Raw genomic sequence first — 144179 nt, forward strand, 5'->3', positions numbered from 1 at the left:
TGAAGTGGTTATCTCTATGAGATAAGCTCCTCAGAAGGCCAAAATGCCAACCTCAGCATACGACTCAACTTTTGATGCTGGTTTCACTGAAATGTTTCTTTCAGTGAAATAAGCACTTCAGAAGACCAAAATCTGAAATTCACAAAACCACACAACTTTCAATGCTGGGTTCGCTGAAGTGCTTGTTTCAGCGAGATAAGCACTTTAGAAGGACAAAATCTCAACCTCTCCAAACGACTCAACTTTTGATGCTGGTTTCACTGAATTGCTCATTTCAGTGTGATAAGCACATCAGAGGTCCAATATCTCAACTTCAGCAAACCATTCAAATTTCGATGTTGGTTTCAATGAAGTGCTTATCTCTGGGAGATTAAGCTCTTCAGAAAGACAAATTCCCAACCTCACCAAACGACTCAACTTTTGATGCTGGTTTCACTGAAATGTTTCTTTCATTGAAAGAAGGACTTCAGAAGACAAAAATCTGAAATTTACCAAACCACCCTACTTTTGATCCTGGATTTACCCAAATGCTTATTTCAGTGGGATTAGCACTTCAGAAGACCAAAATCTAAACTTCAGCAAACCACTCAAATTTCGATGTTGTTTTCAATGAAATGCTTACCTCTGTGAGATAAGCTCTTCAGAAGGCCAAAATCCCAACTTCACAAAACAACACAACTTTCGATGCTGCTTTCACTGAAGAGCTTATTTCAGCGAGATAAGCACTTCAGAAGGCAAAAATCCCAAACTCACCAAACGACTCAACTTTTGATGCTGGTTTCACTGAAATGCTTCTTTCAGTCAGATAAGCACTTCAGAAGGCCAAAATCTCAACTTCACCAAACAACTCAACTTTCGATGCTGGATTTACTCAAATGCTTATTTCAGTGATATAAGCACTTCAAGAAGACCAAAATCTCAACTTCACCAAACCACTCAACTTTCGATGCTGGATTTACCCAAATGCTGATTTCAGTGAGATAAGCACGTCAGAAGACCAAAATCTAAACTTCACCAAACCACTCAAATTTCGATGTTGTTTTCAATGAAGTGCTTAGAACCACTCAACTTTTGATGCTGGTTTCACTGAATAGCTTAATTCGGTGAGATAAGCACTTCAGAAGGCCAAAATCACAACTTCACAAAACCACTCAACTTTCGATGCTGGGCTCACTGAAGTCCTTACTTCAGCGAGATAAGCACTTCAGAATGCCAAAATCCCATCCTCACCAAACGACTCAACTTGTGATGCTGGTTTCACTGAATTGCTTATTTCAGTGAGATAAGCTCTTCAGAAGGCCAAAATCCCAACCTCACCAAACGACTCAACTTTTGATGCTGGTTACACTGAAATGCTTATTTCAGTGAGATAAGCACTTCAGAATGCCAAAATACGAACCTCACCAAACGACTCAACTTTTGATGCTGGTTTCACTGAAATACTTCTTTCAGTCAAATAAGCACTTCAGAAGGCCAAAATCTAAACTTCACTAAACGACTCAACTTTTGATGCTGGTTTCACTGCAACGCTTCTTTCAGTCAGATAAGCTCTTAAGAAGGCCAGAATCTCAACTTCACCTAACCACTGGTCTTTCGATGCTGGATTTACCCAAATGCTTATTTCAGTGAGATAAGCCCGCCAGAAGACCAAAGTCTAAACTTCAACAAACCACTCAACTTTCGATGCTGGGTTGTGTGAAGTGCTCATTTCAGAGTGATAACCACTTCAGAATGCAAAAATCCGAATCTCACAAAACGACCCCACGCTTGATGCTGGTTTCACTGTAATGCTTTTTTCAGTCAGATAAGCACTTCAGAAGGACAAAATTTCAACTTCACAAAACCACCCAACTTTCGATGCTGGGCTCACTGAAGTGCTTATTTCAGTGAGATAAGCACTTCAGAAGGCCAAAATCACAACTTCACAAAACCACTCAACTTTCGATGCTGGGCTCACTGCAGTGCTTATTTCAGAGAGATAAGCACTTCAGAATGCCAAAATCCCAACATCACCAAACGACTCAACTTTTGATGCTGGTTTCACTGAAATGCTTCTATGAGTCAGATATGCACAGCAGAAGGCCAAAATCGCAACTTCACCAAACCACCCAACTTTCCATTCTGGATTTACCCAAAAGCTTATTTCAGTGAGTTAAGCACTTCAGAAGGCCAAAATCTAAACTTCATCAAACTAATCAACTTTCGATACTGGGCTCACTGAAGTGCTTATTTCCACGAGATAAACACTTCAGAATGCCAAAATCCCAACCTCACCAAACGACTCAACTTTTGATGCTGGTTTCACTGAAATGCTTCTTTCAGTCAGATAAGCACTTCAGAAAGCCAAAATCTCAACTTCACAAAACCAACCAACTTTCGATCCTGGATTTACCCAAATGCTTATTTCAGTGAGATAAGCACTTCAGAAGACCTAAATCTCAACTTCACAGAACCACTCAACTTTCAATGCTGGGCTCACTGCAGTGCTTATTTCAGCGAGATAAGCACTTCAGAATGCCAAAATCTCAACCTCACCAAACGACTCAACTTTTGATGCTGGTTTCACTGAAATGCTTCTTTCAGTCAGAGAAGCACTTCAGAAGGCCAAAATCTCAACTTCACAAAACCACCCAACTTTCGATCCTGGATTTACCCAAATGCTTATTTCAGTGAGATGAGCACATCAGAAGACCAAAATCTGAACTTCACCAAACCACTCAACTTTCGATGCTGGATTCACTGAAGTGCTTATTTCAGTGAGATAAGCACTTCAGAAGTCCAAAATCCCAACTTCAGTAAACCACAAAACTTATGATGCCTTCAGAAGGCCAAAATCACAACTTCACAAAACATTACATCTTTCGATGCTGTGTTCACTGAAGTGCTTACTTCAGAGAGATAAGCACTTCAGAATTCCAAAATCCCAACCGCACCAAACGACTCAACTTTTGATCCTGGTTTCACTGAAATGCTTCTTTGAGTCAGATATGCACATCAGAAGGCAAAAATCTCAACTTCACCCAACTTTCGATCCTGGACTTTCCCAAATGCTTATTTCAGTATGATAAGGACTTCAGAAGACCAAAATCTAAACTTCAACAAACCACTCAACTTTCGATGCTGGGTTCACTGAAGTGCTTATTTCAGAGAGATAAGCACTTCACTACGCCAAAATCCCAAGCTCACCAAACGACTCAACTTTTGATGCTGATTTCACTGAAATGCTTTTTTCAGGCAGATATGCACATCAGAAGGCCGAAATCTCAACTTCACCAAACCACCCAACTTTCGATCCTGGATTTACACAAACGCTTATTTCAGTGGGAGATAAGCACTTCAGAAGGCCAAAATCTCAACTTCACAAAACCACTCAACTTTCGATGCTGGGTTGTGTGAAGTGCTCATTTCAGAGTGATAACCACTTCAGAATGCAAAAATCCGAATCTCACAAAACGACCCCACGCTTGATGCTGGTTTCACTCTCATGCTTTTTTCAGTCAGATAAGCACATCAGAAGGACAAAATTTCAACTTCACAAAACCACCCAACTTTCGATGCTGGGTTCACTGAGGTGCAAATTTCAGCGAGATAAGCACTTCCGAAGGAAAAAGTCCCAACTTCACCAAACGACTCAACTTGTGATGCTGGTTTCACTGAATTGCTTATTTCCATGAGATGAGCACTTCAGAAGGCCAAAATCTCAACTTCACAAAACCACTCAACTATCGATGCTGGGCTCACTGAAGTGCTTATTTCAGCGAGATAAGCACTTCAGAATGCAAAAATCCAAACCTCACCAAACGACTCAACTTTTGATGCTGGGTTCACTGAAGTGCTTATTTCAGAGAGATAAGCACTTCAGAAGGCCAAAATCTCAACTTCACCAAGCCACCCAACTTTCGATCCTGGATTTACCCAAATGCTTATTTCAGTGAGATAAGCACTTCAGAAGTCCAAAATCTAAACTTCACCAAAGCACTGAACTTTCGATGCTGGGTTCACTGAAGTGCTTATTTCAGTGAGATAAGCACTTCAGAAGGCAAAAATCTCAACTTCACAAAACCACTCAACTTTCGATACTGGGCTCACTGAAGTGCTTATTTCAGTGAGATAAGCACTTCAGTAGGCCAAAATCCCAACCTCACCAAACGACATAACTTTTGATGCTGGTTTCACTGAATAACTTAATTCGGTGAGATAAGCACTTCAGAATGCCAAAATCTCAACTTCACAAAACCACTCAACTTTCGATGTTGGGCTCACTGCAGTGCTTATTTCAGCGAGATAAGCACTTCAGAATGCCAAAATCCCAACATCACCAAACGACTCAACTTTTGATGCTGGTTTCACTGAAATGCTTCTATGAGTCAGATATGCACAGCAGAAGGCCAAAATCGCAACTTCACCAAACCACCCAACTTTCCATTCTGGATTTACCCAAAAGCTTATTTCAGTGAGTTAAGCACTTCAGAAGGCCAAAATCTAAACTTCATCAAACTAATCAACTTTCGATACTGGGCTCACTGAAGTGCTTATTTCCACGAGATAAACACTTCAGAATGCCAAAATCCCAACCTCACCAAACGACTCAACTTTTGATGCTGGTTTCACTGAAATGCTTCTTTCAGTCAGATAAGCACTTCAGAAAGCCAAAATCTCAACTTCACAAAACCAACCAACTTTCGATCCTGGATTTACCCAAATGCTTATTTCAGTGAGATAAGCACTTCAGAAGACCTAAATCCCAACTTCACCCAAACACTCAACTTTCAATGTTGGGTTCACTGAAGTGCTTATTTCAGAGAGAAAAGCACTTCAGAATGCCAAAATCCCAACCTCACCAAACGACTCAACATTTGATGCTGGTTTCACTGAATTGCTTATTTCAGTGAGACAAGGACTTCAGAAGGCCAAAATCTCAACTTCACAGAACCACTCAACTTTCAATGCTGGGCTCACTGCAGTGCTTATTTCAGCGAGATAAGCACTTCAGAATGCCAAAATCTCAACCTCACCAAACGACTCAACTTTTGATGCTGGTTTCACTGAAAAGCTTCTTTCAGTCAGAGAAGCACTTCAGAAGGCCAAAATCTCAACTTCACAAAACCACCCAACTTTCGATCCTGGATTTACCCAAATGCTTATTTCAGTGAGATGAGCACATCAGAAGACCAAAATCTGAACTTCACCAAACCACTCAACTTTCGATGCTGGATTCACTGAAGTGCTTATTTCAGTGAGATAAGCACTTCAGAAGTCCAAAATCCCAACTTCAGTAAACCACAAAACTTATGATGCCTTGTTCACTGAAGAGCTTATTTCAGTCAGACAAGCACTTCAGAAGGCCAAAATCACAACTTCACAAAACATTACATCTTTCGATGCTGTGTTCACTGAAGTGCTTATTTCAGAGAGATAAGCACTTCAGAATTCCAAAATCCCAACCTCACAAAACGACTCAACTTTTGATCCTGGTTTCACTGAAATGCTTCTTTGAGTCAGATATGCACATCAGAAGGCAAAAATCTCAACTTCACCAAACCACCCAACTTTCGATCCGGGACTTTCCCAAATGCTTATTTCAGTATGATAAGCACTTCAGAAGACCAAAATCTAAACTTCAACAAACTACTCAACTTTCGATGCTGGGTTCACTGAAGTGCTTATTTCAGAGAGATAAGCACTTCACTACGCCAAAATGCCAAGCTCACCAAACGACTCAACTTTTGATGCTGATTTCACTGAAATGCTTTTTTCAGTCAGATATGCACATCAGAAGGCCGAAATCTCAACTTCACCAAACCACCCAACTTTCGATCCTGGATTTACACAAACGCTTATTTCAGTGGGAGATAAGCACTTCAGAAGGCCAAATTCTCAACTTCACAAAACCACTCAACTTTCGATGCTGGGCTCACTGCAGTGCTTATTTCAGCGAGATAAGCACTTCAGAATGCCAAAATCTCAACTTCACGAAACCACTCAACTTTCGATGCTGGGCTCACTGCAGTGCTTATTTCAGCGAGATAAGCACTTCAGAATGCCAAAATCTCAACCTCACCAAACGACTCAACTTTTGATGCTGGCTTCACTGAAATGCTTCTTTCAGTCAGATAAGCACTTCAATTGGCCAAAATCTCAACTTCAGTAAACCACCCAACTTTCGATCCTGGATTTACCCAAATGCTTATTTCAGTGAGACAAGCACTTTAGAAGTCCAAAATCCCAACTTCACCAAACCCCAAAACTTATGATGCTGGGTTCACTGAAGAGCTTATTTCAGTCAGATAAGCACTTCAGTAGGCCAAAATCTAATCTTCACAAAATCACTCAACTTTCGATGCTGAGTTCAATGAAGTGCTTATTTCAGCGATATAAGCACTTCACTATGCCAAAATCGCAACCTCACCAAACGACTCCACTTTTGATGCTGGTTTCACTGAAATGCTTCTATGAGTCAGATATGCACATCAGAAGGCCAAAATCGCAACTTCACCAAACCACCCAACTTTCCATCCTGGATTTACCCAAATGCTTACTTCAGTGAGATAAGCACTTCAGAAGGCCAAAATCTAAACTTCATCAAACCACTCAACTTTCGATGCTGGGTTCACTGAAGTGCTTATTTCAGAGAGATAAGCACTTCAGAATGCCAAAATCCCAACCTCACCAAACGACTCAACATTTGATGCTGGTTTCACTGAATTGCTTATTTCAGTCAGATAAGCACTTCAGAAGGCCAAAATCTCAACTTCACCAAACCACCCAACTTTCGATCCTGGATTTACACAAACGCTTATTTCAGTGGGAGATAAGCACTTCAGAAGGCCAAAATCTCAACTTCACAAAACCACTCAACTTTCGATGCTGGGCTCACTGCAGTGCTTATTTCAGCGAGATTAGCACTTCAGAATGCCAAAATCCCAACCTCACCAAACGACTCCATTTTTTCACTGGTTTCACTGAAATCCTTCTTTCAGTCAGATAAGCACTTCAGAAGACCAAAATCTAATCTTCACCAAACCACTCAACTTTCGATGCTGGGCTCACTGCAGTGCTTATTTCAGTGAGATAAGCACGTCAGAATGCCAAAATCCCAACCTCACCAAACGACTCAACTTTTGAAACTGGTTTCACTGAAATGCTTCTTTCAGTCAGATAAGCACTTCAGAAGGCCAAAATCTCAACTTCACAAAACCAGCCAACTTTCGATACTGGATTTACCCAAATGCTTATTTCAGTGAGATAAGCACTTCAGAAGACCAAAATCTAATCTTCACCAAACCACTCAACTTTCGATGCTGGGCTCACTGCAGGGCTTATTTCATTGAGATAAGCACATCAGAATGCCAAAATCCCAACCTCACCCAACGACTCAACTTTTGATGCTGGTTTCACTGAAATGCTTCTTTCAGTCAGATATGCACATCAGAAGGCCAAAATCTCAACTTCACCAAACCACTCAATTTTCGATCCTGGATTTACCCAAATGCTTATTTCAGTGAGACAAGCACTTCAGAAGACCAAAATCTCAACATCACCAAACCACTCAACTTTCGATGCTGTGTTCACTGAAGTGCTTTATTTCAGTGAGATAAGCACTTCAGAAGACCAAAATCTAAACTTCTCCAAACCACCCAACTTTCAATGCTGGGTTCACTGAAGTGCTTATTTCAGTGAGATAAGCACTTCTAAAGACCAAAATCTAAACTTCACCAAACCACCCAACTTTCAATGCTGGGTTCACTGAAGTGCTTATTTCAGTGAGATAAGCACTTCAGAAGACCAAAATCTCAACCTCACCAAACGACTCAACTTTTGATGCTGGTTTCACTGAAATGCTTCTTTCAGTCAGAGAAGCACTTCAGAAGGCCAAAATCTCAACTTCACAAAACCACCCAACTTTCGATCCTGGATTTACCCAAATGCTTATTTCAGTGAGATGAGCACATCAGAAGACCAAAATCTGAACTTCACCAAACCACTCAACTTTCGATGCTGGATTCACTGAAGTGCTTATTTCAGTGAGATAAGCACTTCAGAAGTCCAAAATCCCAACTTCAGTAAACCACAAAACTTATGATGCCTTCAGAAGGCCAAAATCACAACTTCACAAAACATTACATCTTTCGATGCTGTGTTCACTGAAGTGCTTACTTCAGAGAGATAAGCACTTCAGAATTCCAAAATCCCAACCGCACCAAACGACTCAACTTTTGATCCTGGTTTCACTGAAATGCTTCTTTGAGTCAGATATGCACATCAGAAGGCAAAAATCTCAACTTCACCCAACTTTCGATCCTGGACTTTCCCAAATGCTTATTTCAGTATGATAAGGACTTCAGAAGACCAAAATCTAAACTTCAACAAACCACTCAACTTTCGATGCTGGGTTCACTGAAGTGCTTATTTCAGAGAGATAAGCACTTCACTACGCCAAAATCCCAAGCTCACCAAACGACTCAACTTTTGATGCTGATTTCACTGAAATGCTTTTTTCAGGCAGATATGCACATCAGAAGGCCGAAATCTCAACTTCACCAAACCACCCAACTTTCGATCCTGGATTTACACAAACGCTTATTTCAGTGGGAGATAAGCACTTCAGAAGGCCAAAATCTCAACTTCACAAAACCACTCAACTTTCGATGCTGGGTTGTGTGAAGTGCTCATTTCAGAGTGATAACCACTTCAGAATGCAAAAATCCGAATCTCACAAAACGACCCCACGCTTGATGCTGGTTTCACTCTCATGCTTTTTTCAGTCAGATAAGCACATCAGAAGGACAAAATTTCAACTTCACAAAACCACCCAACTTTCGATGCTGGGTTCACTGAGGTGCAAATTTCAGCGAGATAAGCACTTCCGAAGGAAAAAGTCCCAACTTCACCAAACGACTCAACTTGTGATGCTGGTTTCACTGAATTGCTTATTTCCATGAGATGAGCACTTCAGAAGGCCAAAATCTCAACTTCACAAAACCACTCAACTATCGATGCTGGGCTCACTGAAGTGCTTATTTCAGCGAGATAAGCACTTCAGAATGCAAAAATCCAAACCTCACCAAACGACTCAACTTTTGATGCTGGGTTCACTGAAGTGCTTATTTCAGAGAGATAAGCACTTCAGAAGGCCAAAATCTCAACTTCACCAAGCCACCCAACTTTCGATCCTGGATTTACCCAAATGCTTATTTCAGTGAGATAAGCACTTCAGAAGTCCAAAATCTAAACTTCACCAAAGCACTGAACTTTCGATGCTGGGTTCACTGAAGTGCTTATTTCAGTGAGATAAGCACTTCAGAAGGCAAAAATCTCAACTTCACAAAACCACTCAACTTTCGATACTGGGCTCACTGAAGTGCTTATTTCAGTGAGATAAGCACTTCAGTAGGCCAAAATCCCAACCTCACCAAACGACATAACTTTTGATGCTGGTTTCACTGAATAACTTAATTCGGTGAGATAAGCACTTCAGAATGCCAAAATCTCAACTTCACAAAACCACTCAACTTTCGATGTTGGGCTCACTGCAGTGCTTATTTCAGCGAGATAAGCACTTCAGAATGCCAAAATCCCAACATCACCAAACGACTCAACTTTTGATGCTGGTTTCACTGAAATGCTTCTATGAGTCAGATATGCACAGCAGAAGGCCAAAATCGCAACTTCACCAAACCACCCAACTTTCCATTCTGGATTTACCCAAAAGCTTATTTCAGTGAGTTAAGCACTTCAGAAGGCCAAAATCTAAACTTCATCAAACTAATCAACTTTCGATACTGGGCTCACTGAAGTGCTTATTTCCACGAGATAAACACTTCAGAATGCCAAAATCCCAACCTCACCAAACGACTCAACTTTTGATGCTGGTTTCACTGAAATGCTTCTTTCAGTCAGATAAGCACTTCAGAAAGCCAAAATCTCAACTTCACAAAACCAACCAACTTTCGATCCTGGATTTACCCAAATGCTTATTTCAGTGAGATAAGCACTTCAGAAGACCTAAATCCCAACTTCACCCAAACACTCAACTTTCAATGTTGGGTTCACTGAAGTGCTTATTTCAGAGAGAAAAGCACTTCAGAATGCCAAAATCCCAACCTCACCAAACGACTCAACATTTGATGCTGGTTTCACTGAATTGCTTATTTCAGTGAGACAAGGACTTCAGAAGGCCAAAATCTCAACTTCACAGAACCACTCAACTTTCAATGCTGGGCTCACTGCAGTGCTTATTTCAGCGAGATAAGCACTTCAGAATGCCAAAATCTCAACCTCACCAAACGACTCAACTTTTGATGCTGGTTTCACTGAAAAGCTTCTTTCAGTCAGAGAAGCACTTCAGAAGGCCAAAATCTCAACTTCACAAAACCACCCAACTTTCGATCCTGGATTTACCCAAATGCTTATTTCAGTGAGATGAGCACATCAGAAGACCAAAATCTGAACTTCACCAAACCACTCAACTTTCGATGCTGGATTCACTGAAGTGCTTATTTCAGTGAGATAAGCACTTCAGAAGTCCAAAATCCCAACTTCAGTAAACCACAAAACTTATGATGCCTTGTTCACTGAAGAGCTTATTTCAGTCAGACAAGCACTTCAGAAGGCCAAAATCACAACTTCACAAAACATTACATCTTTCGATGCTGTGTTCACTGAAGTGCTTATTTCAGAGAGATAAGCACTTCAGAATTCCAAAATCCCAACCTCACAAAACGACTCAACTTTTGATCCTGGTTTCACTGAAATGCTTCTTTGAGTCAGATATGCACATCAGAAGGCAAAAATCTCAACTTCACCAAACCACCCAACTTTCGATCCGGGACTTTCCCAAATGCTTATTTCAGTATGATAAGCACTTCAGAAGACCAAAATCTAAACTTCAACAAACTACTCAACTTTCGATGCTGGGTTCACTGAAGTGCTTATTTCAGAGAGATAAGCACTTCACTACGCCAAAATGCCAAGCTCACCAAACGACTCAACTTTTGATGCTGATTTCACTGAAATGCTTTTTTCAGTCAGATATGCACATCAGAAGGCCGAAATCTCAACTTCACCAAACCACCCAACTTTCGATCCTGGATTTACACAAACGCTTATTTCAGTGGGAGATAAGCACTTCAGAAGGCCAAATTCTCAACTTCACAAAACCACTCAACTTTCGATGCTGGGCTCACTGCAGTGCTTATTTCAGCGAGATAAGCACTTCAGAATGCCAAAATCTCAACTTCACGAAACCACTCAACTTTCGATGCTGGGCTCACTGCAGTGCTTATTTCAGCGAGATAAGCACTTCAGAATGCCAAAATCTCAACCTCACCAAACGACTCAACTTTTGATGCTGGCTTCACTGAAAAGCTTCTTTCAGTCAGAGAAGCACTTCAGAAGGCCAAAATCTCAACTTCAGTAAACCACCCAACTTTCGATCCTGGATTTACACAAACGCTTATTTCAGTGGGAGATAAGCACTTCAGAAGGCCAAATTCTCAACTTCACAAAACCACTCAACTTTCGATGCTGGGCTCACTGCAGTGCTTATTTCAGCGAGATAAGCACTTCAGAATGCCAAAATCTCAACTTCACGAAACCACTCAACTTTCGATGCTGGGCTCACTGCAGTGCTTATTTCAGCGAGATAAGCACTTCAGAATGCCAAAATCTCAACCTCACCAAACGACTCAACTTTTGATGCTGGCTTCACTGAAATGCTTCTTTCAGTCAGATAAGCACTTCAATTGGCCAAAATCTCAACTTCAGTAAACCACCCAACTTTCGATCCTGGATTTACCCAAATGCTTATTTCAGTGAGACAAGCACTTTAGAAGTCCAAAATCCCAACTTCACCAAACCCCAAAACTTATGATGCTGGGTTCACTGAAGAGCTTATTTCAGTCAGATAAGCACTTCAGTAGGCCAAAATCTAATCTTCACAAAATCACTCAACTTTCGATGCTGAGTTCAATGAAGTGCTTATTTCAGCGATATAAGCACTTCACTATGCCAAAATCGCAACCTCACCAAACGACTCCACTTTTGATGCTGGTTTCACTGAAATGCTTCTATGAGTCAGATATGCACATCAGAAGGCCAAAATCGCAACTTCACCAAACCACCCAACTTTCCATCCTGGATTTACCCAAATGCTTACTTCAGTGAGATAAGCACTTCAGAAGGCCAAAATCTAAACTTCATCAAACCACTCAACTTTCGATGCTGGGTTCACTGAAGTGCTTATTTCAGAGAGATAAGCACTTCAGAATGCCAAAATCCCAACCTCACCAAACGACTCAACATTTGATGCTGGTTTCACTGAATTGCTTATTTCAGTCAGATAAGCACTTCAGAAGGCCAAAATCTCAACTTCACCAAACCACCCAACTTTCGATCCTGGATTTACACAAACGCTTATTTCAGTGGGAGATAAGCACTTCAGAAGGCCAAAATCTCAACTTCACAAAACCACTCAACTTTCGATGCTGGGCTCACTGCAGTGCTTATTTCAGCGAGATTAGCACTTCAGAATGCCAAAATCCCAACCTCACCAAACGACTCCATTTTTTCACTGGTTTCACTGAAATCCTTCTTTCAGTCAGATAAGCACTTCAGAAGACCAAAATCTAATCTTCACCAAACCACTCAACTTTCGATGCTGGGCTCACTGCAGTGCTTATTTCAGTGAGATAAGCACGTCAGAATGCCAAAATCCCAACCTCACCAAACGACTCAACTTTTGAAACTGGTTTCACTGAAATGCTTCTTTCAGTCAGATAAGCACTTCAGAAGGCCAAAATCTCAACTTCACAAAACCAGCCAACTTTCGATACTGGATTTACCCAAATGCTTATTTCAGTGAGATAAGCACTTCAGAAGACCAAAATCTAATCTTCACCAAACCACTCAACTTTCGATGCTGGGCTCACTGCAGGGCTTATTTCATTGAGATAAGCACATCAGAATGCCAAAATCCCAACCTCACCCAACGACTCAACTTTTGATGCTGGTTTCACTGAAATGCTTCTTTCAGTCAGATATGCACATCAGAAGGCCAAAATCTCAACTTCACCAAACCACTCAATTTTCGATCCTGGATTTACCCAAATGCTTATTTCAGTGAGACAAGCACTTCAGAAGACCAAAATCTCAACATCACCAAACCACTCAACTTTCGATGCTGTGTTCACTGAAGTGCTTTATTTCAGTGAGATAAGCACTTCAGAAGACCAAAATCTAAACTTCTCCAAACCACCCAACTTTCAATGCTGGGTTCACTGAAGTGCTTATTTCAGTGAGATAAGCACTTCTAAAGACCAAAATCTAAACTTCACCAAACCACCCAACTTTCAATGCTGGGTTCACTGAAGTGCTTATTTCAGTGAGATAAGCACTTCAGAAGACCAAAATCTCAACATCACAAAACCACTCAAATTTCGATGCTGGGTTCACTGAAGTGCTTATTTCAGTGAGATAAGCACTTCACTACGCCAAAATCCCAACCTCACCAAACGACTCAACTTTTGATGCTGGTTCCACTGAATTGCTCATTTCAGTGAGATAAGCACTTCAGAATGCCAAAATCTGAACTTCACTAAACGACTCAACTTTTTATGCTGATTTCACTGAAATGCTTCTTTCAGTCAGATATGCACATCAGAAGGCCAAAATCTCAACTTCACCAAACCACGCAACTTTCGATCCAGGATTTACCAAAAGGCTTATTTCAGTGAGATAAGCACTTCAGAAGACCAAAATCTAAACTTCACCAAAACACCCAACTTTCAATGCTGGGTTCACTGAAGTGCTTATTTCAGTGAGGTAAGCACTTCACTACGCCAAAATCCCAACCTCACCAAGCGACTCAACTTTTGATGCTGGTTTCACTGAATTGCTTATTTCAGTGAGATAAGCACTTCAGAAGGCCAAAATCTAAACTTCACTAAACGACTCAACTTTTGTTGCTGATTTCACTGAAATGCTTCTTTCAGTCAGATATGCACATCAGAAGGCCAAAATCTCAACTTCACCAAACCACCCAACTTTCGATCCAGGATTTACCCAAAGGCTAATTTAAGTGAGATAAGCACTTCAGAAGACAAAAATCTAAACTTCACCAAACCACTCAACTTTCGATGCTGTGTTCACTGAAGTGCTTATTTCAGTGAGATAAGCACTTCAGAAGACAAAAAATTCAACTTCACAAAACCACTCAACTTTCGATGCTGGGCTCACTGCAGTGCTTATTTCAGTGAGATAAGCACTTCAGAATGCTAAAATCCCAACCTCACCAAACGACTCCATTTTTTCACTGGTTTCACTGAAATCCTTCTTTCAGTCAGATAAGCACCTCAGAAGACCAAAATCTAATCTTCACCAAACCACTCAACTTTCGATGCTGGGCTCACTGCAGTGCTTATTTCAGTGAGACAAGCACTTCAGAATGCCAAAATCCCAACCTCACCAAACGACTCAACTTTTGAAACTGGTTTCACTGAAATGCTTCTTTCAGTCAGATAAGCACTTCAGAAGGCCAAAATCTCAACTTCACAAAACCAGCCAACTTTCGATACTGGATTTACCCAAATGCTTATTTCAGTGAGATAAGCACTTCAGAAGACCAAAATCTAATCTTCACCAAACCACTCAACTTTCGATGCTGGGTTCACTGAAATGCTTATTTCAGTGAGATAAGCACTTCACAAAGCCAAAATCTCAACTTCACAAAACCACCCAACTTTCGATCCAGGATTTACCCAAAGGCTAATTTCAGTGAGATAAGCACTTCAGAAGACAAAAATCTAAACTTCACCAAACCACTCAACTTTCGATGCTGGGATCACTGAAGTGCTTATTTCAGTGAGATAAGCACTTCAGAAGACAAAAACTCAACTTCCCAAATCCACTCAACTTTCGATGCTGGGCTCACTGCAGTGCTTATTTCAGTGAGATAAGCACTTCAGAATGCCAAAATCCCAACCTCACCAAACGACTCAACTTTTGACTCTGGTTTCACTGAAATGCTTCTTTCAGTGAGATAAGCACTTCAGAAGACCAAAATCTAAACTTCACCAAACCACCCAACTTTCAATGCTGGGTTCACTGAAATGCTTCTTTCAGTCAGATAAGCACTTCAGAAGACCAAACTCGCAACATCTCAAAACCAGTCACTTTCAATGCTGGGTTCACTGAAGTGCTTATTTCAGTGAGATAAACACTTCAGAAGACCAAAATCTCAACATCACCAAACCACACAAATTTCGATGCTGGGTTCACTGAAGTGCTTATTTCAGTGAGATAACCACTTCAGAAGACCAAAATCTAAACTTCACCAAACCACACAACTTTCAATGCTGGCTCCACTGAATTGCTTATTTCAGTGAGATAAGCACTTCAGAAGGCCAAAATCTAAACTTCACTAAACGACTCAACTTTTGATGCTGATTTCACTGAAATGCTTCTTTCAGTCAGATATGCACATCAGAAGGCCAAAATCTCAACTTCACCAAACCACCCAACTTTCGATCCTGGATTTACAGAAATGCTTATTTCAGTGAGATAAGCACTTCAGAAGACCAAAACCTAAACTTCACCAAACCACCCAACTTTCAATGCTGGGATCACTGAAGTGCTTATTTCAGTGAGATAAGCACTTCAGAAGACCAAAATCTCAACTTCCCAAATCCACTCAACTTTCGATGCTGGGCTCACTGCAGTGCTTATTTCAGTGAGATAAGCACTTCAGAATGCCAAAATCCCAACCTCACCAAACGACTCAACTTTTGACTCTGGTTTCACTGAAATGCTTCTTTCAGTGAGATAAGCACTTCAGAAGACCAAAATCTAAACTTCACCAAACCACCCAACTTTCAATGCTGGGTTCACTGAAATGCTTCTTTCAGTCAGATAAGCACTTCAGAAGACCAAACTCGCAACATCTCAAAACCAGTCACTTTCAATGCTGGCTTCACTGAAGTGCTTATTTCAGTGAGATAAACACTTCAGAAGACCAAAATTTCAACATCACCAAACCACACAAATTTCGATGCTGGGTTCACTGAAGTGCTTATTTCAGTGAGATAAGCACTTCAGAAGACCAAAATCTAAACTTCACCAAACCACACAACTTTCAATGCTGGTTCCACTGAATTGCTTATTTCAGTGAGATAAGCACTTCAGAAGGCCAAAATCTAAACTTCACTAAACGACTCAACTTTTGATGCTGATTTCACTGAAATGCTTCTTTCAGTCAGATATGCACATCAGAAGGCCAAAATCTCAACTTCACCAAACCACCCAACTTTCGATCCTGGATTTACACAAATGCTTATTTCAGTGACACAAACACTTCAGAAGACCAAAATTTCAACATCACCAAACCACACAAATTTCGATGCTGGGTTCACTGAAGTGCTTATTTCAGTGAGATAACCACTTCAGAAGACCAAAATCTAAACTTCACCAAACCACCCAACTTTCGATCCAGGATTTACCAAAAGGCTTATTTCAGTGAGATAAGCACTTCAGAAGACCAAAATCTAAACTTCACCAAAACACCCAACTTTCAATGCTGGGTTCACTGAAGTGCTTATTTCAGTGAGATAAGCACTTCAGAAGACCAAAATCTCAACATCACAATACACTCAACTTTCAATGCTGGGTTCACTGAAGTGCTTATTTCAGTGAGATAAGCACTTCAGAAGACCAAAATCTCAACATCACCAAACCACTCAACTTTCGATCCTGTGTTCACTGAAGTGCTTATTTCAGTGAGATAAGCACTTCAGAAGACCAAAATCTAAACTTCACCAAACCACCCAACTTTCAATGCTGGGATCACTGAAGTGCTTATTTCAGTAAAATAAGCACTTCAGAAGACCAAAATCTAAACTTCTCCAAACCACCCAACTTTCAATGCTGGGTTCACTGAAGTGCTTATATCAGTGAGATAAGTATTTCACTACGCCAAAATCCCAAACTCACCAAGCGACTCAACTTTTGATGCTGGTTCCACTGAATTGCTTATTTCAGTGAGAGAAGCACCTCAGAAGGCCAAAATCTAAACTTCACTAAACGACTCAACTTTTGATGCTGATTTCACTGAAATGCTTCTTTCAGTCAGATATGCACATCAGAAGTCCAAAATCTCAACTTCTCCAAACCACCCAACTTTCGATCCAGGATTTACCCAAAGGCTAATTTCAGTGAGTTAAGCACTTCAGAAGACAAAAATCTAAACTTCACCAAACCACTCAACTTTCGATGCTGGGATCACTGAAGTGTTTATTTCAGTGAGATAAGCACTTCAGAAGACCAAAAACTCAACTTCACAAAACCACTCAACTTTCGATGCTGGACTCACTGCAGTGCTGATTTCAGTGAGATAAGCACTTCAGAAGACCAAAATCTAAACTTCACCAAACCACTCAAAATTCGATGCTGGGATCACTGAAGTGCTTATTTCAGTGAGATAAGCACTTCAGAAGACCAAAATCTAAACTTCACCAAACCACCCAACTTTCAATGCTGCGTTCACTGAAATGCTTCTTTCCGTCAGATAAGCACTTCAGAAGACCAAAATCTCAAAATCACCAAACCACTCAAATTTCAATGCTGTGTTCACTGAAGTGCTTATTTCAGTGAGATAAGCACTTCAGAAGACCAAAATCTAAACTTCACCAAACCACACAACTTTCCATGCAGGGTTCACTGAAGTGCTTATTTCAGTGAGATAAGTACATCAGTACGCCAAAATCCCAACCTCACCAAGCGACTCAACTTTTGATGCTGGTTCCACTGAATTGCTTCTTTCAGTGAGATAAGCACTTCAGAAGGCCAAAATCTAAACTTCACTAAACAACTCAACTTTTGATGCTGACTTCACTGAAATGCTTCTTTCAGTCAGATATGCACATCAGAAGGCCAAAATCTCAACTTCACCAAACCACCCAACTTTCGATCCTGGATATACCCAAATGTTTATTTCAGTGAGACAAGCACTTCAGAAGACTAAAATCTCAACTTCAGCAAACCACCCAACTTTCGATCCTGGAATTACCCAAAAGCTTATTTCAGTGAGAAAATCACTTCAGAAGACTAAAATCTCAACATCACCAAACCACTGAACTTTCGATGCTGTGTTCACTGAAGTGCTTATTTCAGTGAGAAAAGCACTTCAGAAGGCCAAAATCTCAACATCTCAAAACCACTCAACTTTCGATGCTGGTTTCACTGAAGTGCTTATTTCAGTGAGATTAGCACTTCTGAAGACCAAAATCTCAACATCACCAAACGACTCAAATTGCGATGCTGGGTTCACTGAAGTGCTTATTTCAGTGAGATAAGCACTTCACTACGCCAAAATCCCAACCTCACCAAGCGACTCAACTTTTGATGCTGGTTCCACTGAATTGCTTATTTCAGTGAGATAAGCACTTCAGAAGACCAAAATCTTAACTTCACCAAACCACTCAAATTTCGATGCTGGGATCACTGAAGTGCTTATTTCAGTGAGATAAGCACTTCAAAAGACCAAAATCTAGACTTCACCAAACCACCCAACTTTCAATGCTGGGTTCACTGAAATGCTTCTTTCAGTCGGATAAGCACTTCAGAAGACCAAAAACTCAACTTCACAAATCCACTCAACTTTCGATGCTGGGCTCACTGCAGTGCTAGTTTCAGTGAGATAAGCACTTCTGAATGCCAAAATCTAAACTTCACTAAACGACTCAACTTTTGATGCTAATTTCACTGAAATGCTTCTTTCAGTCAGACATGCACATCAGATGTCCAAAATCTCAACTTCTCCAAACCACCCAACTTTCGATCCAGGATTTACCCAAAGGCTAATTTCAGTGAGATAAGCACTTCAGAAGACCAAAATCTAAACTTCACCAAACCACCCAACTTTCCATGCAGGGTTCACTGAAGTGCTTATTTCAGTGAGATAAGTACATCAGTACGCCAAAATCCCAACCTCACCAAGCGACTCAACTTTTGATGCTGGTTCCACTGAATTGCTTATTTCAGTGAGATAAGCACTTCAGAAGGCCAAAATCTAAACTTCACTAAACGACTCAACTTTTGATGCTGACTTCACTGAAATGCTTCTTTCAGTCAGATATGCACATCAGAAGGCCAAAATCTCAACTTCACCAAACCACCCAACTTTCGATCCTGGATTTACCCAAATGTTTATTTCAGTGAGACAAGCACTTCAGAAGACTAAAATCTCAACTTCAGCAAACCACCCAACTTTCGATCCTGGAATTACCCAAAAGCTTACTTCAGTGAGAAAATCACTTCAGAAGACCAAAATCTAAACTTCACCAAACCACTCAACTTTCGATGCCGTGTTCACTGAAGTGCTTATTTCAGTGAGAAAAGCACTTCAGAAGGCCAAAATCTCAACATCTCAAAACCACTCAACTTTCGAAGCTGGTTTCACTGAAGTGCTTATTTCAGTGAGATTAGCACTTCTGAAGACCAAAATCTCAACATCACCAAACGACTCAAATTTCGATGCTGGGTTCACTGAAGTGCTTATTTCAGTGAGATAAGCACTTCACTACGCCAAAATCCCAACCTCACCAAGCGACTCAACTTTTGATGCTGGTTCCACTGAATTGCTTATTTCAGTGAGATAAGCACTTCAGAAGGCCAAAATCTAAACTTCACTAAACGACTCAACTTTTGATGCTGACTTCACTGAAATGCTTCTTTCAGTCAGATATGCACATCAGAAGGCCAAAATCTCAACTTCACTTAACCACCCAACTTTCGATCCTGGAATTACCCAAAAGCTTATTTCAGTGAGACAAGCACTTCAGAAGACTAAAATCTGAACTTCAGCAAACCACCCAACTTTCGATCCTGGAATTACCCAAAAGCTTATTTCAGTGAGAAAATCACTTCAGAAGACCAAAATCTCAACATCACCAAACCACTCTACTTTCGATGCTGTGTTCACTGAAGTGCTTATTTCAGTGAGAAAAGCACTTCAGAAGGCCAAAATCTCAACATCTCAAAACCTCTCAACTTTCGATGCTGGTTTCACTGAAGTGCTTATTTCAGTGAGATTAGCACTTCAGAAGACCAAAATCTCAACATCACCAAACCACACAAATTTCGATGCTGGGTTCACAGAAGTGCTTATTTCAGTGAGATAAGCACTTCAATACGCCAAAATCCCAACCTCACCAAGCGACTCAACTTTTGATGCTGGTTCCACTGAATTGCTTATTTCAGTGAGATAAGCACTTCAGAAGGCCAAAATCTAAACTTCACTAAACGACTCAACTTTTGATGCTGATTTCACTGAAATGCTTCTTTCAGTCAGATATGCACATCAGAAGGCCCAAATCTCAAGTTCACCAAACCACCCAACTTTCGATCCAGGATTTACCAAAAGGCTTATTTCAGTGAGATAAGCACTTCAGAAGACCTAAATCTAAACTTCACCCAAACACCCAACTTTCAATGCTGGGTTCACTGAAGTGCTTATTTCAGTGAGATAAGCACTTCAGAAGACCAAAATCTCAACATCACAATACACTCAACTTTCGATGCTGGGTTCACTGAAGTGCTTATTTCATTGAGATAAGCACTTCACTGCGCAAAAATCCCAACCTCACAAAACGACTCAACTTTTGATGCTGATTTCACTGAAATGCTTCTTTCAGTCAGATATGCACATCAGAAGTCCAAAATCTCAACTTCTCCAAACCACCCAACTTTCGATCCAGGATTTACCCAAAGGCTAATTTCAGTGAGATAAGCACTTCAGAAGACAAAAATCTAAACTTCACCAAACCACTCAACTTTCGATGCTGGGATCACTGAAGTGTTTATTACAGTGAGATAAGCACTTCAGAAGACCAAAAACTCAACTTCACAAAACCACTCAACTTTCGATGCTGGGCTCACTGCAGTGCTTATTTCAGTGAGATAAGCACTTCAGAATGCCAAAATCCCAACCTCACCAAACGACTCAACTTTTGACTCTGGGTTCACTGAAATGCTTATTTCAGTGAGATAAGCTCTTCAGAAGACCAAAATCTAAACTTCACCAAACCACCCAACTTTCAATGCTGGGTTCACTGAAATGCTTCTTTCAGTCAGATAAGCACTTCAGAAGACCAAAATCTCAACATCGCAAAACCACTCAACTTTCAATGCTGGGTTCACTGAAGTGCTTATTTCAGTGAGATAAGCACTGCAGAAGACCAAAATCTCAACATCACCAAACCACACAAATTTCGATGCTGGTTTCACTGAAATGCTTCTTTCAGTGAGATAAGCACTTCAGAAGACCAAAATCTAAACTTCACCAAACCACCCAACTTTCAATGCTGGGTTCACTGAAATGCTTCTTTCAGTCAGATAAGCACTTCAGAAGACAAAAATCTCAACATCTCAAAACCACTCATCTTTCAATGCTGGCTTCACTGAAGTGCTTATTTCAGTGAGATAAACACTTCAGAAGACCAAAATCTCAACATCACCAAACCACACAAATTTCGATGGTGGGTTCACTGAAGTGCTTATTTCAGTGAAATAAGCACTTCAGAAGACCAAAATCTAAACTTCACCAAACCACCCAACTTTCAATGCTGGGTTCACTGAAGTGCTTATTTCAGTGAGATAAGCACTTCACTACGCCAAAATCCCAACCTCACCAAGCGACTCAACTTTTGATGCTGGTTCCACTGAATTGCTTATTTCAGTGAGATAAGCACTTCAGAAGGCCAAAATCTAAACTTCACTAAACGACTCAACTTTTGATGCTGATTTCACTGAAATGCTTCTTTCAGTCAGATATGCACATCAGAAGGCCCAAATCTCAAGTTCACCAAACCACCCAACTTTCGATCCAGGATTTACCAAAAGGCTTATTTCAGTGAGATAAGCACTTCAGAAGACCTAAATCTAAACTTCACCCAAACACCCAACTTTCAATGCTGGGTTCACTGAAGTGCTTATTTCAGTGAGATAAGCACTTCAGAAGACCAAAATCTCAACATCACAATACACTCAACTTTCGATGCTGGGTTCACTGAAGTGCTTATTTCATTGAGATAAGCACTTCACTGCGCAAAAATCCCAACCTCACAAAACGACTCAACTTTTGATGCTGATTTCACTGAAATGCTTCTTTCAGTCAGATATGCACATCAGAAGTCCAAAATCTCAACTTCTCCAAACCACCCAACTTTCGATCCAGGATTTACCCAAAGGCTAATTTCAGTGAGATAAGCACTTCAGAAGACAAAAATCTAAACTTCACCAAACCACTCAACTTTCGATGCTGGGATCACTGAAGTGTTTATTACAGTGAGATAAGCACTTCAGAAGACCAAAAACTCAACTTCACAAAACCACTCAACTTTCGATGCTGGGCTCACTGCAGTGCTTATTTCAGTGAGATAAGCACTTCAGAATGCCAAAATCCCAACCTCACCAAACGACTCAACTTTTGACTCTGGGTTCACTGAAATGCTTATTTCAGTGAGATAAGCTCTTCAGAAGACCAAAATCTAAACTTCACCAAACCACCCAACTTTCAATGCTGGGTTCACTGAAATGCTTCTTTCAGTCAGATAAGCACTTCAGAAGACCAAAATCTCAACATCGCAAAACCACTCAACTTTCAATGCTGGGTTCACTGAAGTGCTTATTTCAGTGAGATAAGCACTGCAGAAGACCAAAATCTCAACATCACCAAACCACACAAATTTCGATGCTGGTTTCACTGAAATGCTTCTTTCAGTGAGATAAGCACTTCAGAAGACCAAAATCTAAACTTCACCAAACCACCCAACTTTCAATGCTGGGTTCACTGAAATGCTTCTTTCAGTCAGATAAGCACTTCAGAAGACAAAAATCTCAACATCTCAAAACCACTCATCTTTCAATGCTGGCTTCACCGAAGTGCTTATTTCAGTGAAATAAGCACTTCAGAAGACCAAAATCTAAACTTCACCAAACCACCCAACTTTCAATGCTGGGTTCACTGAAGTGCTTATTTCAGTGAAATAAGCACTTCAGAAGACCAAAATCTAAACTTCACCAAACCACCCAACTTTCAATGCTGGGTTCACTGAAGTTCTTATTTCATTGAGATAAGCACTTCACTACGCCAAAATCCCAAACTCACCAAGCGACTCAACTTTTGATGCTGGTTCCACTGAATTGCTTAGTTCAGTGAGATAAGCACTTCAGAAGGCCAAAATCTAAACTTCACTAAACGACTCAAATTTTGATGCTGATTTCACTGAAATGCTTCTTTCAGTCAGATATGCACATCAGAAGGCCCAAATCTCAAGTTCACCAAACCACCCAACTTTCGATCCAGGATTTACCAAAAGGCTTATTTCAGTGAGATAAACACTTCAGAAGACCTAAATCTCAACATCACAATACACTCAACTTTCGATGCTGGGTTCACTGAAGTGCTTATTTCAGTGAGATAAGCACTTCAGAAGACCAAAATCTCAACATCACAATACACTCAACTTTCGATGCTGGGTTCACTGAAGTGCTTATTTCATTGAGATAAGCACTTCACTGCGCAAAAATCCCAACCTCACAAAACGACTCAACTTTTGATGCTGATTTCACTGAAATGCTTCTTTCAGTCAGATATGCACATCAGAAGTCCAAAATCTCAACTTCTCCAAACCACCCAACTTTCGATCCAGGATTTACCCAAAGGCTAATTTCAGTGAGATAAGCACTTCAGAAGACAAAAATCTAAAATTCACCAAACCACTCAACTTTCGATGCTGGGATCACTGAAGTGTTTATTACAGTGAGATAAGCACATCAGAAGACCAAAAACTCAACTTCACAAAACCACTCAACTTTCGATGCTGGGCTCACTGCAGTGCTGATTTCAGTGAGATAAGCACTTCAGAATGCCAAAATCCCAACCTCACCAAACGACTCAACTTTTGACACTGGGTTCACTGAAATGCTTATTTCAGTGAGATAAGCTCTTCAGAAGACCAAAATCTAAACTTCACCAAACCACCCAACTTTCAATGCTGGGTTCACTGAAATGCTACTTTCAGTCAGATAAGCACTTCAGAAGACCAAAATCTCAACATCGCAAAACCACTCAACTTTCAATGCTGGGTTCACTGAAGTGCTTATTTCAGTGAGATAAGCACTGCAGAAGACCAAAATCTCAACATCACCAAACCACACAAATTTCGATGCTGGTTTCACTGAAATGCTTCTTCCAGTGAGATAAGCACTTCAGAAGACCAAAATCTAAACTTCACCAAACCACCCAACTTTCAATGCTGGGTTCACTGAAATGCTTCTTTCAGTCAGATAAGCATTCAGAAGACCAAAATCTCAACATCTCAAAACCACTCATCTTTCAAAGCTGGCTTCACTGAAGTGCTTATTTCAGTGAGATAAACACTTCAGAAGACCAAAATCTCAACATCACCAAACCACACAAATTTCGATGCTGGGTTCACTGAAGTGCTTATTTCAGTGAGATAAGCACTTCAGAAGGCCAAAATCTAAACTTCACTAAACGACTCAACTTTTGATGCTGATTTCACTGAAATGCTTCTTTCAGTCAGATATGCACATCAGAAGGCCAAAATCTCACCTTCACCAAACCACCCAACTTTCGATCCTGGATTTACCCAAATGCTTATTTCAGTGAGACAAGCACTTCAGAAGACCAAAATCTAAACTTCACCAAACCACACAACTTTCAATGCTGGGATCACTGAAGTGCTTATTTCAGTGAAATAAGCCATTCAGAAGACCAAAATCTAAACTTCACCAAACCACCCAACTTTCAATGCTGGGTTCACTGAAGTGCTTATTTCAGAGAGATAAGCACTTCAGAAGACCAAAATCTAAACTTCACCAAACCACCCAACTTTCAATGCTGGGTTCACTGAAGTCCTTATTTCAGTGAGATAAGCACTTCAGAAGACCAAAATCTAATCTTCACCAAACCACTGAACTTTCAATGCTGGGTTAACTGTAGTGCTTATTTCAGTGAGATAAGCACTTCAGAAGACCAAAATATCAACCTCACCTAACGACTCAACTTTTGACTCTGGTTTCACTGAAATGCTTCTTTCAGTGAGATAAGCACTTCAGAAGACCAAAATCTAAACTTCACCAAACCAAACAACTTTCAATGCTGGGTTCACTGAAATGCTTCTTTCAGTCAGATAAGCACTTCAGAAGACCAAAATCTCAACATCACCAAACCACACAAATTTCGATGCTGGGTTCACTGAAGTGCTTATTTCAGTGAGATAAGCACTGCAGAAGACCAAAATCTCAACATCACCAAACCACACAAATTTCGATGCTGGTTTCACTGAAATGCTTCTTTCAGTGAGATAAGCACTTCAGAAGACCAAAATCTCAACTTCACCAAACCACCCAACTTTCAAAGCTGGGTTCACTGAAATGCTTCTTTCAGTCAGATAAGCACTTCAGAAGACCAAAATCTCAACATCTCAAAACCACTCATCTTTCAATGCTGGCTTCACTGAAGTGCTTATTTCAGTGAGATAAACACTTCAGAAGACCAAAATCTCAACATCACCAAACCACACAAATTTCGATGCTGGGTTCACTGAAGTGCTTATTTCAGTGAGATAAGCACTTCATAAGACCAAAATCTAAACTTCACCAAACCACACAACTTTCAATGCTGGGATCACTGAATTGCTTATTTCAGTGAGATAAGCACTTCAGAAGGCCAAAATCTTAACTTCACTAAACGACTCAACTTTTGATGCTGATTTAACTGAAATGCTTCTTTCAGTCAGATATGCACATCAGAAGGCCAAAATCTCAACTGCACCAAACCACCCAACTTTCGATCCTGGATTTACCCAAATGCTTATTTCAGTGAGACAAGCACTTCAGAAGACCAAAATCTAAATTCACCAAACCACCCAACTTTCAATGCTGGGATCACTGAAGTGCTTATTTCAGTGAAATAAGCACTTCAGAAGACCAAAATCTAAACTTCACCAAACCACCCAACTTTCAAAGCTGGGTTCACTGAAGTGCTTATTTCAGTGAGATAAGCACTTCAGAAGACCAAAATCTAAACTTCACCAAACCACCCAACTTTCAATTTTGGGTTCACTGAAGTCCTTATTTCAGTGAGATAAGCACTTCAGAAGACCAAAATCTAAACTTCACCAAACCACTGAACTTTCAATGCTGGGTTAACTGTAGTGCTTATTTCAGTGAGATAAGCACTTCAGAATGCCAAAATATCAACCTCACCTAACGACTCAACTTTTGACTCTGGTTTCACTGAAATGCTTCTTTCAGTGAGATAAGCACTTCAGAAGACCAAAATCTCAACTTCACCAAACCACCCAACTTTCAATGCTGGGTTCACTGAAATGCTTCTTTCAGTCAGATAAGCACTTCAGAAGACCAAAATCTCAACATCTCAAAACCACTCATCTTTCAATGCTGGCTTCACTGAAGTGCTTATTTCAGTGAGATAAACACTTCAGAAGACCAAAATCCCAACATCACCAAACCACACAAATTTCGATGCTGGGTTCACTGAAGTGCTTATTTCAGTGAGATAAGCACTTCAGAAGACCAAAATCTAAACCTCACCAAACCACACAACTTTCAATGCTGGGATCACTGAATTGCTTATTTCAGTGAGATAAGCACTTCAGAAGGCCAAAATCTAAACTTCACTAAACGACTCAACTTTTGATGCTGATTTCACTGAAATGCTTCTTTCAGTCAGATATGCACATCAGAAGGCCAAAATCTCAACTTCACCAAACCACCCAACTTTCGATCCTGGATTTACCCAAATGCTTATTTCAGTGAGACAAGCACTTCAGAAGACCAAAATCTAAACTTCACCAAACCACCCAACTTTAAATGCTGGGATCACTGAAGTGCTTATTTCAGTGAAATAAGCACTTCAGAAGACCAAAATCTAAACTTCACCAAACCACCCAACTTTCAATGCTGGGTTCACTGAAGTGCTTATTTCAGTGAGATAAGCACTTCAGAAGACCAAAATCTAAACTTCACCAAACCACCCAACTTTCAATGCTGGGTTCACTGCAGTGCTTATTTCAGTGAAATAAGCACTTCAGAAGACCAAAATCTAAACTTCACCAAACCACCCAACTTTCAATGCTGGGTTCACTGAAGTGCTTATTTCAGTGAAATAAGCACTTCAGAAGACCAAAATCTAAACGTCACCAAACCACCCAACTTTCAATGCTGGGTTCACTGAAGTGCTTATTTCAGTGAGATAAGCACTTCAGAAGACCAAAATCTAAAGTTCACAAAACCACTCAACTTTCATTGCTGGGTTCACTGAAGTGCTTATTTCAGTGAAATAAGCACTTCAGAAAGCCAAAATCCCAACCTCAACAAACGACGCAACTTTTGACTCTGGTTTCACTGAAATGTTTCTTTCAGTGAGATAAGCACTTCAGAAGACCAAAATCTAAACTTCACCAAACCACCCAACTTTCAATGCTGGGATCACTGAAATGCTTCTTTCAGTCAGATAAGCACTTCAGAAGACCAAAATCTCAACATCTCAAATCCACTCATCTTTCAATGCTGGCTTCACTGAAGTGCTTATTTCAGTGAGATAAACACTTCAGAAGACCAAAATCTCAACATCACCAAACCACACAAATTTCGATGCTGGGTTCACTGAAGTGCTTATTTCAGTGAGATAAGCACTTCAGAAGACCAAAATCTAAACTTCACCATACCACACAACTTTCAATGCTGGGATCACTGAAATGCTTCTTTCAGTCAGATAAGCACTTCAGAAGACCAAAATCTCAACATCTCAAATCCACTCATCTTTCAATGCTGGCTTCACTGAAGTGCTTATTTCAGTGAGATAAACACTTCAGAAGACCAAAATCTCAACATCACCAAACCACACAAATTTCGATGCTGGGTTCACTGAAGTGCTTATTTCAGTGAGATAACCACTTCAGAAGACCAAAATCTAAGCTTCACCATACCACACAACTTTCAATGCTGGTTCCACTGAATTGCTTATTTCAGTGAGATAAGCACTTCAGAAGGCCAAAATCTAAACTTCACTAAACGCCTCAACTTTTGATGCTGATTTCACTGAAATGCTTCTTTCAGTCAGATAAGCATATCAGAAGGCCAAAATCTCAACTTCACCAAACCACCCAACTTTCGATCCTGGATTTACACAAATGCTTATTTCAGTGAAATAAGCACTTCAGAAGACCAAAATCTAAACTTCACCAAACCACCCAACTTTCAATGCTGGGATCACTGAAGTGCTTATTTCAGTGAAATAAGCACTTCAGAAGACCAAAATCTAAACTTCACCAAACCACCCAACTTTCAATGCTGGGTTCACTGAAGTGCTTATTTCAGTGAGATAAGCACTTCAGAAGACCAAAATCTCAACATCACAAAACCACTCAACTTTCGAGGCTGGGTTCACTGAAGTGCTTATTTCATTGAGATAAGCACTTCACTACGCCAAAATCCCAACCTCACCAAACGAACAACTTTTGATGCTGGTTCCACTGAATTGCTTAATTCAGTGAGATAAGCACTTCAGAAGGACAAAATCTAAACATCACTAAACGACTCAACTTTTGATGCTGATTTCACTGAAATGCTTCTTTCAGTCAGATAAGCACATCAGAAGGCCAAAATCTCAACTTCACCAAACCAACCAACTTTCGATCCAGGATTTACCCAAAGGCTAATTTCAGTGAGATAAGCACTTCAGAAGACAAAAATCTAAACTTCACCAAACCACACAACTTTCGATGCTGGGATCACTGAAGTGTTTATTACAGTGAGATAAGCACTTCAGAAGACCAAAAACTCAACTTCACAAAACCACTCAACTTTCGATGCTGGGCTCACTGCAGTGCTTATTTCAGTGAGATAAGCACTTCAGAATGCCAAAATCCCAACCTCACCAAACGACTCAACTTTTGACTCTGGGTTCACTGAAATGCTTATTTCAGTGAGATAAGCTCTTCAGAAGACCAAAATCTAAACTTCACCAAACCACCCAACTTTCAATGCTGGGTTCACTGAAATGCTTCTTTCAGTCAGATAAGCACTTCAGAAGACCAAAATCTCAACATCGCAAAACCACTCAACTTTCAATGCTGGGTTCACTGAAGTGCTTATTTCAGTGAGATAAGCACTGCAGAAGACCAAAATCTCAACATCACCAAACCACACAAATTTCGATGCTGGTTTCACTGAAATGCTTCTTTCAGTGAGATAAGCACTTCAGAAGACCAAAATCTAAACTTCACCAAACCACCCAACTTTCGATCCTGGATTTACACAAATGCTTATTTCAGTGAAATAAGCACTTCAGAAGACCAAAATCTAAACTTCACCAAACCACCCAACTTTCAATGCTGGGATCACTGAAGTGCTTATTTCAGTGAAATAAGCACTTCAGAAGACCAAAATCTAAACTTCACCAAACCACCCAACTTTCAATGCTGGGTTCACTGAAGTGCTTATTTCAGTGAGATAAGCACTTCAGAAGACCAAAATCTCAACATCACAAAACCACTCAACTTTCGAGGCTGGGTTCACTGAAGTGCTTATTTCATTGAGATAAGCACTTCACTACGCCAAAATCCCAACCTCACCAAACGAACAACTTTTGATGCTGGTTCCACTGAATTGCTTAATTCAGTGAGATAAGCACTTCAGAAGGACAAAATCTAAACATCACTAAACGACTCAACTTTTGATGCTGATTTCACTGAAATGCTTCTTTCAGTCAGATAAGCACATCAGAAGGCCAAAATCTCAACTTCACCAAACCAACCAACTTTCGATCCAGGATTTACCCAAAGGCTAATTTCAGTGAGATAAGCACTTCAGAAGACAAAAATCTAAACTTCACCAAACCACTCAACTTTCGATGCTGGGATCACTGAAGTGTTTATTACAGTGAGATAAGCACTTCAGAAGACCAAAAACTCAACTTCACAAAACCACTCAACTTTCGATGCTGGGCTCACTGCAGTGCTTATTTCAGTGAGATAAGCACTTCAGAATGCCAAAATCCCAACCTCACCAAACGACTCAACTTTTGACTCTGGGTTCACTGAAATGCTTATTTCAGTGAGATAAGCTCTTCAGAAGACCAAAATCTAAACTTCACCAAACCACCCAACTTTCAATGCTGGGTTCACTGAAATGCTTCTTTCAGTCAGATAAGCACTTCAGAAGACCAAAATCTCAACATCGCAAAACCACTCAACTTTCAATGCTGGGTTCACTGAAGTGCTTATTTCAGTGAGATAAGCACTGCAGAAGACCAAAATCTCAACATCACCAAACCACACAAATTTCGATGCTGGTTTCACTGAAATGCTTCTTTCAGTGAGATAAGCACTTCAGAAGACCAAAATCTAAACTTCACCAAACCACCCAACTTTCAATGCTGGGTTCACTGAAATGCTTCTTTCAGTCAGATAAGCACTTCAGAAGACAAAAATCTCAACATCTCAAAACCACTCATCTTTCAATGCTGGCTTCACTGAAGTGCTTATTTCAGTGAGATAAGCACTTCAGAAGACCAAAATCTCAACATCACAATACACTCAACTTTCGATGCTGGGTTCACTGAAGTGCTTATTTCATTGAGATAAGCACTTCACTGCGCAAAAATCCCAACCTCACAAAACGACTCAACTTTTGATGCTGATTTCACTGAAATGCTTCTTTCAGTCAGATATGCACATCAGAAGTCCAAAATCTCAACTTCTCCAAACCACCCAACTTTCGATCCAGGATTTACCCAAAGGCTAATTTCAGTGAGATAAGCACTTCAGAAGACAAAAATCTAAAATTCACCAAACCACTCAACTTTCGATGCTGGGATCACTGAAGTGTTTATTACAGTGAGATAAGCACATCAGAAGACCAAAAACTCAACTTCACAAAACCACTCAACTTTCGATGCTGGGCTCACTGCAGTGCTGATTTCAGTGAGATAAGCACTTCAGAATGCCAAAATCCCAACCTCACCAAACGACTCAACTTTTGACACTGGGTTCACTGAAATGCTTATTTCAGTGAGATAAGCTCTTCAGAAGACCAAAATCTAAACTTCACCAAACCACCCAACTTTCAATGCTGGGTTCACTGAAATGCTACTTTCAGTCAGATAAGCACTTCAGAAGACCAAAATCTCAACATCGCAAAACCACTCAACTTTCAATGCTGGGTTCACTGAAGTGCTTATTTCAGTGAGATAAGCACTGCAGAAGACCAAAATCTCAACATCACCAAACCACACAAATTTCGATGCTGGTTTCACTGAAATGCTTCTTCCAGTGAGATAAGCACTTCAGAAGACCAAAATCTAAACTTCACCAAACCACCCAACTTTCAATGCTGGGTTCACTGAAATGCTTCTTTCAGTCAGATAAGCATTCAGAAGACCAAAATCTCAACATCTCAAAACCACTCATCTTTCAAAGCTGGCTTCACTGAAGTGCTTATTTCAGTGAGATAAACACTTCAGAAGACCAAAATCTCAACATCACCAAACCACACAAATTTCGATGCTGGGTTCACTGAAGTGCTTATTTCAGTGAGATAAGCACTTCAGAAGGCCAAAATCTAAACTTCACTAAACGACTCAACTTTTGATGCTGATTTCACTGAAATGCTTCTTTCAGTCAGATATGCACATCAGAAGGCCAAAATCTCAACTTCACCAAACCACCCAACTTTCGATCCTGGATTTACCCAAATGCTTATTTCAGTGAGACAAGCACTTCAGAAGACCAAAATCTAAACTTCACCAAACCACACAACTTTCAATGCTGGGATCACTGAAGTGCTTATTTCAGTGAAATAAGCCATTCAGAAGACCAAAATCTAAACTTCACCAAACCACCCAACTTTCAATGCTGGGTTCACTGAAGTGCTTATTTCAGAGAGATAAGCACTTCAGAAGACCAAAATCTAAACTTCACCAAACCACCCAACTTTCAATGCTGGGTTCACTGAAGTCCTTATTTCAGTGAGATAAGCACTTCAGAAGACCAAAATCTAATCTTCACCAAACCACTGAACTTTCAATGCTGGGTTAACTGTAGTGCTTATTTCAGTGAGATAAGCACTTCAGAAGACCAAAATATCAACCTCACCTAACGACTCAACTTTTGACTCTGGTTTCACTGAAATGCTTCTTTCAGTGAGATAAGCACTTCAGAAGACCAAAATCTAAACTTCACCAAACCAAACAACTTTCAATGCTGGGTTCACTGAAATGCTTCTTTCAGTCAGATAAGCACTTCAGAAGACCAAAATCTCAACATCACCAAACCACACAAATTTCGATGCTGGGTTCACTGAAGTGCTTATTTCAGTGAGATAAGCACTGCAGAAGACCAAAATCTCAACATCACCAAACCACACAAATTTCGATGCTGGTTTCACTGAAATGCTTCTTTCAGTGAGATAAGCACTTCAGAAGACCAAAATCTCAACTTCACCAAACCACCCAACTTTCAAAGCTGGGTTCACTGAAATGCTTCTTTCAGTCAGATAAGCACTTCAGAAGACCAAAATCTCAACATCTCAAAACCACTCATCTTTCAATGCTGGCTTCACTGAAGTGCTTATTTCAGTGAGATAAACACTTCAGAAGACCAAAATCTCAACATCACCAAACCACACAAATTTCGATGCTGGGTTCACTGAAGTGCTTATTTCAGTGAGATAAGCACTTCATAAGACCAAAATCTAAACTTCACCAAACCACACAACTTTCAATGCTGGGATCACTGAATTGCTTATTTCAGTGAGATAAGCACTTCAGAAGGCCAAAATCTTAACTTCACTAAACGACTCAACTTTTGATGCTGATTTAACTGAAATGCTTCTTTCAGTCAGATATGCACATCAGAAGGCCAAAATCTCAACTGCACCAAACCACCCAACTTTCGATCCTGGATTTATCCAAATGCTTATTTCAGTGAGACAAGCACTTCAGAAGACCAAAATCTAAATTCACCAAACCACCCAACTTTCAATGCTGGGATCACTGAAGTGCTTATTTCAGTGAAATAAGCACTTCAGAAGACCAAAATCTAAACTTCACCAAACCACCCAACTTTCAAAGCTGGGTTCACTGAAGTGCTTATTTCAGTGAGATAAGCACTTCAGAAGACCAAAATCTAAACTTCACCAAACCACCCAACTTTCAATTTTGGGTTCACTGAAGTCCTTATTTCAGTGAGATAAGCACTTCAGAAGACCAAAATCTAAACTTCACCAAACCACTGAACTTTCAATGCTGGGTTAACTGTAGTGCTTATTTCAGTGAGATAAGCACTTCAGAATGCCAAAATATCAACCTCACCTAACGACTCAACTTTTGACTCTGGTTTCACTGAAATGCTTCTTTCAGTGAGATAAGCACTTCAGAAGACCAAAATCTCAACTTCACCAAACCACCCAACTTTCAATGCTGGGTTCACTGAAATGCTTCTTTCAGTCAGATAAGCACTTCAGAAGACCAAAATCTCAACATCTCAAAACCACTCATCTTTCAATGCTGGCTTCACTGAAGTGCTTATTTCAGTGAGATAAACACTTCAGAAGACCAAAATCCCAACATCACCAAACCACACAAATTTCGATGCTGGGTTCACTGAAGTGCTTATTTCAGTGAGATAAGCACTTCAGAAGACCAAAATCTAAACCTCACCAAACCACACAACTTTCAATGCTGGGATCACTGAATTGCTTATTTCAGTGAGATAAGCACTTCAGAAGGCCAAAATCTAAACTTCACTAAACGACTCAACTTTTGATGCTGATTTCACTGAAATGCTTCTTTCAGTCAGATATGCACATCAGAAGGCCAAAATCTCAACTTCACCAAACCACCCAACTTTCGATCCTGGATTTACCCAAATGCTTATTTCAGTGAGACAAGCACTTCAGAAGACCAAAATCTAAACTTCACCAAACCACCCAACTTTAAATGCTGGGATCACTGAAGTGCTTATTTCAGTGAAATAAGCACTTCAGAAGACCAAAATCTAAACTTCACCAAACCACCCAACTTTCAATGCTGGGTTCACTGAAGTGCTTATTTCAGTGAGATAAGCACTTCAGAAGACCAAAATCTAAACTTCACCAAACCACCCAACTTTCAATGCTGGGTTCACTGCAGTGCTTATTTCAGTGAAATAAGCACTTCAGAAGACCAAAATCTAAACTTCACCAAACCACCCAACTTTCAATGCTGGGTTCACTGAAGTGCTTATTTCAGTGAAATAAGCACTTCAGAAGACCAAAATCTAAACGTCACCAAACCACCCAACTTTCAATGCTGGGTTCACTGAAGTGCTTATTTCAGTGAGATAAGCACTTCAGAAGACCAAAATCTAAAGTTCACAAAACCACTCAACTTTCATTGCTGGGTTCACTGAAGTGCTTATTTCAGTGAAATAAGCACTTCAGAAAGCCAAAATCCCAACCTCAACAAACGACGCAACTTTTGACTCTGGTTTCACTGAAATGTTTCTTTCAGTGAGATAAGCACTTCAGAAGACCAAAATCTAAACTTCACCAAACCACCCAACTTTCAATGCTGGGATCACTGAAATGCTTCTTTCAGTCAGATAAGCACTTCAGAAGACCAAAATCTCAACATCTCAAATCCACTCATCTTTCAATGCTGGCTTCACTGAAGTGCTTATTTCAGTGAGATAAACACTTCAGAAGACCAAAATCTCAACATCACCAAACCACACAAATTTCGATGCTGGGTTCACTGAAGTGCTTATTTCAGTGAGATAAGCACTTCAGAAGACCAAAATCTAAACTTCACCATACCACACAACTTTCAATGCTGGGATCACTGAAATGCTTCTTTCAGTCAGATAAGCACTTCAGAAGACCAAAATCTCAACATCTCAAATCCACTCATCTTTCAATGCTGGCTTCACTGAAGTGCTTATTTCAGTGAGATAAACACTTCAGAAGACCAAAATCTCAACATCACCAAACCACACAAATTTCGATGCTGGGTTCACTGAAGTGCTTATTTCAGTGAGATAACCACTTCAGAAGACCAAAATCTAAGCTTCACCATACCACACAACTTTCAATGCTGGTTCCACTGAATTGCTTATTTCAGTGAGATAAGCACTTCAGAAGGCCAAAATCTAAACTTCACTAAACGCCTCAACTTTTGATGCTGATTTCACTGAAATGCTTCTTTCAGTCAGATAAGCATATCAGAAGGCCAAAATCTCAACTTCACCAAACCACCCAACTTTCGATCCTGGATTTACACAAATGCTTATTTCAGTGAAATAAGCACTTCAGAAGACCAAAATCTAAACTTCACCAAACCACCCAACTTTCAATGCTGGGATCACTGAAGTGCTTATTTCAGTGAAATAAGCACTTCAGAAGACCAAAATCTAAACTTCACCAAACCACCCAACTTTCAATGCTGGGTTCACTGAAGTGCTTATTTCAGTGAGATAAGCACTTCAGAAGACCAAAATCTCAACATCACAAAACCACTCAACTTTCGAGGCTGGGTTCACTGAAGTGCTTATTTCATTGAGATAAGCACTTCACTACGCCAAAATCCCAACCTCACCAAACGAACAACTTTTGATGCTGGTTCCACTGAATTGCTTAATTCAGTGAGATAAGCACTTCAGAAGGACAAAATCTAAACATCACTAAACGACTCAACTTTTGATGCTGATTTCACTGAAATGCTTCTTTCAGTCAGATAAGCACATCAGAAGGCCAAAATCTCAACTTCACCAAACCAACCAACTTTCGATCCAGGATTTACCCAAAGGCTAATTTCAGTGAGATAAGCACTTCAGAAGACAAAAATCTAAACTTCACCAAACCACACAACTTTCGATGCTGGGATCACTGAAGTGTTTATTACAGTGAGATAAGCACTTCAGAAGACCAAAAACTCAACTTCACAAAACCACTCAACTTTCGATGCTGGGCTCACTGCAGTGCTTATTTCAGTGAGATAAGCACTTCAGAATGCCAAAATCCCAACCTCACCAAACGACTCAACTTTTGACTCTGGGTTCACTGAAATGCTTATTTCAGTGAGATAAGCTCTTCAGAAGACCAAAATCTAAACTTCACCAAACCACCCAACTTTCAATGCTGGGTTCACTGAAATGCTTCTTTCAGTCAGATAAGCACTTCAGAAGACCAAAATCTCAACATCGCAAAACCACTCAACTTTCAATGCTGGGTTCACTGAAGTGCTTATTTCAGTGAGATAAGCACTGCAGAAGACCAAAATCTCAACATCACCAAACCACACAAATTTCGATGCTGGTTTCACTGAAATGCTTCTTTCAGTGAGATAAGCACTTCAGAAGACCAAAATCTAAACTTCACCAAACCACCCAACTTTCGATCCTGGATTTACACAAATGCTTATTTCAGTGAAATAAGCACTTCAGAAGACCAAAATCTAAACTTCACCAAACCACCCAACTTTCAATGCTGGGATCACTGAAGTGCTTATTTCAGTGAAATAAGCACTTCAGAAGACCAAAATCTAAACTTCACCAAACCACCCAACTTTCAATGCTGGGTTCACTGAAGTGCTTATTTCAGTGAGATAAGCACTTCAGAAGACCAAAATCTCAACATCACAAAACCACTCAACTTTCGAGGCTGGGTTCACTGAAGTGCTTATTTCATTGAGATAAGCACTTCACTACGCCAAAATCCCAACCTCACCAAACGAACAACTTTTGATGCTGGTTCCACTGAATTGCTTAATTCAGTGAGATAAGCACTTCAGAAGGACAAAATCTAAACATCACTAAACGACTCAACTTTTGATGCTGATTTCACTGAAATGCTTCTTTCAGTCAGATAAGCACATCAGAAGGCCAAAATCTCAACTTCACCAAACCAACCAACTTTCGATCCAGGATTTACCCAAAGGCTAATTTCAGTGAGATAAGCACTTCAGAAGACAAAAATCTAAACTTCACCAAACCACTCAACTTTCGATGCTGGGATCACTGAAGTGTTTATTACAGTGAGATAAGCACTTCAGAAGACCAAAAACTCAACTTCACAAAACCACTCAACTTTCGATGCTGGGCTCACTGCAGTGCTTATTTCAGTGAGATAAGCACTTCAGAATGCCAAAATCCCAACCTCACCAAACGACTCAACTTTTGACTCTGGGTTCACTGAAATGCTTATTTCAGTGAGATAAGCTCTTCAGAAGACCAAAATCTAAACTTCACCAAACCACCCAACTTTCAATGCTGGGTTCACTGAAATGCTTCTTTCAGTCAGATAAGCACTTCAGAAGACCAAAATCTCAACATCGCAAAACCACTCAACTTTCAATGCTGGGTTCACTGAAGTGCTTATTTCAGTGAGATAAGCACTGCAGAAGACCAAAATCTCAACATCACCAAACCACACAAATTTCGATGCTGGTTTCACTGAAATGCTTCTTTCAGTGAGATAAGCACTTCAGAAGACCAAAATCTAAACTTCACCAAACCACCCAACTTTCAATGCTGGGTTCACTGAAATGCTTCTTTCAGTCAGATAAGCACTTCAGAAGACAAAAATCTCAACATCTCAAAACCACTCATCTTTCAATGCTGGCTTCACTGAAGTGCTTATTTCAGTGAGATAAACACTTCAGAAGACCAAAATCTCAACATCACCAAACCACACAAATTTCGATGGTGGGTTCACTGAAGTGCTTATTTCAGTGAAATAAGCACTTCACTACGCCAAAATCTAAACTTCACCAAGCGACTCAACTTTTGATGCTGGTTCCACTGAATTGCTTATTTCAGTGAGATAAGCACTTCAGAAGGCCAAAATCTAAACTTCACTAAACGACTCAACTTTTGATGCTGATTTCACTGAAATGCTTCTTTCAGTCAGATATGCACATCAGAAGGCCCAAATCTCAAGTTCACCAAACCACCCAACTTTCGATCCAGGATTTACCAAAAGGCTTATTTCAGTGAGATAAGCACTTCAGAAGACCTAAATCTAAACTTCACCCAAACACCCAACTTTCAATGCTGGGTTCACTGAAGTGCTTATTTCAGTGAGATAAGCACTTCAGATGACCAAAATCTCAACATCACAATACACTCAACTTTCGATGCTGGGTTCACTGAAGTGCTTATTTCATTGAGATAAGCACTTCACTGCGCAAAAATCCCAACCTCACAAAACGACTCAACTTTTGATGCTGATTTCACTGAAATGCTTCTTTCAGTCAGATATGCACATCAGAAGTCCAAAATCTCAACTTCTCCAAACCACCCAACTTTCGATCCAGGATTTACCCAAAGGCTAATTTCAGTGAGATAAGCACTTCAGAAGACAAAAATCTAAACTTCACCAAACCACTCAACTTTCGATGCTGGGATCACTGAAGTGTTTATTACAGTGAGATAAGCACTTCAGAAGACCAAAAACTCAACTTCACAAAACCACTCAACTTTCGATGCTGGGCTCACTGCAGTGCTTATTTCAGTGAGATAAGCACTTCAGAATGCCAAAATCCCAACCTCACCAAACGACTCAACTTTTGACTCTGGGTTCACTGAAATGCTTATTTCAGTGAGATAAGCTCTTCAGAAGACCAAAATCTAAACTTCACCAAACCACCCAACTTTCAATGCTGGGTTCACTGAAATGCTTCTTTCAGTCAGATAAGCACTTCAGAAGACCAAAATCTCAACATCGCAAAACCACTCAACTTTCAATGCTGGGTTCATTGAAGTGCTTATTTCAGTGAGATAAGCACTGCAGAAGACCAAAATCTCAACATCACCAAACCACACAAATTTCGATGCTGGTTTCACTGAAATGCTTCTTTCAGTGAGATAAGCACTTCAGAAGACCAAAATCTAAACTTCACCAAACCACCCAACTTTCAATGCTGGGTTCACTGAAATGCTTCTTTCAGTCAGATAAGCACTTCAGAAGACAAAAATCTCAACATCTCAAAACCACTCATCTTTCAATGCTGGCTTCACCGAAGTGCTTATTTCAGTGAAATAAGCACTTCAGAAGACCAAAATCTAAACTTCACCAAACCACCCAACTTTCAATGCTGGGTTCACTGAAGTGCTTATTTCAGTGAAATAAGCACTTCAGAAGACCAAAATCTAAACTTCACCAAACCACCCAACTTTCAATGCTGGGTTCACTGAAGTTCTTATTTCATTGAGATAAGCACTTCACTACGCCAAAATCCCAAACTCACCAAGCGACTCAACTTTTGATGCTGGTTCCACTGAATTGCTTAGTTCAGTGAGATAAGCACTTCAGAAGGCCAAAATCTAAACTTCACTAAACGACTCAAATTTTGATGCTGATTTCACTGAAATGCTTCTTTCAGTCAGATATGCACATCAGAAGGCCCAAATCTCAAGTTCACCAAACCACCCAACTTTCGATCCAGGATTTACCAAAAGGCTTATTTCAGTGAGATAAGCACTTCAGAAGACCTAAATCTAAACTTCACCCAAACACCCAACTTTCAATGCTGGGTTCACTGAAGTGCTTATTTCAGTGAGATAAGCACTTCAGAAGACCAAAATCTCAACATCACAATACACTCAACTTTCGATGCTGGGTTCACTGAAGTGCTTATTTCATTGAGATAAGCACTTCACTGCGCAAAAATCCCAACCTCACAAAACGACTCAACTTTTGATGCTGATTTCACTGAAATGCTTCTTTCAGTCAGATATGCACATCAGAAGTCCAAAATCTCAACTTCTCCAAACCACCCAACTTTCGATCCAGGATTTACCCAAAGGCTAATTTCAGTGAGATAAGCACTTCAGAAGACAAAAATCTAAAATTCACCAAACCACTCAACTTTCGATGCTGGGATCACTGAAGTGTTTATTACAGTGAGATAAGCACATCAGAAGACCAAAAACTCAACTTCACAAAACCACTCAACTTTCGATGCTGGGCTCACTGCAGTGCTGATTTCAGTGAGATAAGCACTTCAGAATGCCAAAATCCCAACCTCACCAAACGACTCAACTTTTGACACTGGGTTCACTGAAATGCTTATTTCAGTGAGATAAGCTCTTCAGAAGACCAAAATCTAAACTTCACCAAACCACCCAACTTTCAATGCTGGGTTCACTGAAATGCTTCTTTCAGTCAGATAAGCACTTCAGAAGACCAAAATCTCAACATCGCAAAACCACTCAACTTTCAATGCTGGGTTCACTGAAGTGCTTATTTCAGTGAGATAAGCACTGCAGAAGACCAAAATCTCAACATCACCAAACCACACAAATTTCGATGCTGGTTTCACTGAAATGCTTCTTCCAGTGAGATAAGCACTTCAGAAGACCAAAATCTAAACTTCACCAAACCACCCAACTTTCAATGCTGGGTTCACTGAAATGCTTCTTTCAGTCAGATAAGCATTCAGAAGACCAAAATCTCAACATCTCAAAACCACTCATCTTTCAAAGCTGGCTTCACTGAAGTGCTTATTTCAGTGAGATAAACACTTCAGAAGACCAAAATCTCAACATCACCAAACCACACAAATTTCGATGCTGGGTTCACTGAAGTGCTTATTTCAGTGAGATAAGGACTTCAGAAGGCCAAAATCTAAACTTCACTAAACGACTCAACTTTTGATGCTGATTTCACTGAAATGCTTCTTTCAGTCAGATATGCACATCAGAAGGCCAAAATCTCAACTTCACCAAACCACCCAACTTTCGATCCTGGATTTACCCAAATGCTTATTTCAGTGAGACAAGCACTTCAGAAGACCAAAATCTAAACTTCACCAAACCACACAACTTTCAATGCTGGGATCACTGAAGTGCTTATTTCAGTGAAATAAGCCATTCAGAAGACCAAAATCTAAACTTCACCAAACCACCCAACTTTCAATGCTGGGTTCACTGAAGTGCTTATTTCAGTGAGATAAGCACTTCAGAAGACCAAAATCTAAACTTCACCAAACCACCCAACTTTCAATGCTGGGTTCACTGAAGTCCTTATTTCAGTGAGATAAGCACTTCAGAAGACCAAAATCTAAACTTCACCAAACCACTGAACTTTCAATGCTGGGTTAACTGTAGTGCTTATTTCAGTGAGATAAGCACTTCAGAAGACCAAAATATCAACCTCACCTAACGACTCAACTTTTGACTCTGGTTTCACTGAAATGCTTCTTTCAGTGAGATAAGCACTTCAGAAGACCAAAATCTAAACTTCACCAAACCAAACAACTTTCAATGCTGGGTTCACTGAAATGCTTCTTTCAGTCAGATAAGCACTTCAGAAGACCAAAATCTCAACATCACCAAACCACACAAATTTCGATGCTGGGTTCACTGAAGTGCTTATTTCAGTGAGATAAGCACTGCAGAAGACCAAAATCTCAACATCACCAAACCACACAAATTTCGATGCTGGTTTCACTGAAATGCTTCTTTCAGTGAGATAAGCACTTCAGAAGACCAAAATCTCAACTTCACCAAACCACCCAACTTTCAAAGCTGGGTTCACTGAAATGCTTCTTTCAGTCAGATAAGCACTTCAGAAGACCAAAATCTCAACATCTCAAAACCACTCATCTTTCAATGCTGGCTTCACTGAAGTGCTTATTTCAGTGAGATAAACACTTCAGAAGACCAAAATCTCAACATCACCAAACCACACAAATTTCGATGCTGGGTTCACTGAAGTGCTTATTTCAGTGAGATAAGCACTTCATAAGACCAAAATCTAAACTTCACCAAACCACACAACTTTCAATGCTGGGATCACTGAATTGCTTATTTCAGTGAGATAAGCACTTCAGAAGGCCAAAATCTTAACTTCACTAAACGACTCAACTTTTGATGCTGATTTAACTGAAATGCTTCTTTCAGTCAGATATGCACATCAGAAGGCCAAAATCTCAACTGCACCAAACCACCCAACTTTCGATCCTGGATTTACCCAAATGCTTATTTCAGTGAGACAAGCACTTCAGAAGACCAAAATCTAAATTCACCAAACCACCCAACTTTCAATGCTGGGATCACTGAAGTGCTTATTTCAGTGAAATAAGCACTTCAGAAGACCAAAATCTAAACTTCACCAAACCAACCAACTTTCAAAGCTGGGTTCACTGAAGTGCTTATTTCAGTGAGATAAGCACTTCAGAAGACCAAAATCTAAACTTCACCAAACCACCCAACTTTCAATTTTGGGTTCACTGAAGTACTTATTTCAGTGAGATAAGCACTTCAGAAGACCAAAATCTAAACTTCACCAAACCACTGAACTTTCAATGCTGGGTTAACTGTAGTGCTTATTTCAGTGAGATAAGCACTTCAGAATGCCAAAATATCAACCTCACCTAACGACTCAACTTTTGACTCTGGTTTCACTGAAGTACTTATTTCAGTGAGATAAGCACTTCAGAAGACCAAAATCTCAACTTCACCAAACCACCCAACTTTCAATGCTGGGTTCACTGAAATGCTTCTTTCAGTCAGATAAGCACTTCAGAAGACCAAAATCTCAACATCTCAAAACCACTCATCTTTCAATGCTGGCTTCACTGAAGTGCTTATTTCAGTGAGATAAACACTTCAGAAGACCAAAATCCCAACATCACCAAACCACACAAATTTCGATGCTGGGTTCACTGAAGTGCTTATTTCAGTGAGATAAGCACTTCAGAAGACCAAAATCTAAACCTCACCAAACCACACAACTTTCAATGCTGGGATCACTGAATTGCTTATTTCAGTGAGATAAGCACTTCAGAAGGCCAAAATCTAAACTTCACTAAACGACTCAACTTTTGATGCTGATTTCACTGAAATGCTTCTTTCAGTCAGATATGCACATCAGAAGGCCAAAATCTCAACTTCACCAAACCACCCAACTTTCGATCCTGGATTTACCCAAATGCTTATTTCAGTGAGACAAGCACTTCAGAAGACCAAAATCTAAACTTCACCAAACCACCCAACTTTAAATGCTGGGATCACTGAAGTGCTTATTTCAGTGAAATAAGCACTTCAGAAGACCAAAATCTAAACTTCACCAAACCACCCAACTTTCAATGCTGGGTTCACTGAAGTGCTTATTTCAGTGAGATAAGCACTTCAGAAGACCAAAATCTAAACTTCACCAAACCACCCAACTTTCAATGCTGGGTTCACTGCAGTGCTTATTTCAGTGAAATAAGCACTTCAGAAGACCAAAATCTAAACTTCACCAAACCACCCAACTTTCAATGCTGGGTTCACTGAAGTGCTTATTTCAGTGAAATAAGCACTTCAGAAGACCAAAATCTAAACGTCACCAAACCACCCAACTTTCAATGCTGGGTTCACTGAAGTGCTTATTTCAGTGAGATAAGCACTTCAGAAGACCAAAATCTAAAGTTCACAAAACCACTCAACTTTCATTGCTGGGTTCACTGAAGTGCTTATTTCAGTGAAATAAGCACTTCAGAATGCCAAAATCCCAACCTCACCAAACGACGCAACTTTTGACTCTGGTTTCACTGAAATGTTTCTTTCAGTGAGATAAGCACTTCAGAAGACCAAAATCTAAACTTCACCAAACCACCCAACTTTCAATGCTGGGATCACTGAAATGCTTCTTTCAGTCAGATAAGCACTTCAGAAGACCAAAATCTCAACATCTCAAATCCACTCATCTTTCAATGCTGGCTTCACTGAAGTGCTTATTTCAGTGAGATAAACACTTCAGAAGACCAAAATCTCAACATCACCAAACCACACAAATTTCGATGCTGGGTTCACTGAAGTGCTTATTTCAGTGAGATAAGCACTTCAGAAGACCAAAATCTAAACTTCACCATACCACACAACTTTCAATGCTGGTTCCACTGAATTGCTTATTTCAGTGAGATAAGCACTTCAGAAGGCCAAAATCTAAACTTCACTAAACGCCTCAACTTTTGATGCTGATTTCACTGAAATGCTTCTTTCAGTCAGATAAGCATATCAGAAGGCCAAAATCTCAACTTCACCAAACCACCCAACTTTCGATCCTGGATTTACACAAATGCTTATTTCAGTGAAATAAGCACTTCAGAAGACCAAAATCTAAACTTCACCAAACCACCCAACTTTCAATGCTGGGATCACTGAAGTGCTTATTTCAGTGAAATAAGCACTTCAGAAGACCAAAATCTAAACTTCACCAAACCACACAACTTTCAATGCTGGGTTCACTGAAGTGCTTATTTCAGTGAGATAAGCACTTCAGAAGACCAAAATCTCAACATCACAAAACCACTCAACTTTCGAGGCTGGGTTCACTGAAGTGCTTATTTCATTGAGATAAGCACTTCACTACGCCAAAATCCCAACCTCACCAAACGAACAACTTTTGATGCTGGTTCCACTGAATTGCTTAATTCAGTGAGATAAGCACTTCAGAAGGACAAAATCTAAACATCACTAAACGACTCAACTTTTGATGCTGATTTCACTGAAATGCTTCTTTCAGTCAGATAAGCACATCAGAAGGCCAAAATCTCAACTTCACCAAACCAACCAACTTTCGATCCTGGATTTACACAAATGCTTATTTCAGTGAGAAAAGCACTTCAGAAGACCAATTCTAAACTTCACCAAACCACTCAACTTTCGATGGTGGGATCACTGAAGTGCGTATTTCAGTGAGATTAGCACTTCAGAAGACCAAAATCTAAACTTCACCAAACCACCCAACTTTCAATGCTGGGATCACTGAAGTGCTTACTTCAGTGAAAGAAGCACTTCAGAAGACCAAAATCTAAACTTCACCAAACCACCCAACTTTCAAAGCTGGGTTCACTGAAGTGCTTATTTCAGTGAGATAAGCACTTCAGAAGACCAAAATCTAAACTTCACCAAACCACTGAACTTTCAATGCTGGGTTAACTGTAGTGCTTATTTCAGTGAGATAAGCACTTCAGAATGCCAAAATATCAACCTCACCTAACGACTCAACTTTTGACTCTGGTTTCACTGAAATGCTTCTTTCAGTGAGATAAGCACTTCAGAAGACCAAAATCTCAACTTCACCAAACCACCCAACTTTCAATGCTGGGTTCACTGAAATGCTTCTTTCAGTCAGATAAGCACTTCAGAAGACCAAAATCTCAACTTCACCAAACCACCCAACTTTCAATGCTGGGTTCACTGAAATGCTTCTTTCAGTCAGATAAGCACTTCAGAAGACCAAAATCTCAACATCTCAAAACCACTCATCTTTCAATGCTGGCTTCACTGAAGTGCTTATTTCAGTGAGATAAACACTTCAGAAGACCAAAATCCCAACATCACCAAACCACACAAATTTCGATGCTGGGTTCACTGAAGTGCTTATTTCAGTGAGATAAGCACTTCAGAAGACCAAAATCTAAACCTCACCAAACCACACAACTTTCAATGCTGGGATCACTGAATTGCTTATTTCAGTGAGATAAGCACTTCAGAAGGCCAAAATCTAAACTTCACTAAACGACTCAACTTTTGATGCTGATTTCACTGAAATGCTTCTTTCAGTCAGATATGCACATCAGAAGGCCAAAATCTCAACTTCACCAAACCACCCAACTTTCGATCCTGGATTTACCCAAATGCTTATTTCAGTGAGACAAGCACTTCAGAAGACCAAAATCTAAACTTCACCAAACCACCCAACTTTAAATGCTGGGATCACTGAAGTGCTTATTTCAGTGAAATAAGCACTTCAGAAGACCAAAATCTAAACTTCACCAAACCACCCAACTTTCAATGCTGGGTTCACTGAAGTGCTTATTTCAGTGAGATAAGCACTTCAGAAGACCAAAATCTAAACTTCACCAAACCACCCAACTTTCAATGCTGGGTTCACTGCAGTGCTTATTTCAGTGAAATAAGCACTTCAGAAGACCAAAATCTAAACTTCACCAAACCACCCAACTTTCAATGCTGGGTTCACTGAAGTGCTTATTTCAGTGAAATAAGCACTTCAGAAGACCAAAATCTAAACGTCACCAAACCACCCAACTTTCAATGCTGGGTTCACTGAAGTGCTTATTTCAGTGAGATAAGCACTTCAGAAGACCAAAATCTAAAGTTCACAAAACCACTCAACTTTCATTGCTGGGTTCACTGAAGTGCTTATTTCAGTGAAATAAGCACTTCAGAATGCCAAAATCCCAACCTCACCAAACGACGCAACTTTTGACTCTGGTTTCACTGAAATGTTTCTTTCAGTGAGATAAGCACTTCAGAAGACCAAAATCTAAACTTCACCAAACCACCCAACTTTCAATGCTGGGATCACTGAAATGCTTCTTTCAGTCAGATAAGCACTTCAGAAGACCAAAATCTCAACATCTCAAATCCACTCATCTTTCAATGCTGGCTTCACTGAAGTGCTTATTTCAGTGAGATAAACACTTCAGAAGACCAAAATCTCAACATCACCAAACCACACAAATTTCGATGCTGGGTTCACTGAAGTGCTTATTTCAGTGAGATAAGCACTTCAGAAGACCAAAATCTAAGCTTCACCATACCACACAACTTTCAATGCTGGTTCCACTGAATTGCTTATTTCAGTGAGATAAGCACTTCAGAAGGCCAAAATCTAAACTTCACTAAACGCCTCAACTTTTGATGCTGATTTCACTGAAATGCTTCTTTCAGTCAGATAAGCATATCAGAAGGCCAAAATCTCAACTTCACCAAACCACCCAACTTTCGATCCTGGATTTACACAAATGCTTATTTCAGTGAAATAAGCACTTCAGAAGACCAAAATCTAAACTTCACCAAACCACCCAACTTTCAATGCTGGGATCACTGAAGTGCTTATTTCAGTGAAATAAGCACTTCAGAAGACCAAAATCTAAACGTCACCAAACCACACAACTTTCAATGCTGGGTTCACTGAAGTGCTTATTTCAGTGAGATAAGCACTTCAGAAGACCAAAATCTCAACATCACAAAACCACTCAACTTTCGAGGCTGGGTTCACTGAAGTGCTTATTTCATTGAGATAAGCACTTCACTACGCCAAAATCCCAACCTCACCAAACGAACAACTTTTGATGCTGGTTCCACTGAATTGCTTAATTCAGTCAGATAAGCACTTCAGAAGACCAAAATCTCAACATCGCAAAACCACTCAACTTTCAATGCTGGGTTCACTGAAGTGCTTATTTCAGTGAGATAAGCACTGCAGAAGACCAAAATCTCAACATCACCAAACCACACAAATTTCGATGCTGGTTTCACTGAAATGCTTCTTTCAGTGAGATAAGCACTTCAGAAGACCAAAATCTAAACTTCACCAAACCACCCAACTTTCAATGCTGGGTTCACTGAAATGCTTCTTTCAGTCAGATAAGCACTTCAGAAGACAAAAATCTCAACATCTCAAAACCACTCATCTTTCAATGCTGGCTTCACCGAAGTGCTTATTTCAGTGAAATAAGCACTTCAGAAGACCAAAATCTAAACTTCACCAAACCACCCAACTTTCAATGCTGGGTTCACTGAAGTGCTTATTTCAGTGAAATAAGCACTTCAGAAGACCAAAATCTAAACTTCACCAAACCACCCAACTTTCAATGCTGGGTTCACTGAAGTTCTTATTTCATTGAGATAAGCACTTCACTACGCCAAAATCCCAAACTCACCAAGCGACTCAACTTTTGATGCTGGTTCCACTGAATTGCTTAGTTCAGTGAGATAAGCACTTCAGAAGGCCAAAATCTAAACTTCACTAAACGACTCAAATTTTGATGCTGATTTCACTGAAATGCTTCTTTCAGTCAGATATGCACATCAGAAGGCCCAAATCTCAAGTTCACCAAACCACCCAACTTTCGATCCAGGATTTACCAAAAGGCTTATTTCAGTGAGATAAGCACTTCAGAAGACCTAAATCTAAACTTCACCCAAACACCCAACTTTCAATGCTGGGTTCACTGAAGTGCTTATTTCAGTGAGATAAGCACTTCAGAAGACCAAAATCTCAACATCACAATACACTCAACTTTCGATGCTGGGTTCACTGAAGTGCTTATTTCATTGAGATAAGCACTTCACTGCGCAAAAATCCCAACCTCACAAAACGACTCAACTTTTGATGCTGATTTCACTGAAATGCTTCTTTCAGTCAGATATGCACATCAGAAGTCCAAAATCTCAACTTCTCCAAACCACCCAACTTTCGATCCAGGATTTACCCAAAGGCTAATTTCAGTGAGATAAGCACTTCAGAAGACAAAAATCTAAAATTCACCAAACCACTCAACTTTCGATGCTGGGATCACTGAAGTGTTTATTACAGTGAGATAAGCACATCAGAAGACCAAAAACTCAACTTCACAAAACCACTCAACTTTCGATGCTGGGCTCACTGCAGTGCTGATTTCAGTGAGATAAGCACTTCAGAATGCCAAAATCCCAACCTCACCAAACGACTCAACTTTTGACACTGGGTTCACTGAAATGCTTATTTCAGTGAGATAAGCTCTTCAGAAGACCAAAATCTAAACTTCACCAAACCACCCAACTTTCAATGCTGGGTTCACTGAAATGCTTCTTTCAGTCAGATAAGCACTTCAGAAGACCAAAATCTCAACATCGCAAAACCACTCAACTTTCAATGCTGGGTTCACTGAAGTGCTTATTTCAGTGAGATAAGCACTGCAGAAGACCAAAATCTCAACATCACCAAACCACACAAATTTCGATGCTGGTTTCACTGAAATGCTTCTTCCAGTGAGATAAGCACTTCAGAAGACCAAAATCTAAACTTCACCAAACCACCCAACTTTCAATGCTGGGTTCACTGAAATGCTTCTTTCAGTCAGATAAGCATTCAGAAGACCAAAATCTGAACATCTCAAAACCACTCATCTTTCAAAGCTGGCTTCACTGAAGTGCTTATTTCAGTGAGATAAACACTTCAGAAGACCAAAATCTCAACATCACCAAACCACACAAATTTCGATGCTGGGTTCACTGAAGTGCTTATTTCAGTGAGATAAGCACTTCAGAAGGCCAAAATCTAAACTTCACTAAACGACTCAACTTTTGATGCTGATTTCACTGAAATGCTTCTTTCAGTCAGATATGCACATCAGAAGGCCAAAATCTCAACTTCACCAAACCACCCAACTTTCGATCCTGGATTTACCCAAATGCTTATTTCAGTGAGACAAGCACTTCAGAAGACCAAAATCTAAACTTCACCAAACCACACAACTTTCAATGCTGGGATCACTGAAGTGCTTATTTCAGTGAAATAAGCCATTCAGAAGACCAAAATCTAAACTTCACCAAACCACCCAACTTTCAATGCTGGGTTCACTGAAGTGCTTATTTCAGTGAGATAAGCACTTCAGAAGACCAAAATCTAAACTTCACCAAACCACCCAACTTTCAATGCTGGGTTCACTGAAGTCCTTATTTCAGTGAGATAAGCACTTCAGAAGACCAAAATCTAAACTTCACCAAACCACTGAACTTTCAATGCTGGGTTAACTGTAGTGCTTATTTCAGTGAGATAAGCACTTCAGAAGACCAAAATATCAACCTCACCTAACGACTCAACTTTTGACTCTGGTTTCACTGAAATGCTTCTTTCAGTGAGATAAGCACTTCAGAAGACCAAAATCTAAACTTCACCAAACCAAACAACTTTCAATGCTGGGTTCACTGAAATGCTTCTTTCAGTCAGATAAGCACTTCAGAAGACCAAAATCTCAACATCACCAAACCACACAAATTTCGATGCTGGGTTCACTGAAGTGCTTATTTCAGTGAGATAAGCACTGCAGAAGACCAAAATCTCAACATCACCAAACCACACAAATTTCGATGCTGGTTTCACTGAAATGCTTCTTTCAGTGAGATAAGCACTTCAGAAGACCAAAATCTCAACTTCACCAAACCACCCAACTTTCAAAGCTGGGTTCACTGAAATGCTTCTTTCAGTCAGATAAGCACTTCAGAAGACCAAAATCTCAACATCTCAAAACCACTCATCTTTCAATGCTGGCTTCACTGAAGTGCTTATTTCAGTGAGATAAACACTTCAGAAGACCAAAATCTCAACATCACCAAACCACACAAATTTCGATGCTGGGTTCACTGAAGTGCTTATTTCAGTGAGATAAGCACTTCATAAGACCAAAATCTAAACTTCACCAAACCACACAACTTTCAATGCTGGGATCACTGAATTGCTTATTTCAGTGAGATAAGCACTTCAGAAGGCCAAAATCTTAACTTCACTAAACGACTCAACTTTTGATGCTGATTTAACTGAAATGCTTCTTTCAGTCAGATATGCACATCAGAAGGCCAAAATCTCAACTGCACCAAACCACCCAACTTTCGATCCTGGATTTACCCAAATGCTTATTTCAGTGAGACAAGCACTTCAGAAGACCAAAATCTAAATTCACCAAACCACCCAACTTTCAATGCTGGGATCACTGAAGTGCTTATTTCAGTGAAAGAAGCACTTCAGAAGACCAAAATCTAAACTTCACCAAACCACCCAACTTTCAAAGCTGGGTTCACTGAAGTGCTTATTTCAGTGAGATAAGCACTTCAGAAGACCAAAATCTAAACTTCACCAAACCACCCAACTTTCAATTTTGGGTTCACTGAAGTGCTTATTTCAGTGAGATAAGCACTTCAGAAGACCAAAATCTAAACTTCACCAAACCACTGAACTTTCAATGCTGGGTTAACTGTAGTGCTTATTTCAGTGAGATAAGCACTTCAGAATGCCAAAATATCAACCTCACCTAACGACTCAACTTTTGACTCTGGTTTCACTGAAATGCTTCTTTCAGTGAGATAAGCACTTCAGAAGACCAAAATCTCAACTTCACCAAACCACCCAACTTTCAATGCTGGGTTCACTGAAATGCTTCTTTCAGTCAGATAAGCACTTCAGAAGACCAAAATCTCAACATCTCAAAACCACTCATCTTTCAATGCTGGCTTCACTGAAGTGCTTATTTCAGTGAGATAAACACTTCAGAAGACCAAAATCCCAACATCACCAAACCACACAAATTTCGATGCTGGGTTCACTGAAGTGCTTATTTCAGTGAGATAAGCACTTCAGAAGACCAAAATCTAAACCTCACCAAACCACACAACTTTCAATGCTGGGATCACTGAATTGCTTATTTCAGTGAGATAAGCACTTCAGAAGGCCAAAATCTAAACTTCACTAAACGACTCAACTTTTGATGCTGATTTCACTGAAATGCTTCTTTCAGTCAGATATGCACATCAGAAGGCCAAAATCTCAACTTCACCAAACCACCCAACTTTCGATCCTGGATTTACCCAAATGCTTATTTCAGTGAGACAAGCACTTCAGAAGACCAAAATCTAAACTTCACCAAACCACCCAACTTTAAATGCTGGGATCACTGAAGTGCTTATTTCAGTGAAATAAGCACTTCAGAAGACCAAAATCTAAACTTCACCAAACCACCCAACTTTCAATGCTGGGTTCACTGAAGTGCTTATTTCAGTGAGATAAGCACTTCAGAAGACCAAAATCTAAACTTCACCAAACCACCCAACTTTCAATGCTGGGTTCACTGCAGTGCTTATTTCAGTGAAATAAGCACTTCAGAAGACCAAAATCTAAACTTCACCAAACCACCCAACTTTCAATGCTGGGTTCACTGAAGTGCTTATTTCAGTGAAATAAGCACTTCAGAAGACCAAAATCTAAACGTCACCAAACCACCCAACTTTCAATGCTGGGTTCACTGAAGTGCTTATTTCAGTGAGATAAGCACTTCAGAAGACCAAAATCTAAAGTTCACAAAACCACTCAACTTTCATTGCTGGGTTCACTGAAGTGCTTATTTCAGTGAAATAAGCACTTCAGAATGCCAAAATCCCAACCTCACCAAACGACGCAACTTTTGACTCTGGTTTCACTGAAATGTTTCTTTCAGTGAGATAAGCACTTCAGAAGACCAAAATCTAAACTTCACCAAACCACCCAACTTTCAATGCTGGGATCACTGAAATGCTTCTTTCAGTCAGATAAGCACTTCAGAAGACCAAAATCTCAACATCTCAAATCCACTCATCTTTCAATGCTGGCTTCACTGAAGTGCTTATTTCAGTGAGATAAACACTTCAGAAGACCAAAATCTCAACATCACCAAACCACACAAATTTCGATGCTGGGTTCACTGAAGTGCTTATTTCAGTGAGATAAGCACTTCAGAAGACCAAAATCTAAACTTCACCATACCACACAACTTTCAATGCTGGGATCACTGAAATGCTTCTTTCAGTCAGATAAGCACTTCAGAAGACCAAAATCTCAACATCTCAAATCCACTCATCTTTCAATGCTGGCTTCACTGAAGTGCTTATTTCAGTGAGATAAACACTTCAGAAGACCAAAATCTCAACATCACCAAACCACACAAATTTCGATGCTGGGTTCACTGAAGTGCTTATTTCAGTGAGATAAGCACTTCAGAAGACCAAAATCTAAGCTTCACCATACCACACAACTTTCAATGCTGGTTCCACTGAATTGCTTATTTCAGTGAGATAAGCACTTCAGAAGGCCAAAATCTAAACTTCACTAAACGCCTCAACTTTTGATGCTGATTTCACTGAAATGCTTCTTTCAGTCAGATATGCACATCAGAAGGCCAAAATCTCAACTTCACCAAACCACCCAACTTTCGATCCTGGATTTACCCAAATGCTTATTTCAGTGAGACAAGCACTTCAGAAGACCAAAATCTAAACTTCACCAAACCACCCAACTTTAAATGCTGGGATCACTGAAGTGCTTATTTCAGTGAAATAAGCACTTCAGAAGACCAAAATCTAAACTTCACCAAACCACCCAACTTTCAATGCTGGGTTCACTGAAGTGCTTATTTCAGTGAGATAAGCACTTCAGAAGACCAAAATCTAAACTTCACCAAACCACCCAACTTTCAATGCTGGGTTCACTGCAGTGCTTATTTCAGTGAAATAAGCACTTCAGAAGACCAAAATCTAAACTTCACCAAACCACCCAACTTTCAATGCTGGGTTCACTGAAGTGCTTATTTCACTGAAATAAGCACTTCAGAAGACCAAAATCTAAACGTCACCAAACCACCCAACTTTCAATGCTGGGTTCACTGAAGTGCTTATTTCAGTGAGATAAGCACTTCAGAAGACCAAAATCTAAAGTTCACAAAACCACTCAACTTTCATTGCTGGGTTCACTGAAGTGCTTATTTCAGTGAAATAAGCACTTCAGAATGCCAAAATCCCAACCTCACCAAACGACGCAACTTTTGACTCTGGTTTCACTGAAATGTTTCTTTCAGTGAGATAAGCACTTCAGAAGACCAAAATCTAAACTTCACCAAACCACCCAACTTTCAATGCTGGGATCACTGAAATGCTTCTTTCAGTCAGATAAGCACTTCAGAAGACCAAAATCTCAACATCTCAAATCCACTCATCTTTCAATGCTGGCTTCACTGAAGTGCTTATTTCAGTGAGATAAACACTTCAGAAGACCAAAATCTCAACATCACCAAACCACACAAATTTCGATGCTGGGTTCACTGAAGTGCTTATTTCAGTGAGATAAGCACTTCAGAAGACCAAAATCTAAACTTCACCATACCACACAACTTTCAATGCTGGGATCACTGAAATGCTTCTTTCAGTCAGATAAGCACTTCAGAAGACCAAAATCTCAACATCTCAAATCCACTCATCTTTCAATGCTGGCTTCACTGAAGTGCTTATTTCAGTGAGATAAACACTTCAGAAGACCAAAATCTCAACATCACCAAACCACACAAATTTCGATGCTGGGTTCACTGAAGTGCTTATTTCAGTGAGATAAGCACTTCAGAAGACCAAAATCTAAGCTTCACCATACCACACAACTTTCAATGCTGGTTCCACTGAATTGCTTATTTCAGTGAGATAAGCACTTCAGAAGGCCAAAATCTAAACTTCACTAAACGCCTCAACTTTTGATGCTGATTTCACTGAAATGCTTCTTTCAGTCAGATAAGCATATCAGAAGGCCAAAATCTCAACTTCACCAAACCACCCAACTTTCGATCCTGGATTTACACAAATGCTTATTTCAGTGAAATAAGCACTTCAGAAGACCAAAATCTAAACTTCACCAAACCACCCAACTTTCAATGCTGGGATCACTGAAGTGCTTATTTCAGTGAAATAAGCACTTCAGAAGACCAAAATCTAAACTTCACCAAACCACACAACTTTCAATGCTGGGTTCACTGAAGTGCTTATTTCAGTGAGATAAGCACTTCAGAAGACCAAAATCTCAACATCACAAAACCACTCAACTTTCGAGGCTGGGTTCACTGAAGTGCTTATTTCATTGAGATAAGCACTTCACTACGCCAAAATCCCAACCTCACCAAACGAACAACTTTTGATGCTGGTTCCACTGAATTGCTTAATTCAGTGAGATAAGCACTTCAGAAGGACAAAATCTAAACATCACTAAACGACTCAACTTTTGATGCTGATTTCACTGAAATGCTTCTTTCAGTCAGATAAGCACATCAGAAGGCCAAAATCTCAACTTCACCAAACCAACCAACTTTCGATCCTGGATTTACACAAATGCTTATTTCAGTGAGAAAAGCACTTCAGAAGACCAATTCTAAACTTCACCAAACCACTCAACTTTCGATGGTGGGATCACTGAAGTGCGTATTTCAGTGAGATTAGCACTTCAGAAGACCAAAATCTAAACTTCACCAAACCACCCAACTTTCAATGCTGGGATCACTGAAGTGCTTATTTCAGTGAAAGAAGCACTTCAGAAGACCAAAATCTAAACTTCACCAAACCACCCAACTTTCAAAGCTGGGTTCACTGAAGTGCTTATTTCAGTGAGATAAGCACTTCAGAAGACCAAAATCTAAACTTCACCAAACCACCCAACTTTCAATTTTGGGTTCACTGAAGTGCTTATTTCAGTGAGATAAGCACTTCAGAAGACCAAAATCTAAACTTCACCAAACCACTGAACTTTCAATGCTGGGTTAACTGTAGTGCTTATTTCAGTGAGATAAGCACTTCAGAATGCCAAAATATCAACCTCACCTAACGACTCAACTTTTGACTCTGGTTTCACTGAAATGCTTCTTTCAGTGAGATAAGCACTTCAGAAGACCAAAATCTCAACTTCACCAAACCACCCAACTTTCAATGCTGGGTTCACTGAAATGCTTCTTTCAGTCAGATAAGCACTTCAGAAGACCAAAATCTCAACATCTCAAAACCACTCATCTTTCAATGCTGGCTTCACTGAAGTGCTTATTTCAGTGAGATAAACACTTCAGAAGACCAAAATCCCAACATCACCAAACCACACAAATTTCGATGCTGGGTTCACTGAAGTGCTTATTTCAGTGAGATAAGCACTTCAGAAGACCAAAATCTAAACCTCACCAAACCACACAACTTTCAATGCTGGGATCACTGAATTGCTTATTTCAGTGAGATAAGCACTTCAGAAGGCCAAAATCTAAACTTCACTAAACGACTCAACTTTTGATGCTGATTTCACTGAAATGCTTCTTTCAGTCAGATATGCACATCAGAAGGCCAAAATCTCAACTTCACCAAACCACCCAACTTTCGATCCTGGATTTGCCCAAATGCTTATTTCAGTGAGACAAGCACTTCAGAAGACCAAAATCTAAACTTCACCAAACCACCCAACTTTAAATGCTGGGATCACTGAAGTGCTTATTTCAGTGAAATAAGCACTTCAGAAGACCAAAATCTAAACTTCACCAAACCACCCAACTTTCAATGCTGGGTTCACTGAAGTGCTTATTTCAGTGAGATAAGCACTTCAGAAGACCAAAATCTAAACTTCACCAAACCACCCAACTTTCAATGCTGGGTTCACTGAAGTGCTTATTTCAGTGAAATAAGCACTTCAGAAGACCAAAATCTAAACGTCACCAAACCACCCAACTTTCAATGCTGGGTTCACTGAAGTGCTTATTTCAGTGAGATAAGCACTTCAGAAGACCAAAATCTAAAGTTCACAAAACCACTCAACTTTCATTGCTGGGTTCACTGAAGTGCTTATTTCAGTGAAATAAGCACTTCAGAATGCCAAAATCGCAACCTCACCAAACGACGCAACTTTTGACTCTGGTTTCACTGAAATGTTTCTTTCAGTGAGATAAGCACTTCAGAAGACCAAAATCTAAACTTCACCAAACCACCCAACTTTCAATGCTGGGATCACTGAAATGCTTCTTTCAGTCAGATAAGCACTTCAGAAGACCAAAATCTCAACATCTCAAATCCACTCATCTTTCAATGCTGGCTTCACTGAAGTGCTTATTTCAGTGAGATAAACACTTCAGAAGACCAAAATCTCAACATCACCAAACCACACAAATTTCGATGCTGGGTTCACTGAAGTGCTTATTTCAGTGAGATAAGCACTTCAGAAGACCAAAATCTAAACTTCACCATACCACACAACTTTCAATGCTGGGATCACTGAAATGCTTCTTTCAGTCAGATAAGCACTTCAGAAGACCAAAATCTCAACATCTCAAATCCACTCATCTTTCAATGCTGGCTTCACTGAAGTGCTTATTTCAGTGAGATAAACACTTCAGAAGACCAAAATCTCAACATCACCAAACCACACAAATTTCGATGCTGGGTTCACTGAAGTGCTTATTTCAGTGAGATAAGCACTTCTGAAGACCAAAATCTAAGCTTCACCATACCACACAACTTTCAATGCTGGTTCCACTGAATTGCTTATTTCAGTGAGATAAGCACTTCAGAAGGCCAAAATCTAAACTTCACTAAACGCCTCAACTTTTGATGCTGATTTCACTGAAATGCTTCTTTCAGTCAGATAAGCATATCAGAAGGCCAAAATCTCAACTTCACCAAACCACCCAACTTTCGATCCTGGATTTACACAAATGCTTATTTCAGTGAAATAAGCACTTCAGAAGACCAAAATCTAAACTTCACCAAACCACCCAACTTTCAATGCTGGGATCACTGAAGTGCTTATTTCAGTGAAATAAGCACTTCAGAAGACCAAAATCTAAACTTCACCAAACCACACAACTTTCAATGCTGGGTTCACTGAAGTGCTTATTTCAGTGAGATAAGCACTTCAGAAGACCAAAATCTCAACATCACAAAACCACTCAACTTTCGAGGCTGGGTTCACTGAAGTGCTTATTTCATTGAGATAAGCACTTCACTACGCCAAAATCCCAACCTCACCAAACGAACAACTTTTGATGCTGGTTCCACTGAATTGCTTAATTCAGTGAGATAAGCACTTCAGAAGGACAAAATCTAAACATCACTAAACGACTCAACTTTTGATGCTGATTTCACTGAAATGCTTCTTTCAGTCAGATAAGCACATCAGAAGGCCAAAATCTCAACTTCACCAAACCAACCAACTTTCGATCCTGGATTTACACAAATGCTTATTTCAGTGAGAAAAGCACTTCAGAAGACCAATTCTAAACTTCACCAAACCACTCAACTTTCGATGGTGGGATCACTGAAGTGCGTATTTCAGTGAGATTAGCACTTCAGAAGACCAAAATCTAAACTTCACCAAACCACCCAACTTTCAATGCTGGGATCACTGAAGTGCTTATTTCAGTGAAAGAAGCACTTCAGAAGACCAAAATCTAAACTTCACCAAACCACCCAACTTTCAAAGCTGGGTTCACTGAAGTGCTTATTTCAGTGAGATAAGCACTTCAGAAGACCAAAATCTAAACTTCACCAAACCACCCAACTTTCAATTTTGGGTTCACTGAAGTGCTTATTTCAGTGAGATAAGCACTTCAGAAGACCAAAATCTAAACTTCACCAAACCACTGAACTTTCAATGCTGGGTTAACTGTAGTGCTTATTTCAGTGAGATAAGCACTTCAGAATGCCAAAATATCAACCTCACCTAACGACTCAACTTTTGACTCTGGTTTCACTGAAATGCTTCTTTCAGTGAGATAAGCACTTCAGAAGACCAAAATCTCAACTTCACCAAACCACCCAACTTTCAATGCTGGGTTTACTGAAATGCTTCTTTCAGTCAGATAAGCACATCAGAAAGCCAAAATCTCAACTTCACCAAACCACCCAACTTTCGATCCAGGATATAACAAAAGGCTTATTTCAGTGAGATAAGCACTTCAGAAGACCAAAATCTAAACTTCACCAAAACACCCAACTTTCAATGCTGGGTTCACTGAAATGCTTCTTTCAGTCAGATAAGCACTTCAGAAGACCAAAATCTCAACATCTCAAATCCACTCATCTTTCAATGCTGGCTTCACTGAAGTGCTTATTTCAGTGAGATAAACACTTCAGAAGACCAAAATCTCAACATCACCAAACCACACAAATTTCGATGCTGGGTTCACTGAAGTGCTTATTTCAGTGAGATAACCACTTCAGAAGACCAAAATCTAAACTTCACCAAACCACCCAACTTTCGATCCAGGATTTACCAAAAGGCTTATTTCAGTGAGATAAGCACTTCAGAAGACCAAAATCTAAACTTCACCAAAACACCCAACTTTCAATGCTGGGTTCACTGAAGTGCTTATTTCAGTGAGATAAGCACTTCAGAAGACCAAAATCTCAACATCACAATACACTCAACTTTCAATGCTGGGTTCACTGAAGTGCTTATTTCAGTGAGATAAGCACTTCAGAAGACCAAAATCTCAACATCACCAAACCACTCAACTTTCGATCCTGTGTTCACTGAAGTGCTTATTTCAGTGAGATAAGCACTTCAGAAGACCAAAATCTAAACTTCACCAAACCACCCAACTTTCAATGCTGGGATCACTGAAGTGCTTATTTCAGTAAAATAAGCACTTCAGAAGACCAAAATCTAAACTTCTCCAAACCACCCAACTTTCAATGCTGGGTTCACTGAAGTGCTTATATCAGTGAGATAAGTATTTCACTACGCCAAAATCCCAAACTCACCAAGCGACTCAACTTTTGATGCTGGTTCCACTGAATTGCTTATTTCAGTGAGAGAAGCACCTCAGAAGGCCAAAATCTAAACTTCACTAAACGACTCAACTTTTGATGCTGATTTCACTGAAATGCTTCTTTCAGTCAGATATGCACATCAGAAGTCCAAAATCTCAACTTCTCCAAACCACCCAACTTTCGATCCAGGATTTACCCAAAGGCTAATTTCAGTGAGTTAAGCACTTCAGAAGACAAAAATCTAAACTTCACCAAACCACTCAACTTTCGATGCTGGGATCACTGAAGTGTTTATTTCAAAGAGATAAGCACTTCAGAAGACCAAAAACTCAACTTCACAAAACCACTCAACTTTCGATGCTGGACTCACTGCAGTGCTGATTTCAGTGAGATAAGCACTTCAGAAGACCAAAATCTAAACTTCACCAAACCACTCAAAATTCGATGCTGGGATCACTGAAGTGCTTATTTCAGTGAGATAAGCACTTCAGAAGACCAAAATCTAAACTTCACCAAACCACCCAACTTTCAATGCTGCGTTCACTGAAATGCTTCTTTCCGTCAGATAAGCACTTCAGAAGACCAAAATCTCAAAATCACCAAACCACTCAAATTTCAATGCTGTGTTCACTGAAGTGCTTATTTCAGTGAGATAAGCACTTCAGAAGACCAAAATCTAAACTTCACCAAACCACACAACTTTCCATGCAGGGTTCACTGAAGTGCTTATTTCAGTGAGATAAGTACATCAGTACGCCAAAATCCCAACCTCACCAAGCGACTCAACTTTTGATGCTGGTTCCACTGAATTGCTTCTTTCAGTGAGATAAGCACTTCAGAAGGCCAAAATCTAAACTTCACTAAACAACTCAACTTTTGATGCTGACTTCACTGAAATGCTTCTTTCAGTCAGATATGCACATCAGAAGGCCAAAATCTCAACTTCACCAAACCACCCAACTTTCGATCCTGGATATACCCAAATGTTTATTTCAGTGAGACAAGCACTTCAGAAGACTAAAATCTCAACTTCACCAAACCACCCAACTTTCGATCCTGGAATTACCCAAAAGCTTATTTCAGTGAGAACATCACTTCAGAAGACTAAAATCTCAACATCACCAAACCACTCAACTTTCGATGCTGTGTTCACTGAAGTGCTTATTTCAGTGAGAAAAGCACTTCAGAAGGCCAAAATCTCAACATCTCAAAACCACTCAACTTTCGATGCTGGTTTCACTGAAGTGCTTATTTCAGTGAGATTAGCACTTCTGAAGACCAAAATCTCAACATCACCAAACGACTCAAATTGCGATGCTGGGTTCACTGAAGTGCTTATTTCAGTGAGATAAGCACTTCACTACGCCAAAATCCCAACCTCACCAAGCGACTCAACTTTTGATGCTGGTTCCACTGAATTGCTTATTTCAGTGAGATAAGCACTTCAGAAGACCAAAATCTTAACTTCACCAAACCACTCAAATTTCGATGCTGGGATCACTGAAGTGCTTATTTCAGTGAGATAAGCACTTCAAAAGACCAAAATCTAGACTTCACCAAACCACCCAACTTTCAATGCTGGGTTCACTGAAATGCTTCTTTCAGTCGGATAAGCACTTCAGAAGACCAAAAACTCAACTTCACAAATCCACTCAACTTTCGATGCTGGGCTCACTGCAGTGCTAGTTTCAGTGAGATAAGCACTTCTGAATGCCAAAATCTAAACTTCACTAAACGACTCAACTTTTGATGCTAATTTCACTGAAATGCTTCTTTCAGTCAGACATGCACATCAGATGTCCAAAATCTCAACTTCTCCAAACCACCCAACTTTCGATCCAGGATTTACCCAAAGGCTAATTTCAGTGAGATAAGCACTTCAGAAGACCAAAATCTAAACTTCACCAAACCACCCAACTTTCCATGCAGGGTTCACTGAAGTGCTTATTTCAGTGAGATAAGTACATCAGTACGCCAAAATCCCAACCTCACCAAGCGACTCAACTTTTGATGCTGGTTCCACTGAATTGCTTATTTCAGTGAGATAAGCACTTCAGAAGGCCAAAATCTAAACTTCACTAAACGACTCAACTTTTGATGCTGACTTCACTGAAATGCTTCTTTCAGTCAGATATGCACATCAGAAGGCCAAAATCTCAACTTCACCAAACCACCCAACTTTCGATCCTGGATTTACCCAAATGTTTATTTCAGTGAGACAAGCACTTCAGAAGACTAAAATCTCAACTTCAGCAAACCACCCAACTTTCGATCCTGGAATTACCCAAAAGCTTACTTCAGTGAGAAAATCACTTCAGAAGACCAAAATCTAAACTTCACCAAACCACTCAACTTTCGATGCCGTGTTCACTGAAGTGCTTATTTCAGTGAGAAAAGCACTTCAGAAGGCCAAAATCTCAACATCTCAAAACCACTCAACTTTCGAAGCTGGTTTCACTGAAGTGCTTATTTCAGTGAGATTAGCACTTCTGAAGACCAAAATCTCAACATCACCAAACGACTCAAATTTCGATGCTGGGTTCACTGAAGTGCTTATTTCAGTGAGATAAGCACTTCACTACGCCAAAATCCCAACCTCACCAAGCGACTCAACTTTTGATGCTGGTTCCACTGAATTGCTTATTTCAGTGAGATAAGCACTTCAGAAGGCCAAAATCTAAACTTCACTAAACGACTCAACTTTTGATGCTGACTTCACTGAAATGCTTCTTTCAGTCAGATATGCACATCAGAAGGCCAAAATCTCAACTTCACTTAACCACCCAACTTTCGATCCTGGAATTACCCAAAAGCTTATTTCAGTGAGACAAGCACTTCAGAAGACTAAAATCTGAACTTCAGCAAACCACCCAACTTTCGATCCTGGAATTACCCAAAAGCTTATTTCAGTGAGAAAATCACTTCAGAAGACCAAAATCTCAACATCACCAAACCACTCTACTTTCGATGCTGTGTTCACTGAAGTGCTTATTTCAGTGAGAAAAGCACTTCAGAAGGCCAAAATCTCAACATCTCAAAACCTCTCAACTTTCGATGCTGGTTTCACTGAAGTGCTTATTTCAGTGAGATTAGCACTTCAGAAGACCAAAATCTCAACATCACCAAACCACACAAATTTCGATGCTGGGTTCACTGAAGTGCTTATTTCAGTGAGATAAGCACTTCAATACGCCAAAATCCCAACCTCACCAAGCGACTCAACTTTTGATGCTGGTTCCACTGAATTGCTTATTTCAGTGAGATAAGCACTTCAGAAGGCCAAAATCTAAACTTCACTAAACGACTCAACTTTTGATGCTGATTTCACTGAAATGCTTCTTTCAGTCAGATATGCACATCAGAAGGCCCAAATCTCAAGTTCACCAAACCACCCAACTTTCGATCCAGGATTTACCAAAAGGCTTATTTCAGTGAGATAAGCACTTCAGAAGACCTAAATCTAAACTTCACCCAAACACCCAACTTTCAATGCTGGGTTCACTGAAGTGCATTTTTCAGTGAGATAAGCACTTCAGAAGACCAAAATCTCAACATCACAATACACTCAACTTTCGATGCTGGGTTCACTGAAGTGCTTATTTCATTGAGATCAGCACTTCACTGCGCAAAAATCCCAACCTCACAAAACGACTCAACTTTTGATGCTGATTTCACTGAAATGCTTCTTTCAGTCAGATATGCACATCAGAAGTCCAAAATCTCAACTTCTCCAAACCACCCAACTTTCGATCCAGGATTTACCCAAAGGCTAATTTCAGTGAGATAAGCACTTCAGAAGACCAAAATCTAAACTTCACCAAACCACTCAACTTTCGATGCTGGGATCACTGAAGTGTTTATTACAGTGAGATAAGCACTTCAGAAGACCAAAAACTCAACTTCACAAAACCACTCAACTTTCGATGCTGGGCTCACTGTAGTGCTTATTTCAGTGAGATAAGCACTTCAGAATGCCAAAATCCCAACCTCACCAAACGACTCAACTTTTGACTCTGGGTTCACTGAAATGCTTATTTCAGTGAGATAAGCTCTTCAGAAGACCAAAATCTAAACTTCACCAAACCACCCAACTTTCAATGCTGGGTTCACTGAAATGCTTCTTTCAGTCAGATAAGCACTTCAGAAGACCAAAATCTCAACATCGCAAAACCACTCAACTTTCAATGCTGGGTTCACTGAAGTGCTTATTTCAGTGAGATAAGCACTGCAGAAGACCAAAATCTCAACATCACCAAACCACACAAATTTCGATGCTGGTTTCACTGAAATGCTTCTTTCAGTGAGATAAGCACTTCAGAAGACCAAAATCTAAACTTCACCAAACTACCCAACTTTCAATGCTGGGTTCACTGAAATGCTTCTTTCAGTCAGATAAGCACTTCAGAAGACAAAAATCTCAACATCTCAAAACCACTCATCTTTCAATGCTGGCTTCACTGAAGTGCTTATTTCAGTGAGATAAACACTTCAGAAGACCAAAATCTCAACATCACCAAACCACACAAATTTCGATGGTGGGTTCACTGAAGTGCTTATTTCAGTGAGATAAGCACTTCAGAAGACCAAAATCTAAACTTCACCAAACCACCCAACTTTCAATGCTGGGTTCACTGAAGTGCTTATTTCAGTGAGATAAGCACTTCACTACGCCAAAATCCCAACCTCACCAAGCGACTCAACTTTTGATGCTGGTTCCACTGAATTGCTTATTTCAGTGAGATAAGCACTTCAGAAGGCCAAAATCTAAACTTCACTAAACGACTCAACTTTTGATGCTGATTTCACTGAAATGCTTCTTTCAGTCAGATATGCACATCAGAAGGCCCAAATCTCAAGTTCACCAAACCACCCAACTTTCGATCCAGGATTTACCAAAAGGCTTATTTCAGTGAGATAAGCACTTCAGAAGACCTAAATCTAAACTTCACCCAAACACCCAACTTTCAATGCTGGGTTCACTGAAGTGCTTATTTCAGTGAGATAAGCACTTCAGAAGACCAAAATCTCAACATCACAATACACTCAACTTTCGATGCTGGGTTCACTGAAGTGCTTATTTCATTGAGATAAGCGCTTCACTGCGCAAAAATCCCAACCTCACAAAACGACTCAACTTTTGATGCTGATTTCACTGAAATGCTTCTTTCAGTCAGATATGCACATCAGAAGTCCAAAATCTCAACTTCTCCAAACCACCCAACTTTCGATCCAGGATTTACCCAAAGGCTAATTTCAGTGAGATAAGCACTTCAGAAGACAAAAATCTAAACTTCACCAAACCACTCAACTTTCGATGCTGGGATCACTGAAGTGTTTATTACAGTGAGATAAGCACTTCAGAAGACCAAAAACTCAACTTCACAAAACCACTCAACTTTCGATGCTGGGCTCACTGCAGTGCTTATTTCAGTGAGATAAGCACTTCAGAATGCCAAAATCCCAACCTCACCAAACGACTCAACTTTTGACTCTGGGTTCACTGAAATGCTTATTTCAGTGAGATAAGCTCTTCAGAAGACCAAAATCTAAACTTCACCAAACCACCCAACTTTCAATGCTGGGTTCACTGAAATGCTTCTTTCAGTCAGATAAGCACTTCAGAAGACCAAAATCTCAACATCGCAAAACCACTCAACTTTCAATGCTGGGTTCACTGAAGTGCTTATTTCAGTGAGATAAGCACTGCAGAAGACCAAAATCTCAACATCACCAAACCACACAAATTTCGATGCTGGTTTCACTGAAATGCTTCTTTCAGTGAGATAAGCACTTCAGAAGACCAAAATCTAAACTTCACCAAACCACCCAACTTTCAATGCTGGGTTCACTGAAATGCTTCTTTCAGTCAGATAAGCACTTCAGAAGACAAAAATCTCAACATCTCAAAACCACTCATCTTTCAATGCTGGCTTCACCGAAGTGCTTATTTCAGTGAAATAAGCACTTCAGAAGACCAAAATCTAAACTTCACCAAACCACCCAACTTTCAATGCTGGGTTCACTGAAGTGCTTATTTCAGTGAAATAAGCACTTCAGAAGACCTAAATCTAAACTTCACCAAACCACCCAACTTTCAATGCTGGGTTCACTGAAGTTCTTATTTCATTGAGATAAGCACTTCACTACGCCAAAATCCCAAACTCACCAAGCGACTCAACTTTTGATGCTGGTTCCACTGAATTGCTCAGTTCAGTGAGATAAGCACTTCAGAAGGCCAAAATCTAAACTTCACTAAACGACTCAAATTTTGATGCTGATTTCACTGAAATGCTTCTTTCAGTCAGATATGCACATCAGAAGGCCCAAATCTCAAGTTCACCAAACCACCCAACTTTCGATCCAGGATTTACCAAAAGGCTTATTTCAGTGAGATAAGCACTTCAGAAGACCTAAATCTAAACTTCACCCAAACACCCAACTTTCAATGCTGGGTTCACTGAAGTGCTTATTTCAGTGAGATAAGCACTTCAGAAGACCAAAATCTCAACATCACAATACACTCAACTTTCGATGCTGGGTTCACTGAAGTGCTTATTTCATTGAGATAAGCACTTCACTGCGCAAAAATCCCAACCTCACAAAACGACTCAACTTTTGATGCTGATTTCACTGAAATGCTTCTTTCAGTCAGATATGCACATCAGAAGTCCAAAATCTCAACTTCTCCAAACCACCCAACTTTCGATCCAGGATTTACCCAAAGGCTAATTTCAGTGAGATAAGCACTTCAGAAGACAAAAATCTAAAATTCACCAAACCACTCAACTTTCGATGCTGGGATCACTGAAGTGTTTATTACAGTGAGATAAGCACATCAGAAGACCAAAAACTCAACTTCACAAAACCACTCAACTTTCGATGCTGGGCTCACTGCAGTGCTGATTTCAGTGAGATAAGCACTTCAGAATGCCAAAATCCCAACCTCACCAAACGACTCAACTTTTGACACTGGGTTCACTGAAATGCTTATTTCAGTGAGATAAGCTCTTCAGAAGACCAAAATCTAAACTTCACCAAACCACCCAACTTTCAATGCTGGGTTCACTGAAATGCTTCTTTCAGTCAGATAAGCACTTCAGAAGACCAAAATCTCAACATCGCAAAACCACTCAACTTTCAATGCTGGGTTCACTGAAGTGCTTATTTCAGTGAGATAAGCACTGCAGAAGACCAAAATCTCAACATCACCAAACCACACAAATTTCGATGCTGGTTTCACTGAAATGCTTCTTCCAGTGAGATAAGCACTTCAGAAGACCAAAATCTAAACTTCACCAAACCACCCAACTTTCAATGCTGGGTTCACTGAAATGCTTCTTTCAGTCAGATAAGCATTCAGAAGACCAAAATCTCAACATCTCAAAACCACTCATCTTTCAAAGCTGGCTTCACTGAAGTGCTTATTTCAGTGAGATAAACACTTCAGAAGACCAAAATCTCAACATCACCAAACCACACAAATTTCGATGCTGGGTTCACTGAAGTGCTTATTTCAGTGAGATAAGCACTTCAGAAGGCCAAAATCTAAACTTCACTAAACGACTCAACTTTTGATGCTGATTTCACTGAAATGCTTCTTTCAGTCAGATATGCACATCAGAAGACCAAAATCTCAACTTCACCAAACCACCCAACTTTCGATCCTGGATTTACCCAAATGCTTATTTCAGTGAGACAAGCACTTCAGAAGACCAAAATCTAAACTTCACCAAACCACACAACTTTCAATGCTGGGATCACTGAAGTGCTTATTTCAGTGAAATAAGCCATTCAGAAGACCAAAATCTAAACTTCACCAAACCACCCAACTTTCAATGCTGGGTTCACTGAAGTGCTTATTTCAGTGAGATAAGCACTTCAGAAGACCAAAATCTAAACTTCACCAAACCACCCAACTTTCAATGCTGGGTTCACTGAAGTCCTTATTTCAGTGAGATAAGCACTTCAGAAGACCAAAATCTAAACTTCACCAAACCACTGAACTTTCAATGCTGGGTTAACTGTAGTGCTTATTTCAGTGAGATAAGCACTTCAGAAGACCAAAATATCAACCTCACCTAACGACTCAACTTTTGACTCTGGTTTCACTGAAATGCTTCTTTCAGTGAGATAAGCACTTCAGAAGACCAAAATCTAAAGTTCACCAAACCAAACAACTTTCAATGCTGGGTTCACTGAAATGCTTCTTTCAGTCAGATAAGCACTTCAGAAGACCAAAATCTCAACATCACCAAACCACACAAATTTCGATGCGGGGTTCACTGAAGTGCTTATTTCAGTGAGATAAGCACTGCAGAAGACCAAAATCTCAACATCACCAAACCACACAAATTTCGATGCTGGTTTCACTGAAATGCTTCTTTCAGTGAGATAAGCACTTCAGAAGACCAAAATCTCAACTTCACCAAACCACCCAACTTTCAAAGCTGGGTTCACTGAAATGCTTCTTTCAGTCAGATAAGCACTTCAGAAGACCAAAATCTCAACATCTCAAAACCACTCATCTTTCAATGCTGGCTTCACTGAAGTGCTTATTTCAGTGAGATAAACACTTCAGAAGACCAAAATCTCAACATCACCAAACCACACAAATTTCGATGCTGGGTTCACTGAAGTGCTTATTTCAGTGAGATAAGCACTTCATAAGACCAAAATCTAAACTTCACCAAACCACACAACTTTCAATGCTGGGATCACTGAATTGCTTATTTCAGTGAGATAAGCACTTCAGAAGGCCAAAATCTTAACTTCACTAAACGACTCAACTTTTGATGCTGATTTAACTGAAATGCTTCTTTCAGTCAGATATGCACATCAGAAGGCCAAAATCTCAACTGCACCAAACCACCCAACTTTCGATCCTGGATTTACCCAAATGCTTATTTCAGTGAGACAAGCACTTCAGAAGACCAAAATCTAAATTCACCAAACCACCCAACTTTCAATGCTGGGATCACTGAAGTGCTTATTTCAGTGAAATAAGCACTTCAGAAGACCAAAATCTAAACTTCACCAAACCACCCAACTTTCAAAGCTGGGTTCACTGAAGTGCTTATTTCAGTGAGATAAGCACTTCAGAAGACCAAAATCTAAACTTCACCAAACCACCCAACTTTCAATTTTGGGTTCACTGAAGTGCTTATTTCAGTGAGATAAGCACTTCAGAAGACCAAAATCTAAACTTCACCAAACCACTGAACTTTCAATGCTGGGTTAACTGTAGTGCTTATTTCAGTGAGATAAGCACTTCAGAATGCCAAAATATCAACCTCACCTAACGACTCAACTTTTGACTCTGGTTTCACTGAAATGCTTCTTTCAGTGAGATAAGCACTTCAGAAGACCAAAATCTAAACTTCACCAAACCACCCAACTTTCAAAGCTGGGTTCACTGAAATGCTTCTTTCAGTCAGATAAGCACTTCAGAAGACCAAAATCTCAACATCTCAAAACCACTCATCTTTCAATGCTGGCTTCACTGAAGTGCTTATTTCAGTGAGATAAACACTTCAGAAGACCAAAATCCCAACATCACCAAACCACACAAATTTCGATGCTGGGTTCACTGAAGTGTTTATTTCAGTGAGATAAGCACTTCAGAAGACCAAAATCTAAACCTCACCAAACCACACAACTTTCAATGCTGGGATCACTGAATTGCTTATTTCAGTGAGATAAGCACTTCAGAAGGCCAAAATCTAAACTTCACTAAACGACTCAACTTTTGATGCTGATTTCACTGAAATGCTTCTTTCAGTCAGATATGCACATCAGAAGGCCAAAATCTCAACTTCACCAAACCACCCAACTTTCGATCCTGGATTTACCCAAATGCTTATTTCAGTGAGACAAGCACTTCAGAAGACCAAAATCTAAACTTCACCAAACCACCCAACTTTAAATGCTGGGATCACTGAAGTGCTTATTTCAGTGAAATAAGCACTTCAGAAGACCAAAATCTAAACTTCACCAAACCACCCAACTTTCAATGCTGGGTTCACTGAAGTGCTTATTTCAGTGAGATAAGCACTTCAGAAGACCAAAATCTAAACTTCACCAAACCACCCAACTTTCAATGCTGGGTTCACTGCAGTGCTTATTTCAGTGAAATAAGCACTTCAGAAGACCAAAATCTAAACTTCACCAAACCACCCAACTTTCAATGCTGGGTTCACTGAAGTGCTTATTTCAGTGAAATAAGCACTTCAGAAGACCAAAATCTAAACGTCACCAAACCACCCAACTTTCAATGCTGGGTTCACTGAAGTGCTTATTTCAGTGAGATAAGCACTTCAGAAGACCAAAATCTAAAGTTCACAAAACCACTCAACTTTCATTGCTGGGTTCACTGAAGTGCTTATTTCAGTGAAATAAGCACTTCAGAATGCCAAAATCCCAACCTCACCAAACGACTCAACTTTTGACTCTGGTTTCACTGAAATGTTTCTTTCAGTGAGATAAGCACTTCAGAAGACCAAAATCTAAACTTCACCAAACCACCCAACTTTCAATGCTGGGATCACTGAAATGCTTCTTTCAGTCAGATAAGCACTTCAGAAGACCAAAATCTCAACATCTCAAATCCACTCATCTTTCAATGCTGGCTTCACTGAAGTGCTTATTTCAGTGAGATAAACACTTCAGAAGACCAAAATCTCAACATCACCAAACCACACAAATTTCGATGCTGGGTTCACTGAAGTGCTTATTTCAGTGAGATAAGCACTTCAGAAGACCAAAATCTAAACTTCACCATACCACACAACTTTCAATGCTGGGATCACTGAAATGCTTCTTTCAGTCAGATAAGCACTTCAGAAGACCAAAATCTCAACATCTCAAATCCACTCATCTTTCAATGCTGGCTTCACTGAAGTGCTTATTTCAGTGAGATAAACACTTCAGAAGACCAAAATCTCAACATCACCAAACCACACAAATTTCGATGCTGGGTTCACTGAAGTGCTTATTTCAGTGAGATAAGCACTTCAGAAGACCAAAATCTAAGCTTCACCATACCACACAACTTTCAATGCTGGTTCCACTGAATTGCTTATTTCAGTGAGATAAGCACTTCAGAAGGCCAAAATCTAAACTTCACTAAACGCCTCAACTTTTGATGCTGATTTCACTGAAATGCTTCTTTCAGTCAGATAAGCATATCAGAAGGCCAAAATCTCAACTTCACCAAACCACCCAACTTTCGATCCTGGATTTACACAAATGCTTATTTCAGTGAGACAAGCACTTCAGAAGACCAAAATCTAAACTTCACCAAACCACCCAACTTTCAATGCTGGGATCACTGAAGTGCTTATTTCAGTGAAATAAGCACTTCAGAAGACCAAAATCTAAACTTCACCAAACCACCCAACTTTCAATGCTGGGTTCACTGAAGTGCTTATTTCAGTGAGATAAGCACTTTTGAAGACCAAAATCTCAACATCACAAAACCACTCAACTTTCGAGGCTGGGTTCACTGAAGTGCTTATTTCATTGAGATAAGCACTTCACTACGCCAAAATCCCAACCTCACCAAACGAAACAACTTTTGATGCTGGTTCCACTGAATTGCTTAATTCAGTGAGATAAGCACTTCAGAAGGACAAAATCTAAACATCACTAAACGACTCAACTTTTGATGCTGATTACACTGAAATGCTTCTTTCAGTCAGATAAGCACATCAGAAGGCCAAAATCTCAACTTCACCAAACCAACCAACTTTCGATCCTGGATTTACACAAATGCTTATTTCAGTGAGAAAAGCACTTCAGAAGACCAATTCTAAACTTCACCAAACCACTCAACTTTCGATGGTGGGATCACTGAAGTGCGTATTTCAGTGAGATTAGCACTTCAGAAGACCAAAATCTAAACTTCACCAAACCACCCAACTTTCAATGCTGGGTTCACTGAAGTGCTTAATTCAGTGAGATAAGCACTTCAGAAGAGCAAAATCTAATCTTCACCAAACCACCCAACTTTCAATGCTGGGTTCCACTGAATTGCTTATTTCAGTGAGATAAGCACTTCAGAAGGCCAAAATCTAAACTTCACTAAACGACTCAACTTTTGATGCTGATTTCACTGAAATGCTTCTTTCAGTCAGATAAGCACATCAGAAAGCCAAAATCTCAACTTCACCAAACCACCCAACTTTCGATCCAGGATATAACAAAAGGCTTATTTCAGTGAGATAAGCACTTCAGAAGACCAAAATCTAAACTTCACCAAAACACCCAACTTTCAATGCTGGGTTCACTGAAATGCTTCTTTCAGTCAGATAAGCACTTCAGAAGACCAAAATCTCAACATCTCAAATCCACTCATCTTTCAATGCTGGCTTCACTGAAGTGCTTATTTCAGTGAGATAAACACTTCAGAAGACCAAAATCTCAACATCACCAAACCACACAAATTTCGATGCTGGGTTCACTGAAGTGCTTACTTCAGTGAGATAAGCACTTCATATTACCAAAATCTAAACTTCACCAAACCACACAACTTTCAATGCTGGGATCACTGAATTGCTTATTTCAGTGAGATAAGCACTTCAGAAGGCCAAAATCTTAACTTCACTAAACGACTCAACTTTTGATGCTGATTTAACTGAAATGCTTCTTTCAGTCAGATGCACATCAAGAAGGCCAAAATCTCAACTGCACCAAACCACCCAACTTTCGATCCTGGATTTACCCAAATGCTTATTTCAGTGAAATAAGCACTTCAGAAGACAAAAATCTAAACTTCACCAAACCACCCAACTTTCAAAGCTGGGTTCACTGAAGTGCTTATTTCAGTGAGATAAGCACTTCAGAAGACCAAAATCTAAACTTCACCAAACCACCCAACTTTCAATTTTGGGTTCACTGAAGTGCTTATTTCAGTGAGATAAGCACTTCAGAAGACCAAAATCTAAACTTCACCAAACCACTGAACTTTCAATGCTGGGTTAACTGTAGTGCTTATTTCAGTGAGATAAGCACTTCAGAATGCCAAAATATCAACCTCACCTAACGACAAAACTTTTGACTCTGGTTTCACTGAAATGCTTCTTTCAGTGAGATAAGCACTTCAGAAGACCAAAATCTTAACTTCACCAAACCACCCAACTTTCAATGCTGGGTTCACTGAAATGCTTCTTTCAGTCAGATAAGCACTTCAGAAGACCAAAATCTCAACATCTCAAAACCACTCAACTTTCGATGCTGTGTTCACTGAAGTGCTTATTTCAGTGAGATAAGCACTTCAGAAGACCAAAATCTTAACATCACCAAACCACTCAAATTTCGATGCTGGGATCACTGAAGTGCTTATTTCAGTGAGATAAGCACTTCAAATGACCAAAATCTAGACTTCACCAAACCACCCAACTTTCAATGCTGGGTTCACTGAAATGCTTCTTTCAGTCGGATAAGCACTTCAGAAGACCAAAAACTCAACTTCACAAATCCACTCAACTTTCGATGCTGGGCTCACTGCAGTGCTAGTTTCAGTGAGATAAGCACTTCTGAATGCCAAAATCTAAACTTCACTAAACGACTCAACTTTTGATGCTAATTTCACTGAAATGCTTCTTTCAGTCAGACATGCACATCAGATGTCCAAAATCTCAACTTCTCCAAACCACCCAACTTTCGATCCAGGATTTACCCAAAGGCTAATTTCAGTGAGATAAGCACTTCAGAAGACCAAAATCTAAACTTCACCAAACCACCCAACTTTCCATGCAGGGTTCACTGAAGTGCTTATTTCAGTGAGATAAGTACATCAGTACGCCAAAATCCCAACCTCACCAAACGACTCAACTGTTGATGCTGACTTCACTGAAATGCTTCTTTCAGTCAGATATGTACATCAGAAGGCCAAAATCTCAACTTCACCAAACCACCCAACTTTCGATCCTGGATTTACCCAAATGTTTATTTCAGTGAGACAAGCACTTCAGAAGACTAAAATCTCAACTTCAGCAAACCACCCAACTTTCGATCCTGGAATTACCCAAAAGCTTACTTCAGTGAGAAAATCACTTCAGAAGACCAAAATCTAAACTTCACCAAACCACTCAACTTTCGATGCTGTGTTCACTGAAGTGCTTATTTCAGTGAGAAAAGCACTTCAGAAGGCCAAAATCTCAACATCTCAAAACCACTCAACTTTCGAAGCTGGTTTCACTGAAGTGCTTATTTCAGTGAGATTAGCACTTCTGAAGACCAAAATCTCAACATCACCAAACGTCTCAAATTTCGATGCTGGGGTCACTGAAGTGCTTATTTCAGTGAGATAAGCACTTCACTACGCCAAAATCCCAACCTCACCAAGCGACTCAACTTTTGATGCTGGTTCCACTGAATTGCTTATTTCAGTGAGATAAGCACTTCAGAAGGCCAAAATCTAAACTTCACTAAACGACTCAACTTTTGATGCTGACTTCACTGAAATGCTTCTTTCAGTCAGATATGCACATCAGAAGGCCAAAATCTCAACTTCACTTAACCACCCAACTTTCGATCCTGGAATTACCCAAAAGCTTATTTCAGTGAGACAAGCACTTCAGAAGACTAAAATCTCAACTTCAGCAAACCACCCAACTTTCGATCCTGGAATTACCCAAAAGCTTATTTCAGTGAGTAAATCACTTCAGAAGACCAAAAACTCAACTTCACAAAACCACTCAACTTTCGATGCTGGGCTCACTGCAGTGCTTATTTCAGTGAGATAAGCTCTTCAGAAGACCAAAATCTAAACTTCACCAAACCACCCAACTTTCAATGCTGGGTTCACTGAAATGCTTCTTTCAGTCAGATAAGCACTTCAGAAGACCAAAATCTCGACATCGCAAAACCACTCAACTTTCAATGCTGGGTTCACTGAAGTGCTTATTTCAGTGAGATAAGCACTGCAGAAGACCAAAATCTCAACATCACCAAACCACACAAATTTCGATGCTGGTTTCACTGAAATGCTTCTTTCAGTGAGATAAGCACTTCAGAAGACCAAAATCTAAACTTCACCAAACCACCCAACTTTCAATGCTGGGTTCACTGAAATGCTTCTTTCAGTCAGATAAGCACTTCAGAAGACCAAAATCTCAACATCTCAAAACCACTCATCTTTCAATGCTGGCTTCACTGAAGTGCTTATTTCAGTGAGATAAACACTTCAGAAGACCAAAATCTCAACATCACCAAACCACACAAATTTCGATGCTGGGTTCACTGAAGTGCTTATTTCAGTGAGATAAGCACTTCAGAAGACCAAAATCTAAACTTCACCAAACCACACAACTTTCAATGCTGGGATCACTGAATTGCTTATTTCAGAGAGATAAGCACTTCAGAAGGCCAAAATCTAAACTTCACTAAACGACTCAACTTTTGATGCTGATTTCACTGAAATGCTTCTTTCAGTCAGATATGCACATCAGAAGGCCAAAATCTCAACTTCACCAAACCACCCAACTTTCGATCCTGGATTTACCCAAATGGTTATTTCAGTGAGACAAGCACTTCAGAAGACCAAAATCTAAACTTCACCAAACCAAACAACTTTCAATGCTGGGATCACTGAAGTGCTTATTTCAGTGAAATAAGCCATTCAGAAGACCAAAATCTAAACTTCACCAAACCACCCAACTTTCAATGCTGGGTTCACTGAAGTGCTTATTTCAGTGAGATAAGCACTTCAGAAGACCAAAATCTAAACTTCACCAAACCACCCAACTTTCAATGCTGGGTTCACTGAAGTGCTTATTTCAGTGAGATAAGCACTTCAGAAGACCAAAATCTAAGCTTCACCATACCACACAACTTTCAATGCTGGTTCCACTGAATTGCTTATTTCAGTGAGATAAGCACTTCAGAAGGCCAAAATCTAAACTTCACTAAACGCCTCAACTTTTGATGCTGATTTCACTGAAATGCTTCTTTCAGTCAGATAAGCATATCAGAAGGCCAAAATCTCAACTTCACCAAACCACCCAACTTTCGATCCTGGATTTACACAAATGCTTATTTCAGTGAGACAAGCACTTCAGAAGACCAAAATCTAAACTTCACCAAACCACCCAACTTTCAATGCTGGGATCACTGAAGTGCTTATTTCAGTGAAATAAGCACTTCAGAAGACCAAAATCTAAACTTCACCAAACCACCCAACTTTCAATGCTGGGTTCACTGAAGTGCTTATTTCAGTGAGATAAGCACTTCAGAAGACCAAAATCTCAACATCACAAAACCACTCAACTTTCGAGGCTGGGTTCACTGAAGTGCTTATTTCATTGAGATAAGCACTTCACTACGCCAAAATCCCAACCTCACCAAACGAAACAACTTTTGATGCTGGTTCCACTGAATTGCTTAATTCAGTGAGATAAGCACTTCAGAAGGACAAAATCTAAACATCACTAAACGACTCAACTTTTGATGCTGATTTCACTGAAATGCTTCTTTCAGTCAGATAAGCACATCAGAAGGCCAAAATCTCAACTTCACCAAACCAACCAACTTTCGATCCTGGATTTACACAAATGCTTATTTCAGTGAGATAAGCACTTCAGAAGACCAATTCTAAACTTCACCAAACCACTCAACTTTCGATGGTGGGATCACTGAAGTGCGTATTTCAGTGAGATTAGCACTTCAGAAGACCAAAATCTAAACTTCACCAAACCACCCAACTTTCAATGCTGGGTTCACTGAAGTGCTTAATTCAGTGAGATAAGCACTTCAGAAGAGCAAAATCTAATCTTCACCAAACCACCCAACTTTCAATGCTGGGTTCCACTAAATTGCTTATTTCAGTGAGATAAGCACTTCAGAAGGCCAAAATCTAAACTTCACTAAACGACTCAACTTTTGATGCTGATTTCACTGAAATGCTTCTTTCAGTCAGATAAGCACATCAGAAAGCCAAAATCTCAACTTCACCAAACCACCCAAATTTCGATCCAGGATATAACAAAAGGCTTATTTCAGTGAGATAAGCACTTCAGAAGACCAAAATCTAAACTTCACCAAAACACCCAACTTTCAATGCTGGGTTCACTGAAGTGCTTATTTCAGTGAGATAAGCACTTCAGAAGACCAAAATCTTAACTTCACCAAACCACCCAACTTTCAATGCTGGGTTCACTGAAATGCTTCTTTCAGTCAGATAAGCACTTCAGAAGACCAAAATCTCAACATCTCAAAACCACTCAACTTTCGATGCTGGGTTCACTGAAGTGCTTATTTCAGTGAGATAAGCACTTCAGAAGACCAAAATCTTAACATCACCAAACCACTCAAATTTCGATGCTGGGATCACTGAAGTGCTTATTTCAGTGAGATAAGCACTTCAAATGACCAAAATCTAGACTTCACCAAACCACCCAACTTTCAATGCTGGGTTCACTGAAATGCTTCTTTCAGTCGGATAAGCACTTCAGAAGACCAAAAACTCAACTTCACAAATCCACTCAACTTTCGATGCTGGACTCACTGCAGTGCTGATTTCAGTGAGATAAGCACTTCAGAAGACCAAAATCTAAACTTCACCAAACCACTCAAAATTCGATGCTGGGATCACTGAAGTGCTTATTTCAGTGAGATAAGCACTTCAGAAGACCAAAATCTAAACTTCACCAAACCACCCAACTTTCAATGCTGCGTTCACTGAAATGCTTCTTTCCGTCAGATAAGCACTTCAGAAGACCAAAATCTCAAAATCACCAAACCACTCAAATTTCAATGCTGTGTTCACTGAAGTGCTTATTTCAGTGAGATAAGCACTTCAGAAGACCAAAATCTAAACTTCACCAAACCACACAACTTTCCATGCAGGGTTCACTGAAGTGCTTATTTCAGTGAGATAAGTACATCAGTACGCCAAAATCCCAACCTCACCAAGCGACTCAACTTTTGATGCTGGTTCCACTGAATTGCTTCTTTCAGTGAGATAAGCACTTCAGAAGGCCAAAATCTAAACTTCACTAAACAACTCAACTTTTGATGCTGACTTCACTGAAATGCTTCTTTCAGTCAGATATGCACATCAGAAGGCCAAAATCTCAACTTCACCAAACCACCCAACTTTCGATCCTGGATATACCCAAATGTTTATTTCAGTGAGACAAGCACTTCAGAAGACTAAAATCTCAACTTCAGCAAACCACCCAACTTTCGATCCTGGAATTACACAAAAGCTTATTTCAGTGAGAAAATCACTTCAGAAGACTAAAATCTCAACATCACCAAACCACTCAACTTTCGATGCTGTGTTCACTGAAGTGCTTATTTCAGTGAGAAAAGCACTTCAGAAGGCCAAAATCTCAACATCTCAAAACCACTCAACTTTCGATGCTGGTTTCACTGAAGTGCTTATTTCAGTGAGATTAGCACTTCTGAAGACCAAAATCTCAACATCACCAAACGACTCAAATTGCGATGCTGGGTTCACTGAAGTGCTTATTTCAGTGAGATAAGCACTTCACTACGCCAAAATCCCAACCTCACCAAGCGACTCAACTTTTGATGCTGGTTCCACTGAATTGCTTATTTCAGTGAGATAAGCACTTCAGAAGACCAAAATCTTAACTTCACCAAACCACTCAAATTTCGATGCTGGGATCACTGAAGTGCTTCTTTTAGTCAGATATGCACATCAGAAGGCCAAAATCTCAACTTCACTTAACCACCCAACTTTCGATCCTGGAATTACCCAAAAGCTTATTTCAGTGAGACAAGCACTTCAGAAGACTAAAATCTGAACTTCAGCAAACCACCCAACTTTCGATCCTGGAATTACCCAAAAGCTTATTTCAGTGAGAAAATCACTTCAGAAGACCAAAATCTCAACATCACCAAACCACTCTACTTTCGATGCTGTGTTCACTGAAGTGCTTATTTCAGTGAGAAAAGCACTTCAGAAGGCCAAAATCTCAACATCTCAAAACCTCTCAACTTTCGATGCTGGTTTCACTGAAGTGCTTATTTCAGTGAGATTAGCACTTCAGAAGACCAAAATCTCAACATCACCAAACCACACAAATTTCGATGCTGGGTTCACTGAAGTGCTTATTTCAGTGAGATAAGCACTTCAATACGCCAAAATCCCAACCTCACCAAGCGACTCAACTTTTGATGCTGGTTCCACTGAATTGCTTATTTCAGTGAGATAAGCACTTCAGAAGGCCAAAATCTAAACTTCACTAAACGACTCAACTTTTGATGCTGATTTCACTGAAATGCTTCTTTCAGTCAGATATGCACATCAGAAGGCCCAAATCTCAAGTTCACCAAACCACCCAACTTTCGATCCAGGATTTACCAAAAGGCTTATTTCAGTGAGATAAGCACTTCAGAAGACCTAAATCTAAACTTCACCCAAACACCCAACTTTCAATGCTGGGTTCACTGAAGTGCTTATTTCAGTGAGATAAGCACTTCAGAAGACCAAAATCTCAACATCACAATACACTCAACTTTCGATGCTGGGTTCACTGAAGTGCTTATTTCATTGAGATCAGCACTTCACTGCGCAAAAATCCCAACCTCACAAAACGACTCAACTTTTGATGCTGATTTCACTGAAATGCTTCTTTCAGTCAGATATGCACATCAGAAGTCCAAAATCTCAACTTCTCCAAACCACCCAACTTTCGATCCAGGATTTACCCAAAGGCTAATTTCAGTGAGATAAGCACTTCAGAAGACAAAAATCTAAACTTCACCAAACCACTCAACTTTCGATGCTGGGATCACTGAAGTGTTTATTACAGTGAGATAAGCACTTCAGAAGACCAAAAACTCAACTTCACAAAACCACTCAACTTTCGATGCTGGGCTCACTGCAGTGCTTATTTCAGTGAGATAAGCACTTCAGAATGCCAAAATCCCAACCTCACCAAACGACTCAACTTTTGACTCTGGGTTCACTGAAATGCTTATTTCAGTGAGATAAGCTCTTCAGAAGACCAAAATCTAAACTTCACCAAACCACCCAACTTTCAATGCTGGGTTCACTGAAATGCTTCTTTCAGTCAGATGAGCACTTCAGAAGACCAAAATCTCAACATCGCAAAACCACTCAACTTTCAATGCTGGGTTCACTGAAGTGCTTATTTCAGTGAGATAAGCACTGCAGAAGACCAAAATCTCAACATCACCAAACCACACAAATTTCGATGCTGGTTTCACTGAAATGCTTCTTTCAGTGAGATAAGCACTTCAGAAGACCAAAATCTAAACTTCACCAAACCACCCAACTTTCAATGCTGGGTTCACTGAAATGCTTCTTTCAGTCAGATAAGCACTTCAGAAGACAAAAATCTCAACATCTCAAAACCACTCATCTTTCAATGCTGGCTTCACTGAAGTGCTTATTTCAGTGAGATAAACACTTCAGAAGACCAAAATCTCAACATCACCAAACCACACAAATTTCGACGGTGGGTTCACTGAAGTGCTTATTTCAGTGAGATAAGCACTTCAGAAGACCAAAATCTAAACTTCACCAAACCACCCAACTTTCAATGCTGGGTTCACTGAAGTGCTTATTTCAGTGAGATAAGCACTTCACTACGCCAAAATCCCAACCTCACCAAGCGACTCAACTTTTGATGCTGGTTCCACTGAATTGCTTATTTCAGTGAGATAAGCACTTCAGAAGGCCAAAATCTAAACTTCACTAAACGACTCAACTTTTGATGCTGATTTCACTGAAATGCTTCTTTCAGTCAGATATGCACATCAGAAGGCCCAAATCTCAAGTTCACCAAACCACCCAACTTTCGATCCAGGATTTACCAAAAGGCTTATTTCAGTGAGATAAGCACTTCAGAAGACCTAAATCTAAACTTCACCCAAACACCCAACTTTCAATGCTGGGTTCACTGAAGTGCTTATTTCAGTGAGATAAGCACTTCAGAAGACCAAAATCTCAACATCACAATACACTCAACTTTCGATGCTGGGTTCACTGAAGTGCTTATTTCATTGAGATAAGCACTTCACTGCGCAAAAATCCCAACCTCACAAAACGACTAAACTTTTGATGCTGATTTCACTGAAATGCTTCTTTCAGTCAGATATGCACATCAGAAGTCCAAAATCTCAACTTCTCCAAACCACCCAACTTTCGATCCAGGATTTACCCAAAGGCTAATTTCAGTGAGATAAGCACTTCAGAAGACAAAAATCTAAACTTCACCAAACCACTCAACTTTCGATGCTGGGATCACTGAAGTGTTTATTACAGTGAGATAAGCACTTCAGAAGACCAAAAACTCAACTTCACAAAACCACTCAACTTTCGATGCTGGGCTCACTGCAGTGCTTATTTCAGTGAGATAAGCACTTCAGAATGCCAAAATCCCAACCTCACCAAACGACTCAACTTTTGACTCTGGGTTCACTGAAATGCTTATTTCAGTGAGATAAGCTCTTCAGAAGACCAAAATCTAAACTTCACCAAACCACCCAACTTTCAATGCTGGGTTCACTGAAATGCTTCTTTCAGTCAGATAAGCACTTCAGAAGACCAAAATCTCAACATCGCAAAACCACTCAACTTTCAATGCTGGGTTCACTGAAGTGCTTATTTCAGTGAGATAAGCACTGCAGAAGACCAAAATCTCAACATCACCAAACCACACAAATTTCGATGCTGGTTTCACTGAAATGCTTCTTTCAGTGAGATAAGCACTTCAGAAGACCAAAATCTAAACTTCACCAAACCACCCAACTTTCAATGCTGGGTTCCCTGAAATGCTTCTTTCAGTCAGATAAGCACTTCAGAAGACAAAAATCTCAACATCTCAAAACCACTCATCTTTCAATGCTGGCTTCACCGAAGTGCTTATTTCAGTGAAATAAGCACTTCAGAAGACCAAAATCTAAACTTCACCAAACCACCCAGCTTTCAATGCTGGGTTCACTGAAGTGCTTATTTCAGTGAAATAAGCACTTCAGAAGACCAAAATCTAAACTTCACCAAACCACCCAACTTTCAATGCTGGGTTCACTGAAGTTCTTATTTCATTGAGATAAGCACTTCACTACGCCAAAATCCCAAACTCACCAAGCGACTCAACTTTTGATGCTGGTTCCACTGAATTGCTTAGTTCAGTGAGATAAGCACTTCAGAAGGCCAAAATCTAAACTTCACTAAACGACTCAAATTTTGATGCTGATTTCACTGAAATGCTTCTTTCAGTCAGATATGCACATCAGAAGGCCCAAATCTCAAGTTCACCAAACCACCCAACTTTCGATCCAGGATTTACCAAAAGGCTTATTTCAGTGAGATAAGCACTTCAGAAGACCTAAATCTAAACTTCACCCAAACACCCAACTTTCAATGCTGGGTTCACTGAAGTGCTTATTTCAGTGAGATAAGCACTTCAGAAGACCAAAATCTCAACATCACAATACACTCAACTTTCGATGCTGGGTTCACTGAAGTGCTTATTTCATTGAGATAAGCACTTCACTGCGCAAAAATCCCAACCTCACAAAACGACTCAACTTTTGATGCTGATTTCACTGAAATGCTTCTTTCAGTCAGATATGCACATCAGAAGTCCAAAATCTCAACTTCTCCAAACCACCCAACTTTCGATCCAGGATTTACCCAAAGGCTAATTTCAGTGAGATAAGCACTTCAGAAGACAAAAATCTAAAATTCACCAAACCACTCAACTTTCGATGCTGGGATCACTGAAGTGTTTATTACAGTGAGATAAGCACATCAGAAGACCAAAAACTCAACTTCACAAAACCACTCAACTTTCGATGCTGGGCTCACTGCAGTGCTGATTTCAGTGAGATAAGCACTTCAGAATGCCAAAATCCCAACCTCACCAAACGACTCAACTTTTGACACTGGGTTCAAAGAAATGCTTATTTCAGTGAGATAAGCTCTTCAGAAGACCAAAATCTAAACTTCACCAAACCACCCAACTTTCAATGCTGGGTTCACTGAAATGCTTCTTTCAGTCAGATAAGCACTTCAGAAGACCAAAATCTCAACATCGCAAAACCACTCAACTTTCAATGCTGGGTTCACTGAAGTGCTTATTTCAGTGAGATAAGCACTGCAGAAGACCAAAATCTCAACATCACCAAACCACACAAATTTCGATGCTGGTTTCACTGAAATGCTTCTTCCAGTGAGATAAGCACTTCAGAAGACCAAAATCTAAACTTCACCAAACCACCCAACTTTCAATGCTGGGTTCACTGAAATGCTTCTTTCAGTCAGATAAGCATTCAGAAGACCAAAATCTCAACATCTCAAAACCACTCATCTTTCAAAGCTGGCTTCACTGAAGTGCTTATTTCAGTGAGATAAACACTTCAGAAGACCAAAATCTCAACATCACCAAACCACACAAATTTCGATGCTGGGTTCACTGAAGTGCTTATTTCAGTGAGATAAGCACTTCAGAAGGCCAAAATCTAAACTTCACTAAACGACTCAACTTTTGATGCTGATTTCACTGAAATGCTTCTTTCAGTCAGATATGCACATCAGAAGGCCAAAATCTCAACTTCACCAAACCACCCAACTTTCGATCCTGGATTTACCCAAATGCTTATTTCAGTGAGACAAGCACTTCAGAAGACCAAAATCTAAACTTCACCAAACCACACAACTTTCAATGCTGGGATCACTGAAGTGCTTATTTCAGTGAAATAAGCCATTCAGAAGACCAAAATCTAAACTTCACCAAACCACCCAACTTTCAATGCTGGGTTCACTGAAGTGCTTATTTCAGTGAGATAAGCACTTCAGAAGAACAAAATCTAAACTTCACCAAACCACCCAACTTTCAATGCTGGGTTCACTGAAGTCCTTATTTCAGTGAGATAAGCACTTCAGAAGACCAAAATCTAAACTTCACCAAACCACTGAACTTTCAATGCTGGGTTAACTGTAGTGCTTATTTCAGTGAGATAAGCACTTCAGAAGACCAAAATATCAACCTCACCTAACGACTCAACTTTTGACTCTGGTTTCACTGAAATGCTTCTTTCAGTGAGATAAGCACTTCAGAAGACCAAAATCTAAACTTCACCAAACCAAACAACTTTCAATGCTGGGTTCACTGAAATGCTTCTTTCAGTTAGATAAGCACTTCAGAAGACCAAAATCTCAACATCACCAAACCACACAAATTTCGATGCTGGGTTCACTGAAGTGCTTATTTCAGTGAGATAAGCACTGCAGAAGACCAAAATCTCAACATCACCAAACCACACAAATTTCGATGCTGGTTTCACTGAAATGCTTCTTTCAGTGAGATAAGCACTTCAGAAGACCAAAATCTCAACTTCACCAAACCACCCAACTTTCAAAGCTGGGTTCACTGAAATGCTTCTTTCAGTCAGATAAGCACTTCAGAAGACCAAAATCTCAACATCTCAAAACCACTCATCTTTCAATGCTGGCTTCACTGAAGTGCTTATTTCAGTGAGATAAACACTTCAGAAGACCAAAATCTCAACATCACCAAACCACACAAATTTCGATGCTGGGTTCACTGAAGTGCTTATTTCAGTGAGATAAGCACTTCATAAGACCAAAATCTAAACTTCACCAAACCACACAACTTTCAATGCTGGGATCACTGAATTGCTTATTTCAGTGAGATAAGCACTTCAGAAGGCCAAAATCTTAACTTCACTAAACGACTCAACTTTTGATGCTGATTTAACTGAAATGCTTCTTTCAGTCAGATATGCACATCAGAAGGCCAAAATCTCAACTGCACCAAACCACCCAACTTTCGATCCTGGATTTACCCAAATGCTTATTTCAGTGAGACAAGCTCTTCAGGAGACCAAAATCTAAATTCACCAAACCACCCAACTTTCAATGCTGGGATCACTGAAGTGCTTATTTCAGTGAAATAAGCACTTCAGAAGACCAAAATCTAAACTTCACCAAACCACCCAACTTTCAAAGCTGGGTTCACTGAAGTGCTTATTTCAGTGAGATAAGCACTTCAGAAGACCAAAATCTAAACTTCACCAAACCACCCAACTTTCAATTTTGGGTTCACTGAAGTGCTTATTTCAGTGAGATAAGCACTTCAGAAGACCAAAATCTAAACTTCACCAAACCACTGAACTTTCAATGCTGGGTTAACTGTAGTGCTTATTTCAGTGAGATAAGCACTTCAGAATGCCAAAATATCAACCTCACCTAACGACTCAACTTTTGACTCTGGTTTCACTGAAATGCTTCTTTCAGTGAGATAAGCACTTCAGAAGACCAAAATCTAAACTTCACCAAACCACCCAACTTTCAATTTTGGGTTCACTGAAGTGCTTATTTCAGTGAGATAAGCACTTCAGAAGACCAAAATCTAAACTTCACCAAACCACCCAACTTTAAATGCTGGGATCACTGAAGTGCTTATTTCAGTGAGATAAGCACTTCAGAAGACCAAAATCTAAACTTCACCAAACCACCCAACTTTCAATGCTGGGTTCACTGAAGTGCTTATTTCAGTGAGATAAGCACTTCAGAAGACCAAAATCTAAAGTTCACAAAACCACTCAACTTTCATTGCTGGGTTCACTGAAGTGCTTATTTCAGTGAAATAAGCACTTCAGAATGCCAAAATCCCAACCTCACCAAACGACGCAACTTTTGACTCTGGTTTCACTGAAATGTTTCTTTCAGTGAGATAAGCACTTCAGAAGACCAAAATCTAAACTTCACCAAACCACCCAACTTTCAATGCTGGGATCACTGAAATGCTTCTTTCAGTCAGATAAGCACTTCAGAAGACCAAAATCTCAACATCTCAAATCCACTCCTCTTTCAATGCTGGCTTCACTGAAGTGCTTATTTCAGTGAGATAAACACTTCAGAAGACCAAAATCTCAACATCACCAAACCACACAAATTTCGATGCTGGGTTCACTGAAGTGCTTATTTCAGTGAGATAAGCACTTCAGAAGACCAAAATCTAAACTTCACCATACCACACAACTTTCAATGCTGGGATCACTGAAATGCTTCTTTCAGTCAGATAAGCACTTCAGAAGACCAAAATCTCAACATCTCAAATCCACTCATCTTTCAATGCTGGCTTCACTGAAGTGCTTATTTCAGTGAGATAAACACTTCAGAAGACCAAAATCTCAACATCACCAAACCACACAAATTTCGATGCTGGGTTCACTGAAGTGCTTATTTCAGTGAGATAAGCACTTCAGAAGACCAAAATCTAAGCTTCACCATACCACACAACTTTCAATGCTGGTTCCACTGAATTGCTTATTTCAGTGAGATAAGCACTTCAGAAGGCCAAAATCTAAACTTCACTAAACGCCTCAACTTTTGATGCTGATTTCACTGAAATGCTTCTTTCAGTCAGATAAGCATATCAGAAGGCCAAAATCTCAACTTCACCAAACCACCCAACTTTCGATCCTGGATTTACACAAATGCTTATTTCAGTGAAATAAGCACTTCAGAAGACCAAAATCTAAACTTCACCAAACCACCCAACTTTCAATGCTGGGTTCACTGAAGTGCTTATTTCAGTGAGACAAGCACTTCAGAAGACCAAAATCTCAACATCACAAAACCACTCAACTTTCGAGGCTGGGTTCACTGAAGTGCTTATTTCATTGAGATAAGCACTTCACTACGCCAAAATCCCAACCTCACCAGACGAAACAACTTTTGATGCTGGTTCCACTGAATTGCTTAATTCAGTGAGATAAGCACTTCAGAAGGACAAAATCTAAACATCACTAAACGACTCAACTTTTGATGCTGATTTCACAGAAATGCTTCTTTCAGTCAGATAAGCACATCAGAAGGCCAAAATCTCAACTTCACCAAACCAACCAACTTTCGATCCTGGATTTACACAAATGCTTATTTCAGTGAGAAAAGCACTTCAGAAGACCAATTCTAAACTTCACCAAACCACTCAACTTTCGATGGTGGGATCACTGAAGTGCGTATTTCAGTGAGATTAGCACTTCAGAAGACCAAAATCTAAACTTCACCAAACCACCCAACTTTCAATGCTGGGTTCACTGAAGTGCTTAATTCAGTGAGATAAGCACTTCAGAAGAGCAAAATCTAATCTTCACCAAACCACCCAACTTTCAATGCTGGGTTCCACTGAATTGCTTATTTCAGTCAGATAAGCACTTCAGAAGGCCAAAATCTAAACTTCACTAAACGACTCAACTTTTGATGCTGATTTCACTGAAATGCTTCTTTCAGACAGATAAGCACATCAGAAAGCCAAAATCTCATCTTCACCAAACCACCCAACTTTCGATCCAGGATAAAACAAAAGGCTTATTTCAGTGAGATAAGCACTTCAGAAGACCAAAATCTAAACTTCACCAAAACACCCAACTTTCAATGCTGGGTTCACCGAAATGCTTCTTTCAGTCAGATAAGCACTTCAGAAGACCAAAATCTCAACATCTCAAATCCACTCATCTTTCAATGCTGGCTTCACTGAAGTGCTTATTTCAGTGAGATAAACACTTCAGAAGACCAAAATCTCAACATCACCAAACCACACAAATTTCGATGCTGGGTTCACTGAAGTGCTTATTTCAGTGAGATAAGCACTTCATAAGACCAAAATCTAAACTTCACCAAACCACACAACTTTCAATGCTGGGATCACTGAATTGCTTATTTCAGTGAGATAAGCACTTCAGAAGGCCAAAATCTTAACTTCACTAAACGACTCAACTTTTGATGCTGATTTAACTGAAATGCTTCTTTCAGTCAGATATGCACATCAGAAGGCCAAAATCTCAACTGCACCAAACCACCCAACTTTCGATCCTGGATTTACCCAAATGCTTATTTCAGTGAGACAAGCACTTCAGAAGACCAAAATCTAAATTCACCAAACCACCCAACTTTCAATGCTGGGATCACTGAAGTGCTTATTTCAGTGAAATAAGCACTTCAGAAGACCAAAATCTAAACTTCACCAAACCACCCAACTTTCAAAGCTGGGTTCACTGAAGTGCTTATTTCAGTGAGATAAGCACTTCAGAAGACCAAAATCTAAACTTCACCAAACCACCCAACTTTCAATTTTGGGTTCACTGAAGTGCTTATTTCAGTGAGATAAGCACTTCAGAAGACCAAAATCTAAACTTCACCAAACCACTGAACTTTCAATGCTGGGTTAACTGTAGTGCTTATTTCAGTGAGATAAGCACTTCAGAATGCCAAAATATCAACCTCACCTAACGACTCAACTTTTGACTCTGGTTTCACTGAAATGCTTCTTTCAGTGAGATAAGCACTTCAGAAGACCAAAATCTCAACTTCACCAAACCACCCAACTTTCAATGCTGGGTTCACTGAAATGCTTCTTTCAGTCAGATAAGCACTTCAGAAGACCAAAATCTCAACATCTCAAAACCACTCATCTTTCAATGCTGGCTTCACTGAAGTGCTTATTTCAGTGAGATAAACACTTCAGAAGACCAAAATCCCAACATCACCAAACCACACAAATTTCGATGCTGGGTTCACTGAAGTGCTTATTTCAGTGAGATAAGCACTTCAGAAGACCAAAATCTAAACCTCACCAAACCACACAACTTTCAATGCTGGGATCACTGAATTGCTTATTTCAGTGAGATAAGCACTTCAGAAGGCCAAAATCTAAACTTCACTAAACGACTCAACTTTTGATGCTGATTTCACTGAAATGCTTCTTTCAGTCAGATATGCACATCAGAAGGCCAAAATCTCAACTTCACCAAACCACCCAACTTTCGATCCTGGATTTACCCAAATGCTTATTTCAGTGAGACAAGCACTTCAGAAGACCAAAATCTAAACTTCACCAAACCACCCAACTTTCAATGCTGGGATCACTGAAGTGCTTATTTCAGTGAAATAAGCACTTCAGAAGACCAAAATCTAAACTTCACCAAACCACCCAACTTTCAATGCTGGGTTCACTGAAGTGCTTATTTCAGTGAGATAAGCACTTCAGAAGACCAAAATCTAAACGTCACCAAACCACCCAACTTTCAATGCTGGGTTCACTGCAGTGCTTATTTCAGTGAAATAAGCACTTCAGAAGACCAAAATCTAAACTTCACCAAACCACCCAACTTTCAATGCTGGGTTCACTGAAGTGCTTATTTCAGTGAGATAAGCACTTCAGAAGACCAAAATCTAAAGTTCACAAAACCACTCAACTTTCATTGCTGGGTTCACTGAAGTGCTTATTTCAGTAAAATAAGCACTTCAGAATGCCAAAATCCCAACCTCACCAAACGACTCAACTTTTGACTCTGGTTTCACGGAAATGTTTCTTTCAGTGAGATAAGCACTTCAGAAGACCAAAATCTAAACTTCACCAAACCACCCAACTTTCAATGCTGGGATCACTGAAATGCTTCTTTCAGTCAGATAAGCACTTCAGAAGACCAAAATCTCAACATCTCAAATCCACTCATCTTTCAATGCTGGCTTCACTGAAGTGCTTATTTCAGTGAGATAAACACTTCAGAAGACCAAAATCTCAACATCACCAAACCACACAAATTTCGATGCTGGGTTCACTGAAGTGCTTATTTCAGTGAGATAAGCACTTCAGAAGACCAAAATCTAAGCTTCACCATACCACACAACTTTCAATGCTGGTTCCACTGAATTGCTTATTTCAGTGAGATAAGCACTTCAGAAGGCCAAAATCTAAACTTCACTAAACGCCTCAACTTTTGATGCTGATTTCACTGAAATGCTTCTTTCAGTCAGATAATCATATCAGAAGGCCAAAATCTCAACTTCACCAAACCACCCAACTTTCGATCCTGGATTTACACAAATGCTTATTTCAGTGAGACAAGCACTTCAGAAGACCAAAATCTAAACTTCACCAAAACACCCAACTTTCAATGCTGGGATCACTGAAGTGCTTATTTCAGTGAAATAAGCACTTCAGAAGACCAAAATCTAAACTTCACCAAACCACCCAACTTTCAATGCTGGGTTCACTGAAGTGCTTATTTCAGTGAGATAAGCACTTCAGAAGACCAAAATCTCAACATCACAAAACCACTCAACTTTCGAGGCTGGGTTCACTGAAGTGCTTATTTCATTGAGATAAGCACTTCACTACGCCAAAATCCCAACCTCACCAAACGAAACAACTTTTGATGCTGGTTCCACTGAATTGCTTAATTCAGTGAGATAAGCACTTCAGAAGGACAAAATCTAAACATCACTAAACGACTCAACTTTTGATGCTGATTTCACTGAAATGCTTCTTTCAGTCAGATAAGCACATCAGAAGGCCAAAATCTCAACTTCACCAAACCAACCAACTTTCGATCCTGGATTTACACAAATGCTTATTTCAGTGAGATAAGCACTTCAGAAGACCAATTCTAAACTTCACCAAACCACTCAACTTTCGATGGTGGGATCACTGAAGTGCGTATTTCAGTGAGATTAGCACTTCAGAAGACCAAAATCTAAACTTCACCAAACCACCCAACTTTCAATGCTGGGTTCACTGAAGTGCTTAATTCAGTGAGATAAGCACTTCAGAAGAGCAAAGTCTAATCTTCACCAAACCACCCAACTTTCAATGCTGGGTTCCACTGAATTGCTTATTTCAGTGAGATAAGCACTTCAGAAGGCCAAAATCTAAACTTCACTAAACGACTCAACTTTTGATGCTGATTTCACTGAAATGCTTCTTTCAGTCAGATAAGCACATCAGAAAGCCAAAATCTCAACTTCACCAAACCACCCAACTTTCGATCCAGGATATAACAAAAGGCTTATTTCAGTGAGATAAGCACTTCAGAAGACCAAAATCTAAACTTCACCAAAACACCCAACTTTCAATGCTGGGTTCACTGAAATGCTTCTTTCAGTCAGATAAGCACTTCAGAAGACCAAAATCTCAACATCTCAAAACCACTCATCTTTCAATGCTGGCTTCACTGAAGTGCTTATTTCAGTGAGATAAACACTTCAGAAGACCAAAATCTCAACATCACCAAACCACACAAATTTCGATGCTGGGTTCACTGAAGTGCTTATTTCAGTGAGATAAGCACTTCATATTACCAAAATCTAAACTTCACCAAACCACACAACTTTCAATGCTGGGATCACTGAATTGCTTATTTCAGTGAGATAAGCACTTCAGAAGGCCAAAATCTTAACTTCACTAAACGACTCAACTTTTGATGCTGATTTAACTGAAATGCTTCTTTCAGTCAGATATGCACATCAAGAAGGCCAAAATCTCAACTGCACCAAACCACCCAACTTTCGATCCTGGATTTACCCAAATGCTTATTTCAGTGAGACAAGCACTTCAGAAGACCAAAATCTAAATTCACCAAACCACCCAACTTTCAATGCTGGGATCACTGAAGTGCTTATTTCAGTGAAATAAGCACTTCAGAAGACCAAAATCTAAACTTCACCAAACCACCCAACTTTCAAAGCTGGGTTCACTGAAGTGCTTATTTCAGTGAGATAAGCACTTCAGAAGACCAAAATCTAAACTTCACCAAACCACCCAACTTTCAATTTTGGGTTCACTGAAGTGCTTATTTCAGTGAGATAAGCACTTCAGAAGACCAAAATCTAAACTTCACCAAACCACTGAACTTTCAATGCTGGGTTAACTGTAGTGCTTATTTCAGTGAGATAAGCACTTCAGAATGCCAAAATATCAACCTCACCTAACGAAAAAACTTTTGACTCTGGTTTCACTGAAATGCTTCTTTCAGTGAGATAAGCACTTCAGAAGACCAAAATCTTAACTTCACCAAACCACCCAACTTTCCATGCTGGGATCACTGAAATGCTTCTTTCAGTCAGATAAGCACTTCAGAAGACCAAAATCTCAACATCTCAAAACCACTCATCTTTCAATGCTGGCTTCACTGAAGTGCTTATTTCAGTGAGATAAACACTTCAGAAGACCAAAATCCCAACATCACCAAACCACACAAATTTCGATGCTGGGTTCACTGAAGTGCTTATTTCAGTGAGATAAGCACTTCAGAAGACCAAAATCTAAACCTCACCAAACCACACAACTTTCAATGCTGGGATCACTGAATTGCTTATTTCAGTGAGATAAGCACTTCAGAAGGCCAAAATCTAAACTTCACTAAACGACTCAACTTTTGATGCTGATTTCACTGAAATGCTTCTTTCAGTCAGATATGCACATCAGAAGGCCAAAATCTCAACTTCACCAAACCACCCAACTTTCGATCCTGGATTTACCCAAATGCTTATTTCAGTGAGACAAGCACTTCAGAAGACCAAAATCTAAACTTCACCAAACCACCTAACTTTAAATGCTGGGATCACTGAAGTGCTTATTTCAGTGAAATAAGCACTTCAGAAGACCAAAATCTAAACTTCACCAAACCACCCAACTTTCAATGCTGGGTTCACTGAAGTGCTTATTTCAGTGAGATAAGCACTTCAGAAGACCAAAATCTAAACTTCACCAAACCACCCAACTTTCAATGCTGGGTTCACTGAAGTGCTTATTTCAGTGAGATAAGCACTTCAGAAGACCAAAATCTAAAGTTCACAAAACCACTCAACTTTCATTGCTGGGTTCACTGAAGTGCTTATTTCAGTGAAATAAGCACTTCAGAATGCCAAAATCCCAACCTCACCAAACGACGCAACTTTTGACTCTGGTTTCACTGAAATGTTTCTTTCAGTGAGATAAGCACTTCAGAAGACCAAAATCTAAACTTCACCAAACCACCCAACTTTCAATGCTGGGATCACTGAAATGCTTCTTTCAGTCAGATAAGCACTTCAGAAGACCAAAATCTCAACATCTCAAATCCACTCCTCTTTCAATGCTGGCTTCACTGAAGTGCTTATTTCAGTGAGATAAACACTTCAGAAGACCAAAATCTCAACATCACCAAACCACACAAATTTCGATGCTGGGTTCACTGAAGTGCTTATTTCAGTGAGATAAGCACTTCAGAAGACCAAAATCTAAACTTCACCATACCACACAACTTTCAATGCTGGGATCACTGAAATGCTTCTTTCAGTCAGATAAGCACTTCAGAAGACCAAAATCTCAACATCTCAAATCCACTCATCTTTCAATGCTGGCTTCACTGAAGTGCTTATTTCAGTGAGATAAACACTTCAGAAGACCAAAATCTCAACATCACCAAACCACACAAATTTCGATGCTGGGTTCACTGAAGTGCTTATTTCAGTGAGATAAGCACTTCAGAAGACCAAAATCTAAGCTTCACCATACCACACAACTTTCAATGCTGGTTCCACTGAATTGCTTATTTCAGTGAGATAAGCACTTCAGAAGGCCAAAATCTAAACTTCACTAAACGCCTCAACTTTTGATGCTGATTTCACTGAAATGCTTCTTTCAGTCAGATAAGCATATCAGAAGGCCAAAATCTCAACTTCACCAAACCACCCAACTTTCGATCCTGGATTTACACAAATGCTGATTTCAGTGAAATAAGCACTTCAGAAGACCAAAATCTAAACTTCACCAAACCACCCAACTTTCAATGCTGGGTTCACTGAAGTGCTTATTTCAGTGAGACAAGCACTTCAGAAGACCAAAATCTCAACATCACAAAACCACTCAACTTTCGAGGCTGGGTTCACTGAAGTGCTTATTTCATTGAGATAAGCACTTCACTACGCCAAAATCCCAACCTCACCAGACGAAACAACTTTTGATGCTGGTTCCACTGAATTGCTTAATTCAGTGAGATAAGCACTTCAGAAGGACAAAATCTAAACATCACTAAACGACTCAACTTTTGATGCTGATTTCACTGAAATGCTTCTTTCAGTCAGATAAGCACATCAGAAGGCCAAAATCTCAACTTCACCAAACCAACCAACTTTCGATCCTGGATTTACACAAATGCTTATTTCAGTGAGAAAAGCACTTCAGAAGACCAATTCTAAACTTCACCAAACCACTCAACTTTCGATGGTGGGATCACTGAAGTGCGTATTTCAGTGAGATTAGCACTTCAGAAGACCAAAATCTAAACTTCACCAAACCACCCAACTTTCAATGCTGGGTTCACTGAAGTGCTTAATTCAGTGAGATAAGCACTTCAGAAGAGCAAAATCTAATCTTCACCAAACCACCCAACTTTCAATGCTGGGTTCCACTGAATTGCTTATTTCAGTCAGATAAGCACTTCAGAAGGCCAAAATCTAAACTTCACTAAACGACTCAACTTTTGATGCTGATTTCACTGAAATGCTTCTTTCAGACAGATAAGCACATCAGAAAGCCAAAATCTCAACTTCACCAAACCACCCAACTTTCGATCCAGGATAAAACAAAAGGCTTATTTCAGTGAGATAAGCACTTCAGAAGACCAAAATCTAAACTTCACCAAAACACCCAACTTTCAATGCTGGGTTCACCGAAATGCTTCTTTCAGTCAGATAAGCACTTCAGAAGACCAAAATCTCAACATCTCAAATCCACTCATCTTTCAATGCTGGCTTCACTGAAGTGCTTATTTCAGTGAGATAAACACTTCAGAAGACCAAAATCTCAACATCACCAAACCACACAAATTTCGATGCTGGGTTCACTGAAGTGCTTATTTCAGTGAGATAAGCACTTCATAAGACCAAAATCTAAACTTCACCAAACCACACAACTTTCAATGCTGGGATCACTGAATTGCTTATTTCAGTGAGATAAGCACTTCAGAAGGCCAAAATCTTAACTTCACTAAACGACTCAACTTTTGATGCTGATTTAACTGAAATGCTTCTTTCAGTCAGATATGCACATCAGAAGGCCAAAATCTCAACTGCACCAAACCACCCAACTTTCGATCCTGGATTTACCCAAATGCTTATTTCAGTGAGACAAGCACTTCAGAAGACCAAAATCTAAATTCACCAAACCACCCAACTTTCAATGCTGGGATCACTGAAGTGCTTATTTCAGTGAAATAAGCACTTCAGAAGACCAAAATCTAAACTTCACCAAACCACCCAACTTTCAAAGCTGGGTTCACTGAAGTGCTTATTTCAGTGAGATAAGCACTTCAGAAGACCAAAATCTAAACTTCACCAAACCACCCAACTTTCAATTTTGGGTTCACTGAAGTGCTTATTTCAGTGAGATAAGCACTTCAGAAGACCAAAATCTAAACTTCAACAAACCACTGAACTTTCAATGCTGGGTTAACTGTAGTGCTTATTTCAGTGAGATAAGCACTTCAGAATGCCAAAATATCAACCTCACCTAACGACTCAACTTTTGACTCTGGTTTCACTGAAATGCTTCTTTCAGTGAGATAAGCACTTCAGAAGACCAAAATCTCAACTTCACCAAACCACCCAACTTTCAATGCTGGGTTCACTGAAATGCTTCTTTCAGTCAGATAAGCACTTCAGAAGACCAAAATCTCAACATCTCAAAACCACTCATCTTTCAATGCTGGCTTCACTGAAGTGCTTATTTCAGTGAGATAAGCACTTCAGAAGACCAAAATCCCAACATCACCAAACCACACAAATTTCGATGCTGGGTTCACTGAAGTGCTTATTTCAGTGAGATAAGCACTTCAGAAGACCAAAATCTAAACCTCACCAAACCACACAACTTTCAATGCTGGGATCACTGAATTGCTTATTTCAGTGAGATAAGCACTTCAGAAGGCCAAAATCTAAACTTCACTAAACGACTCAACTTTTGATGCTGATTTCACTGAATTGCTTATTTCAGTGAGATAAGCACTTCAGAAGGCCAAAATCTCAACTTCACTAAACGACTCAACTTTTGATGCTGATTTCACTGAAATGCTTCTTTCAGTCAGATATGCACATCAGAAGGCCCAAATCTCAAGTTCACCAAACCACCCAACTTTCGATCCAGGATTTACCAAAAGGCTTATTTCAGTGAGATAAGCACTTCAGAAGACCTAAATCTAAACTTCACCCAAACACCCAACTTTCAATGCTGGGTTCACTGAAGTGCTTATTTCAGTGAGATAAGCACTTCAGAAGACCAAAATCTCAACATCACAATACACTCAACTTTCGATGCTGGGTTCACTGAAGTGCTTATTTCATTGAGATAAGCACTTCACTGCGCAAAAATCCCAACCTCACAAAACGACTAAACTTTTGATGCTGATTTCACTGAAATGCTTCTTTCAGTCAGATATGCACATCAGAAGTCCAAAATCTCAACTTCTCCAAACCACCCAACTTTCGATCCAGGATTTACCCAAAGGCTAATTTCAGTGAGATAAGCACTTCAGAAGACAAAAATCTAAACTTCACCAAACCACTCAACTTTCGATGCTGGGATCACTGAAGTGTTTATTACAGTGAGATAAGCACTTCAGAAGACCAAAAACTCAACTTCACAAAACCACTCAACTTTCGATGCTGGGCTCACTGCAGTGCTTATTTCAGTGAGATAAGCACTTCAGAATGCCAAAATCCCAACCTCACCAAACGACTCAACTTTTGACTCTGGGTTCACTGAAATGCTTATTTCAGTGAGATAAGCTCTTCAGAAGACCAAAATCTAAACTTCACCAAACCACCCAACTTTCAATGCTGGGTTCACTGAAATGCTTCTTTCAGTCAGATAAGCACTTCAGAAGACCAAAATCTCAACATCGCAAAACCACTCAACTTTCAATGCTGGGTTCACTGAAGTGCTTATTTCAGTGAGATAAGCACTGCAGAAGACCAAAATCTCAACATCACCAAACCACACAAATTTCGATGCTGGTTTCACTGAAATGCTTCTTTCAGTGAGATAAGCACTTCAGAAGACCAAAATCTAAACTTCACCAAACCACCCAACTTTCAATGCTGGGTTCCCTGAAATGCTTCTTTCAGTCAGATAAGCACTTCAGAAGACAAAAATCTCAACATCTCAAAACCACTCATCTTTCAATGCTGGCTTCACCGAAGTGCTTATTTCAGTGAAATAAGCACTTCAGAAGACCAAAATCTAAACTTCACCAAACCACCCAGCTTTCAATGCTGGGTTCACTGAAGTGCTTATTTCAGTGAGATAAGCACTTCAGAAGGCCAAAATCTAAACTTCACTAAACGACTCAAATTTTGATGCTGATTTCACTGAAATGCTTCTTTCAGTCAGATATGCACATCAGAAGGCCCAAATCTCAAGTTCACCAAACCACCCAACTTTCGATCCAGGATTTACCAAAAGGCTTATTTCAGTGAGATAAGCACTTCAGAAGACAAAAATCTAAACTTCACCCAAACACCCAACTTTCAATGCTGGGTTCACTGAAGTGCTTATTTCAGTGAGATAAGCACTTCAGAAGACCAAAATCTCAACATCACAATACACTCAACTTTCGATGCTGGGTTCACTGAAGTGCTTATTTCATTGAGATAAGCACTTCACTGCGCAAAAATCCCAACCTCACAAAACGACTCAACTTTTGATGCTGATTTCACTGAAATGCTTCTTTCAGTCAGATATGCACATCAGAAGTCCAAAATCTCAACTTCTCCAAACCACCCAACTTTCGATCCAGGATTTACCCAAAGGCTAATTTCAGTGAGATAAGCACTTCAGAAGACAAAAATCTAAAATTCACCAAACCACTCAACTTTCGATGCTGGGATCACTGAAGTGTTTATTACAGTGAGATAAGCACATCAGAAGACCAAAAACTCAACTTCACAAAACCACTCAACTTTCGATGCTGGGCTCACTGCAGTGCTGATTTCAGTGAGATAAGCACTTCAGAATGCCAAAATCCCAACCTCACCAAACGACTCAACTTTTGACACTGGGTTCAAAGAAATGCTTATTTCAGTGAGATAAGCTCTTCAGAAGACCAAAATCTAAACTTCACCAAACCACCCAACTTTCAATGCTGGGTTCACTGAAATGCTTCTTTCAGTCAGATAAGCACTTCAGAAGACCAAAATCTCAACATCGCAAAACCACTCAACTTTCAATGCTGGGTTCACTGAAGTGCTTATTTCAGTGAGATAAGCACTGCAGAAGACCAAAATCTCAACATCACCAAACCACACAAATTTCGATGCTGGTTTCACTGAAATGCTTCTTCCAGTGAGATAAGCACTTCAGAAGACCAAAATCTAAACTTCACCAAACCACCCAACTTTCAATGCTGGGTTCACTGAAATGCTTCTTTCAGTCAGATAAGCATTCAGAAGACCAAAATCTCAACATCTCAAAACCACTCATCTTTCAAAGCTGGCTTCACTGAAGTGCTTATTTCAGTGAGATAAACACTTCAGAAGACCAAAATCTCAACATCACCAAACCACACAAATTTCGATGCTGGGTTCACTGAAGTGCTTATTTCAGTGAGATAAGCACTTCAGAAGGCCAAAATCTAAACTTCACTAAACGACTCAACTTTTGATGCTGATTTCACTGAAATGCTTCTTTCAGTCAGATATGCACATCAGAAGGCCAAAATCTCAACTTCACCAAACCACCCAACTTTCGATCCTGGATTTACCCAAATGCTTATTTCAGTGAGACAAGCACTTCAGAAGACCAAAATCTAAACTTCACCAAACCACACAACTTTCAATGCTGGGATCACTGAAGTGCTTATTTCAGTGAAATAAGCCATTCAGAAGACCAAAATCTAAACTTCACCAAACCACCCAACTTTCAATGCTGGGTTCACTGAAGTGCTTATTTCAGTGAGATAAGCACTTCAGAAGAACAAAATCTAAACTTCACCAAACCACCCAACTTTCAATGCTGGGTTCACTGAAGTCCTTATTTCAGTGAGATAAGCACTTCAGAAGACCAAAATCTAAACTTCACCAAACCACTGAACTTTCAATGCTGGGTTAACTGTAGTGCTTATTTCAGTGAGATAAGCACTTCAGAAGACCAAAATATCAACCTCACCTAACGACTCAACTTTTGACTCTGGTTTCACTGAAATGCTTCTTTCAGTGAGATAAGCACTTCAGAAGACCAAAATCTAAACTTCACCAAACCAAACAACTTTCAATGCTGGGTTCACTGAAATGCTTCTTTCAGTCAGATAAGCACTTCAGAAGACCAAAATCTCAACATCACCAAACCACACAAATTTCGATGCTGGGTTCACTGAAGTGCTTATTTCAGTGAGATAAGCACTGCAGAAGACCAAAATCTCAACATCACCAAACCACACAAATTTCGATGCTGGTTTCACTGAAATGCTTCTTTCAGTGAGATAAGCACTTCAGAAGACCAAAATCTCAACTTCACCAAACCACCCAACTTTCAAAGCTGGGTTCACTGAAATGCTTCTTTCAGTCAGATAAGCACTTCAGAAGACCAAAATCTCAACATCTCAAAACCACTCATCTTTCAATGCTGGCTTCACTGAAGTGCTTATTTCAGTGAGATAAACACTTCAGAAGACCAAAATCTCAACATCACCAAACCACACAAATTTCGATGCTGGGTTCACTGAAGTGCTTATTTCAGTGAGATAAGCACTTCATAAGACCAAAATCTAAACTTCACCAAACCACACAACTTTCAATGCTGGGATCACTGAATTGCTTATTTCAGTGAGATAAGCACTTCAGAAGGCCAAAATCTTAACTTCACTAAACGACTCAACTTTTGATGCTGATTTAACTGAAATGCTTCTTTCAGTCAGATATGCACATCAGAAGGCCAAAATCTCAACTGCACCAAACCACCCAACTTTCGATCCTGGATTTACCCAAATGCTTATTTCAGTGAGACAAGCACTTCAGAAGACCAAAATCTAAATTCACCAAACCACCCAACTTTCAATGCTGGGATCACTGAAGTGCTTATTTCAGTGAAATAAGCACTTCAGAAGACCAAAATCTAAACTTCACCAAACCACCCAACTTTCAAAGCTGGGTTCACTGAAGTGCTTATTTCAGTGAGATAAGCACTTCAGAAGACCAAAATCTAAACTTCACCAAACCACCCAACTTTCAATTTTGGGTTCACTGAAGTGCTTATTTCAGTGAGATAAGCACTTCAGAAGACCAAAATCTAAACTTCACCAAACCACTGAACTTTCAATGCTGGGTTAACTGTAGTGCTTATTTCAGTGAGATAAGCACTTCAGAATGCCAAAATATCAACCTCACCTAACGACTCAACTTTTGACTCTGGTTTCACTGAAATGCTTCTTTCAGTGAGATAAGCACTTCAGAAGACCAAAATCTAAACTTCACCAAACCACCCAACTTTCAATTTTGGGTTCACTGAAGTGCTTATTTCAGTGAGATAAGCACTTCAGAAGACCAAAATCTAAACTTCACCAAACCACCCAACTTTAAATGCTGGGATCACTGAAGTGCTTATTTCAGTGAGATAAGCACTTCAGAAGACCAAAATCTAAACTTCACCAAACCACCCAACTTTCAATGCTGGGTTCACTGAAGTGCTTATTTCAGTGAGATAAGCACTTCAGAAGACCAAAATCTAAAGTTCACAAAACCACTCAACTTTCATTGCTGGGTTCACTGAAGTGCTTATTTCAGTGAAATAAGCACTTCAGAATGCCAAAATCCCAACCTCACCAAACGACGCAACTTTTGACTCTGGTTTCACTGAAATGTTTCTTTCAGTGAGATAAGCACTTCAGAAGACCAAAATCTAAACTTCACCAAACCACCCAACTTTCAATGCTGGGATCACTGAAATGCTTCTTTCAGTCAGATAAGCACTTCAGAAGACCAAAATCTCAACATCTCAAATCCACTCCTCTTTCAATGCTGGCTTCACTGAAGTGCTTATTTCAGTGAGATAAACACTTCAGAAGACCAAAATCTCAACATCACCAAACCACACAAATTTCGATGCTGGGTTCACTGAAGTGCTTATTTCAGTGAGATAAGCACTTCAGAAGACCAAAATCTAAACTTCACCATACCACACAACTTTCAATGCTGGGATCACTGAAATGCTTCTTTCAGTCAGATAAGCACTTCAGAAGACCAAAATCTCAACATCTCAAATCCACTCATCTTTCAATGCTGGCTTCACTGAAGTGCTTATTTCAGTGAGATAAACACTTCAGAAGACCAAAATCTCAACATCACCAAACCACACAAATTTCGATGCTGGGTTCACTGAAGTGCTTATTTCAGTGAGATAAGCACTTCAGAAGACCAAAATCTAAGCTTCACCATACCACACAACTTTCAATGCTGGTTCCACTGAATTGCTTATTTCAGTGAGATAAGCACTTCAGAAGGCCAAAATCTAAACTTCACTAAACGCCTCAACTTTTGATGCTGATTTCACTGAAATGCTTCTTTCAGTCAGATAAGCATATCAGAAGGCCAAAATCTCAACTTCACCAAACCACCCAACTTTCGATCCTGGATTTACACAAATGCTTATTTCAGTGAAATAAGCACTTCAGAAGACCAAAATCTAAACTTCACCAAACCACCCAACTTTCAATGCTGGGTTCACTGAAGTGCTTATTTCAGTGAGACAAGCACTTCAGAAGACCAAAATCTCAACATCACAAAACCACTCAACTTTCGAGGCTGGGTTCACTGAAGTGCTTATTTCATTGAGATAAGCACTTCACTACGCCAAAATCCCAACCTCACCAGACGAAACAACTTTTGATGCTGGTTCCACTGAATTGCTTAATTCAGTGAGATAAGCACTTCAGAAGGACAAAATCTAAACATCACTAAACGACTCAACTTTTGATGCTGATTTCACTGAAATGCTTCTTTCAGTCAGATAAGCACATCAGAAGGCCAAAATCTCAACTTCACCAAACCAACCAACTTTCGATCCTGGATTTACACAAATGCTTATTTCAGTGAGAAAAGCACTTCAGAAGACCAATTCTAAACTTCACCAAACCACTCAACTTTCGATGGTGGGATCACTGAAGTGCGTATTTCAGTGAGATTAGCACTTCAGAAGACCAAAATCTAAACTTCACCAAACCACCCAACTTTCAATGCTGGGTTCACTGAAGTGCTTAATTCAGTGAGATAAGCACTTCAGAAGAGCAAAATCTAATCTTCACCAAACCACCCAACTTTCAATGCTGGGTTCCACTGAATTGCTTATTTCAGTGAGATAAGCACTTCAGAAGGCCAAAATCTAAACTTCACTAAACGACTCAACTTTTGATGCTGATTTCACTGAAATGCTTCTTTCAGACAGATAAGCACATCAGAAAGCCAAAATCTCAACTTCACCAAACCACCCAACTTTCGATCCAGGATAAAACAAAAGGCTTATTTCAGTGAGATAAGCACTTCAGAAGACCAAAATCTAAACTTCACCAAAACACCCAACTTTCAATGCTGGGTTCACCGAAATGCTTCTTTCAGTCAGATAAGCACTTCAGAAGACCAAAATCTCAACATCTCAAATCCACTCATCTTTCAATGCTGGCTTCACTGAAGTGCTTATTTCAGTGAGATAAACACTTCAGAAGACCAAAATCTCAACATCACCAAACCACACAAATTTCGATGCTGGGTTCACTGAAGTGCTTATTTCAGTGAGATAAGCACTTCATAAGACCAAAATCTAAACTTCACCAAACCACACAACTTTCAATGCTGGGATCACTGAATTGCTTATTTCAGTGAGATAAGCACTTCAGAAGGCCAAAATCTTAACTTCACTAAACGACTCAACTTTTGATGCTGATTTAACTGAAATGCTTCTTTCAGTCAGATATGCACATCAGAAGGCCAAAATCTCAACTGCACCAAACCACCCAACTTTCGATCCTGGATTTACCCAAATGCTTATTTCAGTGAGACAAGCACTTCAGAAGACCAAAATCTAAATTCACCAAACCACCCAACTTTCAATGCTGGGATCACTGAAGTGCTTATTTCAGTGAAATAAGCACTTCAGAAGACCAAAATCTAAACTTCACCAAACCACCCAACTTTCAAAGCTGGGTTCACTGAAGTGCTTATTTCAGTGAGATAAGCACTTCAGAAGACCAAAATCTAAACTTCACCAAACCACCCAACTTTCAATTTTGGGTTCACTGAAGTGCTTATTTCAGTGAGATAAGCACTTCAGAAGACCAAAATCTAAACTTCACCAAACCACTGAACTTTCAATGCTGGGTTAACTGTAGTGCTTATTTCAGTGAGATAAGCACTTCAGAATGCCAAAATATCAACCTCACCTAACGACTCAACTTTTGACTCTGGTTTCACTGAAATGCTTCTTTCAGTGAGATAAGCACTTCAGAAGACCAAAATCTCAACTTCACCAAACCACCCAACTTTCAATGCTGGGTTCACTGAAATGCTTCTTTCAGTCAGATAAGCACTTCAGAAGACCAAAATCTCAACATCTCAAAACCACTCATCTTTCAATGCTGGCTTCACTGAAGTGCTTATTTCAGTGAGATAAACACTTCAGAAGACCAAAATCCCAACATCACCAAACCACACAAATTTCGATGCTGGGTTCACTGAAGTGCTTATTTCAGTGAGATAAGCACTTCAGAAGACCAAAATCTAAACCTCACCAAACCACACAACTTTCAATGCTGGGATCACTGAATTGCTTATTTCAGTGAGATAAGCACTTCAGAAGGCCAAAATCTAAACTTCACTAAACGACTCAACTTTTGATGCTGATTTCACTGAAATGCTTCTTTCAGTCAGATATGCACATCAGAAGGCCAAAATCTCAACTTCACCAAACCACCCAACTTTCGATCCTGGATTTACCCAAATGCTTATTTCAGTGAGACAAGCACTTCAGAAGACCAAAATCTAAACTTCACCAAACCACCCAACTTTCAATGCTGGGATCACTGAAGTGCTTATTTCAGTGAAATAAGCACTTCAGAAGACCAAAATCTAAACTTCACCAAACCACCCAACTTTCAATGCTGGGTTCACTGAAGTGCTTATTTCAGTGAGATAAGCACTTCAGAAGACCAAAATCTAAACGTCACCAAACCACCCAACTTTCAATGCTGGGTTCACTGCAGTGCTTATTTCAGTGAAATAAGCACTTCAGAAGACCAAAATCTAAACTTCACCAAACCACCCAACTTTCAATGCTGGGTTCACTGAAGTGCTTATTTCAGTGAGATAAGCACTTCAGAAGACCAAAATCTAAAGTTCACAAAACCACTCAACTTTCATTGCTGGGTTCACTGAAGTGCTTATTTCAGTAAAATAAGCACTTCAGAATGCCAAAATCCCAACCTCACCAAACGACTCAACTTTTGACTCTGGTTTCACGGAAATGTTTCTTTCAGTGAGATAAGCACTTCAGAAGACCAAAATCTAAACTTCACCAAACCACCCAACTTTCAATGCTGGGATCACTGAAATGCTTCTTTCAGTCAGATAAGCACTTCAGAAGACCAAAATCTCAACATCTCAAATCCACTCATCTTTCAATGCTGGCTTCACTGAAGTGCTTATTTCAGTGAGATAAACACTTCAGAAGACCAAAATCTCAACATCACCAAACCACACAAATTTCGATGCTGGGTTCACTGAAGTGCTTATTTCAGTGAGATAAGCACTTCAGAAGACCAAAATCTAAGCTTCACCATACCACACAACTTTCAATGCTGGTTCCACTGAATTGCTTATTTCAGTGAGATAAGCACTTCAGAAGGCCAAAATCTAAACTTCACTAAACGCCTCAACTTTTGATGCTGATTTCACTGAAATGCTTCTTTCAGTCAGATAATCATATCAGAAGGCCAAAATCTCAACTTCACCAAACCACCCAACTTTCGATCCTGGATTTACACAAATGCTTATTTCAGTGAGACAAGCACTTCAGAAGACCAAAATCTAAACTTCACCAAAACACCCAACTTTCAATGCTGGGATCACTGAAGTGCTTATTTCAGTGAAATAAGCACTTCAGAAGACCAAAATCTAAACTTCACCAAACCACCCAACTTTCAATGCTGGGTTCACTGAAGTGCTTATTTCAGTGAGATAAGCACTTCAGAAGACCAAAATCTCAACATCACAAAACCACTCAACTTTCGAGGCTGGGTTCACTGAAGTGCTTATTTCATTGAGATAAGCACTTCACTACGCCAAAATCCCAACCTCACCAAACGAAACAACTTTTGATGCTGGTTCCACTGAATTGCTTAATTCAGTGAGATAAGCACTTCAGAAGGACAAAATCTAAACATCACTAAACGACTCAACTTTTGATGCTGATTTCACTGAAATGCTTCTTTCAGTCAGATAAGCACATCAGAAGGCCAAAATCTCAACTTCACCAAACCAACCAACTTTCGATCCTGGATTTACACAAATGCTTATTTCAGTGAGATAAGCACTTCAGAAGACCAATTCTAAACTTCACCAAACCACTCAACTTTCGATGGTGGGATCACTGAAGTGCGTATTTCAGTGAGATTAGCACTTCAGAAGACCAAAATCTAAACTTCACCAAACCACCCAACTTTCAATGCTGGGTTCACTGAAGTGCTTAATTCAGTGAGATAAGCACTTCAGAAGAGCAAAGTCTAATCTTCACCAAACCACCCAACTTTCAATGCTGGGTTCCACTGAATTGCTTATTTCAGTGAGATAAGCACTTCAGAAGGCCAAAATCTAAACTTCACTAAACGACTCAACTTTTGATGCTGATTTCACTGAAATGCTTCTTTCAGTCAGATAAGCACATCAGAAAGCCAAAATCTCAACTTCACCAAACCACCCAACTTTCGATCCAGGATATAACAAAAGGCTTATTTCAGTGAGATAAGCACTTCAGAAGACCAAAATCTAAACTTCACCAAAACACCCAACTTTCAATGCTGGGTTCACTGAAATGCTTCTTTCAGTCAGATAAGCACTTCAGAAGACCAAAATCTCAACATCTCAAAACCACTCATCTTTCAATGCTGGCTTCACTGAAGTGCTTATTTCAGTGAGATAAACACTTCAGAAGACCAAAATCTCAACATCACCAAACCACACAAATTTCGATGCTGGGTTCACTGAAGTGCTTATTTCAGTGAGATAAGCACTTCATATTACCAAAATCTAAACTTCACCAAACCACACAACTTTCAATGCTGGGATCACTGAATTGCTTATTTCAGTGAGATAAGCACTTCAGAAGGCCAAAATCTTAACTTCACTAAACGACTCAACTTTTGATGCTGATTTAACTGAAATGCTTCTTTCAGTCAGATATGCACATCAAGAAGGCCAAAATCTCAACTGCACCAAACCACCCAACTTTCGATCCTGGATTTACCCAAATGCTTATTTCAGTGAGACAAGCACTTCAGAAGACCAAAATCTAAATTCACCAAACCACCCAACTTTCAATGCTGGGATCACTGAAGTGCTTATTTCAGTGAAATAAGCACTTCAGAAGACCAAAATCTAAACTTCACCAAACCACCCAACTTTCAAAGCTGGGTTCACTGAAGTGCTTATTTCAGTGAGATAAGCACTTCAGAAGACCAAAATCTAAACTTCACCAAACCACCCAACTTTCAATTTTGGGTTCACTGAAGTGCTTATTTCAGTGAGATAAGCACTTCAGAAGACCAAAATCTAAACTTCACCAAACCACTGAACTTTCAATGCTGGGTTAACTGTAGTGCTTATTTCAGTGAGATAAGCACTTCAGAATGCCAAAATATCAACCTCACCTAACGAAAAAACTTTTGACTCTGGTTTCACTGAAATGCTTCTTTCAGTGAGATAAGCACTTCAGAAGACCAAAATCTTAACTTCACCAAACCACCCAACTTTCCATGCTGGGATCACTGAAATGCTTCTTTCAGTCAGATAAGCACTTCAGAAGACCAAAATCTCAACATCTCAAAACCACTCATCTTTCAATGCTGGCTTCACTGAAGTGCTTATTTCAGTGAGATAAACACTTCAGAAGACCAAAATCCCAACATCACCAAACCACACAAATTTCGATGCTGGGTTCACTGAAGTGCTTATTTCAGTGAGATAAGCACTTCAGAAGACCAAAATCTAAACCTCACCAAACCACACAACTTTCAATGCTGGGATCACTGAATTGCTTATTTCAGTGAGATAAGCACTTCAGAAGGCCAAAATCTAAACTTCACTAAACGACTCAACTTTTGATGCTGATTTCACTGAAATGCTTCTTTCAGTCAGATATGCACATCAGAAGGCCAAAATCTCAACTTCACCAAACCACCCAACTTTCGATCCTGGATTTACCCAAATGCTTATTTCAGTGAGACAAGCACTTCAGAAGACCAAAATCTAAACTTCACCAAACCACCTAACTTTAAATGCTGGGATCACTGAAGTGCTTATTTCAGTGAAATAAGCACTTCAGAAGACCAAAATCTAAACTTCACCAAACCACCCAACTTTCAATGCTGGGTTCACTGAAGTGCTTATTTCAGTGAGATAAGCACTTCAGAAGACCAAAATCTAAACTTCACCAAACCACCCAACTTTCAATGCTGGGTTCACTGAAGTGCTTATTTCAGTGAGATAAGCACTTCAGAAGACCAAAATCTAAAGTTCACAAAACCACTCAACTTTCATTGCTGGGTTCACTGAAGTGCTTATTTCAGTGAAATAAGCACTTCAGAATGCCAAAATCCCAACCTCACCAAACGACGCAACTTTTGACTCTGGTTTCACTGAAATGTTTCTTTCAGTGAGATAAGCACTTCAGAAGACCAAAATCTAAACTTCACCAAACCACCCAACTTTCAATGCTGGGATCACTGAAATGCTTCTTTCAGTCAGATAAGCACTTCAGAAGACCAAAATCTCAACATCTCAAATCCACTCCTCTTTCAATGCTGGCTTCACTGAAGTGCTTATTTCAGTGAGATAAACACTTCAGAAGACCAAAATCTCAACATCACCAAACCACACAAATTTCGATGCTGGGTTCACTGAAGTGCTTATTTCAGTGAGATAAGCACTTCAGAAGACCAAAATCTAAACTTCACCATACCACACAACTTTCAATGCTGGGATCACTGAAATGCTTCTTTCAGTCAGATAAGCACTTCAGAAGACCAAAATCTCAACATCTCAAATCCACTCATCTTTCAATGCTGGCTTCACTGAAGTGCTTATTTCAGTGAGATAAACACTTCAGAAGACCAAAATCTCAACATCACCAAACCACACAAATTTCGATGCTGGGTTCACTGAAGTGCTTATTTCAGTGAGATAAGCACTTCAGAAGACCAAAATCTAAGCTTCACCATACCACACAACTTTCAATGCTGGTTCCACTGAATTGCTTATTTCAGTGAGATAAGCACTTCAGAAGGCCAAAATCTAAACTTCACTAAACGCCTCAACTTTTGATGCTGATTTCACTGAAATGCTTCTTTCAGTCAGATAAGCATATCAGAAGGCCAAAATCTCAACTTCACCAAACCACCCAACTTTCGATCCTGGATTTACACAAATGCTGATTTCAGTGAAATAAGCACTTCAGAAGACCAAAATCTAAACTTCACCAAACCACCCAACTTTCAATGCTGGGTTCACTGAAGTGCTTATTTCAGTGAGACAAGCACTTCAGAAGACCAAAATCTCAACATCACAAAACCACTCAACTTTCGAGGCTGGGTTCACTGAAGTGCTTATTTCATTGAGATAAGCACTTCACTACGCCAAAATCCCAACCTCACCAGACGAAACAACTTTTGATGCTGGTTCCACTGAATTGCTTAATTCAGTGAGATAAGCACTTCAGAAGGACAAAATCTAAACATCACTAAACGACTCAACTTTTGATGCTGATTTCACTGAAATGCTTCTTTCAGTCAGATAAGCACATCAGAAGGCCAAAATCTCAACTTCACCAAACCAACCAACTTTCGATCCTGGATTTACACAAATGCTTATTTCAGTGAGAAAAGCACTTCAGAAGACCAATTCTAAACTTCACCAAACCACTCAACTTTCGATGGTGGGATCACTGAAGTGCGTATTTCAGTGAGATTAGCACTTCAGAAGACCAAAATCTAAACTTCACCAAACCACCCAACTTTCAATGCTGGGTTCACTGAAGTGCTTAATTCAGTGAGATAAGCACTTCAGAAGAGCAAAATCTAATCTTCACCAAACCACCCAACTTTCAATGCTGGGTTCCACTGAATTGCTTATTTCAGTCAGATAAGCACTTCAGAAGGCCAAAATCTAAACTTCACTAAACGACTCAACTTTTGATGCTGATTTCACTGAAATGCTTCTTTCAGACAGATAAGCACATCAGAAAGCCAAAATCTCAACTTCACCAAACCACCCAACTTTCGATCCAGGATAAAACAAAAGGCTTATTTCAGTGAGATAAGCACTTCAGAAGACCAAAATCTAAACTTCACCAAAACACCCAACTTTCAATGCTGGGTTCACCGAAATGCTTCTTTCAGTCAGATAAGCACTTCAGAAGACCAAAATCTCAACATCTCAAATCCACTCATCTTTCAATGCTGGCTTCACTGAAGTGCTTATTTCAGTGAGATAAACACTTCAGAAGACCAAAATCTCAACATCACCAAACCACACAAATTTCGATGCTGGGTTCACTGAAGTGCTTATTTCAGTGAGATAAGCACTTCATAAGACCAAAATCTAAACTTCACCAAACCACACAACTTTCAATGCTGGGATCACTGAATTGCTTATTTCAGTGAGATAAGCACTTCAGAAGGCCAAAATCTTAACTTCACTAAACGACTCAACTTTTGATGCTGATTTAACTGAAATGCTTCTTTCAGTCAGATATGCACATCAGAAGGCCAAAATCTCAACTGCACCAAACCACCCAACTTTCGATCCTGGATTTACCCAAATGCTTATTTCAGTGAGACAAGCACTTCAGAAGACCAAAATCTAAATTCACCAAACCACCCAACTTTCAATGCTGGGATCACTGAAGTGCTTATTTCAGTGAAATAAGCACTTCAGAAGACCAAAATCTAAACTTCACCAAACCACCCAACTTTCAAAGCTGGGTTCACTGAAGTGCTTATTTCAGTGAGATAAGCACTTCAGAAGACCAAAATCTAAACTTCACCAAACCACCCAACTTTCAATTTTGGGTTCACTGAAGTGCTTATTTCAGTGAGATAAGCACTTCAGAAGACCAAAATCTAAACTTCAACAAACCACTGAACTTTCAATGCTGGGTTAACTGTAGTGCTTATTTCAGTGAGATAAGCACTTCAGAATGCCAAAATATCAACCTCACCTAACGACTCAACTTTTGACTCTGGTTTCACTGAAATGCTTCTTTCAGTGAGATAAGCACTTCAGAAGACCAAAATCTCAACTTCACCAAACCACCCAACTTTCAATGCTGGGTTCACTGAAATGCTTCTTTCAGTCAGATAAGCACTTCAGAAGACCAAAATCTCAACATCTCAAAACCACTCATCTTTCAATGCTGGCTTCACTGAAGTGCTTATTTCAGTGAGATAAACACTTCAGAAGACCAAAATCCCAACATCACCAAACCACACAAATTTCGATGCTGGGTTCACTGAAGTGCTTATTTCAGTGAGATAAGCACTTCAGAAGACCAAAATCTAAACCTCACCAAACCACACAACTTTCAATGCTGGGATCACTGAATTGCTTATTTCAGTGAGATAAGCACTTCAGAAGGCCAAAATCTAAACTTCACTAAACGACTCAACTTTTGATGCTGATTTCACTGAATTGCTTATTTCAGTGAGATAAGCACTTCAGAAGGCCAAAATCTCAACTTCACTAAACGACTCAACTTTTGATGCTGATTTCACTGAAATGCTTCTTTCAGTCAGATATGCACATCAGAAGGCCCAAATCTCAAGTTCACCAAACCACCCAACTTTCGATCCAGGATTTACCAAAAGGCTTATTTCAGTGAGATAAGCACTTCAGAAGACCTAAATCTAAACTTCACCCAAACACCCAACTTTCAATGCTGGGTTCACTGAAGTGCTTATTTCAGTGAGATAAGCACTTCAGAAGACCAAAATCTCAACATCACAATACACTCAACTTTCGATGCTGGGTTCACTGAAGTGCTTATTTCATTGAGATAAGCACTTCACTGCGCAAAAATCCCAACCTCACAAAACGACTAAACTTTTGATGCTGATTTCACTGAAATGCTTCTTTCAGTCAGATATGCACATCAGAAGTCCAAAATCTCAACTTCTCCAAACCACCCAACTTTCGATCCAGGATTTACCCAAAGGCTAATTTCAGTGAGATAAGCACTTCAGAAGACAAAAATCTAAACTTCACCAAACCACTCAACTTTCGATGCTGGGATCACTGAAGTGTTTATTACAGTGAGATAAGCACTTCAGAAGACCAAAAACTCAACTTCACAAAACCACTCAACTTTCGATGCTGGGCTCACTGCAGTGCTTATTTCAGTGAGATAAGCACTTCAGAATGCCAAAATCCCAACCTCACCAAACGACTCAACTTTTGACTCTGGGTTCACTGAAATGCTTATTTCAGTGAGATAAGCTCTTCAGAAGACCAAAATCTAAACTTCACCAAACCACCCAACTTTCAATGCTGGGTTCACTGAAATGCTTCTTTCAGTCAGATAAGCACTTCAGAAGACCAAAATCTCAACATCGCAAAACCACTCAACTTTCAATGCTGGGTTCACTGAAGTGCTTATTTCAGTGAGATAAGCACTGCAGAAGACCAAAATCTCAACATCACCAAACCACACAAATTTCGATGCTGGTTTCACTGAAATGCTTCTTTCAGTGAGATAAGCACTTCAGAAGACCAAAATCTAAACTTCACCAAACCACCCAACTTTCAATGCTGGGTTCCCTGAAATGCTTCTTTCAGTCAGATAAGCACTTCAGAAGACAAAAATCTCAACATCTCAAAACCACTCATCTTTCAATGCTGGCTTCACCGAAGTGCTTATTTCAGTGAAATAAGCACTTCAGAAGACCAAAATCTAAACTTCACCAAACCACCCAGCTTTCAATGCTGGGTTCACTGAAGTGCTTATTTCAGTGAAATAAGCACTTCAGAAGACCAAAATCTAAACTTCACCAAACCACCCAACTTTCAATGCTGGGTTCACTGAAGTTCTTATTTCATTGAGATAAGCACTTCACTACGCCAAAATCCCAAACTCACCAAGCGACTCAACTTTTGATGCTGGTTCCACTGAATTGCTTAGTTCAGTGAGATAAGCACTTCAGAAGGCCAAAATCTAAACTTCACTAAACGACTCAAATTTTGATGCTGATTTCACTGAAATGCTTCTTTCAGTCAGATATGCACATCAGAAGGCCCAAATCTCAAGTTCACCAAACCACCCAACTTTCGATCCAGGATTTACCAAAAGGCTTATTTCAGTGAGATAAGCACTTCAGAAGACCTAAATCTAAACTTCACCCAAACACCCAACTTTCAATGCTGGGTTCACTGAAGTGCTTATTTCAGTGAGATAAGCACTTCAGAAGACCAAAATCTCAACATCACAATACACTCAACTTTCGATGCTGGGTTCACTGAAGTGCTTATTTCATTGAGATAAGCACTTCACTGCGCAAAAATCCCAACCTCACAAAACGACTCAACTTTTGATGCTGATTTCACTGAAATGCTTCTTTCAGTCAGATATGCACATCAGAAGTCCAAAATCTCAACTTCTCCAAACCACCCAACTTTCGATCCAGGATTTACCCAAAGGCTAATTTCAGTGAGATAAGCACTTCAGAAGACAAAAATCTAAAATTCACCAAACCACTCAACTTTCGATGCTGGGATCACTGAAGTGTTTATTACAGTGAGATAAGCACATCAGAAGACCAAAAACTCAACTTCACAAAACCACTCAACTTTCGATGCTGGGCTCACTGCAGTGCTGATTTCAGTGAGATAAGCACTTCAGAATGCCAAAATCCCAACCTCACCAAACGACTCAACTTTTGACACTGGGTTCAAAGAAATGCTTATTTCAGTGAGATAAGCTCTTCAGAAGACCAAAATCTAAACTTCACCAAACCACCCAACTTTCAATGCTGGGTTCACTGAAATGCTTCTTTCAGTCAGATAAGCACTTCAGAAGACCAAAATCTCAACATCGCAAAACCACTCAACTTTCAATGCTGGGTTCACTGAAGTGCTTATTTCAGTGAGATAAGCACTGCAGAAGACCAAAATCTCAACATCACCAAACCACACAAATTTCGATGCTGGTTTCACTGAAATGCTTCTTCCAGTGAGATAAGCACTTCAGAAGACCAAAATCTAAACTTCACCAAACCACCCAACTTTCAATGCTGGGTTCACTGAAATGCTTCTTTCAGTCAGATAAGCATTCAGAAGACCAAAATCTCAACATCTCAAAACCACTCATCTTTCAAAGCTGGCTTCACTGAAGTGCTTATTTCAGTGAGATAAACACTTCAGAAGACCAAAATCTCAACATCACCAAACCACACAAATTTCGATGCTGGGTTCACTGAAGTGCTTATTTCAGTGAGATAAGCACTTCAGAAGGCCAAAATCTAAACTTCACTAAACGACTCAACTTTTGATGCTGATTTCACTGAAATGCTTCTTTCAGTCAGATATGCACATCAGAAGGCCAAAATCTCAACTTCACCAAACCACCCAACTTTCGATCCTGGATTTACCCAAATGCTTATTTCAGTGAGACAAGCACTTCAGAAGACCAAAATCTAAACTTCACCAAACCACACAACTTTCAATGCTGGGATCACTGAAGTGCTTATTTCAGTGAAATAAGCCATTCAGAAGACCAAAATCTAAACTTCACCAAACCACCCAACTTTCAATGCTGGGTTCACTGAAGTGCTTATTTCAGTGAGATAAGCACTTCAGAAGAACAAAATCTAAACTTCACCAAACCACCCAACTTTCAATGCTGGGTTCACTGAAGTCCTTATTTCAGTGAGATAAGCACTTCAGAAGACCAAAATCTAAACTTCACCAAACCACTGAACTTTCAATGCTGGGTTAACTGTAGTGCTTATTTCAGTGAGATAAGCACTTCAGAAGACCAAAATATCAACCTCACCTAACGACTCAACTTTTGACTCTGGTTTCACTGAAATGCTTCTTTCAGTGAGATAAGCACTTCAGAAGACCAAAATCTAAACTTCACCAAACCAAACAACTTTCAATGCTGGGTTCACTGAAATGCTTCTTTCAGTCAGATAAGCACTTCAGAAGACCAAAATCTCAACATCACCAAACCACACAAATTTCGATGCTGGGTTCACTGAAGTGCTTATTTCAGTGAGATAAGCACTGCAGAAGACCAAAATCTCAACATCACCAAACCACACGAATTTCGATGCTGGTTTCACTGAAATGCTTCTTTCAGTGAGATAAGCACTTCAGAAGGCCAAAATCTTAACTTCACTAAACGACTCAACTTTTGATGCTGATTTAACTGAAATGCTTCTTTCAGTCAGATATGCACATCAGAAGGCCAAAATCTCAACTGCACCAAACCACCCAACTTTCGATCCTGGATTTACCCAAATGCTTATTTCAGTGAGACAAGCACTTCAGAAGACCAAAATCTAAATTCACCAAACCACCCAACTTTCAATGCTGGGATCACTGAAGTGCTTATTTCAGTGAAATAAGCACTTCAGAAGACCAAAATCTAAACTTCACCAAACCACCCAACTTTCAAAGCTGGGTTCACTGAAGTGCTTATTTCAGTGAGATAAGCACTTCAGAAGACCAAAATCTAAACTTCACCAAACCACCCAACTTTCAATTTTGGGTTCACTGAAGTGCTTATTTCAGTGAGATAAGCACTTCAGAAGACCAAAATCTAAACTTCACCAAACCACTGAACTTTCAATGCTGGGTTAACTGTAGTGCTTATTTCAGTGAGATAAGCACTTCAGAATGCCAAAATATCAACCTCACCTAACGACTCAACTTTTGACTCTGGTTTCACTGAAATGCTTCTTTCAGTGAGATAAGCACTTCAGAAGACCAAAATCTAAACTTCACCAAACCACCCAACTTTCAATTTTGGGTTCACTGAAGTGCTTATTTCAGTGAGATAAGCACTTCAGAAGACCAAAATCTAAACTTCACCAAACCACCCAACTTTAAATGCTGGGATCACTGAAGTGCTTATTTCAGTGAGATAAGCACTTCAGAAGACCAAAATCTAAACTTCACCAAACCACCCAACTTTCAATGCTGGGTTCACTGAAGTGCTTATTTCAGTGAGATAAGCACTTCAGAAGACCAAAATCTAAAGTTCACAAAACCACTCAACTTTCATTGCTGGGTTCACTGAAGTGCTTATTTCAGTGAAATAAGCACTTCAGAATGCCAAAATCCCAACCTCACCAAACGACGCAACTTTTGACTCTGGTTTCACTGAAATGTTTCTTTCAGTGAGATAAGCACTTCAGAAGACCAAAATCTAAACTTCACCAAACCACCCAACTTTCAATGCTGGGATCACTGAAATGCTTCTTTCAGTCAGATAAGCACTTCAGAAGACCAAAATCTCAACATCTCAAATCCACTCCTCTTTCAATGCTGGCTTCACTGAAGTGCTTATTTCAGTGAGATAAACACTTCAGAAGACCAAAATCTCAACATCACCAAACCACACAAATTTCGATGCTGGGTTCACTGAAGTGCTTATTTCAGTGAGATAAGCACTTCAGAAGACCAAAATCTAAACTTCACCATACCACACAACTTTCAATGCTGGGATCACTGAAATGCTTCTTTCAGTCAGATAAGCACTTCAGAAGACCAAAATCTCAACATCTCAAATCCACTCATCTTTCAATGCTGGCTTCACTGAAGTGCTTATTTCAGTGAGATAAACACTTCAGAAGACCAAAATCTCAACATCACCAAACCACACAAATTTCGATGCTGGGTTCACTGAAGTGCTTATTTCAGTGAGATAAGCACTTCAGAAGACCAAAATCTAAGCTTCACCATACCACACAACTTTCAATGCTGGTTCCACTGAATTGCTTATTTCAGTGAGATAAGCACTTCAGAAGGCCAAAATCTAAACTTCACTAAACGCCTCAACTTTTGATGCTGATTTCACTGAAATGCTTCTTTCAGTCAGATAAGCATATCAGAAGGCCAAAATCTCAACTTCACCAAACCACCCAACTTTCGATCCTGGATTTACACAAATGCTTATTTCAGTGAAATAAGCACTTCAGAAGACCAAAATCTAAACTTCACCAAACCACCCAACTTTCAATGCTGGGTTCACTGAAGTGCTTATTTCAGTGAGACAAGCACTTCAGAAGACCAAAATCTCAACATCACAAAACCACTCAACTTTCGAGGCTGGGTTCACTGAAGTGCTTATTTCATTGAGATAAGCACTTCACTACGCCAAAATCCCAACCTCACCAGACGAAACAACTTTTGATGCTGGTTCCACTGAATTGCTTAATTCAGTGAGATAAGCACTTCAGAAGGACAAAATCTAAACATCACTAAACGACTCAACTTTTGATGCTGATTTCACTGAAATGCTTCTTTCAGTCAGATAAGCACATCAGAAGGCCAAAATCTCAACTTCACCAAACCAACCAACTTTCGATCCTGGATTTACACAAATGCTTATTTCAGTGAGAAAAGCACTTCAGAAGACCAATTCTAAACTTCACCAAACCACTCAACTTTCGATGGTGGGATCACTGAAGTGCGTATTTCAGTGAGATTAGCACTTCAGAAGACCAAAATCTAAACTTCACCAAACCACCCAACTTTCAATGCTGGGTTCACTGAAGTGCTTAATTCAGTGAGATAAGCACTTCAGAAGAGCAAAATCTAATCTTCACCAAACCACCCAACTTTCAATGCTGGGTTCCACTGAATTGCTTATTTCAGTGAGATAAGCACTTCAGAAGGCCAAAATCTAAACTTCACTAAACGACTCAACTTTTGATGCTGATTTCACTGAAATGCTTCTTTCAGACAGATAAGCACATCAGAAAGCCAAAATCTCAACTTCACCAAACCACCCAACTTTCGATCCAGGATAAAACAAAAGGCTTATTTCAGTGAGATAAGCACTTCAGAAGACCAAAATCTAAACTTCACCAAAACACCCAACTTTCAATGCTGGGTTCACCGAAATGCTTCTTTCAGTCAGATAAGCACTTCAGAAGACCAAAATCTCAACATCTCAAATCCACTCATCTTTCAATGCTGGCTTCACTGAAGTGCTTATTTCAGTGAGATAAACACTTCAGAAGACCAAAATCTCAACATCACCAAACCACACAAATTTCGATGCTGGGTTCACTGAAGTGCTTATTTCAGTGAGATAAGCACTTCATAAGACCAAAATCTAAACTTCACCAAACCACACAACTTTCAATGCTGGGATCACTGAATTGCTTATTTCAGTGAGATAAGCACTTCAGAAGGCCAAAATCTTAACTTCACTAAACGACTCAACTTTTGATGCTGATTTAACTGAAATGCTTCTTTCAGTCAGATATGCACATCAGAAGGCCAAAATCTCAACTGCACCAAACCACCCAACTTTCGATCCTGGATTTACCCAAATGCTTATTTCAGTGAGACAAGCACTTCAGAAGACCAAAATCTAAATTCACCAAACCACCCAACTTTCAATGCTGGGTTCACTGAAATGCTTCTTTCAGTCAGATAAGCACTTCAGAAGACCAAAATCTCAACATCGCAAAACCACTCAACTTTCAATGCTGGGTTCACTGAAGTGCTTATTTCAGTGAGATAAGCACTGCAGAAGACCAAAATCTCAACATCACCAAACCACACAAATTTCGATGCTGGTTTCACTGAAATGCTTCTTTCAGTGAGATAAGCACTTCAGAAGACCAAAATCTAAACTTCACCAAACCACCCAACTTTCAATGCTGGGTTCCCTGAAATGCTTCTTTCAGTCAGATAAGCACTTCAGAAGACAAAAATCTCAACATCTCAAAACCACTCATCTTTCAATGCTGGCTTCACCGAAGTGCTTATTTCAGTGAAATAAGCACTTCAGAAGACCAAAATCTAAACTTCACCAAACCACCCAGCTTTCAATGCTGGGTTCACTGAAGTGCTTATTTCAGTGAAATAAGCACTTCAGAAGACCAAAATCTAAACTTCACCAAACCACCCAACTTTCAATGCTGGGTTCACTGAAGTTCTTATTTCATTGAGATAAGCACTTCACTACGCCAAAATCCCAAACTCACCAAGCGACTCAACTTTTGATGCTGGTTCCACTGAATTGCTTAGTTCAGTGAGATAAGCACTTCAGAAGGCCAAAATCTAAACTTCACTAAACGACTCAAATTTTGATGCTGATTTCACTGAAATGCTTCTTTCAGTCAGATATGCACATCAGAAGGCCCAAATCTCAAGTTCACCAAACCACCCAACTTTCGATCCAGGATTTACCAAAAGGCTTATTTCAGTGAGATAAGCACTTCAGAAGACCTAAATCTAAACTTCACCCAAACACCCAACTTTCAATGCTGGGTTCACTGAAGTGCTTATTTCAGTGAGATAAGCACTTCAGAAGACCAAAATCTCAACATCACAATACACTCAACTTTCGATGCTGGGTTCACTGAAGTGCTTATTTCATTGAGATAAGCACTTCACTGCGCAAAAATCCCAACCTCACAAAACGACTCAACTTTTGATGCTGATTTCACTGAAATGCTTCTTTCAGTCAGATATGCACATCAGAAGTCCAAAATCTCAACTTCTCCAAACCACCCAACTTTCGATCCAGGATTTACCCAAAGGCTAATTTCAGTGAGATAAGCACTTCAGAAGACAAAAATCTAAAATTCACCAAACCACTCAACTTTCGATGCTGGGATCACTGAAGTGTTTATTACAGTGAGATAAGCACATCAGAAGACCAAAAACTCAACTTCACAAAACCACTCAACTTTCGATGCTGGGCTCACTGCAGTGCTGATTTCAGTGAGATAAGCACTTCAGAATGCCAAAATCCCAACCTCACCAAACGACTCAACTTTTGACACTGGGTTCAAAGAAATGCTTATTTCAGTGAGATAAGCTCTTCAGAAGACCAAAATCTAAACTTCACCAAACCACCCAACTTTCAATGCTGGGTTCACTGAAATGCTTCTTTCAGTCAGATAAGCACTTCAGAAGACCAAAATCTCAACATCGCAAAACCACTCAACTTTCAATGCTGGGTTCACTGAAGTGCTTATTTCAGTGAGATAAGCACTGCAGAAGACCAAAATCTCAACATCACCAAACCACACAAATTTCGATGCTGGTTTCACTGAAATGCTTCTTCCAGTGAGATAAGCACTTCAGAAGACCAAAATCTAAACTTCACCAAACCACCCAACTTTCAATGCTGGGTTCACTGAAATGCTTCTTTCAGTCAGATAAGCATTCAGAAGACCAAAATCTCAACATCTCAAAACCACTCATCTTTCAAAGCTGGCTTCACTGAAGTGCTTATTTCAGTGAGATAAACACTTCAGAAGACCAAAATCTCAACATCACCAAACCACACAAATTTCGATGCTGGGTTCACTGAAGTGCTTATTTCAGTGAGATAAGCACTTCAGAAGGCCAAAATCTAAACTTCACTAAACGACTCAACTTTTGATGCTGATTTCACTGAAATGCTTCTTTCAGTCAGATATGCACATCAGAAGGCCAAAATCTCAACTTCACCAAACCACCCAACTTTCGATCCTGGATTTACCCAAATGCTTATTTCAGTGAGACAAGCACTTCAGAAGACCAAAATCTAAACTTCACCAAACCACACAACTTTCAATGCTGGGATCACTGAAGTGCTTATTTCAGTGAAATAAGCCATTCAGAAGACCAAAATCTAAACTTCACCAAACCACCCAACTTTCAATGCTGGGTTCACTGAAGTGCTTATTTCAGTGAGATAAGCACTTCAGAAGAACAAAATCTAAACTTCACCAAACCACCCAACTTTCAATGCTGGGTTCACTGAAGTCCTTATTTCAGTGAGATAAGCACTTCAGAAGACCAAAATCTAAACTTCACCAAACCACTGAACTTTCAATGCTGGGTTAACTGTAGTGCTTATTTCAGTGAGATAAGCACTTCAGAAGACCAAAATATCAACCTCACCTAACGACTCAACTTTTGACTCTGGTTTCACTGAAATGCTTCTTTCAGTGAGATAAGCACTTCAGAAGACCAAAATCTAAACTTCACCAAACCAAACAACTTTCAATGCTGGGTTCACTGAAATGCTTCTTTCAGTCAGATAAGCACTTCAGAAGACCAAAATCTCAACATCACCAAACCACACAAATTTCGATGCTGGGTTCACTGAAGTGCTTATTTCAGTGAGATAAGCACTGCAGAAGACCAAAATCTCAACATCACCAAACCACACGAATTTCGATGCTGGTTTCACTGAAATGCTTCTTTCAGTGAGATAAGCACTTCAGAAGGCCAAAATCTTAACTTCACTAAACGACTCAACTTTTGATGCTGATTTAACTGAAATGCTTCTTTCAGTCAGATATGCACATCAGAAGGCCAAAATCTCAACTGCACCAAACCACCCAACTTTCGATCCTGGATTTACCCAAATGCTTATTTCAGTGAGACAAGCACTTCAGAAGACCAAAATCTAAATTCACCAAACCACCCAACTTTCAATGCTGGGATCACTGAAGTGCTTATTTCAGTGAAATAAGCACTTCAGAAGACCAAAATCTAAACTTCACCAAACCACCCAACTTTCAAAGCTGGGTTCACTGAAGTGCTTATTTCAGTGAGATAAGCACTTCAGAAGACCAAAATCTAAACTTCACCAAACCACTGAACTTTCAATGCTGGGTTAACTGTAGTGCTTATTTCAGTGAGATAAGCACTTCAGAATGCCAAAATATCAACCTCACCTAACGACTCAACTTTTGACTCTGGTTTCACTGAAATGCTTCTTTCAGTGAGATAAGCACTTCAGAAGACCAAAATCTAAACTTCACCAAACCACCCAACTTTCAATTTTGGGTTCACTGAAGTGCTTATTTCAGTGAGATAAGCACTTCAGAAGACCAAAATCTAAACTTCACCAAACCACCCAACTTTAAATGCTGGGATCACTGAAGTGCTTATTTCAGTGAGATAAGCACTTCAGAAGACCAAAATCTAAACTTCACCAAACCACCCAACTTTCAATGCTGGGTTCACTGAAGTGCTTATTTCAGTGAGATAAGCACTTCAGAAGACCAAAATCTAAAGTTCACAAAACCACTCAACTTTCATTGCTGGGTTCACTGAAGTGCTTATTTCAGTGAAATAAGCACTTCAGAATGCCAAAATCCCAACCTCACCAAACGACGCAACTTTTGACTCTGGTTTCACTGAAATGTTTCTTTCAGTGAGATAAGCACTTCAGAAGACCAAAATCTAAACTTCACCAAACCACCCAACTTTCAATGCTGGGATCACTGAAATGCTTCTTTCAGTCAGATAAGCACTTCAGAAGACCAAAATCTCAACATCTCAAATCCACTCCTCTTTCAATGCTGGCTTCACTGAAGTGCTTATTTCAGTGAGATAAACACTTCAGAAGACCAAAATCTCAACATCACCAAACCACACAAATTTCGATGCTGGGTTCACTGAAGTGCTTATTTCAGTGAGATAAGCACTTCAGAAGACCAAAATCTAAACTTCACCATACCACACAACTTTCAATGCTGGGATCACTGAAATGCTTCTTTCAGTCAGATAAGCACTTCAGAAGACCAAAATCTCAACATCTCAAATCCACTCATCTTTCAATGCTGGCTTCACTGAAGTGCTTATTTCAGTGAGATAAACACTTCAGAAGACCAAAATCTCAACATCACCAAACCACACAAATTTCGATGCTGGGTTCACTGAAGTGCTTATTTCAGTGAGATAAGCACTTCAGAAGACCAAAATCTAAGCTTCACCATACCACACAACTTTCAATGCTGGTTCCACTGAATTGCTTATTTCAGTGAGATAAGCACTTCAGAAGGCCAAAATCTAAACTTCACTAAACGCCTCAACTTTTGATGCTGATTTCACTGAAATGCTTCTTTCAGTCAGATAAGCATATCAGAAGGCCAAAATCTCAACTTCACCAAACCACCCAACTTTCGATCCTGGATTTACACAAATGCTTATTTCAGTGAAATAAGCACTTCAGAAGACCAAAATCTAAACTTCACCAAACCACCCAACTTTCAATGCTGGGTTCACTGAAGTGCTTATTTCAGTGAGACAAGCACTTCAGAAGACCAAAATCTCAACATCACAAAACCACTCAACTTTCGAGGCTGGGTTCACTGAAGTGCTTATTTCATTGAGATAAGCACTTCACTACGCCAAAATCCCAACCTCACCAGACGAAACAACTTTTGATGCTGGTTCCACTGAATTGCTTAATTCAGTGAGATAAGCACTTCAGAAGGACAAAATCTAAACATCACTAAACGACTCAACTTTTGATGCTGATTTCACTGAAATGCTTCTTTCAGTCAGATAAGCACATCAGAAGGCCAAAATCTCAACTTCACCAAACCAACCAACTTTCGATCCTGGATTTACACAAATGCTTATTTCAGTGAGAAAAGCACTTCAGAAGACCAATTCTAAACTTCACCAAACCACTCAACTTTCGATGGTGGGATCACTGAAGTGCGTATTTCAGTGAGATTAGCACTTCAGAAGACCAAAATCTAAACTTCACCAAACCACCCAACTTTCAATGCTGGGTTCACTGAAGTGCTTAATTCAGTGAGATAAGCACTTCAGAAGAGCAAAATCTAATCTTCACCAAACCACCCAACTTTCAATGCTGGGTTCCACTGAATTGCTTATTTCAGTGAGATAAGCACTTCAGAAGGCCAAAATCTAAACTTCACTAAACGACTCAACTTTTGATGCTGATTTCACTGAAATGCTTCTTTCAGACAGATAAGCACATCAGAAAGCCAAAATCTCAACTTCACCAAACCACCCAACTTTCGATCCAGGATAAAACAAAAGGCTTATTTCAGTGAGATAAGCACTTCAGAAGACCAAAATCTAAACTTCACCAAAACACCCAACTTTCAATGCTGGGTTCACCGAAATGCTTCTTTCAGTCAGATAAGCACTTCAGAAGACCAAAATCTCAACATCTCAAATCCACTCATCTTTCAATGCTGGCTTCACTGAAGTGCTTATTTCAGTGAGATAAACACTTCAGAAGACCAAAATCTCAACATCACCAAACCACACAAATTTCGATGCTGGGTTCACTGAAGTGCTTATTTCAGTGAGATAAGCACTTCATAAGACCAAAATCTAAACTTCACCAAACCACACAACTTTCAATGCTGGGATCACTGAATTGCTTATTTCAGTGAGATAAGCACTTCAGAAGGCCAAAATCTTAACTTCACTAAACGACTCAACTTTTGATGCTGATTTAACTGAAATGCTTCTTTCAGTCAGATATGCACATCAGAAGGCCAAAATCTCAACTGCACCAAACCACCCAACTTTCGATCCTGGATTTACCCAAATGCTTATTTCAGTGAGACAAGCACTTCAGAAGACCAAAATCTAAATTCACCAAACCACCCAACTTTCAATGCTGGGTTCACTGAAATGCTTCTTTCAGTCAGATAAGCACTTCAGAAGACCAAAATCTCAACATCGCAAAACCACTCAACTTTCAATGCTGGGTTCACTGAAGTGCTTATTTCAGTGAGATAAGCACTGCAGAAGACCAAAATCTCAACATCACCAAACCACACAAATTTCGATGCTGGTTTCACTGAAATGCTTCTTTCAGTGAGATAAGCACTTCAGAAGACCAAAATCTAAACTTCACCAAACCACCCAACTTTCAATGCTGGGTTCCCTGAAATGCTTCTTTCAGTCAGATAAGCACTTCAGAAGACAAAAATCTCAACATCTCAAAACCACTCATCTTTCAATGCTGGCTTCACCGAAGTGCTTATTTCAGTGAAATAAGCACTTCAGAAGACCAAAATCTAAACTTCACCAAACCACCCAGCTTTCAATGCTGGGTTCACTGAAGTGCTTATTTCAGTGAAATAAGCACTTCAGAAGACCAAAATCTAAACTTCACCAAACCACCCAACTTTCAATGCTGGGTTCACTGAAGTTCTTATTTCATTGAGATAAGCACTTCACTACGCCAAAATCCCAAACTCACCAAGCGACTCAACTTTTGATGCTGGTTCCACTGAATTGCTTAGTTCAGTGAGATAAGCACTTCAGAAGGCCAAAATCTAAACTTCACTAAACGACTCAAATTTTGATGCTGATTTCACTGAAATGCTTCTTTCAGTCAGATATGCACATCAGAAGGCCCAAATCTCAAGTTCACCAAACCACCCAACTTTCGATCCAGGATTTACCAAAAGGCTTATTTCAGTGAGATAAGCACTTCAGAAGACCTAAATCTAAACTTCACCCAAACACCCAACTTTCAATGCTGGGTTCACTGAAGTGCTTATTTCAGTGAGATAAGCACTTCAGAAGACCAAAATCTCAACATCACAATACACTCAACTTTCGATGCTGGGTTCACTGAAGTGCTTATTTCATTGAGATAAGCACTTCACTGCGCAAAAATCCCAACCTCACAAAACGACTCAACTTTTGATGCTGATTTCACTGAAATGCTTCTTTCAGTCAGATATGCACATCAGAAGTCCAAAATCTCAACTTCTCCAAACCACCCAACTTTCGATCCAGGATTTACCCAAAGGCTAATTTCAGTGAGATAAGCACTTCAGAAGACAAAAATCTAAAATTCACCAAACCACTCAACTTTCGATGCTGGGATCACTGAAGTGTTTATTACAGTGAGATAAGCACATCAGAAGACCAAAAACTCAACTTCACAAAACCACTCAACTTTCGATGCTGGGCTCACTGCAGTGCTGATTTCAGTGAGATAAGCACTTCAGAATGCCAAAATCCCAACCTCACCAAACGACTCAACTTTTGACACTGGGTTCAAAGAAATGCTTATTTCAGTGAGATAAGCTCTTCAGAAGACCAAAATCTAAACTTCACCAAACCACCCAACTTTCAATGCTGGGTTCACTGAAATGCTTCTTTCAGTCAGATAAGCACTTCAGAAGACCAAAATCTCAACATCGCAAAACCACTCAACTTTCAATGCTGGGTTCACTGAAGTGCTTATTTCAGTGAGATAAGCACTGCAGAAGACCAAAATCTCAACATCACCAAACCACACAAATTTCGATGCTGGTTTCACTGAAATGCTTCTTCCAGTGAGATAAGCACTTCAGAAGACCAAAATCTAAACTTCACCAAACCACCCAACTTTCAATGCTGGGTTCACTGAAATGCTTCTTTCAGTCAGATAAGCATTCAGAAGACCAAAATCTCAACATCTCAAAACCACTCATCTTTCAAAGCTGGCTTCACTGAAGTGCTTATTTCAGTGAGATAAACACTTCAGAAGACCAAAATCTCAACATCACCAAACCACACAAATTTCGATGCTGGGTTCACTGAAGTGCTTATTTCAGTGAGATAAGCACTTCAGAAGGCCAAAATCTAAACTTCACTAAACGACTCAACTTTTGATGCTGATTTCACTGAAATGCTTCTTTCAGTCAGATATGCACATCAGAAGGCCAAAATCTCAACTTCACCAAACCACCCAACTTTCGATCCTGGATTTACCCAAATGCTTATTTCAGTGAGACAAGCACTTCAGAAGACCAAAATCTAAACTTCACCAAACCACACAACTTTCAATGCTGGGATCACTGAAGTGCTTATTTCAGTGAAATAAGCCATTCAGAAGACCAAAATCTAAACTTCACCAAACCACCCAACTTTCAATGCTGGGTTCACTGAAGTGCTTATTTCAGTGAGATAAGCACTTCAGAAGAACAAAATCTAAACTTCACCAAACCACCCAACTTTCAATGCTGGGTTCACTGAAGTCCTTATTTCAGTGAGATAAGCACTTCAGAAGACCAAAATCTAAACTTCACCAAACCACTGAACTTTCAATGCTGGGTTAACTGTAGTGCTTATTTCAGTGAGATAAGCACTTCAGAAGACCAAAATATCAACCTCACCTAACGACTCAACTTTTGACTCTGGTTTCACTGAAATGCTTCTTTCAGTGAGATAAGCACTTCAGAAGACCAAAATCTAAACTTCACCAAACCAAACAACTTTCAATGCTGGGTTCACTGAAATGCTTCTTTCAGTCAGATAAGCACTTCAGAAGACCAAAATCTCAACATCACCAAACCACACAAATTTCGATGCTGGGTTCACTGAAGTGCTTATTTCAGTGAGATAAGCACTGCAGAAGACCAAAATCTCAACATCACCAAACCACACGAATTTCGATGCTGGTTTCACTGAAATGCTTCTTTCAGTGAGATAAGCACTTCAGAAGGCCAAAATCTTAACTTCACTAAACGACTCAACTTTTGATGCTGATTTAACTGAAATGCTTCTTTCAGTCAGATATGCACATCAGAAGGCCAAAATCTCAACTGCACCAAACCACCCAACTTTCGATCCTGGATTTACCCAAATGCTTATTTCAGTGAGACAAGCACTTCAGAAGACCAAAATCTAAATTCACCAAACCACCCAACTTTCAATGCTGGGATCACTGAAGTGCTTATTTCAGTGAAATAAGCACTTCAGAAGACCAAAATCTAAACTTCACCAAACCACCCAACTTTCAAAGCTGGGTTCACTGAAGTGCTTATTTCAGTGAGATAAGCACTTCAGAAGACCAAAATCTAAACTTCACCAAACCACCCAACTTTCAATTTTGGGTTCACTGAAGTGCTTATTTCAGTGAGATAAGCACTTCAGAAGACCAAAATCTAAACTTCACCAAACCACTGAACTTTCAATGCTGGGTTAACTGTAGTGCTTATTTCAGTGAGATAAGCACTTCAGAATGCCAAAATATCAACCTCACCTAACGACTCAACTTTTGACTCTGGTTTCACTGAAATGCTTCTTTCAGTGAGATAAGCACTTCAGAAGACCAAAATCTAAACTTCACCAAACCACCCAACTTTCAATTTTGGGTTCACTGAAGTGCTTATTTCAGTGAGATAAGCACTTCAGAAGACCAAAATCTAAACTTCACCAAACCACCCAACTTTAAATGCTGGGATCACTGAAGTGCTTATTTCAGTGAGATAAGCACTTCAGAAGACCAAAATCTAAACTTCACCAAACCACCCAACTTTCAATGCTGGGTTCACTGAAGTGCTTATTTCAGTGAGATAAGCACTTCAGAAGACCAAAATCTAAAGTTCACAAAACCACTCAACTTTCATTGCTGGGTTCACTGAAGTGCTTATTTCAGTGAAATAAGCACTTCAGAATGCCAAAATCCCAACCTCACCAAACGACGCAACTTTTGACTCTGGTTTCACTGAAATGTTTCTTTCAGTGAGATAAGCACTTCAGAAGACCAAAATCTAAACTTCACCAAACCACCCAACTTTCAATGCTGGGATCACTGAAATGCTTCTTTCAGTCAGATAAGCACTTCAGAAGACCAAAATCTCAACATCTCAAATCCACTCCTCTTTCAATGCTGGCTTCACTGAAGTGCTTATTTCAGTGAGATAAACACTTCAGAAGACCAAAATCTCAACATCACCAAACCACACAAATTTCGATGCTGGGTTCACTGAAGTGCTTATTTCAGTGAGATAAGCACTTCAGAAGACCAAAATCTAAACTTCACCATACCACACAACTTTCAATGCTGGGATCACTGAAATGCTTCTTTCAGTCAGATAAGCACTTCAGAAGACCAAAATCTCAACATCTCAAATCCACTCATCTTTCAATGCTGGCTTCACTGAAGTGCTTATTTCAGTGAGATAAACACTTCAGAAGACCAAAATCTCAACATCACCAAACCACACAAATTTCGATGCTGGGTTCACTGAAGTGCTTATTTCAGTGAGATAAGCACTTCAGAAGACCAAAATCTAAGCTTCACCATACCACACAACTTTCAATGCTGGTTCCACTGAATTGCTTATTTCAGTGAGATAAGCACTTCAGAAGGCCAAAATCTAAACTTCACTAAACGCCTCAACTTTTGATGCTGATTTCACTGAAATGCTTCTTTCAGTCAGATAAGCATATCAGAAGGCCAAAATCTCAACTTCACCAAACCACCCAACTTTCGATCCTGGATTTACACAAATGCTTATTTCAGTGAAATAAGCACTTCAGAAGACCAAAATCTAAACTTCACCAAACCACCCAACTTTCAATGCTGGGTTCACTGAAGTGCTTATTTCAGTGAGACAAGCACTTCAGAAGACCAAAATCTCAACATCACAAAACCACTCAACTTTCGAGGCTGGGTTCACTGAAGTGCTTATTTCATTGAGATAAGCACTTCACTACGCCAAAATCCCAACCTCACCAGACGAAACAACTTTTGATGCTGGTTCCACTGAATTGCTTAATTCAGTGAGATAAGCACTTCAGAAGGACAAAATCTAAACATCACTAAACGACTCAACTTTTGATGCTGATTTCACTGAAATGCTTCTTTCAGTCAGATAAGCACATCAGAAGGCCAAAATCTCAACTTCACCAAACCAACCAACTTTCGATCCTGGATTTACACAAATGCTTATTTCAGTGAGAAAAGCACTTCAGAAGACCAATTCTAAACTTCACCAAACCACTCAACTTTCGATGGTGGGATCACTGAAGTGCGTATTTCAGTGAGATTAGCACTTCAGAAGACCAAAATCTAAACTTCACCAAACCACCCAACTTTCAATGCTGGGTTCACTGAAGTGCTTAATTCAGTGAGATAAGCACTTCAGAAGAGCAAAATCTAATCTTCACCAAACCACCCAACTTTCAATGCTGGGTTCCACTGAATTGCTTATTTCAGTGAGATAAGCACTTCAGAAGGCCAAAATCTAAACTTCACTAAACGACTCAACTTTTGATGCTGATTTCACTGAAATGCTTCTTTCAGACAGATAAGCACATCAGAAAGCCAAAATCTCAACTTCACCAAACCACCCAACTTTCGATCCAGGATAAAACAAAAGGCTTATTTCAGTGAGATAAGCACTTCAGAAGACCAAAATCTAAACTTCACCAAAACACCCAACTTTCAATGCTGGGTTCACCGAAATGCTTCTTTCAGTCAGATAAGCACTTCAGAAGACCAAAATCTCAACATCTCAAATCCACTCATCTTTCAATGCTGGCTTCACTGAAGTGCTTATTTCAGTGAGATAAACACTTCAGAAGACCAAAATCTCAACATCACCAAACCACACAAATTTCGATGCTGGGTTCACTGAAGTGCTTATTTCAGTGAGATAAGCACTTCATAAGACCAAAATCTAAACTTCACCAAACCACACAACTTTCAATGCTGGGATCACTGAATTGCTTATTTCAGTGAGATAAGCACTTCAGAAGGCCAAAATCTTAACTTCACTAAACGACTCAACTTTTGATGCTGATTTAACTGAAATGCTTCTTTCAGTCAGATATGCACATCAGAAGGCCAAAATCTCAACTGCACCAAACCACCCAACTTTCGATCCTGGATTTACCCAAATGCTTATTTCAGTGAGACAAGCACTTCAGAAGACCAAAATCTAAATTCACCAAACCACCCAACTTTCAATGCTGGGATCACTGAAGTGCTTATTTCAGTGAAATAAGCACTTCAGAAGACCAAAATCTAAACTTCACCAAACCACCCAACTTTCAAAGCTGGGTTCACTGAAGTGCTTATTTCAGTGAGATAAGCACTTCAGAAGACCAAAATCTAAACTTCACCAAACCACCCAACTTTCAATTTTGGGTTCACTGAAGTGCTTATTTCAGTGAGATAAGCACTTCAGAAGACCAAAATCTAAACTTCACCAAACCACTGAACTTTCAATGCTGGGTTAACTGTAGTGCTTATTTCAGTGAGATAAGCACTTCAGAATGCCAAAATATCAACCTCACCTAACGACTCAACTTTTGACTCTGGTTTCACTGAAATGCTTCTTTCAGTGAGATAAGCACTTCAGAAGACCAAAATCTCAACTTCACCAAACCACCCAACTTTCAATGCTGGGTTCACTGAAATGCTTCTTTCAGTCAGATAAGCACTTCAGAAGACCAAAATCTCAACATCTCAAAACCACTCATCTTTCAATGCTGGCTTCACTGAAGTGCTTATTTCAGTGAGATAAACACTTCAGAAGACCAAAATCCCAACATCACCAAACCACACAAATTTCGATGCTGGGTTCACTGAAGTGCTTATTTCAGTGAGATAAGCACTTCAGAAGACCAAAATCTAAACCTCACCAAACCACACAACTTTCAATGCTGGGATCACTGAATTGCTTATTTCAGTGAGATAAGCACTTCAGAAGGCCAAAATCTAAACTTCACTAAACGACTCAACTTTTGATGCTGATTTCACTGAAATGCTTCTTTCAGTCAGATATGCACATCAGAAGGCCAAAATCTCAACTTCACCAAACCACCCAACTTTCGATCCTGGATTTACCCAAATGCTTATTTCAGTGAGACAAGCACTTCAGAAGACCAAAATCTAAACTTCACCAAACCACCCAACTTTCAATGCTGGGATCACTGAAGTGCTTATTTCAGTGAAATAAGCACTTCAGAAGACCAAAATCTAAACTTCACCAAACCACCCAACTTTCAATGCTGGGTTCACTGAAGTGCTTATTTCAGTGAGATAAGCACTTCAGAAGACCAAAATCTAAACGTCACCAAACCACCCAACTTTCAATGCTGGGTTCACTGCAGTGCTTATTTCAGTGAAATAAGCACTTCAGAAGACCAAAATCTAAACTTCACCAAACCACCCAACTTTCAATGCTGGGTTCACTGAAGTGCTTATTTCAGTGAGATAAGCACTTCAGAAGACCAAAATCTAAAGTTCACAAAACCACTCAACTTTCATTGCTGGGTTCACTGAAGTGCTTATTTCAGTAAAATAAGCACTTCAGAATGCCAAAATCCCAACCTCACCAAACGACTCAACTTTTGACTCTGGTTTCACGGAAATGTTTCTTTCAGTGAGATAAGCACTTCAGAAGACCAAAATCTAAACTTCACCAAACCACCCAACTTTCAATGCTGGGATCACTGAAATGCTTCTTTCAGTCAGATAAGCACTTCAGAAGACCAAAATCTCAACATCTCAAATCCACTCATCTTTCAATGCTGGCTTCACTGAAGTGCTTATTTCAGTGAGATAAACACTTCAGAAGACCAAAATCTCAACATCACCAAACCACACAAATTTCGATGCTGGGTTCACTGAAGTGCTTATTTCAGTGAGATAAGCACTTCAGAAGACCAAAATCTAAGCTTCACCATACCACACAACTTTCAATGCTGGTTCCACTGAATTGCTTATTTCAGTGAGATAAGCACTTCAGAAGGCCAAAATCTAAACTTCACTAAACGCCTCAACTTTTGATGCTGATTTCACTGAAATGCTTCTTTCAGTCAGATAATCATATCAGAAGGCCAAAATCTCAACTTCACCAAACCACCCAACTTTCGATCCTGGATTTACACAAATGCTTATTTCAGTGAGACAAGCACTTCAGAAGACCAAAATCTAAACTTCACCAAAACACCCAACTTTCAATGCTGGGTTCACTGAAGTGCTTATTTCAGTGAGATAAGCACTTCAGAAGACCAAAATCTCAACATCACAAAACCACTCAACTTTCGAGGCTGGGTTCACTGAAGTGCTTATTTCATTGAGATAAGCACTTCACTACGCCAAAATCCCAACCTCACCAAACGAAACAACTTTTGATGCTGGTTCCACTGAATTGCTTAATTCAGTGAGATAAGCACTTCAGAAGGACAAAATCTAAACATCACTAAACGACTCAACTTTTGATGCTGATTTCACTGAAATGCTTCTTTCAGTCAGATAAGCACATCAGAAGGCCAAAATCTCAACTTCACCAAACCAACCAACTTTCGATCCTGGATTTACACAAATGCTTATTTCAGTGAGATAAGCACTTCAGAAGACCAATTCTAAACTTCACCAAACCACTCAACTTTCGATGGTGGGATCACTGAAGTGCGTATTTCAGTGAGATTAGCACTTCAGAAGACCAAAATCTAAACTTCACCAAACCACCCAACTTTCAATGCTGGGTTCACTGAAGTGCTTAATTCAGTGAGATAAGCACTTCAGAAGAGCAAAGTCTAATCTTCACCAAACCACCCAACTTTCAATGCTGGGTTCCACTGAATTGCTTATTTCAGTGAGATAAGCACTTCAGAAGGCCAAAATCTAAACTTCACTAAACGACTCAACTTTTGATGCTGATTTCACTGAAATGCTTCTTTCAGTCAGATAAGCACATCAGAAAGCCAAAATCTCAACTTCACCAAACCACCCAACTTTCGATCCAGGATATAACAAAAGGCTTATTTCAGTGAGATAAGCACTTCAGAAGACCAAAATCTAAACTTCACCAAAACACCCAACTTTCAATGCTGGGTTCACTGAAATGCTTCTTTCAGTCAGATAAGCACTTCAGAAGACCAAAATCTCAACATCTCAAAACCACTCATCTTTCAATGCTGGCTTCACTGAAGTGCTTATTTCAGTGAGATAAACACTTCAGAAGACCAAAATCTCAACATCACCAAACCACACAAATTTCGATGCTGGGTTCACTGAAGTGCTTATTTCAGTGAGATAAGCACTTCATATTACCAAAATCTAAACTTCACCAAACCACACAACTTTCAATGCTGGGATCACTGAATTGCTTATTTCAGTGAGATAAGCACTTCAGAAGGCCAAAATCTTAACTTCACTAAACGACTCAACTTTTGATGCTGATTTAACTGAAATGCTTCTTTCAGTCAGATATGCACATCAAGAAGGCCAAAATCTCAACTGCACCAAACCACCCAACTTTCGATCCTGGATTTACCCAAATGCTTATTTCAGTGAGACAAGCACTTCAGAAGACCAAAATCTAAATTCACCAAACCACCCAACTTTCAATGCTGGGATCACTGAAGTGCTTATTTCAGTGAAATAAGCACTTCAGAAGACCAAAATCTAAACTTCACCAAACCACCCAACTTTCAAAGCTGGGTTCACTGAAGTGCTTATTTCAGTGAGATAAGCACTTCAGAAGACCAAAATCTAAACTTCACCAAACCACCCAACTTTCAATTTTGGGTTCACTGAAGTGCTTATTTCAGTGAGATAAGCACTTCAGAAGACCAAAATCTAAACTTCACCAAACCACTGAACTTTCAATGCTGGGTTAACTGTAGTGCTTATTTCAGTGAGATAAGCACTTCAGAATGCCAAAATATCAACCTCACCTAACGACAAAACTTTTGACTCTGGTTTCACTGAAATGCTTCTTTCAGTGAGATAAGCACTTCAGAAGACCAAAATCTTAACTTCACCAAACCACCCAACTTTCCATGCTGGGATCACTGAAATGCTTCTTTCAGTCAGATAAGCACTTCAGAAGACCAAAATCTCAACATCTCAAAACCACTCATCTTTCAATGCTGGCTTCACTGAAGTGCTTATTTCAGTGAGATAAACACTTCAGAAGACCAAAATCCCAACATCACCAAACCACACAAATTTCGATGCTGGGTTCACTGAAGTGCTTATTTCAGTGAGATAAGCACTTCAGAAGACCAAAATCTAAACCTCACCAAACCACACAACTTTCAATGCTGGGATCACTGAATTGCTTATTTCAGTGAGATAAGCACTTCAGAAGGCCAAAATCTAAACTTCACTAAACGACTCAACTTTTGATGCTGATTTCACTGAAATGCTTCTTTCAGTCAGATATGCACATCAGAAGGCCAAAATCTCAACTTCACCAAACCACCCAACTTTCGATCCTGGATTTACCCAAATGCTTATTTCAGTGAGACAAGCACTTCAGAAGACCAAAATCTAAACTTCACCAAACCACCTAACTTTAAATGCTGGGATCACTGAAGTGCTTATTTCAGTGAAATAAGCACTTCAGAAGACCAAAATCTAAACTTCACCAAACCACCCAACTTTCAATGCTGGGTTCACTGAAGTGCTTATTTCAGTGAGATAAGCACTTCAGAAGACCAAAATCTAAACTTCACCAAACCACCCAACTTTCAATGCTGGGTTCACTGAAGTGCTTATTTCAGTGAGATAAGCACTTCAGAAGACCAAAATCTAAAGTTCACAAAACCACTCAACTTTCATTGCTGGGTTCACTGAAGTGCTTATTTCAGTGAAATAAGCACTTCAGAATGCCAAAATCCCAACCTCACCAAACGACGCAACTTTTGACTCTGGTTTCACTGAAATGTTTCTTTCAGTGAGATAAGCACTTCAGAAGACCAAAATCTAAACTTCACCAAACCACCCAACTTTCAATGCTGGGATCACTGAAATGCTTCTTTCAGTCAGATAAGCACTTCAGAAGACCAAAATCTCAACATCTCAAATCCACTCCTCTTTCAATGCTGGCTTCACTGAAGTGCTTATTTCAGTGAGATAAACACTTCAGAAGACCAAAATCTCAACATCACCAAACCACACAAATTTCGATGCTGGGTTCACTGAAGTGCTTATTTCAGTGAGATAAGCACTTCAGAAGACCAAAATCTAAACTTCACCATACCACACAACTTTCAATGCTGGGATCACTGAAATGCTTCTTTCAGTCAGATAAGCACTTCAGAAGACCAAAATCTCAACATCTCAAATCCACTCATCTTTCAATGCTGGCTTCACTGAAGTGCTTATTTCAGTGAGATAAACACTTCAGAAGACCAAAATCTCAACATCACCAAACCACACAAATTTCGATGCTGGGTTCACTGAAGTGCTTATTTCAGTGAGATAAGCACTTCAGAAGACCAAAATCTAAGCTTCACCATACCACACAACTTTCAATGCTGGTTCCACTGAATTGCTTATTTCAGTGAGATAAGCACTTCAGAAGGCCAAAATCTAAACTTCACTAAACGCCTCAACTTTTGATGCTGATTTCACTGAAATGCTTCTTTCAGTCAGATAAGCATATCAGAAGGCCAAAATCTCAACTTCACCAAACCACCCAACTTTCGATCCTGGATTTACACAAATGCTTATTTCAGTGAAATAAGCACTTCAGAAGACCAAAATCTAAACTTCACCAAACCACCCAACTTTCAATGCTGGGTTCACTGAAGTGCTTATTTCAGTGAGACAAGCACTTCAGAAGACCAAAATCTCAACATCACAAAACCACTCAACTTTCGAGGCTGGGTTCACTGAAGTGCTTATTTCATTGAGATAAGCACTTCACTACGCCAAAATCCCAACCTCACCAGACGAAACAACTTTTGATGCTGGTTCCACTGAATTGCTTAATTCAGTGAGATAAGCACTTCAGAAGGACAAAATCTAAACATCACTAAACGACTCAACTTTTGATGCTGATTTCACTGAAATGCTTCTTTCAGTCAGATAAGCACATCAGAAGGCCAAAATCTCAACTTCACCAAACCAACCAACTTTCGATCCTGGATTTACACAAATGCTTATTTCAGTGAGAAAAGCACTTCAGAAGACCAATTCTAAACTTCACCAAACCACTCAACTTTCGATGGTGGGATCACTGAAGTGCGTATTTCAGTGAGATTAGCACTTCAGAAGACCAAAATCTAAACTTCACCAAACCACCCAACTTTCAATGCTGGGTTCACTGAAGTGCTTAATTCAGTGAGATAAGCACTTCAGAAGAGCAAAATCTAATCTTCACCAAACCACCCAACTTTCAATGCTGGGTTCCACTGAATTGCTTATTTCAGTCAGATAAGCACTTCAGAAGGCCAAAATCTAAACTTCACTAAACGACTCAACTTTTGATGCTGATTTCACTGAAATGCTTCTTTCAGACAGATAAGCACATCAGAAAGCCAAAATCTCAACTTCACCAAACCACCCAACTTTCGATCCAGGATAAAACAAAAGGCTTATTTCAGTGAGATAAGCACTTCAGAAGACCAAAATCTAAACTTCACCAAAACACCCAACTTTCAATGCTGGGTTCACCGAAATGCTTCTTTCAGTCAGATAAGCACTTCAGAAGACCAAAATCTCAACATCTCAAATCCACTCATCTTTCAATGCTGGCTTCACTGAAGTGCTTATTTCAGTGAGATAAACACTTCAGAAGACCAAAATCTCAACATCACCAAACCACACAAATTTCGATGCTGGGTTCACTGAAGTGCTTATTTCAGTGAGATAAGCACTTCATAAGACCAAAATCTAAACTTCACCAAACCACACAACTTTCAATGCTGGGATCACTGAATTGCTTATTTCAGTGAGATAAGCACTTCAGAAGGCCAAAATCTTAACTTCACTAAACGACTCAACTTTTGATGCTGATTTAACTGAAATGCTTCTTTCAGTCAGATATGCACATCAGAAGGCCAAAATCTCAACTGCACCAAACCACCCAACTTTCGATCCTGGATTTACCCAAATGCTTATTTCAGTGAGACAAGCACTTCAGAAGACCAAAATCTAAATTCACCAAACCACCCAACTTTCAATGCTGGGATCACTGAAGTGCTTATTTCAGTGAAATAAGCACTTCAGAAGACCAAAATCTAAACTTCACCAAACCACCCAACTTTCAAAGCTGGGTTCACTGAAGTGCTTATTTCAGTGAGATAAGCACTTCAGAAGACCAAAATCTAAACTTCACCAAACCACCCAACTTTCAATTTTGGGTTCACTGAAGTGCTTATTTCAGTGAGATAAGCACTTCAGAAGACCAAAATCTAAACTTCAACAAACCACTGAACTTTCAATGCTGGGTTAACTGTAGTGCTTATTTCAGTGAGATAAGCACTTCAGAATGCCAAAATATCAACCTCACCTAACGACTCAACTTTTGACTCTGGTTTCACTGAAATGCTTCTTTCAGTGAGATAAGCACTTCAGAAGACCAAAATCTCAACTTCACCAAACCACCCAACTTTCAATGCTGGGTTCACTGAAATGCTTCTTTCAGTCAGATAAGCACTTCAGAAGACCAAAATCTCAACATCTCAAAACCACTCATCTTTCAATGCTGGCTTCACTGAAGTGCTTATTTCAGTGAGATAAACACTTCAGAAGACCAAAATCCCAACATCACCAAACCACACAAATTTCGATGCTGGGTTCACTGAAGTGCTTATTTCAGTGAGATAAGCACTTCAGAAGACCAAAATCTAAACCTCACCAAACCACACAACTTTCAATGCTGGGATCACTGAATTGCTTATTTCAGTGAGATAAGCACTTCAGAAGGCCAAAATCTAAACTTCACTAAACGACTCAACTTTTGATGCTGATTTCACTGAAATGCTTCTTTCAGTCAGATATGCACATCAGAAGGCCAAAATCTCAACTTCACCAAACCACCCAACTTTCGATCCTGGATTTACCCAAATGCTTATTTCAGTGAGACAAGCACTTCAGAAGACCAAAATCTAAACTTCACCAAACCACCCAACTTTCAATGCTGGGATCACTGAAGTGCTTATTTCAGTGAAATAAGCACTTCAGAAGACCAAAATCTAAACTTCACCAAACCACCCAACTTTCAATGCTGGGTTCACTGAAGTGCTTATTTCAGTGAGATAAGCACTTCAGAAGACCAAAATCTAAACGTCACCAAACCACCCAACTTTCAATGCTGGGTTCACTGCAGTGCTTATTTCAGTGAAATAAGCACTTCAGAAGACCAAAATCTAAACTTCACCAAACCACCCAACTTTCAATGCTGGGTTCACTGAAGTGCTTATTTCAGTGAGATAAGCACTTCAGAAGACCAAAATCTAAAGTTCACAAAACCACTCAACTTTCATTGCTGGGTTCACTGAAGTGCTTATTTCAGTAAAATAAGCACTTCAGAATGCCAAAATCCCAACCTCACCAAACGACTCAACTTTTGACTCTGGTTTCACGGAAATGTTTCTTTCAGTGAGATAAGCACTTCAGAAGACCAAAATCTAAACTTCACCAAACCACCCAACTTTCAATGCTGGGATCACTGAAATGCTTCTTTCAGTCAGATAAGCACTTCAGAAGACCAAAATCTCAACATCTCAAATCCACTCATCTTTCAATGCTGGCTTCACTGAAGTGCTTATTTCAGTGAGATAAACACTTCAGAAGACCAAAATCTCAACATCACCAAACCACACAAATTTCGATGCTGGGTTCACTGAAGTGCTTATTTCAGTGAGATAAGCACTTCAGAAGACCAAAATCTAAGCTTCACCATACCACACAACTTTCAATGCTGGTTCCACTGAATTGCTTATTTCAGTGAGATAAGCACTTCAGAAGGCCAAAATCTAAACTTCACTAAACGCCTCAACTTTTGATGCTGATTTCACTGAAATGCTTCTTTCAGTCAGATAATCATATCAGAAGGCCAAAATCTCAACTTCACCAAACCACCCAACTTTCGATCCTGGATTTACACAAATGCTTATTTCAGTGAGACAAGCACTTCAGAAGACCAAAATCTAAACTTCACCAAAACACCCAACTTTCAATGCTGGGATCACTGAAGTGCTTATTTCAGTGAAATAAGCACTTCAGAAGACCAAAATCTAAACTTCACCAAACCACCCAACTTTCAATGCTGGGTTCACTGAAGTGCTTATTTCAGTGAGATAAGCACTTCAGAAGACCAAAATCTCAACATCACAAAACCACTCAACTTTCGAGGCTGGGTTCACTGAAGTGCTTATTTCATTGAGATAAGCACTTCACTACGCCAAAATCCCAACCTCACCAAACGAAACAACTTTTGATGCTGGTTCCACTGAATTGCTTAATTCAGTGAGATAAGCACTTCAGAAGGACAAAATCTAAACATCACTAAACGACTCAACTTTTGATGCTGATTTCACTGAAATGCTTCTTTCAGTCAGATAAGCACATCAGAAGGCCAAAATCTCAACTTCACCAAACCAACCAACTTTCGATCCTGGATTTACACAAATGCTTATTTCAGTGAGATAAGCACTTCAGAAGACCAATTCTAAACTTCACCAAACCACTCAACTTTCGATGGTGGGATCACTGAAGTGCGTATTTCAGTGAGATTAGCACTTCAGAAGACCAAAATCTAAACTTCACCAAACCACCCAACTTTCAATGCTGGGTTCACTGAAGTGCTTAATTCAGTGAGATAAGCACTTCAGAAGAGCAAAGTCTAATCTTCACCAAACCACCCAACTTTCAATGCTGGGTTCCACTGAATTGCTTATTTCAGTGAGATAAGCACTTCAGAAGGCCAAAATCTAAACTTCACTAAACGACTCAACTTTTGATGCTGATTTCACTGAAATGCTTCTTTCAGTCAGATAAGCACATCAGAAAGCCAAAATCTCAACTTCACCAAACCACCCAACTTTCGATCCAGGATATAACAAAAGGCTTATTTCAGTGAGATAAGCACTTCAGAAGACCAAAATCTAAACTTCACCAAAACACCCAACTTTCAATGCTGGGTTCACTGAAATGCTTCTTTCAGTCAGATAAGCACTTCAGAAGACCAAAATCTCAACATCTCAAAACCACTCATCTTTCAATGCTGGCTTCACTGAAGTGCTTATTTCAGTGAGATAAACACTTCAGAAGACCAAAATCTCAACATCACCAAACCACACAAATTTCGATGCTGGGTTCACTGAAGTGCTTATTTCAGTGAGATAAGCACTTCATATTACCAAAATCTAAACTTCACCAAACCACACAACTTTCAATGCTGGGATCACTGAATTGCTTATTTCAGTGAGATAAGCACTTCAGAAGGCCAAAATCTTAACTTCACTAAACGACTCAACTTTTGATGCTGATTTAACTGAAATGCTTCTTTCAGTCAGATATGCACATCAAGAAGGCCAAAATCTCAACTGCACCAAACCACCCAACTTTCGATCCTGGATTTACCCAAATGCTTATTTCAGTGAGACAAGCACTTCAGAAGACCAAAATCTAAATTCACCAAACCACCCAACTTTCAATGCTGGGATCACTGAAGTGCTTATTTCAGTGAAATAAGCACTTCAGAAGACCAAAATCTAAACTTCACCAAACCACCCAACTTTCAAAGCTGGGTTCACTGAAGTGCTTATTTCAGTGAGATAAGCACTTCAGAAGACCAAAATCTAAACTTCACCAAACCACCCAACTTTCAATTTTGGGTTCACTGAAGTGCTTATTTCAGTGAGATAAGCACTTCAGAAGACCAAAATCTAAACTTCACCAAACCACTGAACTTTCAATGCTGGGTTAACTGTAGTGCTTATTTCAGTGAGATAAGCACTTCAGAATGCCAAAATATCAACCTCACCTAACGACAAAACTTTTGACTCTGGTTTCACTGAAATGCTTCTTTCAGTGAGATAAGCACTTCAGAAGACCAAAATCTTAACTTCACCAAACCACCCAACTTTCAATGCTGGGTTCACTGAAATGCTTCTTTCAGTCAGATAAGCACTTCAGAAGACCAAAATCTCAACATCTCAAAACCACTCAACTTTCGATGCTGGGTTCACTGAAGTGCTTATTTCAGTGAGATAAGCACTTCAGAAGACCAAAATCTTAACATCACCAAACCACTCAAATTTCGATGCTGGGATCACTGAAGTGCTTATTTCAGTGAGATAAGCACTTCAAATGACCAAAATCTAGACTTCACCAAACCACCCAACTTTCAATGCTGGGTTCACTGAAATGCTTCTTTCAGTCGGATAAGCACTTCAGAAGACCAAAAACTCAACTTCACAAATCCACTCAACTTTCGATGCTGGGCTCACTGCAGTGCTAGTTTCAGTGAGATAAGCACTTCTGAATGCCAAAATCTAAACTTCACTAAACGACTCAACTTTTGATGCTAATTTCACTGAAATGCTTCTTTCAGTCAGACATGCACACCAGATGTCCAAAATCTCAACTTCTCCAAACCACCCAACTTTCGATCCAGGATTTACCCAAAGGCTAATTTCAGTGAGATAAGCACTTCAGAAGACCAAAATCTAAACTTCACCAAACCACCCAACTTTCCATGCAGGGTTCACTGAAGTGCTTATTTCAGTGAGATAAGTACATCAGTACGCCAAAATCCCAACCTCACCAAGCGACTCAACTTTTGATGCTGGTTCCACTGAATTGCTTATTTCAGTGAGATAAGCACTTCAGAAGGCCAAAATCTAAACTTCACTAAACGACTCAACTGTTGATGCTGACTTCACTGAAATGCTTCTTTCAGTCAGATATGCACATCAGAAGGCCAAAATCTCAACTTCACCAAACCACCCAACTTTCGATCCTGGATTTACCCAAATGTTTATTTCAGTGAGACAAGCACTTCAGAAGACTAAAATCTCAACTTCAGCAAACCACCCAACTTTCGATCCTGGAATTACCCAAAAGCTTACTTCAGTGAGAAAATCACTTCAGAAGACCAAAATCTAAACTTCACCAAACCACTCAACTTTCGATGCTGTGTTCACTGAAGTGCTTATTTCAGTGAGAAAAGCACTTCAGAAGGCCAAAATCTCAACATCTCAAAACCACTCAACTTTCGAAGCTGGTTTCACTGAAGTGCTTATTTCAGTGAGATTAGCACTTCTGAAGACCAAAATCTCAACATCACCAAACGTCTCAAATTTCGATGCTGGGGTCACTGAAGTGCTTATTTCAGTGAGATAAGCACTTCACTACGCCAAAATCCCAACCTCACCAAGCGACTCAACTTTTGATGCTGGTTCCACTGAATTGCTTATTTCAGTGAGATAAGCACTTCAGAAGGCCAAAATCTAAACTTCACTAAACGACTCAACTTTTGATGCTGACTTCACTGAAATGCTTCTTTCAGTCAGATATGCACATCAGAAGGCCAAAATCTCAACTTCACTTAACCACCCAACTTTCGACCCTGGAATTACCCAAAAGCTTATTTCAGTGAGACAAGCACTTCAGAAGACTAAAATCTCAACTTCAGCAAACCACCCAACTTTCGATCCTGGAATTACCCAAAAGCTTATTTCAGTGAGTAAATCACTTCAGAAGACCAAAAACTCAACTTCACAAAACCACTCAACTTTCGATGCTGGGCTCACTGCAGTGCTTATTTCAGTGAGATAAGCTCTTCAGAAGACCAAAATCTAAACTTCACCAAACCACCCAACTTTCAATGCTGGGTTCACTGAAATGCTTCTTTCAGTCAGATAAGCACTTCAGAAGACCAAAATCTCGACATCGCAAAACCACTCAACTTTCAATGCTGGGTTCACTGAAGTGCTTATTTCAGTGAGATAAGCACTGCAGAAGACCAAAATCTCAACATCACCAAACCACACAAATTTCGATGCTGGTTTCACTGAAATGCTTCTTTCAGTGAGATAAGCACTTCAGAAGACCAAAATCTAAACTTCACCAAACCACCCAACTTTCAATGCTGGGTTCACTGAAATGCTTCTTTCAGTCAGATAAGCACTTCAGAAGACCAAAATCTCAACATCTCAACACCACTCATCTTTCAATGCTGGCTTCACTGAAGTGCTTATTTCAGTGAGATAAACACTTCAGAAGACCAAAATCTCAACATCACCAAACCACACAAATTTCGATGCTGGGTTCACTGAAGTGCTTATTTCAGTGAGATAAGCACTTCAGAAGACCAAAATCTAAACTTCACCAAACCACACAACTTTCAATGCTGGGATCACTGAATTGCTTATTTCAGAGAGATAAGCACTTCAGAAGGCCAAAATCTAAACTTCACTAAACGACTCAACTTTTGATGCTGATTTCACTGAAATGCTTCTTTCAGTCAGATATGCACATCAGAAGGCCAAAATCTCAACTTCACCAAACCACCCAACTTTCGATCCTGGATTTACCCAAATGGTTATTTCAGTGAGACAAGCACTTCAGAAGACCAAAATCTAAACTTCACCAAACCACACAACTTTCATTGCTGGGATCACTGAAGTGCTTATTTCAGTGAAATAAGCCATTCAGAAGACCAAAATCTAAACTTCACCAAACCACCCAACTTTCAATGCTGGGTTCACTGAAGTGCTTATTTCAGTGAGATAAGCACTTCAGAAGACCAAAATCTAAACTTCACCAAACCACCCAACTTTCAATGCTGGGTTCACTGAAGTGCTTATTTCAGTGAGATAAGCACTTCAGAAGACCAAAATCTAAGCTTCACCATACCACACAACTTTCAATGCTGGTTCCACTGAATTGCTTATTTCAGTGAGATAAGCACTTCAGAAGGCCAAAATATAAACTTCACTAAACGCCTCAACTTTTGATGCTGATTTCACTGAAATGCTTCTTTCAGTCAGATAAGCATATCAGAAGGCCAAAATCTCAACTTCACCAAACCAACCAACTTTCGATCCTGGATTTACACAAATGCTTATTTCAGTGAGACAAGCACTTCAGAAGACCAAAATCTAAACTTCACCAACCACCCAACTTTCAATGCTGGGATCACTGAAGTGCTTATTTCAGTGAAATAAGCACTTCAGAAGACCAAAATCTAAACTTCACCAAACCACCCAACTTTCAATGCTGGGTTCACTGAAGTGCTTATTTCAGTGAGATAAGCACTTCAGAAGACCAAAATCTCAACATCACAAAACCACTCAACTTTCGAGGCTGGGTTCACTGAAGTGCTTATTTCATTGAGATAAGCACTTCACTACGCCAAAATCCCAACCTCACCAAACGAAACAACTTTTGATGCTGGTTCCACTGAATTGCTTAATTCAGTGAGATAAGCACTTCAGAAGGACAAAATCTAAACATCACTAAACGACTCAACTTTTGATGCTGATTTCACTGAAATGCTTCTTTCAGTCAGATAAGCACATCAGAAGGCCAAAATCTCAACTTCACCAAACCAACCAACTTTCGATCCTGGATTTACACAAATGCTTATTTCAGTGAGATAAGCACTTCAGAAGACCAATTCTAAACTTCACCAAACCACTCAACTTTCGATGGTGGGATCACTGAAGTGCGTATTTCAGTGAGATTAGCACTTCAGAAGACCAAAATCTAAACTTCACCAAACCACCCAACTTTCAATGCTGGGTTCACTGAAGTGCTTAATTCAGTGAGATAAGCACTTCAGAAGAGCAAAATCTAATCTTCACCAAACCACCCAACTTTCAATGCTGGGTTCCACTAAATTGCTTATTTCAGTGAGATAAGCACTTCAGAAGGCCAAAATCTAAACTTCACTAAACGACTCAACTTTTGATGCTGATTTCACTGAAATGCTTCTTTCAGTCAGATAAGCACATCAGAAAGCCAAAATCTCAACTTCACCAAACCACCCAACTTTCGATCCAGGATATAACAAAAGGCTTATTTCAGTGAGATAAGCACTTCAGAAGACCAAAATCTAAACTTCACCAAAACACCCAACTTTCAATGCTGGGTTCACTGAAGTGCTTATTTCAGTGAGATAAGCACTTCAGAAGACCAAAATCTTAACTTCACCAAACCACCCAACTTTCAATGCTGGGTTCACTGAAATGCTTCTTTCAGTCAGATAAGCACTTCAGAAGACCAAAATCTCAACATCTCAAAACCACTCAACTTTCGATGCTGGGTTCACTGAAGTGCTTATTTCAGTGAGATAAGCACTTCAGAAGACCAAAATCTTAACATCACCAAACCACTCAAATTTCGATGCTGGGATCACTGAAGTGCTTATTTCAGTGAGATAAGCACTTCAAATGACCAAAATCTAAAATTCACCAAACCACCCAACTTTCAATGCTGGGTTCACTGAAATGCTTCTTTCAGTCGGATAAGCACTTCA

The sequence above is a fragment of the Stegostoma tigrinum genome, unplaced genomic scaffold, assembly GCF_030684315.1.
Source record: "Stegostoma tigrinum isolate sSteTig4 unplaced genomic scaffold, sSteTig4.hap1 scaffold_187, whole genome shotgun sequence".
NCBI classification, from domain to species: Eukaryota; Metazoa; Chordata; class Chondrichthyes; order Orectolobiformes; family Stegostomatidae; genus Stegostoma; species Stegostoma tigrinum.